The sequence below is a fragment of the Euleptes europaea genome, chromosome 10 (genome assembly GCF_029931775.1).
Source record: "Euleptes europaea isolate rEulEur1 chromosome 10, rEulEur1.hap1, whole genome shotgun sequence".
Lineage (NCBI taxonomy): Eukaryota > Metazoa > Chordata > Lepidosauria > Squamata > Sphaerodactylidae > Euleptes > Euleptes europaea.
In genome coordinates, this window is record NC_079321.1 from 51,535,286 (window position 1) to 51,652,001 (window position 116,716).

General features: G+C 42.6%; 2 protein-coding genes across 2 annotated transcripts; both read left to right on the forward strand.

The window, feature by feature from the left end:
* Window positions 1-37,505: 37,505 nt before the first annotated feature.
* On the forward strand, window positions 37,506-41,712 carry RIPPLY2 (ripply transcriptional repressor 2). The gene is given in 4 exon segments (XM_056856186.1): window positions 37,506-37,540; window positions 37,697-37,763; window positions 38,319-38,383; window positions 41,517-41,712. Coding segments are annotated over 4 exon segments (363 nt in total).
* A 5,102-nt stretch (window positions 41,713-46,814) lies between these two features.
* On the forward strand, window positions 46,815-90,541 carry LOC130483552 (cytochrome b5 reductase 4). The gene is made up of 16 exons (XM_056856329.1): window positions 46,815-46,889; window positions 50,185-50,338; window positions 55,283-55,383; window positions 60,899-60,983; window positions 64,406-64,447; window positions 69,341-69,395; window positions 71,802-71,859; window positions 71,974-72,067; window positions 73,075-73,107; window positions 75,117-75,239; window positions 76,932-77,072; window positions 78,949-79,101; window positions 80,263-80,413; window positions 84,602-84,688; window positions 87,262-87,426; window positions 90,304-90,541. Exons 1-16 carry the CDS (start codon window positions 46,815-46,817, stop codon window positions 90,356-90,358), a joined length of 1,572 nt encoding a protein of 523 aa, XP_056712307.1. The 3' UTR covers window positions 90,359-90,541.
* The last annotated feature ends 26,175 nt before the right edge of the window (window positions 90,542-116,716 follow it).

A 116,716-nucleotide genomic window follows, 5' to 3' on the forward strand; every position in this document is an offset into this window, starting at 1 on the left:
ATTAAAAACAGCCCTATCAAAGATAATAAAAATCGCATAACTCCAATGGTGCATTGAGTTGAGATATAGGGCCAACAGGGAGCTCCTGTAAGATGCAGGGCCTGCAGATGGAATGAAAGTGTTCAGGCAGAGTGGAGTGGGGTAGGGAGGCCAACACCAATACAGGAAACGGTAGCTGGCTTCAACCATAGGCCTAGGGTTGCCAACTTCCAGGTAGTACTCTATAAAGACAGCAGTATTAGACCAAAGTAACGTTGCAAAAAGGTGCTATATTATATTTACTGTGAACACTCTAACATAAGCAATTCTTATATTCAGCATTGCTTATTTAAACAAAAAAAAACCTTCAAACTTTTAGAAGCATTTTCCATATATGTTCCATTCACAGTGGTAAAGAGTTCAATTTCGTGTTGAAGAGTGCATACATGGAACTGTATGTTAGAGTGTTCACTGTAAATATAATAAAGCACCATTTTGCAACATTACTTTGGTCTAATACTGCTGTCTTTATAGAGCATAACCAACATTACAGCAGCCTGATTACTTGTTTTACCAACCTCCAGGTAGTAGCTGGAGATCTGCTATTTCAACTGATCTCCAACCAATAGAAATCAGTTCATCTGGAGAAAATGGCCACTTTGGCCATTGGACTCTAGGGCATTGAAGTCCCTCCCCTCCCAAAACCCCACCCTCCTCACGCTCCGCCCCAACAACCTCCCACTGGTAGCGAAGAGGGTCCTGACAACCCTAATAGGCCTGGTGGAATAGCTCTGTTTTACAGGCCCTGTGGAACTCCATAAGATCTTGGTGGGCCCTGGTCTCATTAGAAAGACTATTTCACCAGGCCTTTGCTATCCCAGGTCAGATCCAGCACTCCTATGGTGCACAGGTTTATGGAAGCCACCTTGGGCCCTTTTCTTTGCCTCAGCTATGGCAAAGGTTCAAGTAGAGAAGCTGCACCTGAGGAAGAAGGCGGTGGCTTTGCAGAGACGGCCACTCTTCCAAAATATCTGCTGCCTTCCTTCCACCTGTACGTTTCCATAGTTTGAAGATGGGGCTCATAGTAGTCAAATTGCCTTGGGTTTTGAGTGCAGAATGTGCTAGAAACAATTAAAAAATAGCACTTATATTCCGCTGAAATCTGTTATAAAACTATTGGCTTGCCGGGGAAAATGCATAATGTTAAATGGACCTTGCCTCTCAGTGACTCCATTCTACCTGTAATTTAACAGTGCCATCCTAAGCAGAGTTACACCCTTCTAAATCCATTGACGTAAGTAAATTTAGGAGACTGCAGCCCTACTTAAAGGTAAAGGTCCCCAGTGCAAGCACCGGGTCATTCCTGACCCATGGGGTGACATCACATCCTGACGTTTCCAAGGCAGACTTTGTTTATGGGGTGGTTTGCCAGTGCCTTCCCCAGTCATCTTCCCTTTACCCCCAGCAAGCTGGGTACTCATTTTACCAACCTCGGAAGGATGGAACGCTGAGTCAACCTGGAGCTGGCTACCTGAAACCAACTTCTGTTGGGATCGAACTCAGGTCGTGAGCAGAGTTTGGAATGCAGTACTGCAGCTTACCACTCTGCACCATGGGGCTCTTGCAGCTCTTCTTTGGATGGCGTTATTATTTATTTGCTCTTTAGCACTGTAATCCTTTTGCAGGATTTGCTTCACTCTAAGCTCATTGTATTGTGTTATTTTGGTTGGTCCCAATGTTTTTGCATCTGGATTTTATTGTGGACCGATGCAACTGCCTAGTTGTTGTCTCTTTGTTCTGCATAGAGCTGTGCTCTGAAACATCTACATCCTACACTCTCCCCACAGGAAGGGTCATAAGATTGCCACGGTTGCTGTCATAATGCTGGAGAAATCTATGGGCTATCTGGGAGTGCGGTTCGCTGCAGGCAGAGAGCACGTGTCACTCACCCCATCACAGCAGGAGCATAGAAAGAGAAAGCACAATTGAGCAAAGTCCATCTTTGCTTGCTGAAATCTGTTATTTGCCCATAAGATTTTGGCTCCTTCAAGTGAAATAAATGGGAACTCCACACATGCAGGAGATCTGAAGTGCACGCCTATTTGTCATGGTAGTAAGATAGGCAACAAGATAGCATTCAGTGTCCTTGGCAAGAAACTGAATAAGAAATCAAGAACAATTATAAGAATTTTCAACTATGTGGCTGCCTATACATGCAAATTGCCAATTGTGCAGAGAGAAGCCCGCAGGACTGCCGAAGCACTTGCACTGCCAACGTTGAGTATCGACTGAGTCCCAAATAGGGCTATTGAGCAACGGAGAGAGGGAAAAGGTCAAATACCTACACAGATAAAACTGTGTGCATCAACACTGGGGGTTCAAACATGAGTTTAAAAGTATTTCCTAGGCTATCGTTGCATGTTTATGCATAGAATTATAATTCCATGCTTGTGACTGAATATAGTTGGTCGTGATCAGGATTAATTAATCTCTAATGGGAGATTTCCCTGACCTGGATGGCCAAGGCTAGGCCGATCTTGTCAGATCTCGGAAGCTACGCCGGGTCGGTTCTGGTTAGTACTTGGATGGGAGATTGCCAAGGAATTCCAGCATTGCTACCAGAGGCGTGCAATGGCAAACCACCTCTGAACATCTCTTGCCTTGAAAGCCCCAAAAGGGGTCGCCGTGAGTCACCTGTGACTTGATGGCACTTTCCACCACCAGTGTGAGATTAACTGTTGTGATTAAAATGTGTCTGAGGGGGCCAAATAATTTCATCCATTTAACTGTATTTAGGAACATTGACTAAACTTCATGATTGCAAGATCTCTCTCCCTCCCCCCACCCCAGTTGGGAGCCTAATGTTTTCAAGAGCATTATTTCTACAGGATTCTGATAGCATCTGTGGTTGCTCAGTATATGTATGCTGATGGCAGGAGGTATGGGTACCTTTCACTAGGGTCCAGCCTGCAGGCTCATTAGCATGAAATGTTATTTGAGATATAAAATAGAAACCTGACTTGAGATTGTGGATGAAGTGTGTGTGTATATGTGTGTGTTGGGGGAGGGGATACAAGTTTATACTGGGCACAGAGGAATGATGCCTGGGTCCTGCTGATTGGTCCTGCCTTTCACATCCTACTATCTATTCATTCTTTCCTTTGACTGCCTTGCTGTGGGAAAAAAAGCCAGCAATCTTTGATCAGTTTCCACAGATGATGGTATCAAGCTAAGGATGTGCAAGTTCAGCCATAATGCTCTTAATGGTATCAGAACATAATTCGTTGTGGGCCAGTTTGGTATAGTGGTTAGAGTATAGAATTATGATTAGGGAAACATAGATTCGGTTCCCTGCTCAGCTATGAAACTCATTGGGAGACCCCACTCTCAGGAACATTTACCTCATTGGGTTTTTGTGGGGATAAAAAGGAAGAAGTGAGGTAGAATGATGTACGTTTGTCCTTGGAAGAATAAATCTAATAGAAAGACAGGCTATGCTATTACTAGATGAAAATGATAAAGGCTTGACCTAATGGGCATTATATGCTCATTGTACAAGGTCATTAAAGACATACTTCTCCCCAGTCGATAACTACTGCTTCCACATGTGTTGGAAATGTAATTGTCATGGAAAGAACAAATAAATGAAGAAACTTATTATCTATGACTATTATGTGACAGTTGCAATAATCCACTGAAAATTATTTGTTGTGTGAATCTGCCATAACTGAAATTATATTAATTCTGCAGGTGTTCTCCAGAACTACTTTTCAGTAAGTGTGTTTTATAGATGGCAGGGTATGGATTTAATAAAAAATGTTGGGGTAATTTTGCTTCCCTTGACATCTTGCACAAAAATAAAGATATTGGCTTGATTCCTAAGCTGCCTTTCTGTTTGCAGTAGTAGTTTGGTTGCCTCCTTCTAGTGTAACCACTGATGAATAGCCAATCCCTGAGGTGGGAGCTGCTGAATACTTTTATTTAGAGCGTTATTAACCTGCCCTTTTCCAGAACCAGCCTCAAAGTGGGTTACAATAATAATAAAAACAATGTATAATTTAAAAAACCATCAGATCTAACTAACAAAACTGGTCATTGCCTCAAGCCGATTCTGAATACTGTTATGACTATGACCAGATAGAAAAAAGGTAAACCACTCCAACTAACTATGCCAAAGGCTGCTGACTGGGGTTGCCAGTTCTAGATTGAGAAATACCTGGAGATTTTGAGGGTGGAGCCTGAGGAGGGACCTCAACAGGATATAACGCCATAGAGTCCATCCTCCAAAGCAGCCATTTTCTCCAAGGGAAGTGACCTTGGTTGTCAGGACATCAATTGTACTAGTGGGAGATCTCCAGGTATTATCTGGAGGTTGCAACCATGTTGCTAACAGATACAATAATAAATTAATAAAGTGGCATGCCTTGTTTGTAAATAGAGATCATCCACTAGAGTTACTTAAAGCCATCTCCAGTGGTTGAGTCTCACTATGGGAGAGGCTTCTTATGGTTGTTATTCCTGTGAGTTCTGTTTACAGTTTAAATGTTTTCAGTATGAAAAATTTAATAGTTAATTAGGGTAGTTTAACGAAAGAATTGCATTGTTTTTAATAGATGCCAGTTATGGTAATGGAGCCAAGGAAGACTTCCAAATATACCTTGAGTATGTTCTTGGAAATATATTTTGTGAAGACAGAAAAAATATACTCTCTTTTCCCACTCAAGAAATTGTGAGAAACCACTGAAATAAAATTTTCTATGCACAGTGCATGTCTCCAACCATATGGTAGGAAAACACTGCATCCAGGAGGCCTCTCTTCAAGTATTTCATTGTAACTCATTTTGCAACTTTCCTCTTCCCCTCCCCTCTCTTCCCTGAAAAACGGTATTATTTGAATCTGAAACATACATTTTTATTGTGAACTTGTTTGTCAAATTTCATTGCAATATCTTCATGTTCAATGAGGGCAGAAACAAATTCATAAATTAGTGGAACGCCAAATGTTAAACAGAAGGCTTGGCTTGGCTAGCAACTGAGTGGATTCGAGAGGCTGAATGTAACAGAATTATTATCAAAAGCAAGTGTAAAGAGCAGAATGATTGTTCGTTTTTCTTGATTTTTATACTATATTATGGCAACTGGCACTGATTTGATACATGTTCTGCTTCTATTAAGACTGAATATATTGAAATTATTATTGGTAACAGATAAGAGCTCAATCTGTACCCCTCACTCAAATGTAAACTGATCAGGAACATTATATCAGCCACTGAAACTCCTATGCCTGCATTGATTTTAAAAAATCCCAAGAGTACCATTCAGTGGGCTTCTGAAAGTATGGAGAGCAACAGAAGAGGCCATGTAATCCATAGTCCTCATTGATGCATGATAAGGCACATTAAGGTTACCCCATCTCTCAAATTTTCCTTAGCAAATAAAGTATCAGTAGCAGTTGTTAACGGTATATCCCTGTTGTGGGGGGGGGGGGATTCAGGTGAATCGCAAAACTCCATTATACTGAGATGAGCAAAGCCTGTCAAAATGGCCAGACATCCTCCTTTGGCTGATAGTTTGAAGGAGCATCTATACTTTCTGATAGGGCCACGAGAAACTCCCTCTTCCTGAGGGATACTTTCCAGGTACCTGCTGGGAGATAGGTGATCATCCCCAGGGAGGAGGTACCTGAAGTCTTGTAAGTGTTTAGGTAACAAGAAAATATGTATGGTTTTGTTTTTGCTTTCTGTATGCTGTAGTATCTCCTCTTAGATTTCCGCATTCACATATAATAAAACAATTTTTCGATTTGATCTTTGATTCTGATAGTCTCTGAATTATTTTCTCTCACAGGTCACCTGCTCAAGTTCACTCTAATAGCTATGGAAGAAAAGGGGTAGGTGGGATCATTTTCCCTATCTCACACAGGCACTCAGACTACATTTAATAGAAGAGCTACTGCCTGAAGCAGCGTATCAACATACCTGAAATCTGTTAGTGGTAGCAAAAGTTGTGAATAGGCAATTTTGGGTCCAAGAGATCCAGGTTAAGACATGCTTAGGCACCAACAACGAAGGGGGGGGGAAGGAACTTAACCCTAAAAACAACAGAATTACGTATCCAAAGGTCAAGAAAAAATCAGCTTTCAAGGCCAAAGGTTATATGTAAACATACAGCACAGACATAAAATCACAGAATTTCAGCCAAATGGCCTTCTTCAGTGGTCAAAACAATCACAGTTCCAGACTAAAAATGTACATGACTTTCTAAACATCTTTGACTGTAGGTACGTTGTGTTCTGAAAACATAAATAAAAAGATATTAAAATATATTAATTAAACCCTTAGACTGTATACATCAATTATATAATTTTTTAACCAATTAAGGCTCCACACTTACTGTAGGATAACAATTATTATATATACCAGCAAGACTTCCTCATCCGTTTTAGGCTTCCATACAAATAGGCAACTAATCCCTGTGTGTGTTTCCCCCTTAAATGAGGAGATGTTCTATTTCAGCCTAAAAAAAAAGTAGAAGGATTATTACAGAGTAATCCAAAATAAATACAAAGATAAAAATAAACAGAACAATTCACCTGTGTTACCTACCATAAATAAAATTGTCAATTAGATGATTTAGCTTTTTCCCTTTAACTTCAGACTCTCTCTTGATTGGATTACATCAGCCAGATGACATCACTTCCTGGTTTTTTATAAAGAGGGAGGGTACCATAGACTTTAGCACTTTATAACCGCTCCAGGCTTTGAAACATCTTTGACTATAATATTTTCACAATTTGCTCCTGTTCAGAGTTGTGCTCATAGAAATTGCTTGATTACATTGCATAGGCGCTACTGTCATAGGGGCATTAATGCAGTCAAGCAACTTGAAAGCCAGAGTTTAACTAAGAATATGCAAATTACTAAGTGCAAGATCTGTGTTAAAGCAAAAGGTGTCAGACCCAGCTTTTCAAAGGCTACAAGCAGTGGGAGAACACAGCGTCCCCAGGAATTGATACAGAGTGATGTTTGTGGACCTTTTAAAATACAAACGCCATTGGGGAGCAAATATCTGCTGACTTTTATTGATGATTTTTCAAGATCTACTGTGACCTACTTTCTTAGAGAGAAAACCCAATTATTGGACAAACTTAACAGTTACATTGCTTTGGTCAGCTATAGGTTCCAGCGCATTCCAATAGCCCTACGTACAGATAATGGAGGAGAGTATGTGGGAAATGAAATGAAACATTTTTTGACAGAATGTGGAATCTGACCATACCCTTCTGTCCAGAGATCAATGGTCTTGGAGAGAGAAAGAATAGGTCCTTGACTGAAATGGGTAGACGCATGTTATATGTTGAAAAATTACCAGAAAAATATTGGGGAGAAGCTGTCAATACTGCAACTTATCTGCAAAACAGGTACCAAGGGCACAAGTAGCACGCCTTATGAACCCAGTGTGAATCATTTAAGTGGCTTAAAGGCTTTCAGTTACATTCCAAAGCAGAAGTGATCAAAGATGGATCAAAAGCTGAAGAAGGGATTTTTGTAGGATATGCAGTGGGATGCAAAGGATGCAGAATCCTTTGACCCAGAAACGATAAAAAATCTGCAACGTGGTCTACATTGATGCAAGAGAGAAAGCAGACTGGAGCTAATGTACTTCAGCAGAGCAAAATCAAGCATGGCAGCCAGATGTAGTATATCTGAGCACCATGGACAGCGCACTTAAAGCTTCTGCAGATGAAAATACCACGGACAGTGCACAGCCAGAAGGTGCTGAAGTGCCATATGTGAGTCACTCCTCCAGATTAAACAAAGGAGTACCACCTTTGAGATTTGCTTACCTCACAAAGACCACAGTAGTCCAAGAACCCAACACATGGGAGGACATTGTAAAAATGCCTGCCAGAGAAGCAGAAAGGTGGAGAAAAGCTGCAGGAGAAGAAATTTTTGCACTAATTCAAAACAAAACATGGACACTTACAGAACTGCCACCTGGAAAAAAGGCAGTAGGATGCAAATGGATCTTTAAAACCAAGCTTGGTAAAGAAGGAGAAGTGGAAAGATGCAAAGCAAGACTAGTTGCTAAAGGCTACTCTCAAAAGTTTGGAGAAGGCTATGATGAAACCTTTGCACCAGTGGTGAGCCACACTTCAGTGAGACTATTTTTAAGCATTGCAGCAGCAAGGAAGATACAAGTGGAAAATCTAGATGTAAAGACTGCTTTTCTACACAGAGAAATAAAGGAAGAAGTTTATATGGAACAGCCAACAGGATATGAGCAATCCAAAGACAAGCACCTCGTGTGCAAACTGCAAAAGAGCATCTATGGACTGAAACAAGCTGCTAGATGCTGGAATGAGAAACTGTATCAAATGCTTACCAAAGAAGGATTTGAACAAGGCAAAGCAGAACCTTGCTTGTACTCAATTTATAGAGACAACAAATGGACTTACACCTTGACTTATGTGGATGATCTGATTCTGTGCAATGAAAACAAAAATAAAAAGGAAAGAACATGGGAGTTATCTTCTTAATCAAAAACTGAAAATCTTGGATTTCATGGAATTTATGAATATGAAAGATGTTAAACCAGTCAGAACTCCTATGAAATCAAATTACTTGAATCAGGAAGGAATTTCTACCTGACAACAAGCGTTACAGAGAAGCAATTGGGAAATTGCTATACATTAGCACACTGACACACCCTGACATAGCAACTGCTGTGGGGATGCTGTGCAGGAAGAAAGAGTCACCAAATACAAGAGACTGGAATGCAGTCAAGAGACTTGCCAGATATCTGCATGGCACCACTCATCTGAAGCTGAAGTTGCCAACAGATGAGAATCCCAGACTAGTGGGTTACATGGATGCAGACTGGGCAGGAGATACAAGAGACAGAAAGTCAACCAGTGGACACCTGTTCTTTTATGGAGGCGAAACAATCAGTTGGAGCAGCAGGAAGCAAGAAAGTGTAGCTGGGCCATCAACTGAAGCCAAATATGTGTCTGCAGCAGAGGCATGCAAACAGCTTAAGTGGATACTGCAATCGATGCCGGACTTTGGGATAGATGAATCCAAACGCATACAACTTTTTGAAGACAACCAAGGATGCATAAAGCTTGCACAGATGGAGAAGATTGACTCCAGAACCAAGAATATGGATGTGAAGTATTATCTTGTGAAAGATATGTGTGAAGGCGGGCTTGTTGAGCTGCAGTACTGTCATACAGAAGAAATGATTGCTGATGCATTCACCAAGCCCTTACCTGGCGTCAAGTTTGAAAGTCTATGTAAGAAGATGAATCTTGTGGACTTTGCACACTAGACCTTGAGAAGGGGTGTTGGAAGAGTTGCAATGTCTAGTGTGCAAAGGAATTGAGAAGAAGACCCAATGGAGGCAGGCAAATGGTCAGTGAGTTAGGGCTGTATGGCTAGAGACCTTTCCACCCTTTTCACGCCTCTTGTCTGTCCTTAGATAAAGAGCAACTTTGTTTTTCATCACTGAGTCTGACTCTCCTCTGTGTACTTAGCATTCTGCCACCAGGCTAACCTCCCCCCCCCCCAAAAAAATTTTTATCTGGGTAGAACTAGCATCCTAGAGCTGTTGTGGTTGGAAATAAGGGCTGATGCGAGTACATACATTTTTATCTCATTGCAGCTATCTGTGAGAGGGCACCAATTTTTGCAGGAGAGGAGTGAAGAGGGCAACTGTTCCTCTCACTCAGCTCTCTGTCTCATTTCCAAATGTTTGTCAATCACCTGTTGCTGTTTCTTTCCTGATAAAGAAAACATTGTAAGGTCTCTCTTCCTATAGAAGATATAGTTTGGCCCTCTGTGAGCACAGTCATCCAGAGTTGCTGCAGAAGCAACCACAGCTTACATTATTTACTTTACCAGCTGATCAAGAAAGGGATCTTGGGGTGGTAGTGGATAGCTCAATGAAGACGTCAACCCAGTGTGCGGCTGCTGTAAAAAAGGCAAATTCCATGCTGGCCATAATTAGACGAGGAATAGAGAATAAAACTGCTGATATCATACTGCCGTTGTACAAATCTATGGTGAGACCACACTTGGAATACTGTGTACAGTTCTGGTCACCACACCTAAAAAAAGAATATTACAGAGCTTGAGAAAGTGCAGAAAAGAGCAACCAAAATGATTAGGGGACTAGAGCAACTGCCTTATGAGGAGCGGTTAAAACACTTAGGGTTGTTTAGTTTGGAAAGAAGGCTGCTAAGGGGAGACATGATAGAGGTCTATAAAATTATGTATGGTTTGGATAGAGTGGACAGGCATGCTGTCCTCCCTCTCTCATAATACTAGAATGCAGGGTCATCTGCTGAAGCTGGAGGGTGAGAGATTCAAAACTGATAAAAGGAAGTGTTTCTTCACATAACACATAGTTAAATTGTGGAACTCCCAGCCCCAGGATGTGGTGATGGCTGCCAACTTGGAGGGCTTTAAGAGGGGAGTGGACATGTTCATGGAGGAGAGGGGTGTTCATGGCTACTAGTTAAAATGGATACTAGTCATGATGCATATATATTCTCTCCAGGATCAGAGGAGCATGCCGAATATATTAGGTGCTGTGGAACACAGGCAGGATGGTGCTGCTGCAGTTGTCTTGTTTGTGGGCTTCCTAGAGGCACCTGGTTGGCCACTGTGTCAACAGACTGCTGGACTTGATGGGCCTTGGTCTGATCCAGCATGGTTTGTTCTTATGTTCTTATGTTCAGGCATTGGCATAATTGCCATATTCTACTGTGCCCAGCTGTCGTTTTAAAATGTTGCCCCACTGATCTGACACACACTGAAACTACCTGACTTTGATACCAGAACAAAGGTAATACCACAATTAGATTAATGAACAGGAACATTTCAGTCTTGCCCATTTACATTTTATGTGACATTTTCCTCTCCCCTTTCCCCATCTAAATTGTACTATCTTCCTGGCAGATCTAATAAGAGCTGCTTGAAAGATGTAAGAGTGGATCTAGAGACTATTTATTCCACACTCATACAGTCTGTGCTTGGCCTGAGTCAGCACACTCGAGTGGAATGTTCAAACAGAATCTCCTTCAGGCAAACAACTCTTTCTTTTACACATGGTTGGATAGTGCATTCTCGGTGCAGTATATCAATCAGTTGCAACTGGGTTTTCCAGTGTGAAACAGGAAAATCCAGTTGCAAACAATTGCTATAATGCATTGAGAGTTATCCAATGTGTGTGAAAGCAGTCACTAATCATCAGTGAGGAATAAATTCATATTGTCATGTTGCTTGCCACTTTAAGTGGCAAGAAGATCCGGGGGGCAGGTGCATACTTAGGCTCATTCTCTTTAGAGGCGAGTGAGAGAGAATTTCAAAGACTTAAGGTACTTTTTATAAGAGCCGCGTGGCGCAGAGTGGTAAGCTGCAGTACTGCAGTCCAAGCTCTGCCCCCGACCTGCGTTCGATCCCGACGGAAGTTGGTTTCAGGTAGCCGGCTCAAGGTCGACTCAGCCTTTCATCCTTCTGAGGTTGGTAAAGTGAGTACTTAGCTTGCTGGGGGTAAAGGGAAGATGACTGGGGAAGGCAATGCTCTGCCTAGTAAACGTCGGGATGTGATGTCACCCCATGGGTCAGGAATGACCCGGTGCTTGCACAGGGGACCTTTACTTACTTTAAGGTGCTTTTGGAGTATTTGCTTTATTAACAAACTCTTCACACATTATGGAGTACACAGGTTTCTCATCCTGTGCTATGCATCACATATGACTGGCAGGTTCTCCTTCATTCCTGTGCACACAGTGTCCAGCTTGGATCATGACTGTGGCACATGTGGAGAAAGGACTTTAGTCTCTCCCCCCTCCCATGCCATTTTCCCAACCTTCAACAGTTCTTGGGCAAGCCCACATGTATACTCCCCAACAAGCAAAATAACATTTCCTGGATTGGTTCAGGTCAGGGAAATAGGGTGGGGACTGAAGATTGCTGCAGCCCAATCTGAAACGGGCACCGGGCATATGAGAATTAAGGAGAACTTGCAAGTCACACGTGACTGTTACATAGGACACAGAGTTGGGACTCTGGACCCAACCCGTGTACTCCATAATGTGTGAAGAGAGGGGCACTTCTACTTGGTAGAGGATGCACTACCCCGGACAGAATTCTTGCTACCCAAAAGTGTTCCAGCCAACTGCTGCAGCCTCTCTGGCTGTCTCTTCGCAACGGGGCTTTCTTTTTCACACACACTTGACCCTTTCCCTTCAGCTGTGGGGAGGGAAATCATTTCTTCCAAGCCTGATGGGCGCTTGAATACCACCGTTTCCAAGCCCTCAAGGTCCAGCTAACAGACATCTAGAATTGTAATTGCCACATCAGTGTTATGGAAGGAACGGTTGGCTTTGAGGACTGCTTTAGTGAGGCCGTGGATTAGAATATGAAAGCAACCGTGGCCAGGGTCGGTGCTGGCAAAGGATTGTGCACTTCAAGAAAAGTGATTGTGTAATAAAAGTGGTACTATTGTTCCCTGAGATGTCTCTAAAACTTGTATGTTGTTTAGGAAATGGTGGACTGTTGTCTTTAATGGTCTTTGGAAGCGCTCTTTCCTAGGGATGTATCTTTTGTGTAAGGAGAGCAAGGAGCCAAACTCCAAGATGGGGTAAATGGTGCAGTTGTTTGATTAAAGTTGTGGAGTACTAAATATTGTCGAAGGCTTTCACGGTCAGAGTTCATTGGTTCTTGTAGGTTATCCGGGCTGTGTGACCGTGGTCTTGGTATTTTGTTTCCTGACGTTTCGCCAGCAGCTGTGGCAGGCATCTTCAGAGGAGTAACACTGAAGGACAGTGTCTCTCAGTGTCAAATGTGTAGGAAGAGTAATATATAGTCAGAAAGGGGTTGGGTTTGAGCTGAATCATGGTCCTGCAAAAAAGTATCAAAGGTAATGTGCTAATCATTGTCCTGTAAGTATCACGATAATGTGCTAATGAGGGTGTGGTATGTTAATATGGAACCATTGTATCCTGAAGTGATCTGTTAATGTGTGAAATCCAAAGTTAATCTTTGTGGAGTACTGTTGTGGAGTACTGTTGTGGAGTACTGTTTAATGTACATCAAACCTACATGTACCCCACCCCAGTATGTGTGAAGTCCACAGTGGGACAAATAGCGGACCACCTAGAGTCATTTCAGGCCAGGAAAAAGAGTGTGAGGATAAGGCTGATCAGTTTGGAAATATCTGCCTCTCCCACATTTCCTCCTTTGGGATTCTCTACTAAACTCCCAGGAGTTTGAGCAGGCTCATTTCTACTCTTCCTTCCCCCTTAACTGACACTCAGTTCTCAAATTTCTGTGCCTCCTGAGCATGTTCAGACCATTTACTATTGTTTCCCTTTTCCTTATGGTTATTCCCTCCCCTCCCATCAAGTCACAGCTGACTTATGGCAACCCCTGGTGAGGTTTTCAAGGCAAGAGACGATCAGAGGTGGTTTGCCATTGCCGGCCTCTGCGTCACAACCCTGGTATTCCTTGGAGGTCTCCCATCCAAATACTTGTTAGGGTCAACCCTGCTTAGCTTCTGAGATCTGACAAGATCAGGTTAGCCTGGGCTATCCAGGTCAGGGCTATGGTTAATTTACAAAGCCATATATATCTGTATACCCAGGGAGTCCCCTAAGTATGTAGAAATCCCTACTTTGTCTGTGGGCAGCCTGGTTTTGTTGCCTTTGTGATCACAATGGCCACTTTACTACTAAAAGGAACGATGACAAAGTGGATTTTTTTTGTATGTGTGTTTCTGCCCCCAAGTGGAACCTCAGTGCTGTAGTCCAGTGCTGTTTTGGCCAGCCACTGCAGTTTCCCAAGTAACTTTGCTTGGGAAGCAGCATAGCCTGTCCCAAATCAGAACATGAGAAGAGCATCACCACTTCTCATCTACCTGGCATTCTTCCTGGTGTGAACATTAGAATTTACAAACTTGCAATGTTCCCCTCAAGTGTGTATGGTGTTGTTTTTAAATACAATTCACTCCTAAAACATTTGAGTGTCAGTCTCAAGATAATTCACAAGAGCAGAACATAGGCAAATGGCACCCTTAGAGAAAGAGAACATGTTTTATAGACAAGTAGGTGATGAGGTGGTTGTTTAGCATTCTGTGACTTGCCCAGATAGTCTTTCAGCAGACACCGAAGGGTGAGTGGAAGGGTGATCAAATTACTTTCTCGCTACTCATTCAACAGCAATGCATGTTCACTTAGGTTGCCATTTGCCAAGAGTCTCTTTTTTATTTATTTATAAGTTTGCCCCAAATACCCTAATTCAAATACTACTATCAGAGTAGTAACTTGGAGACTAGACCCAAATGCAGAAAGTTAAATTGTGCATAAAAGAATGTATGAGGTTGCGTATTCTTAAAAAAGAGAGGTAATGTGCCTAGAAAGATTAGGCTGGTCACAAACTGAATGTGTGGAGGCCATGCCAAACATGAATGATCTGTTATTTCAACTTGTTCCTGGAAAACATTTAAAAGTTATTCCATCATCCAGATTTTTCTGTTAAAATATATTTTCTTCTGTGCATTTTATTTTGGTTTGTTTGTTGTACTGATCAAATCTTTATCTGCCCCTCCATCATCAGAGGAGGCATATTCAGAGTTCGGGATGGTATTTGTGGCACTCAGGACTGGCCAGCCATATTTCTGCTACTGCACTTGTTATTTTTCACCAGAGGGATCCAAATGTTTCGAGCTCACATGACACTGATGTCCTTTGTGGTCAACCAAGACGTGATCAAGAACATGTCTGGGATTTATAGATAATCACAACCAGCTCTTACATCTCTTTCTAAACTGGAGAGTAAAGGTTTTATAACTGAAGCAAAGCTGATGGACTGTCCCCTGATAATCTTGAGCGAGGGGATCAGGCTTACAAATGTGTGGCTGTGATAGCATAATAAAATGTCTTTGACCCTAAGGGTTTGATATAGCATGATAACTATCCTTTCTAAAGTCAGAACTACTCAGCTGTATTAGAGCACATCTGGTAGCCTGCTCTAATTAAAGCATATTTGTGACAAGTAATTCTAGAGCACTACTGCTAGTATGAGTCTGCTGATGAAGATAACTAGATCTAACCCTCCCCCCCAAGAAAATTCTGGGGTGGGGGGAAGAGAAATCCCCATAAATAATTGCCTCATTCTTTCAGAGAAATGCTTGGAGAATTTGAGAGCTGCTCTCTCAGTGGCACAAAACAAAGCCATCATCAGTGAAGAGAAACAGGACTAATAAACCGGATAATTCCAGACTTCATTTATGACTGCATCTTTGTCAGGGAGCCAAGTGAAATGATAGATTCTTCTGCTTCAGCACAGTTTAAATTCAAGCACTGGCACATTTGTAAAGCTGAATTTAGATGCCTTGCTAGCAGGAAAAGCTGCAGGCTATAGACTGGTTTCTTTTTTTAAAGTCATGGTCAAATGTTACATATGTGTGAATGTGCATTTTTATGGGGGGGGATGTTTCCTCCACGTAAGAAGGCTTCTTGGGCACATTAATTCCTTCTGGAGGCTGGGCACATGAACTATTTTGTTTAAAAGGACACCCCCCCCCCCCCCCCCCCACCCCCCCCTGCCCCCCTGGCCCCCTGTAGCCTAGGAGGACATTGCTCTGATATATTTCCCTTTTGTACCACATTTCCTAGGACTAAAAGTTTTTAACCCTACTACATCTTGCGTGTATGTGCGCTTAGCTCCTTTGATTGTTCCTCCCTGTCCCTGTTCCATCTCTCACTATCTTTTACTTCTTTCTCATTCTCCCTCTCTCAAGTGTGTGCCATGTGACTTTTTCCTTTCAATAGGGATTGTACAATAATTACATTTCAATAAGGATTTTGTAAGATTCCAGACACCTAATATAACATGCTACACACAAATCTTGATAAAATGTGTGTGTGTGTAGTCATTATTTGTTGTTGATAACCATGTCTTCACATAGTTATAATTGTCACTTTTTTTTTGTTAATCAAATGTAACAGCGATTCGGATTTTTTTTAGTACAACACAGTCAAGTTGTCATTAATGCATGTGGTATAATGCCAGCACTTCAGTAGATAATCATCCCATATCTTGCTCATTTGTAGTTAACCTTGTTAATGTATACTAAGAAGACTCAGGAAACCAATCTGGAATTTTCTCCTCACTTTCCACTAGTATGGGTGCAACAGTAGAAAAGAATCTCACCCTCTCTATTTTAATCAAGTTTGCTACTCTTCCCCCCACCCCCACCAATTGGCATGCATACATTCTAAGAGAAAGGACACCATAACTGCCAGTAACCTAAGGGCAAAGGAATAATAATATCAATCTATAGATGGCGCCAAATATCCATTAAAATAGCTCCATTCCATTTGTGATGGAGCAGAATGGTTCCAGTTGCATATGAATGTGCTCTGCTCCTCTGTTTAGATCTAAGGTGCATCAGAAATGCCTCAGTTATCACAGACCTTCTGAAACCATTGAGATTTCTTGCCTTGAACAGTTTATTTATTTCATTTTATTTATTTAATGCCTGTCTGGTAATTATCTATACTAATCAACAAGTACAAATAATAATAAGTAAAAAAAGGTAAAGGTCCCCTGTGCAAGCACCAGGTCATTCCTGACCCGTGGGGTGACGTCACATCCCGACGTTTTCTAGGCAGACTTTGTTTACGGGGTGGTTTGCCAGTGCCTTCCCCAGTCATCTTCCCTTTACCCCCAAGCAAGCTGGGTCCTCATTTTACCGACCTCGGAAGGATGGAAGGCTGAGTCAACCTTGAGCCGGCTACCTGAAACCTACTTCTGTTGGGATCGAACTCAAGTTGTGAGCAGAGCTTGGACTGCAGTACTGCAGCTTATCACTCTGTGCCACGGGGCTCTTCAAAATAGAAATTAGAATAACAAGTACAAATTCTAGTATTAGCTCCTTTATTCCAACAAAAGGCCTAAGAGGGTAGTGAGATCCATAATCATCTAGGAAATTTCATAGCTAGAAATAAAGGCCCCTGGACAAGAGGGCTTGTAGCCATTCAAGTCTCTGTGTGACCTAGAATGCATTATCTTATATGTTTGTAATCCTATAGCCCAATCTTGAGCTTTGTGGCCAAAAGTGCTTAGGAGGCATGGAAGGGCCCGCGCTGGTGTCCATGCCATTTGCACCACCAAGACTGGCACGGACGCCGGCGTTGAAGCACTAACGCTGGCCCCCTTGCACTGCCATAGCAGTGCAGCCCAGGGACCCTGGCTTGGCCTCCCACCAGTATCTTGTCTGCGCAAGTCTTCGCACCGGCGTCCCGGGGGGGGGGGGGCGTTTCCGGGGCGTTTTGGGAGCAGAGCTGCCGGTAGGCAGCTTCCTAACCCCTTTCAGGCGGGGAACGCCCCCTTCAGTAACAGCAGTTTTTGTTGGTGCAGCATCACTGTGTGCTATGGGGCTTCCCCCCCCCCATTTTTTTATTTTTAACCTAAAAAAGCCCTTTTTCCTTCCCGCGGCAGCCACCAAACCTCTTTGGAGGCGCCGTGGCACTGCCACGGCCAAGCCATCCCCAGCCACAGCGGCTCTTAGGAATGGGCTGTCGGGCTTATCGCATTGTTCAGTGGCCGTTTCCTGCTGTCTGATTGCATGGTTTTTATAGTTTGTAATCCGCCTTCAGTCTCAGTGATAAAGACGGGCTCTAATTGAAGAAAATTAATAGGCAAAGTAAAGTGAATATGCTTAGAGGGATGGAACTCTGTTTAGGATTGCACTGTAAGACATTTTGCGAAAATTGAGAAGAAGGAAAGACACCACAGCCCCTTCCATTGGCTTCTGTTCACCAGGTCTTGTTTGCATGTGCAAGCCACTGTGCTTTTTTGTTTTGAAAACTGAAAGCGGGATGTGATTTTTTTTGTTTTGATGGTTTTCTGGGTTTTTAAAAAACATTGTAAGCAAGCAGATGAACAGATCTATGTGTATCTGAGGCTTAAATGAACTCAAGGCAGCCTGCAAGACCCCCCTGGGGGCCTTGACAATATCCTGCTTCCCCTTTTATTCCTCCTGTCTTTAGCCACAGGAAGGGATGGAGGAGGCAGACAAGAGGGAGAAGGGGGTCCAAACGTCTGTCCCTCATCTCCTGTAGTAAAGTGTCAGACTAAAGTTTGGGTAAACCCAGGTTTGAATCCCCACTCCGCCGTGGGAGCTTGCCGGGTGACTTGGGGCCAGACACCCGCTCTCAGCCTAACCTGCCGCACAGGGTTGTTGTGAGGATAACATGGAGGAGAGGAGCGGCTTTGGGTCCCTGTTGGGGAAAAAGGCAGGATATAAATAAATAAAAGTAAAACCCTCACTTTTCGACTTATTTTCCCACTTACCTGCCCTCCCTCTGAGCTTTCCCTTTTCCTCAGCCCTCTCTTCCTCAACCTCTACTGCTTTCTCAAGTCATGGCTTCTTTCTTCCCTAAATCTTCTATCCTGCTCTTCTTCAAAGCTCAGCTAAATGGCCTCTACTCCATCCCTTCGTGAGATTCAATAGAGCTTAGTCAGTCAGTAGCTAAAGCTTCGTTATCATCTCCATATCCTCTCATGTATTTGCAATATAGGTTGTCGAGCTTTTTTTGCCCTTTTCCCAAGAGGAGCATGCTCAAAACATAGAAGAAATGTCTATTTTTAATAGGACTTTGATTAACCAACTGGAGAGTTAGGTTCTCTCTTGTTCTCCCTCATGAAGCAAGTCTGAGCATCCTGGCATTCAATTACTATGGTTCTTGATGCTGCCACACTCTTGCTGGGCCTTTTATGTGTGACATTTTTTGTCCTGGTTTCTCTGTTGAACCATAATGACAGTCAGAGGGGGTCTTTATTTTCCTGCTCTTTCCCCTGGAGATTCATAGCAACACTTATCTCGTCATTAATGTGATTGGACTTGGAAGCTCACAAGACATGATTGGAGTCCATAATTACCTGTCTCCCCCACCCCCACTTTCATTGTTTTACTCACATGTACAATAGATTTATTGAGATGGCTCTCAATGGCTTAATCAAACACAATCAGACAATCTCACTGATCTATGTTCCTGGAAGAAATTGTCCCTTGGTGCTTAGAATTGTCAAGACATTTTAGGCATAAGCCCTTTGATTCTTTATTGTTCAGCACTCTGAAGACTGTGCCTGTTGTTGGAGCTGCACTTATTTAATTGTTCCTTTCTTCTCACGTTGGTAGGTCTTCTTCCTCACCATCCTGATCAAGAATAGGGACAAAAATGACAATCTGAAGAGGACAAATCTTTGTCATCATAATCAAAATTCACATTCACAGCATCCCCCTCTCTTCTGTCTCCAGCCTAAAACACACAGACAGAGGTGAGGAACTTAAAGCATTCTATCTACACATTAGGTTTATAAATGTTGACTTTCGCCATGTAGGGGAGGATTAATTTACAGTGGTGACAGTTTCCATTTACAGATGAGCTATACCATGGACCTGTGCAACAAGGCTTGAACTGTTCATAGAAAAATGTGTGGCACAGATATCCAGAAGGGGAGAGAGATGGGGAGGCTTTCAGAAATCCATTTCATGTTTTATTATAGGGTACCAGAAACTGGAGCAAGCTACAGATCAGGTTTTGCTGATGGCTTTGGGAAAACTGGCAGCTAGGCAAGCTGTTTGGCCTTGTGTTCTGTGCTCTGTGCTGAATAACGTTATACTTAGTTTTACAGAAAAAGACCTTCAGCTTATTCTGGAACAACTGTGGCATCCACACACTTCTCCTGTACAGAGGTGCCAAGGTTTCATTGCCTTTCTCACAAGAGAGTTTGGAGCTAGAACTCAGGAGAAGTATCTTTTGGAAATACAGGAGAACTCATAACTGTTGACCTTGAAGAGGAGGACATTATGTCAAAACGCATCAAGAAGTGTACTTTTGGAAATAAAATCTCCATCCAGCACCACTTCGATTGCCTTTTTTTGCTTTGTTACCATACATGTGGTCATGTACATGTACAGATACACAGAGTGGCTCCACAAGATCCAAAATGCATCCTTGTGGGTTGCTCCGTTTGCACACTACATGATCTAGAGGACTACTATATTGCAGACGGTCTCTGGATATGATTCAAAAGCTGAAGCTGGTGCAGAATGCTGTTGCTCATCATTCAACAGTTCAAAAATATGAACATGCAAGTGGGGAACCTGCAAGGACATGTTAGGGGCAGCCCATTTCCTCTTCCCTCACTATTTTTCCTTTCCTTTCCCTGAAAGCCCCCATAGCCTCTCACCCTTTCCTGCTTGCTTTTTTCCTTCCTACCCAGCAGCCAGCCTACTTGTATCTGCCCCCCTGTTTTTAGATTGTGGTCACCTAGCAATTGCCACTGAGGGTATTTGTTTCTTAAAACTACAGGTACTGCTTTTATTATTTGGGGGTAAAAAATGTTTAGACTTCAGATTTTTAAAAAAACCTTGGGGGAGGTTTGTAGGAAGAAATGTCTTGTCTGTTCTTGGCTCCAGTCTCTGGATTTAAGTATCCACAGATTAGGCCATGTTAAGAATTAGTAGGGAGGGAAGGCAGCAAGGTACAGCCCGATCTCGTCAGATCTCAGAAGCTAAGCAGGGTCAGCCCTGGTTAGTATTTGGATGGGAGACCACCAAGGAATACCAGGGTTGCTGGGCAGAGGAAGGCACTGGCAAATTACCTCTGTTAGTCTCTTGCCATGAAAACCCCATAAAAGGTCGACATAAGTCGGCTGCGACTTGATGGCACTTTACACACACACACAAGAATGTCAACTGCACTGTGAGCTTCTGCCAGTGAGCTTCTGTGTCCAATTCAATGCACTGGTTTAGACCAATAAAGCCCTTCACAATCTAGACCCCACATACTTAAGGAATTAGCATTTTCTAGACCTGCCCTTGCGTCAATTATAGTTGACAGATTGGGCCATGGTCCAAGGGGAGTCCCTGCAACTAGGAACACTCACTAAGTTAGAATCATAGAAATATAGAATTGGAAGGAACCTCCATGGTCATCTTGTCCAACCCCCTGCACAATGCAGGAAATTCACAGCCACCCCCCACACCCTCAGTGATCCCTGCTCCATGCCCAGAAGATGGCAAAAAAATACCCCACCAAAAACCTCCAGAATCCCTGGCCAATCTGGCCTGGAGGAAAATTGCTTCCTGATCCTAAAGTGGTGATCGGCATTATCCTGGGCATGTAAGAAAGGGCCACAAGAGCCAAACACTGACTCAACAGTTCCTGCCCTCCCTTGGGGAGGGAAACGCTCTGGTAGTTGGGCAACACTGCCAGAAGTCAGGGGATGCTTTCCCCCCCTCCCTGCAAAACCTTTCTTTTAAATGTTTCAGATTTTTCTTTTTCCAGATTGAAAGTACAGCACTAAGCAATGGTAATTATTCACAATTGATTAACAGAGTGCTGGAGGGGTAGCAATTATTTAGGTTAATTAATCATGGTGGAAAAGGTTTGAACTTTGTAAACGAGCGGTGTCATAAGAAAAGAAATGTTGCTTTCAGGTGTAAGGAGTGGGCTTAGAAACAGTGGGAAGCAGTTGTCTGCCTCTGTTCTGTCTCTTTCTGTGTCATCATGGCTGTAACAGACAAAACTGGATAGCAATACAATGGAAGTCTTGCTTGCTCATCTCAAACCAGTCGCGTGTGTTCCTCACTCATTTTCTTTCCCCCACTCTGTTATTCATTATGTCTGCCCTTGGGCAAGTCTCGAATGCTTCAGCTTCAGCTTCTGCTGCTGCAAAATGGGAGCATTTTTAGTTTTGTCAATTACTTTTGTTGCAGGGTTTGCATTTATGATTGACATTTAGCATTTGCAGGCAAACCATAGCCAGTCTATGTACTATTTTACTGAAAATTGAAGTGGTGTGGTATAGTGGTTAGAGAGCATCAGGCTAGGATCTGGATAGCTGGGTTAAAAACCTTAGCAAGGCAGCTCACTGGGTAACATTGGACCAATCACTCTCAGCCTAACCTACCTGACAGGGTTGTGTGATATAAAATTGTATGTGTGGGGGGGATGACCAAGTATATCGCCCTGAGTTCCTTGGAGAAGGGGCAGGATTTATAATATTATAATAATGGAATAGTTATTTGGAAATGTATAAGCACGACAATTGATCTGGCCAGTTCCCGTAATCCTTGGAGTCTTTAGAAATTGTATATGAAAGAAAAGATTTTGCATTCCCATTTGCAGACTTTCTTACAAAATATTGTTTTAATTTTAGTATGACTGACATTAGCCTATACCATGGGCGGCATTAACTTACACTGTGTACTGAGTGCGGATCCCACCCCCACCTGTACTTGGCCCTCTGTATCTTCTTAATTGTCTGTTGTTATAAAATGACATAATTGGATAGATTGATTGTATTAACATTACCAGAATCTGAGGCCTAACGTACCTGACACTGTCCTTTAAAGTTAATATCCTTTCGTTGTTGTAACCCTGCAGGATGTCAGGCTAACCCACTTTCAGTAGGGCAGAGCATCAGCGTATAACTTTGCTTTCCCATTAAGAAATCTCACAGTCCTAAGGACCTTATATAATACTAGTGAGACAAGCTAAACAAGAACCCAGTGTGTATAATTAATAGTACAATATCCCCAGTACATTGGAGAATTTTTAAGAGGTCTTAATTAAGTGGTGGCCTAACCTGGATGAGAATGTGAATTTAAGTAGGGGAAAGCTTTAATTACAATCTGGTTAAAAACTGGATAGTTCAACTGAAAGAACTGGAAGAGATTCTGAGCCGTCAAGAAAGCTTCAAATATTATACAAAAATCTAGACTGGATTTATTAGCCTGTGAGATTGTTATTCCTCTGCAATTGAACTATTTTGATGTGCCATTCCTTTTCCAGAGAGGCCAAGCCATTGGTACAGAATGCTGCAGCCAGGACATTGACTGGAGTGAGTCACTCCAGTCTTCTCCCACCTACATTGGCTTCCAGTTTGTTTCCGGGCACAATATAAGGTGCTGGTTTTGACCTTCGAAACCCTGTATAGCTTGGAACCAGTATGCCTGAAGGACTGCCTAATCCCTTATGAAACCACCCAACCTTAGATGGAGTTTACCGCCGGCTTTGGGCTGCATTCCCAAACAACCCAACTCCAAGATGACTCGGTCCCGGTGCGCCGGGGGCCACTACCAGCCTCACACCGTCCGAGGGAAACCACCCAACCATTATGGTTATCTTCAGAGGTCCTGCTTCAGGTGCCCTCGCCTTTTGAGTTTAGGAGGGTGGCAACCCGGGGGAGAGTAGGGTTGCCAGCTCCATCTTGGTAAATACTTGGGGATTTTGGGGGTGGAGCCTGGTGAGGGTGGGGTTTGGTGAGGGGAGGAACCTCATCAGGGCACAATGCCATGGAGTCCACTTTCCAAAACAGCCATTTTCACCGGGTGAACTGATCTTTATTGCCTGGAGATCAGTTGTAATCCCAGGAGATCTCTAGTCACCACCTGGAGGTTGGCAACCCTAGGAGAGAGTCTTCTTAGTCATGGCACCAAATCTCTGGAGCTCTCTTCCTAGGGAGATTTGTCTGTCCCTTTCTTTTGCCATCTTCTGCCAGCGACTTTTTTGTGTTGTTTAGCATTCCCTCAGTGATCCCTCCTTCCTACCTAATGTTTTCTGTTTTGTAAGTATTTTAACTCTATTTTAACTCTTTTAAAAATTGTTTAATGATATATTGTTGATTTTAATGGTTTTATAATGTAATTTGAAAATGTATATTAAAATTGTTAGCTTCTTTGGCAGCCCGTGTATGGGCAGAAAGGTGGGATGCAAATTGGGTAAATAAATAAATAAAACGAGAAGTGTAATATATTATAGAATTCCAGTATCTCCCCTGACCATTGTGATCAAATTCTGTGAGCCGTCAAATTAACAAGAGAGTGCAGACCATGCACAAATACTCCTGCACTGGGAGTATTGTGCCAGTATTGTGAACTGCCCCAAGATGATGATGCCCATTGACAACAACCAATGACCAGTACGGCAGAACATAAAACCATTATGTAATACTGAAGTGGGTACAAAAGGAAGTGGGATATGGACAGATAACATCAGGGTATGGGACAAATATGGCTGGCACGCTACCAGCTGTCCACCCCCTCCTAAAGCATAGAGACAGCACTAGACTAAGAGATGTGGATATCTCATATTCACATGTACCGAGGCATCAACACCTTTCAAAGCTACGTATCACTCCCTCTTCTGCCTCTGTGCATAAAAATGCTCTCTTTGAGACCTACAGACACTATGGCCATGCCCCACGACAATCTGCTACAAGAGCACATGATCATACTGCTTCTTTTGGTGGACAAAGTGCTATGGCATCTTCTCTTCTGTTATTTGATAATGGAACTGCCGCCACATTCTGAACGGTGAAGTATTTGACGGCACACAGGTCCAGAACGTCCAGAATTATATTTCTTCTCATATAAATCCGTACATCTTGAGCTGTTGGTGAAATTTGTATGGGCATATAAGGGAACGGGGAACGTTCTCAATGGCTGCCTTGGTCATTCCTGATTATTTGTTCAATGAGAACTGTCTCTGAACTGTTTAATAGGTTTTAGAACAAGGTTGAAGGCGCTTTGAGTGTGTGTGTGTGGGGGGGAGATGTTTAATTTCTGCTAGCCTGTGTATCTCTTTCCTTTTGTTTTGTTAGTTTGTATTTTATGATATGTTAATACTGTTTGGGTTTATTTCTGAGCCCGGCTTGCAGGGGTAGAGCAAGTGATAAGATTGAAAAATAAATAAAAATAAATCATGTATATTTGTGAAGTGTGAAAGACATCAAGATATATTTCAAGTAAAACCAACAATGTTAATACATCATTATCACTATTTTATAGGTGCTCATGAAAATATTAAAAAGTGCTCTTTTGAAAGTATCATTGAACTTATATCCCAGTGTGCTTGGACTCACTTGTACAACCTACTTTTTTTGTTTTTTTTTGTGCCGTCAAGTCATAGCTGACTTAGGGCGACCCCCATTGGGTATTCAAGGCAAGAGACTTTTGGAGGTGTTTGCCATTGCCTGCCTTCACATCACAACCCTGGTATTCCATAGGGGTTGCAGATCTATACATTTACCAAGGCTGGCCCTGCTTAGCTTCTGAGATCTGACAAGATCAGGTTAGCCTGGAGCTATCCAGCTCAGAGCACAACCTAATTAGCAACACTTATATTAACAATTCTGTTAGTAAAAGACCTAGTACAATTTGGCTGAGTAAGAAGTGTGAATAACACTATCTGGTTGGGAATATTTTCCTTTACTGTTTTGGAGGGGGTAAGAAAGATTTGAGCTGTATTGTTTATAATAGCACTCTGAAACTCTTATCTAAATTAAAGCAAACTCCAATTGTTTGTTCAGAGGAAAGGGAGAAGTGCTAATGTTTTGTGAGTTGAGATTGTGCCTAAGAGATCTAAATCTCTCTCTCTCTCTCTCTTTTGCTCACACTACTTCTCAAAGTGATGAGTCTAAGTAAACCCTAGGCAGTTGCTATGGGCATGTGAGCACACATTACACACAAGAAGTCAAGCATCATCTTTTAAAAAAGAGAGACATATTCATGAGATATAATTTGCGCTTAATAAAGACATTTTAACATTGACAATGCAACCACGATAACAGTGGGTCTCAGCTTTCATTTAGAACATTTCCTCTCTATCTAAAGTCGTTTTAATGAAACTGAATGCTGAAAAATCAAGGGGTTGAATCTGATAAACACACTCACACAAGTGGATTTTCTCTGCTTTCCTCTCACCTCAGCTGCCCCTATGACCCCACCAAAAGAGGGGTTGAGGGTCCTCACAGACTAAAACTTACAAGGCTTGGGGAAGTTACAGTGAACAATGGGAAATGGAAAAATTATCCTGCCCTGTTTTTATGGGGAGGGGCCATGGGTAGCTCAGTAGCAGAGCATCTGCTTTGCATGCAGAAGGTCCTAGGTTCATTCTCCAGTTAAAAGGATCAGCTGGTAGGTGATGTGAAAGACTTCTCCCTGAGACCCTGGAGAGCCACTGCCAGTCTGAGTAGACAATACTGATTTTGACAGACCAACGTTTGCAAACCCCAGCTTATTTTAGCAACCTAACAGTCCCTTGTTACCACAGAGCTTTTATGCTTGCTCACCTGAAAGCCGCTCCTTCGCCGGTGCTAAAAGGAAAATACCTTACCTTATTCAGATAGACTTTGTCCATGTGACCTGAAGAGAGTTGACACACTATCTCATATGATGTTGGAATGTCCCCTATACAATTCTTACCATGATCAACGGATTACTGTTATTCTAATTAAATTATCTTCCACTGTACCAAAAGACAAAGTAGTCCCCTTTCTGCTGGTGGATAGAGATCCAAAAATAGCACCGGCGGTGGCCAAGTATCTCTCCACCATATTTTCATTAAAGAAATAAAGGCACCCCATTTACTGCTCAAGACCTTTGGGTCATGGGAGCTTGAAAGGAAAGTGAAGTAATATAAAAACAACAGGCCAACGTCTGACATCAGACAATTGGTCTGTCAAGACATCTTCATGTGTTCAAGCCTGTCTGCCATCAGAGATTCTTTGGCCAGCTGTGCCATGTGGCTTTTTGTCTGTGAGATGCTCCTCCCCACCCAGACAGCACCTTTCATGGATCAGAGGAGGCTGCTGGGAGAAAGGAAAGGCAGGCAGTAGCTGCGCGAACTCATGATCCATAGGCTCCAACACAGGGTATTTTGATTGTCGCAATATCCAAACCTCCCTTCTTCTGAAACACAGAATCAACACATTTTGATTAAATTTCAAACCCAAGGTTCAGTCATGAATCTGCTTTGTTCATCTCAAGGTTGCTCTGTTATCTCAACAGAAACAGTCAGCTATATCCTGTGTAAGTTTATGGAGAGGCAAATTGCATTGAACGAAAGGGGATTTACACCCGGAGAACTGTGCATAGGATTGCAGTCTGAATGTAAAATATGACCAACGGAGGGATACAGCGTATGTTCAACAGAAAGGCGCCATTGAGACCATTGCTAATGTGAGGCCAATGTTAAGATTTCACATGCATGTTTGCAACAGTAAATACTCATGTGGAACACTGCAGGATGAAAAGGAGTGGAGATGTGGCAGGCAGGGAAAGAATTAAGCAATTTCCCTCCAGCCATTGCTCTTCTCGAAAACCATCTCCCTCCCCAGGCCAGTTTTTCCTTAGGAAAAATAAGTAATTTGGCCTCCATTACATACAGGCACATAACATACAGTTCTGTCCTCAGAGATGTCACTGCTTTTGGTTGTCCTCACTGGCTTATCGGGTCTAACCAGATTATGGTCCCGCTCTCCTATGGCAAAAACTGGAAAATCTGGGAATAGACCAGCACCTTCTTGAACTAATACAACGTCTATATACCAAGACAATTTGCCAGATTAAATTTAACTCTGATGGTCCCACCGTTAATAGAAACAGGGAAAAATTGTTCAGAAAATAGGGTTTATTGTACTCCTATTCTTTTTAATTTCTGAGGTCACATAATATACTGTGCTACACATAAGAGCATTCCCATTCCTTGGGCACACAGAATGTGTAAAATTCATGATCCCAGATACAGTACTAGCATTTCAGCAGTCATGATGATGATCGTGTGCATTGCTTGTCTATTTCACACATTCATGCTTTCCTATAATGCTTTTCACATTGGAATGTTGCCATATGTGTAGTGAGTCTGAATATCAATCCTGAATACATTTAAAAACATGCAGCTGCACTGTGAAAAGCTCATCTCAATGCACCAAAATATATTGATTGGTTTAATTCATATTGACTTGTGTTTTTAAAAAAAACACACACACAACTTTGTGAACTGGTCCTGAGTTGAAAATGACCAGCTCTCAAGACCGTGGAGTCTTCTGTAATAGAAGGTTCTCAACCTTAGAGAGGCAAGAGCGATAAAGAGGTGACAAACTAATTAGCTGGGCTGTTTTCCTGCCCAACTCAGTGAAGCAAAGCAAAACTCTGGTTTTGCACACAAAGCCATTGTATTGTTTGTGTAACCAGATAACAATTTCCCTTTTACTACATACAAATAAAAGATACACAATGCATCAAGTTTTTGTAGCGAGGAGGAATAAGGTCCGAATCTTGTTCGTACAGAAGTATATACGAAGGAGTAGAATGTTTTCCAGACAGATATTCCCATGTAAAAGTGCCATTAACACCACCCTGCCAAATCTCACCCTGAGCCATCTGGGAGAACAATCCTCATTTGGAATAACACACTCAAATCTGTTCAGATCTCAGTGTGTCCTTCTTACATCACACAGTGTTTTGGACAATAAAAATACTCCTCAATTCAATCCCAATTCAATTCAAGTTGTGTTATGGGTCTGTACCATTGTGTGTGTGAATATTGGATGTCCTGAAATGTGGTCAATTCCAAGCAAATTTTGTAAATATCTGAAATGGCACAGAAACACTGATGACCACTAAGAATTACTTGAATGCAGTTATCAACATTCAGTGGTGTATGGCTAAAAAAAGGAAATGCATGATGTTCTGTGGACAATCACAAAATGTAACTTGAATGATCAGCACTGACATGTAGATCTCTATATTCACCAAATATTGGACATTCACTATAACATATGCCTACCATATATACTTGTGTATAATAAAGACAGTTATGAAGCTACAGTGTGGTCATCAGGGCTATAGCTCTTGTGTTCCTTTTTGTGATGTGCCTTTGACTCAGTTAAAGGATAAAAACACATAATGTTAAAATGACAATATAAATGTTGATGTCACTGTTTGGAGAACTGCTTAGGAGCCCAACAGTGCAATCCAATGCAAAGTTATTACAGTCTAAGTCCATTGGAATTGCACTACAAACTTTGTACAATGACTTTCCTGGTCATTGTGACATTCCATTCCATGTATTTTCCTCTAACATTCATATCTGAATGAGAAAAAGGGCAGTGAACTAATGGGAAACTGAACTTGGATCTAAGAGGTACATGAATTCATTTTCTGGCTCTGAGTAAGCCACACTCATTCTTCTCTTCATTGTCCCAGTAATCTTCCTCACAGGGTTGTTGAAAGGGTAACATAATACAAATGGTAACCTGAAAGTTATTTCAATAGGAAAATGAAGCAGAAGAGACCCACTTCTCCTCAGTCTCTCAGGGCAAAAACACATGGTTGCTTTATCCTCCTTTAATCCCTGTTTTAGCCAGGATCGAACACACATTAGGAGAAACGCATGTGTTCAATCCTGGCTGAAACAGGGATTAAAGGAGGATAAAGCGACCATGCGTTTTCACCCTCAGTTATAATTGAGACTATTTCTGTGGGAGGAGCAAGGATAAAGAATAGGGTTTCTTCTCTAGACTTCTTGCTACCTTATGTTTGCCTGAATGGCGGTCCCTTGTATAGGGGAGAGATGTTGAGGGGAGGAGTGTGTGGAGGACCTGAAGTAAGGATGATGGGAGGGCCTAATGTTGGATAAAGTTAATTGAAGACAAATTCTGTAACCCTGCTCACCCCCAAAACACTCTTCTGTATCTCCTGTAAAACTTCACAGGCCTTAATGAAAATCTGTTTATCTAATAGTAAGTTTGCAGCATTTTGTATTGAATTGTGACTGGGAAACAAAATTCAGGGTAGGTCTATCCGGTTGAATAGGCAGGCTTAATTCTCAAACTAAATTTACCATAAAAAGGGTTTCCCCTCCCCACGGTATCTTCAACTTTACCCTTTTTGTTTCTCAATATTACTGAATGGGTTCCTATTCATTCCTGTGGAGAAAAGTGAAAGGCTATCATGGACCGTGGCATTGCATCCTCCTTACCAGGGGGGAAAAATCCAAAAACTCTGACAGGGAGGATGCTGAGGTCCTGGAAACACCCCAGGAAGCAACATCCAGGAAACTGCAGAAGCCCCCCTTCAATGGTCATAAGAGCCTTAAGAAATGGAGACAGCCCTCTCAGCTTGGGAGGTAGCAATACCTTCTTTCTCTGACTCAGATTCTGAGCCCACCACTCCAGAACCAGCTGTAGCTCCTGAGGCTTCTCCTCAATTGCCTTCTCAAGCACCAAGAGGCCAAGAAGCATTCCAACCCATCAGGGTACTTGTTGCTGTAATCAAGTCGAGCATCCCCAGACTCTTGTGGGGCTTGAACACACTCTTCCCTGCAGGAGTACCAGTCTATTGCCAGCCTCCAGTGTTTGCTGAGACAGCATCTAAGCTTCTTACTCCTTCTCCATACTTCACACTGGATGGTCCACCCTTCATGACAAGGGTTTGAGAATTGTGGTGATTTCTAGTGTGTTTTTGAATGCCATCTCACCAAGGTTCCTTGAAGTAAGAAATTCTTCCCATCATAATGACAGGCATTTTGCTAGTTCCTAAGTTTCCCTGACACTGTAGCATCACACAAATGAAATTACTGCCCTACTTTCATAAAGTGCAAAAATGAAACATTATTCTTGGGAAGCAACATTTTAGCAGGGCACATCTACCAACTTCTGAGGGCAGCTGGCCAAGCCGTCACTGACAGGTAAGTAGTCATGTGTGTGCCTCTAGACAGACCAGATGAATAATAATTATAAGTATTTTACAATAACCCAAAAGCTATTGAACATTTATTAAATACTAACACTTTTTTGCCATCAAGTCACAGCTGACTTATAGTGACCCCGTAAAGTTTTCAAGACAAGAGACGTTCAGAGGGGGTTTGCCATTGCCGGCCCCTGAATAGCGACCCTGGACATCCTTGGTGGTCTCCAATCCAAATACTAACCAGGGCTGCTTTGCTTCTGAGATCTGATGAGATTCGGCTAGCCTGGGCTATCCAGGTCAGGTCAGATACTAACACTAGTTAGTAAGAAAATATAAAGGGGCAAAACCCCAATTCACTTGGATTATAATCATGTTAATAACCAGTATTCTGCATTTTATCACAAAATCTTTTTTCCTTGACACATAAAGTTCTTATTACAACATTGCTGTATACACTCTCCAGTCTGCTTTAGATAACCAAGACAACTCTTTACTACTTCAGGTATGTTACTTTCCCCATCAGAATAACGGTCTTGACAATGTTTTTCCTCTGTATATTACTATGGAATAGTGTTTGGCCATTTAAACATCAACATCACCTTAATACTCCAGGAGTATGAATTTTCCCCCTCTTGAATTCTATTTTTCCTATGTAATGGTTTTTACTACGTGCTTCCCTTGTAAATGTCCTTACTGCTAATCAACACCCCGAGTTCAAAGGCAGCACAAACCATCCCCCTAACTGATGACATATTCCTAGTGACCCAATAAATGAGGAAAAGTGAAGCCAAATGTACCATAAACAACACACACGGAGTCTATGTAATTGGCACCCTGATGGAAATATTAGATGCCTATGGAACTTGCTTCCAAATATGTGAGCTTTGGACTATTGCCTTACAGCCCGAGTCCATAAGGCCACCTTTAGGTGCCAAAGTAGAAGTAGCAAAGACAGCACCAGTGATTGGCAAGTGGGGCAAAAGCTGGTTGCACAAGCATGACCGCTTCCCATGAGATCCCAGATTCAAACATTCCCTCCTGCAGCCTTGTGAAGCCCCAACCACAGCGAACTGGTTTTCTGTCTCACATGAAGATGCCTTATATTGAATCACACCATTGGTCCATTAAGGTCAGTATTGTGTGGCAGCAGCTCTCCATAGACCTCAGGCCGAGGTCTTTCACAGCATCCATTACATGATCTTTTTAACTGGAGATGCCAGAGATTGAACTAGAGCCCTTCTGCGTGCCAAACACATGCTCTACCACCGAGCCATGGCCTCTCCCCAGTCCCACCTCTGCCTGAACGTTTGAATCAGGGCAGTGTCACTGACGAGAAAATTCCCAGTTTGCCAGTTTTAAAAGCCTGGGAATTATTCTAGGTCACTTAATTGGAAGTTTAAAAGTGAGTTCCTGTTACGCACTCCAGGGCAGGATTTGTTGTTAGCCTGAACAAAATATATCCAGATGTATGAAGGAAACAGTCACCCCCAAAGCAGGGAAGCATTTGCTTGAACCCAGCTCATATTGACCCGTCTTGGAGCTCCCATTCTGTACCACTAGAGCAGAGTGATGGAATTGTGAGGATGACAACATTGCTGTATATGGCTGGCTGAATTCAGTTTATACCCAGTTCTGCATAAGCCAATCATGACACTGGTTCATTTTCTATGGGCCTCTCTGAACCACCCAAGTGCACTGTCTCAGCATAGTCTTTTCCACTTGGGAGGAACTTATCCTATTAACAGAGTCCACAAATCATCATCAAACATCAAAATGCACACTAATGCAGTTGCATTCAGGGATGTCTTCTACATGAACCTGGGATAAACTGAATTTAGACATCTGCATGGCTTTAAGCATTGAAATTATGAGATGAAATGAAAACTAATTATCTTGAATCAGCTTTGGAATCTGTAGATTCTGTATACTCTGTAGAGGTTTATATGACGTGGCTAATGAAAGGTCTAAATTCAAATTCGTTACTTTGAATTGTAGGGCTTGTACTTTGTGGGTTTTGGAACACACTGGGGTACAATTTCTAGGAGACCTAGATTCAAATCCCAGCTCAGCTATGAAGCTCATTGGGTCGCCTTGGCTAAGCTGTTATCTTTCCATTCACCTACTTCACAATTTTGTTAAGCTAAAATAACACTAGTGAAATTTGATATGTACTGCAGTGCTGTAGACAACTTAACAATAAATACATCATTCCGATGATGTCCTAGGGTTTGCATCATAGCAATGAAAACATATGTTGTTTAAGTTACAAAACATGTCGATTAATTTAAAAGGCAGATATGATTTAGTTTTAATAAAAAGAGAATGTCACGGATTTCCCAAAATGAAAGTTTGCTTCCACATGGAGTTCTTGTACCACCTTGCCTCTCAAACTGTAGTGGTTATAAGGGGCAGTCAAAGCATTGTCCAGTCATTCCCTTTCAGAGTTTCCTTGGTTCTGCTGCACCTTTTGCCAAGTTTAGGTATGGTCTTTCTTAAAGATCGCAGCCAAAGCAGGTGTGGGGAAAGTATAGAAGGAAAGGATTGGATTTCTGCCCACATCTGGTGCCATTTCCCCTATCCCACCATTGGCAAAGTTTTGGCAGCTTAAAAACACACACTAGTAAAACAAGATCGTAATATACAAATTGCAGCTTAAAAATACAGGAAAACACACTTGAAGGGGGTAAGCGGAAGTTGAAAGCACAGGGGAAACCCCCATGTGGAATCTATCTTGCTAAAGCACATGAAAAGGCATTCACAGAGGTCATGAGAGGAAAACAGGGAATCACCCCCAGGTGGAAGCAACCACAGAGTGTTTTTTCCATTTCCAGTTTGTATTCAAATTGAAGTAGGTTTTCTTCTGGTTTCTATACTGTATTTACAATAGTCACAAGTTACTATTTCTAAACTAAAGGGAATTCTTAACAGGTCTTATAAAATGCTTAAGTAATATTAGAACAAAGAGCCCCATGGCGCAGAGTGGTAAGCTGCAGTACAGCAGTCCAGGCTCTGCTCACAACCTGAGTTCGATCCCAATGGAAGTTGGCTTCTGGTAGCCGGCTCAAGGTTGACTCAGCCTTCCATCCTTCCGAGGTCGGTCAAATGAGTACCCAGCTTGCTGGGGGTTAAAGGGAAGATGACTGGGGAAGGCACTGGCAAACCATCCTGTAAAACAAAGTCTGCCTAGTAAACGTCAGGATGTGACATCACCCAATGGGTCAGGAATGACCCGGTGCTTGCACAGGGGACCTTTACCTTTTTACCTAATGTTAGAACAAGGAATACTTAGGTGCCAAAAAACAGGCCAGGTGTGATTGTTAGGGTTGCTGCATACCTTACCTTTTCCCCTATTCTGAAAGCACTGCTACAGGAAAGCATTAAACTTGTATTTAGATCATTCGGTATGATGAGTGTTTCCCATGTATATTCTGTTACATGTGGATGTATGTATGCACAAACACACATAAACAAATTTTGTTGGTAAGAGATTAGGGTTACTTGTAGATGCTGAAATTCAATTAATTGAACATAAAATACTCTGTAGAAATATAAAATCCACAACGGTCCTATGGATCTGTTCATAAAAATACGTATTTGCATAAAATGGTAATAAAAAAGAATCTGTTGACCTTAATGAAGTCACAGGGATTCATTTCTGTTGTTAAAAAGTCTTTATAGTCAGTTCTTGCCCTTCAGAAGAGCACTACTATTCCTTTTAATAGCACAAGTCTTATGCCTGAAATTCCAATTCAATAACAAATATTTGTTACAATTGATCATAATTCTGTGCCCACATTAGGGTTGCCAACCTCCAGGTACTAGCTGGAGATCTCCTGCTATTACAACTGATCTCCAGCTGATAGAGAAAATGGCCTGGAGAAAATGGCTGCTTTGGCAATTGGACTCTACGGCATTGAAGTCCCTCCCCTCCCCAAACCCTGCCCACCGGTGGCTAAGAGGGACCTGGCAACCCTAGCCCACATACCTGGGGTTAAATTCTACTGAATTTAGTGGGACTTATCAGAGTATACATTTATAGGCTTGTGCTGCAGGGCGAGTATCCTGTGCACTGCAGAGGGAAAATAGCTGTCAGTGAGGATTCATATGACTGCCAAGCTTGCGCCCTGGCTTCTATACTTCTTTAATGATGGCCCTTGGACCCAGTACAAGAAGTCCCAGTCTTTCAAAAAGTGAGCTTATATTTCAAATAGTGTAGTGTGGCGCAACCTGTAGATATCTAAATCCATTGATCAGGGCCACACTGAAACAAAACAGATTTTCCTGAAAACTTGGAGGACCCCCCCCCCCCCGTGTGTGTGTGTTAAGTGCCGTCAAGTCGCTTCCGACTCATGGCGACCCTATTAATGAAAGTCCTCCAAAATGTCCTGTCTTTGACAGCCTTGCTCAGATCTTGCAAATTGAAGGCTGTGGCTTTCTTTATTGAGTCAATCCATCTCTTGTTGGGTCTTCCTCTTTTCCTGCTGCCCTCAACTTCTCCTAGCATGACTGTCTTTTCCAGTGACTCTTGTCGTCTCATGACGTGACCAAAATATGATACCCCCCCCAGGCTTGCAGAAACACCTGAAATCTTACAAAAATAACATTGGGGAGTTTATATCCCTCCCTAAAAACAGTTGTAATAGCAGGAGATCTCCAGCCACTACCTGGAAGCAAACCTACCCATTAATCGAAGTCTGTTTTATTTCTAAGCAACAACACCCAGACTTGCAGCTCTGCATCTCCGTCACGTGCACCTGCGCAGTCTGTCAGGCCCAATATTGTGCGTGGGTGTGTGGGAGGAAATCCTTGCAGAAATAAATGTGCCAACATAGGAAGCGTCCCTCTTTCTTTTTTTATATATATATATTTATTTTTCTTCATTTAATATATCAACAGAAACAATATAATAGTAATAATAAAAAGAAAAACAAGTAATATCTTTAATTTAACAATAAAATGACTTCCCCCACTCCCTCTTCCATCTAAAAATAAATTGTATAAACTTTTGCTAACGGAACGAATCCCAATATTATTTCAATTAACCTGTTCTTATCGTATCCACCATTATTAAATCAATACCTAATATAAAAGTTAGTACAAAGTGTAAATAAGAGATTAGATCAAAGAGTATGCATTAATGGCCCCTTTAAAAAATGGTTTTCACAGTACATTCTCCAAGCCTCCCCCAAAATTGTACATTATCATTCTGGTTTATCAAAGCTGTAAGCTTCGCCATCTCGGTCAGTTCCTGCATCTTTTTCATCCAGTCTTTTTCCCCCCTGGTATCTCAACTGTCTTCCATTTAGCCACATATATCAACCATGCAGCCACGGTGGCAGGAAGCGTCCCTCTTTCCAGCCCCGCCCCGGCAGAGAGGGCAGGCGTCCTTCCCAAACACAGACTGCGGGGAGTCCCGGGCGCTTTCTCAAGCCGGACCCTCGGCAGGCCGAGTGGGCCAAGCGTGGGCTTTTTAATTTCTTTTTAATTTATTTTTATACAAGTTTCAAATATATATTTCTTTTTCTACATACATTGTTTGTATAACGTATTCTTTCCTTATTCCCTTCCCTTCCATCCCCCTCCCTAACCCCACTCCTTCTTATAATTTTTAGTCTCTTAACCCCAGCCACGGGCACAAAGTCTGGATCTTCCACCGAATGTCTTTTCTTCCTTCCATTGATATCCACTCTAAATAGGTCTTCCATCTACTCGTGACTTCCCTGCTCATGTCTTCCCATGAAGTCTTCTGACGCGTCATCTTGACGTGTGTGTGTGTTAAGTGCCATCCAGTCGCTTCCGACTCATGGCGACCCTATGAATGAAAGTCCTCCAAAATGTCCTATCTTTGACAGCCTTGCTCAGATCTTGCAAACTGAAGGCTGTGGCTTCCTTTATTGAGTCAACCCATCTCTTGTTGGGTCTTCCTCTTTTCCTGCTGCCCTCAACTTTTCCTAGCATGACTGTCTTCTCTAGTGACTCTTTTCTTCTCATAATGTGACCAAAATACGATAGCCTCAGTTTAGTCATTTTAGCTTCTAGGGTCAGTTCAGGCCTGATTTGATCTATAACCCACTGATTTGTTTTTTGGGGCCGTCCACGGAATCCGATATCTCGACGATATCCGACCGTATAAATTCAAACAGAGAGTTGTGCCAGATTTCTATGGCCCATTGACTTTGATCCTTCCAACCCAGAGCTATTACTGCTTTGCTTGTGTGACAGCAGGTAGACTTCCCCTGACTATGGAAGATCCACTGATTAAGCAATTTGTAATAATCTCTTTTCCTTTCTGTAAAATGTATTAGGACAGCCAGGGAATGGCTTGTTGCTGGGCAGAATATCCCTGTATGTCTGTGTGCTAAGGAAGTGGGCTAAGAGTCATGGAGAGTCAGAGTGAACTATAAACATTGATAGGAGAAACTGGATAGAACTGAACTGTACTGCGCCGCCTCTATGTCTGGAGTGCTATCAGCCTACCCTGAATGTTGATGGGTTGTCATATTTTGAATTTGGATAAATATCCCTTCCTCAGTATGATTGGGGCTCAGAGATTTTTACTCGGTAGAGTGCTCTGGGTCGCAGCTGCCAGAATAAACTGTTTTCTTGAATATTGATCTCAGGTCTCTCTCTCCCCCCACGAACCCTTGTTTGCCGTATCACTTGCTAGGCTCCCCCCCCCCCTTTAACGCCCAGAGCCATGTGTCTGCCCAAGTGCGATCGACACCTCCTGGCCAAACCTCTCCCCGGGCCATTTGGAGCTCGCACGCGCGCCCTGCTGAGCCTGGCGCGCGCGGCCCGCGATGGTTGTTGACCTCTCCCAGCACATGAGAGAAGGCGGCCGGCCAAGCGAGGGGCTATAAGAAGGCGCCCCTGCAAGAGGGCAGCGAGAGTCGCCGGGGGAGGCGCAGCAAAGGAAGGAGCGTGGGGACTTCCCGGCTCCGCCGCGGCGCGCCTCTGCAGTCGAAGCCATGGCCAGCCGGATCCGCTGCAAAAGTCCACGAGGGTACCCGGCGCTTTCGTCCACCACGCGGGGCAGCCTGCGCTTGGAGGGGTGGGGGCGGGCGGGTCGCTTTTTCCTCTTCCTCTCCAGCAATGCGAACAGTTCAAGCGGCCCAAAAGGCAGGCAGCCTCGCTAACCGCGCGTTGCTTGACCCCGCAGGTCGGAAGGGTTTTGGAGACCTTGGATCGCCGCCCCGAAAGATGCGCGAGGGCGAACCCGCAGCGCGGTGAGTGTGTCGGTTCTGGCCGCAATCCGCGGCGGTGATCCGACCCCGCACCCCCCCCCCCTGCACCCCCCCCCGGCTGGGGGTTGTCGGGGCTGAGCAGCTCCTTGAGCCCAAGCGTCCGGACCGGGTGCCTTGCCCGCATGCCAAAGGGAACTGGCCGAGCTCCGGGAAATGACACGCTCAACGCGGCAAAGCCACCGCTAGATCGAGGCTGGGACGCGATTCCCATTTTACTTAAGTATGCGGTGGGAATGGACTGCTGCTTCGTTTTGGTTTTTTTACAGCTGAAATGTTGGCTGGTACAGTGAACTCGTATTGGTTTCGCAGATGGTAGCTAAATCCGTATGTAAATTTAACGCGTTTAATTTGAATGTAAAGGCTATGTGGGCTAAAATGAATAAGATGCTGATTTGCACTCAGAGCGCTCTGGGTTTAATCAGTGTTTAATTACCTTCCATTCACAGGTAAGAGGCTTGTGAAAATGCCCTTACTGATACTGTTTTTGTATTATCTCACCACTGTTGATTAAATCACATTTTCTGCTCAAACTTCTAGCTGAGTAGCCTCCCTGACATTACAGAAGACTCAGCAAAGCTCACACAGTATACACACCCAGTCAGGTAAGATATAAACATAAATATCACTTTAAATATTCTCTCTCTCCCTCTCTCTCTGACACACACACACAGAATTATAGAGTTGGAAGGGAACTCCAGAGTCATCTAGTCCAACCCCCTGCACGATGCAGGACATTCACAACTACCTCCCCTCCCCCAGCAACCCCTACTCCATGCCTAGAAGATGGAGAAAAAAAATAGAAAACCCTCCAGAATCCGTGGCCAATCTGGCCTGGTGGAACTCCTACGCCAGCTGTCCTATGACTCTAACTGTAGAATTTCAATAGGTAGATGTTTCTTGCTTGGAAGGACTGCTTCACTTGCATAATTTCTGCTTGTCAGAGAGCCATTAAAAGTACAGAAGGCCAGTTTGAATGATGACATTTTTAAAACCATACAAAGCTTCTCTTTTGGCTTTAGGTAATAAGATCAAAGTCCAACCCCCTCCCCCAAGGAAAATAAGATATAATGACTAATTTCCCCATTTCTTCCTATTCCCCATTGCCCCAGACTTCAAGCATTCTTGGAGACTGGAAACTTATTTACTTTATTTATAACACACCTTCTCCCTAATAGTAGCTTGCATCAATTTCCTGTCCTCCATCATATCCTCATGACAACCCTTTGAAGAAGGTTACGTGAGAATGTGTGACTGGCCCAAGATGACCCAGCAAGCTTCCACAGCAGAATAGGGATTCATACCTGAGTCTCTGAGATCCTAATCCAGCATTCTAACCTCTATACCACATTGGCTCTTGTTTCCCAAGATGTGTTTTTTCTTCCCCCATGCTTTTGACATGGTTCTCCTTTTTAATGAATTCATGCTGTTTCATGGGGGTGGTATCTTTTTCTACCAGGGGATGTGTAATGGTATAGTATAGCCTCATCTTGTCTGATATTAGAAGCTGAGCAGGGTTGGTGCTTGGATAGGAGACCCCCAAGGAAGACTTTACCAAGGAAGGCAATGGGAAACCATCTCTGCTTAATCACTTGACTTGAAAACCCTATGGGGGTCACCATATGTTGGCTATGACTTTACAGCACTTTATATACACACCTCTCCTACTGCTTCCCAAGAATCCAGGGATGAGTTACCATATAGCTCTGTCCCCCCAAACTTGCTTCTTCTTGAGGCGGTTGTCTGTACTGCGCACCTGTTTCACCTGGTGGGCAAGGTATAGTGTAGTCCATAGCCCATTTACTGCTGAACTGGATTCCTGTGAGGTATATGATACTGAGCTTCAGTGGCTGAGCCAGGTCCACATATTTATATCCTACCTTTCCTCATGGCTCAAGGAGTCTTACAAGTCACAGTTAAAACCTTACAATTTAGAACCAATAGAATCCTATAGAATAACATTTTAGGTCTTTTGTGTGGTCTTTCACCTCATCTGAGGACAGCCCGGCCAATGAATGACAGTGAAGTGGGTGTGGAATGCTGTATGTCACTTAATAATGTTCCCCTCTGAAATGACTTGCAGTTCCAAATTGTGTATTCAGGTACACACAGTAAATGAGAATGTGCCTGCTGCAGAGATGCTATTGGTGGCAGAGTTTCCAACTGCTTGTGTGTACATAAATCATTCTGGCTCATATGGGATTTATGACTGCTCATATGCATCTGTATTGCATCCTTATTTTCCCATCTAATGCCATTAAGGCATATTTGATATATGTGTAATTAGAAGTGACTGTTCAATAACGAGGGCATCTTGGCTATCTTCTGGGCATGGAGTAGGGGTCACTGGGGTGTGTGGGGGGGAGGTAGTTGTGAATTTCCTGCATTGTGCAGGGGGTTGGACTAGATGTCCCTGGTGGTCCCTTCCAACTCTATGATTCAATTCTATGATTGTATGTGAGTAGTTACAAATCTTGTGGAATCTTGATTATTTCAGTATGTAGCCCAGGAAAGGAAACTTTCATCACAACAACCAGGAAAGTTGAGGGCCAAGTTGCCCTCCATTGGAGAATCAGTGTTCAAACAGCCCCAATTGAACGACAGGTTCTATCCCTTAGTGTACGGTATACTTATGTCTGCTTTCCAATATTCTCTGAAATATGTATGTAAAAGTATTGCTGTTACCAGAACTGAACTCTTCAAAAGTATTTTGTGTTAGAAACATCACTTAATATTTTATTGTGTGGAAACCTTAGCTGCGAAATGCCTCTGATTATGTTTGGATATGTGTGGTCAAATGTCTGATTAAATTTCCATTTTGTGTTGTAATTTTGTAGCTGTTGCTAATGGAAAATAAGAATGGAGCTACATATTATGAAGTAAACATGATGGGTTTGTCTCATAACACAAATGCAGAAAAAGGGCTCTGCATTTGTGGGAAGAATCCTTGGAGCGATGGGGAATTTAATCTGTAGCTGTATATTGATTCTTCTCTTCAAACGCCCCCCTTCCAGAATTTTCAGTTCCGTTCTTCCCCAGTCATAAACAAAGCCAAGCTGGGGGAGACACAGCCAGGGAGAGGGCATTTGCAGGGAGAAGGTGAAGTTTAAAAAGCAGCTTCTGATGGGAATGTTGCAGTTATTTGGGAAAGCTGAAATAGTGCTCCTGTATATGTTCACGGGGGGGAGGGGGGGTGTCACTGAACTAACAGTGCAGTCCTAAGCAGAGTTACACCCTCCCAAGTCTACTGAAGTCAATGGTCTTAGAAGGGTATAACTGTGCTTAGGATTGCATTGTGAGGACCAGAAGTACTTTTGTGTCTGCAATACTGACTCTGCTCTTCAGATACTGGCATCATGTTTACATGGTTTGCGAGTGTGTGAGAGAGATCTGAGCATCATTAGCATTTTATATATGACCTCAGAATAATTCGTGATAGACTGTAAGGCAGGCTGTGAATATAGAATTAGTTTTCATGTTCTTCCAAACAAACTGAAAAATACTCAACAGTCTTGACAGCCTATGGGAAATCCAGTCTCTATGTCCACTAAATGGTATCTTCTTTGTACCAAAAGTAATAATTAGCATATTGTTAACTGCTTGTAGTTTAGTTGTTCAGTCGAATGTCTTCAAGACCTGAAGAAATATTGCCATGCAATTAAGTCTAGGTTGAGTGTGACTTGTCCATTAAATAGTATTTTAAGAAACAACAATGACCATGCTGTGTATTTCTTTTAGATTATTCTGGCCCAAATCGAGGTGCTTTGACTATTTGTATCAAGAAGCTGAAGCACTGCTGAGAAACTTCCCCGTCCAAGCCACAATTTCATTCTATGAAGACTCAGAGAGTGAGGAGGAGAATGATGACATGGAGCATGACTCCTAAGAGCAGAACTGGGCTATCGACTGTACTAAACGCTTATGTGTGGATTAAGTTAATGTTAATATCAACATACTATCATAGGTATTTTAAACTAATTTATATGTAAATTATTCTTAATTAAAAAGTATTTTTTATTTTTATAATTCCAGTATTTGGTGTCTTTATATATTACACATTAAAAAACACACACATTCACTTCTGAAACAAATCACTTTCTGTACCATCAGCTCCATAAACGTAATAGAAATATCCACAATTGCACAGGTAGCTAGATGACTGTCGAGAGGGGGAGACAAAGGGATGGGGAGTTTGAACCTCCCAACACTTGGTCTCAGCTCTCACAGCAGCCATTTTGCAATGGGTATTCTCAAAGTTCCTCAATTGCCCACATGCTTAAAAATTTGGGAGATCTTTGGTATAGAAAAAGAGCCCTGTGGGGCAGAGTGGTAAGTTGCAGTACTGCAGTCCAAGCTCTCCTCACGACCTGAGTTCGATCCCAACGGAAGTCAGTTTCAGGTAGCCGGCTGAAGGTTGACTCAGCCTTCCATCCTTCCGAGGTCGGTAAAATGAGTACCCAGCTTGCTTGGGGGTAAAGGGAAGATGACTGGGGAAGGCACTGGCAAACCACCCCGTAAACAAAATCTGCCTAGTAAACGTCTGGATGTGACGTCACCCCATGGGTCAGGAATGACCGGGTGCTTGTACAGGAGACCTTTACCTTATTGGTATAGAAAAGGTACTTCCCTCGCACAGGTGTTTTATCTCTCTCTTTTTCTCTCCTCTGTCTGTCTGTCTATCTCTGTCTTATGGTGACCGATAGGGATGTCCAGGCAAGAAACATTCAGTGGTGGTTTGCCATTGCCTGCCTCCCTGTCATGACACTGGTATTCCTTGGAGGTCTTCCATCCAAATACTAGCCAGGTTCAGGCTGAGGGTGTATGACTTGCCCAAGGTCACCCAGCAAGCTTCCATGGCAGAGTTGGGATTTGAACCTGGGTTTCTCAGGTCTGTCACTTTAACCACTACACCATGCTGGCTCTTGTATTCTATACAGGAAATGTAAAACACGAAGCAGCCCTAAATTGTTACTACTAGAGGACTGTATTGTTTAAAGAGCATTAACAATAAATTCATTTGCTGAAGAGTAATCCTGATGATTTCAAATGACCTGTTCTAAAATAATGGTTGGGAATAACACCTCAACTAAAACAAAAGTTTATAGTGTTCTTAAGACAACATACATCAAGTCCAATTCTATGTATGCATACAATCTTAGAGTTTAATCAAGACATTTACTCCCAAGCAAGTATAGCACTACTGCCTCACTCCTAAATAAATGTAGCTTAAATGCCTGCTTAAACCCAGTTAATAACTTTTGAGCTGCATTTTTTAATTAACTGGCATATGCCCTTGCTCCAATATGATATCCTATTATACAAGGAAGATATTCTTGGTGGCTGGTTCATAGCTATCAACCTCTTCCCGTTATCAGATACCAAAACCTAAGCATCTTTCAGAGCAATATGAACCCTTCCTATTTTGGCTGGCTTTCAGTGGATGAGGTTAAGCTGTTGTTAGAGACACTTTTAATTATAGCGATGATGTGTGAGGTACTCTCATTATTTATTTTATGGTGCTCAAAGTGAGAATGTGGAATGGTATAGTATAGCCTGATCTCAGAAGCTAAGTAGGGTCAGTACTTGGATGGGAGACCACCAAGGAAGACTCTGCAGAGGAAGGTGATGGCAGACAAACTCTGCTCAATCACTTGCCTTGAAAACCTTACGGGTTGCTGTAAGTCAACTGTGGCTTGACGGCACTTTACACACACACACAAGCCAGCAGCACTGTATTTGTGAACAGAGAAATGAAAGAGATCTGAATTTCTGAGGCCAACTAGAGAATTAATAGTTCAACTAGCAATGACAGATGAACCTTCTTTGAATTCAGAAGCTTCTAGGTTCAATCCCCAGCAACTCCAGTTAAAATGTTCAGGCAGCATGTGATGTGAAAGACTTCTATAGGGGGCCCTGAAAACTGCAATTTAAGTCAAGGCAATACTGACCTTGAAATTCTATAGTCTGAGTATAAAGCCGCTTCCTGTGAAGCATACCTAGCTTTCTCTTTCGTTTTTGGGACCTTTAGTTTAAGACATCGAGACAACAGTTTATTTATCCATATTACTATATCTGACAACATGTGTGAAGTTATAGAATCAAAGCACTCAGCCTTATTATTTATATACCAATTTTTGACACATGTTATGCTCTTCAAAGCAGATTACATTTTAAAAAAAGTTAACCAAGTATCCATACATAAGAGCGCTCCTTATGAACAGAGGAGACACATGGAGTGACAGAGCGACCGGTTGCCAGGTCCCTCTTTGCAACTGGTGGGAGGTTTTTGGGGCGAAGCCTGAGGAGGGAGGGGTTTGGGGAGGGGAGGAACTTCAATGCCATAGAGTCCAATTGCCAAAGCGGCCATTTTCTCCAGGGGAACTGATCTCTGTCGGCTGGAGAGTAGCTGTAATAGCAGATCTACTACTACCTGGAGGTTGGCAACCCTACTCTCTCCTTCTCTTTCCTCTCATGGTGTCAATAACCGGGAAGGAATACGACAACCTTTAGAGGACCCTAAGGCCATGCAAACGTCCAATAATTTATTTGGAAGAAAATCCCACCCATTAACAGGGCTGTGAGTGTGAACAGGCGCTACGTGGGCTTACTCCTGAGTAAACGTGCAAACTCAGGCCTCACGCCGACCATCAGCGCCCAGAAGAACAAAACCTAGTGTTTAGGTAGCCAAGTGAGATACATGAGGCAGTTAACCAGCGCACAGCAGGGCCATCTTAACGCATGGGCACGCTGGGCAGTTGCCCAGGGCCCACAAGCATAGGGATAATGTATAATCTATGTATGTTGTGACTTGCTGACAATGAATAAATAAAGACTATACTAAACTATAAATATTTGTTATTGGAAAATGCATATTTAGCATGTGTTTTACTAAAGATAATGAACAATGTTAATGTTAATGTGGCTTTGGATTAAGAGTAAATACTGAAGTATAATGTAAGAAAGGACTTGTTCATTATGGGAGCACCAAGCAATATATCTTTAATTTTATTGAACATTAACAATTTATTCCTGTGAGTGGTTGTGTAGGTGTGTGGGGGGTGTCCCAGCGCGCTGTTTTGCTCGGGGGGGGGGGGCTATAATGCTGTTAAGACGGCCCCCGGCGCACAGCCCTGATTTACAGTTCTCGCCTCTTAGGGCGAAAATGCACGGGAGGTTTTGCCTTGGATTTGCTGCTCTTTAAATGCACATTTTCCCTGGGGCCAAATTCTCAAAACTCAACAATAAGCCCCCATGCAGAGTTTTGAGAATTAAAATGACTAAACTGAGGCTGTCGTACTTTGGACATATTATGAGAAGGCAAAGAGTCACTGGAAAAGACAGTCATGCCAGGAAAAGTTGAAGGCAGCAGGAAAAGAGGAAGACCCAACAAGAGATGGATGGACTCAATAAAGGAAGCCGCAGCCCTCAATTTGCAAGACCTGAGCAAGGCTGTCAAAGATAGGACATTTTGGAGGACTTTCATTTATAGAGTCGCCATGAACTCTCCCTGGAAGTGAAAATGATGAAACTGAGGCTATCATAAGTCACATAGTGAGAAGACAAGAAGCCCTGGAGAAGACATTGATGCTAGGAAAAGTTGAGGGCAGAAGGAAAAGAGGAAGACCCAATATGAGATGGACTGACTCAACCAAGGAAGCCATGGCCCTCAGTTTGCAAGAGATGAGCAAGGCTATTAAGGATAGGAAATTAATGAGGAAATTGAAATTGTTCAAGACTTTCCATTCCTTGGCTCCACCATCAACCAATAGGGAGACTGCAGCCAAGAAATCAGAAGGAGATTGAGACTGGAAGGGCAGCCATGAAGGAGCTAGAAGATATTTTGGAGCGTGGGGATGTGTCACTGGCCACCAAGACTACATTAATCCATGCCATCGTATTCCCTATTACTATGTATGGGTGTGAAAGCTGGACAGTGAAGAAAGTGGACAGGAAGAAAATAGATTCCTTTGAAATGTGGTGTTGGGGGAGAGTGTTACGGATTCCATGGACTGCCAAAAAAACAAATCAGTGGGTTATAGATCAAATCAAGCCTGAACTGACCCTAGAAGCTAAAATGACTAAACTGAGGCTATCGTATTTTGGTCACGTTATGAGAAGGCAAAGAGTCACTGGAGAAGACAGTCATGCTAGGAAAAGTTGAGAGCAGCAGGAAAAGAGGAAGACCCAACAAGAGATGGATTGACTCAATAAGGGAAGCCACAGCCTTCAATTTGCAAGATCTGAGCAAAGCTGTCAAAGATAGGACATTTCGGAGGACTTTCATTCATAGAGTCGCCATGAGTTGGAAGCGACTTGACTGACAATTGATATATGTGGCTAAATGGAAGACAGTTGAGATACCAGACAAAAAAGATTGGATAAAAAAGACACTGGAACTGATTGAGATGGCGAAGCTTACAGCTTTGATAAACCAGAATGATAACGTACAATTTTTGGGGGGAATGGGAGGCTTGGAGAACTTACTGTGAAAATCAATTTTTAATGGGATCATTTAAAGGATATTCTTTGATCTAATCCCTTATGTATACTTTGTATTGATTTTATATTGGCCTTGGTTTAATAATGCTGGGTAGGATAAGAACAGATTAAAAATAATATTGGGATTAGTTCCGTTAGCAAAAGTGTGTACAGTTTATTTTCAGATGGGAGAGGGAAAGGGGGAAGTCGTTTGACTGTTAAATTAGTGATATTATTTTATTTTTATTTTATTTTTTTACAATTATTTATTTTTATTATTACTATTTAGCATTGGATATTGTTTTTATGTTGATATATTAAATGAAGAAAATAAAAAAAAATTTAAAAAAAGAAGCGACTTGACTGCACTTCACACACACACACACACAAAGAGCGGCAAATCCAGGTCAAGCTGCGCCTCTCTACACGTCACGCTTCCGCGCCTGCGCGGCAGAGCTGTTCGGCCTCTCCCCCCCCCCATTCAAGGGCGGGCTTTGGCGACGGGCGGAACCCGGAAGTGGTCGGTAAACAGGGCGGCGGCGGCTTGTGTGGAGGAGGATGCTGAACGTCCCGGCTCCGTCCTTCCCCGCCCCCGGCTCGCAGCAGCGGGCGGCCGTGGCGGGGCGCAGCAAGGTGCGGGGAGAGCCTCGTCTGACGGGGGGCGCTTTGCTGGGGCGGGCTGGCGTGGTGGGGGTGACACGCGTAGCAGCCCCCTTGCAGGGCCTGTCTGTGTTACGGGGTTGCTAATGGAGGGCGGCGGGGGGGGGGGGTCTGACCGGAAGTGGAAAAGAGCAAGAGTCCATTAGCACCTTAAAGACTAACAAAAATATTTTCTGGCAGGGTATGAGCTTTCGTAATTAATAAAAAATTTATTTGTTCATATTCGATTACAAATATCCATTCACAAATTATATAATATAACAAACTTTTCCTTATCATAGCTAACATGTATATCTTTGACTTCCCCTCTCCCCTCCTCTGTCTCTTTGTTATCATTGTTGCTCTCTTCGTATCTATTGTCTAATTCTTTGCAATAAACCACCCATATCATTTACTTATAAATATAATTAATTCATATCTTTTCTTAATTATTTTAACAAATCTGAATTAGATCAAAATGGGTATGAGCTTTCGTGAGCCACAGCCACATTGAAGAAGGGTGCTCAGAGTGAACCACGCGTGGTCTGTCAAAAAGGCACATGTGGCTCCTGAGCCGCCATCACTGCGTTAAAGACAGCAAATAATAGGAACGACGAGCAATACAGACAAGATAATTCACAGTGGGTAGCTGTGTTAGTCTGTCTGCAGTAGTAGAAAAGAGCAAGAGCCCAGTAGCACCTTAAAGACTAACAAAAATAACTAACAAAAATAACAAACTAACAAAAAGTATCTGAAAAAATGAGCTGTGGCTCATGAAAGCTCATACCCTGCCAGAAAATATTTTTGTTAGTCTTTAAGGTGCTACTGGACTCTTGCTCTTTTCTACTACTGCAGACAGACTAACACGGCTACCCACTGTGAATTATCTTCACGGAAGTGGAAGCATGTCTCGTGTTTGTGGGACCAGTTTGCTATCAGTTGGCTGTTCGGCAGGTGGAGTTCTCCCTGGGCCTGGAAGATGCTGAGATGTGGGAGAAACTTCACCTGCTTCATGCCTGTCGTAGCTGTTAAAAGGTGGTGTGCTGAGTGAAGCGCTTGACTGAATTGAGTATGTCAATACTTAGGAATGGGCTTTCTTCTGACAGACTGGCTGGGTTCAGACCTAATGCAAGATCATAGTTGTGGTTAGTTTGTTGAAACCAGGGCTTGGTTTGCTTGTGATGGTTCAAATCATGGTTCGCCTCGCCAAACACTGATTTGTTAATCTGTGTCAGCCCAGTTGATCATCTGCTATTCAAAAACTACCAGCCTAGTATCATACTATTCCACATGTGGGATTTTGTTTGCATTGTATTGATTGTGGCAGAACGTCTGACCTCCTGAAAGCCATGGGATACGGCTGCCAGTCTGTGATCTGATTCCTGCTGAACTATGTGGTAAATAGTGAATTGTTTCACCGTCGTAGGTCTTTTTATATGGAGCAATTTATCATGCAAGATCTAAGTTCTCCTTTGTGGGCAGTGCTTCCTGAATTTGACAAGAGAAGCAAATCCGTGGAGATTCTGTCAAATCTTTGACATTTTCTTGGCTTGGCCCCCTGCAAGCATTCAATCCTGAATTTTCCCCCTTCTAACAGTTCAATGCATGTAACATAAGTGTTCAGTCTTTTAATATAATCTAGGTGATAAGGATACCTCAAACAACAAATTGGGGCTGAATCTGTACCTCCTTAGGTATCTGTACCTCCTTATGGGCACAAACAATGTAGGAAGACAGGAGGGAAACAAAGTGCCTGTCTGCACTTTTGTCCTGTCTATAAAGTAAGATTCATGCTCTCTTTTGCCAGAAGCTATTTGAGTTTTGAGCATTCTGGTTTGGGAGTGGGAAGTAGGCATGGAAAGGAGACTGTGAGATACTTGCACTTCCTGTCCCCCTCCCGACATTTCAGTGATGGTGGAAATGTTATTGTTATGTAGTTAGATGGCCTTAACATTGTGTTCATTACTTTTATCTTTACGGTTTGTTTTTTATTTTGAAAAATAATTTTTCTTGTCTGGTTTTCACTAAAATTTACACTAGTTTAAGATTAAATGGAAGTGAAAATGCAGCCTTAACTGTTCTCACAGACTTCCACTTTGTGACAATTACATAATGTGTGAAAGATTGATGTCTGGTATGGGCAGCTGTTCTAGAAAAACTGGAGAGCCCTACATTGATTAGAAAGTTGCAGGGGCACATTTGTTGGGTAATTAGACAAAAACAAAAACAAAAAACCTTTAAACACAGTAACTGACATGAAAATACCAGTTGTATATAATACCTGTTGTCATAACAGAGTACAATCCTATTATTATATACATTTGTTGTATGTATCACTTTGCTTTTAATGTGTTGTATTCTGCCTTTTGCAATCCTCTTTCTACATTATTGTATATTGCTGCTTTAGGCAGTTTTGTTTGCATCGTTTTCTAGTCCTGTAATCCTAAATCCTATTGCATTAGTATTCTGCCTTGAGTCTCTATGAGAGAGGTGAGCAATAAATGAAGTTAATAATAGACTAATACAGAGACAAACTATATTTATCAGTTGAAGTGGCGATAGATCAGCTGAGCTCATGCAACCTTTGGGCTAGATCCTGTGATTTGTCAGTGGAAGGCACCGATGGTCACCAGTTTTCCCAAGAGTAATAGCCATCGAAGTACTAACCAGGGGCTGATCCTGCTTAGCTTCCGAGATCTGATGGGCTAGCCTGGGCTATCCAGGTCAGGGCCACATTTAATATACTTCTGTGCATTTATAGAAATTACCAAATACTAATCAATGTTTTAAAGGAAGGAGTATTTATAAATAGGACAATATACAAAAAAATAAGTGATTCATTGAGTTATTGATCTAATATGGTCATTTAGGATTAGTTATTGAGAGGGTTATTTTTCTTCTTAAAATTAAACTGTTAACATGGTAGGATAGTAAATTAATAATTACACTTTATGGAAGACAAAGAATGGCTACAAGCTGCCTTGTGAATTAATTTTTTAATTAAAAGTGAGTATAAGTACAAATCTATTTCTGGTGCTTGGTTACTCCTGCCCTTTAATTAGATAAAATAATGTAAAATTAGAATGAAGAAGGGGCATTTCCTATGTATTCTGCGTCCTATTGTAGTTTAACTGTTTTATGCTTCTACTTTTAATGGTTTTATAGGTTGCTTCAAAATAAAACTGAGAAGGATTTTAGCTGTTACTAGCGAAGTCACTGCATTCAATCTGGTTTGCTTCCATGCTCTTTATGTTAATGTACTCCTTTCCTTTCGTCATCCCTTTTTTAGGTACCTTTAAAACCAGGCCGAAGCCTTATGGACTGGATTCGGTTAACTAAGAGTGGGAAAGATCTTTCTGGTCTGAAAGGAGGATTAATAGAAGTGACTGAAGAATTGCTCGCCAAACATAATAAGAAAGATGACTGCTGGATATGTATAAGAGGTGGGTTGGTTGTTCTTCAGTTTTGGTGATACTCAGGTGGCCTAAATGGAGCAGAGGACCAAGAGGGGCAGCAGACTGCATACGATTGATACCTTCCAACGGCAGGCTCGCTCTGCAGCCAGGGCACAGTGTGGCACAGGATGTCAGTGGTTGGAGCTGCAGCTCTCCCTGTTGGATCTCCACCTGCAGAATGTCAAAACACAGAATGTGCATCCACAGCAAAGGGCCAGGAGTTCCTTGACGGGTGCTGACAGGTCCCTCAGGGGTCGCCAAACAGTCTGCTCCGTGGCCCTTAGGGCGGACCTCTGCCACAGCCACCATGCCCTGGCAAAGGCTCATGCTATCCAAAACACCCTCACCTGTCTGGCACTCATGACCAAACCAACAACAAATGATGGGTCTGCCTTGACATCTGCTCCATGGGAGTCTGTCCCTGCAAGGGAATGAGTTCAAGGATTGTGTGGTTATCCACTCAGCATGGTGGGCCTCCCCCTCCAATAGCATCCTGTCCAAGAGGGAGCTCGGCAGCAGCCTGAACTGCTAGTCCAATGCAGAGCCAAAAGTTTGGCCCCCCTCCCCTGACAGCAGTTCTGGCCCAGTGGCCATACACCAGACACCCTTGTGTGAGGGGTTGGGGGTGGGGGGTCTGGGGCTGCTGCCACCCTTGCTGGCTGCTAGGCTCCGGTATGGGAGGTGTCGTCAGGGTGGCTTCTGGCCACAGACCAGAGAAAAGGGGGAAGGAGGTTGGGGGAACAGTCTTCTGCTTACTTGTCAGTGCATAGCCACCCCCTCTGTCAGGGGGTGTTCCTGGGCTGAAAGGGCTTAGGGAGTGGACTAATTCCGGCCATGCCCCACAATCCACCCACAGTTACACTGATGCAGAGCTCTGCTCCTGAGTTGCCCCACCGCGTAGCTGCCCCACAGCAGAGCCAATGCCCAAGAGCAGGACAACGGCACTGGGGGCCTGCGCAGGCATGACTGGCTCTTATGGCAGCATATCTTCGAGATAAGCCAGTGTCAGGGTCAATCTATTCCCCAAGCTCCTCTCCTTGTGCACACACCTGTCTTCCAAAGAGGATTTAGTGCTTTTCTTTGTCCTTTCTGGAAGCAGAAGTATTGTCACATGGCGGCAGAGTTCTGGAATGTCCAGTAAAGATGTAGGAGGGTGAGTCGAATGTCTGTTTTACCTATTCACAGTTCTAGAGACCTCATGACCTCTGGGGAAGAAACCGTACCCCATCGATAGAGGCCTAAGGCTCTCTGGGTTGTCCCCTCCCCCAGCAGCATCCTAGGAGAACCGAGCATGCAATTTGGTGGCTTATTAGCTTTTGGTTACAGACTTTGAAAGTTAGCTTTCTAATTCTGTGTTCCGTTATTGAGAAAACCAAGTATGTTCCAGTTCTGGGTTCCATTTTACTTCAGTTCCTTGTTTTAGATCTGCTTGAAATTGAAGAGTCAAATCCAACCTCAACCAATAATGGGACAGAATTTCACTTTTTTTTTTGAACTGGAAATATGCTTTTATTTGAGAATGTGTTGAGTCCAAGCCATTGTGATTGTTGGCACTGCCCCTTTTACCCTTCAGGGTCACTTTCTGGTTAGTAATTACATGCAGTAGTCTAGCTAAGTACCAGATGACAAAACAGATTGTACTTGTGCTTGGTGTTCGGCAGTATGTTGACTTATTCCAAGTGGTTTTTGTTAAGTTGCGATTTGTGTTCTTTAGATCTCTTGTCATAGTACACTCACTTAAGAACATTATTTGCTGAATGCGCTGTACCCTAGTGCTTGGGAAAACTATATCAATAAGAAGGATAAGCTATGTGAAGTTTACTATGGCTGTTTATATAAAGCCCCTTCTTTTGTTTTCAATTAAACTAAAATGCAGTATAATTTCTCCTTCCTGTGTTAACAGCACCCTTCTTACTCTGCATTGCTTTTATTTGGTCTTACGGTGTTACGCTACAGAATTTGTATAAAAAGGACTTAGGTGTAACAGGCTGAAATCTATCTGTTCTTGTTTCCAGCTATGAACAACCAGATGTAGCTTGCAGACTTGATTTGAAGGTTGGGGTTAATCATGTGCATTGTGTAAGAGTGGGGAACCTTTGCATATGTGAAGCATTAGAGCTGCGCTGAAACCACTATATTTGATTCTAGCATCTTGTATTGTAGATAAAATGCTTCGGTACATGGGTTTTTTAAGCTATAATGGCAAATAGCTGCTGTTAGATCTGTAGACTGCATTTTTTTCCTGTCTAATGCATGTAGGTTTCCCCAGCTGGAGTCATTTATGTATATGTAATTTTGCACTATCATTTTAATTTTTACTAGCATAATTCATTCCATTTTTTTTAACCGTCAGTGGTAGGAACACTCTGACAAATTTGAAGCTAGCTTACTTAGTATTCTGTTTTATGACTGGACTTAATGGTTTCTTGATACTGGCCAATGCAGAGCTCAGTAATTTCCCAACTGTAGCTTTTTTCCTAGCAGCTTTAATTTCTTCCTGTATGAGTTATTTACCGTTAAGTGCAAGGATGCTACACCCTGCTACAGTTCCTGGCCGTATATATGTTTGTATATGCATATTAATGTGTGTATGTGTATAATCGCTTACAAGTGATATGGGGAGAACTTCTTAGAATTCTGTGAAGGGACAGCAAGAACCAAGCGAAAACATTTGCATGCATTTACTTAATTGCATGATGTGTTTCATTTCTGCTACTGGCTGCATGATTTTTAGAGAAGAGTATTTACAAATAGAAAGCTTACTGCACTTTTGTGTTTGCATGGTGGAAGGACCACACAGAGGCAAAGTGTATTCTTCTCCAGCTTTTCAATAATGTTGAAAATGGTATTGGCGATGCAGGTTCACGTTTGCCTGCCAGAGATCACTCCGCAGAGGTTACGAACAGAAAGTGAATATGTGAAAGTTTGCTAAGCAGCTTCATAATAAGTGCTCAGAAATGTACACTAGATGGCACTCTGAGCACATGTAGAATTCAAAGGCTTTTCCTCGTACAGCCTTGCCTTGTTGTGCCAAGAGGTATAATGTGTTTTAGATAAACATGGCATATTTTCTGGGCCACAGAGTATAGTATTTTATGGCACTGTTGAATGGCAGATATTCTTTAGTAACAACACCTCAAACTTCAGAACACAAGAAGAGCCATGCTGGACCAGACCAAAGACCCATCTAATCCAGCATTCTGTTTGCACAGTGGCCAACCTCTAGGAAGCCCACGGACAGGAAGACTGCATCATCCTGTCTTTGCTCTCCAGCAACTCATCTAAAGAGGCATACTACCACTGGACCTGGAGGGAGTAGATAGCCATCATTATTAGTAGTCCTTGATAGCCCAATCCTTCATGAATTTGTCCTCTCCCCTTTTAAATCCTTCCAAGTTGGTGGCTATCACCGCATCCTCTGGCAGCGGGTTCCGCAGATTAACTATACACTGTATGAAGAAAGACTTCTTTTTGTCTGTCCTTAATCTCCTACCCTTCAGCTTCAGTGGATGACCCTGGGTTCTAGTGTCATGGGAGAGGGAGAAAAGTTTTTCCTGCCCACTCTCTCCACCCCATACCTAGCTTTATAAACCTCTATCATGTCTCCCCTTACTCTCCTTTTTCTAGGCTGAACAGACCTAAGTGTTTTAACTGATCCTCTCAGGGCAACTGCTCTATCCCCCTGATCATTTTGGTTGCTCTTTTCTACATCTTTTCAAGCTCTACAATATCTTTTTTTGATGTGGTGACCATAACTGTACGCAGTATTCCAAGTATGATATCACCATATATTTGTATAAGGGCAGTATAATAGCGGCAGTTTTATTCTGTATTCCTGTTCTGATTATGGCCAGCCTGGACCTTGCTTTTTTCACAAGAGCCAACTGGGTAGACATTTTCATTGAACTATCCACTATCACCCTAAGGTACCTTTCTTGGTCTGTTGCTGCCAGCTGAGATCCCATAAGTGAATACGTGAAGTTGGGATTATTTGCCCCAATTTGCATTACTTTAGACTTGCTCACATTGAATCTCATTTGCCGTTTTAATGCCATTCCTCCAGTTTGGAGCGATCCTTTTGGAGCTGTTTGTAATCCCTTTTTGGCTGGATCATTTTGGTTGCCTTAACCTCCCTGAATAATTTGGTATCGTCTTCGAACTTGGCCACCTCATTACTCACCCCTAACCCCAAGCACTGGTCCCCTCTGCCTTTAATGGACCTATGCCGAAGATCATAGAATTATAGAGTTGGAAGGTACCACCAGGGTCATCTAGTCCAACCCCCTGCACAATGCTTTGCTCATGGATCTTGTTCTTCTAATGGAAGGATGAAGGGGTCACTTATTGCTGCAACCCTCATGCTGCGTGGGAGATTGCTCTGACCCTCAGCAGTACCTCTTGGAGGCTGCTAATGGAATGCAGGAAAGATCTGCTTCCTCAGAATTACTCTGTGTTTGAAAGCTTGGGTCTAAACCATTGTATTGTGTATTACAAACCAAACATAGAATTGTCAAAAATAGTTTTATTTACCAAACCAGAAAATAATAATCAGGAGCCTAATTCTAGTACATGAGCTATCCGCCCTGAGCCTGGCTCGCTGGGATGAGGGCGGGTTATAAATTTGAAAAATAAATATCCTTTCTGTAGCATGACTATCTAATTCTGGCTGTATACAGACTGTCAGTCATATTTATTACAGTGATTGTCAGCAAAAGAGTACAATTATACAGACTATAATTTTTCAATCCAGCAGTATCGTCAATCTGTACTGAGTATAATGTGTTTCATAATACAACTTCTTTCTAAGATTTTTGTTTGTATCACTAAGTGAATCAGTTTGTACATCCTTTTTCTTTGCAAGTAAATCTGTATATTTTAATTGGACAGTCTTTTAAAGTTACAGTTTTTTTGTTCGTTTTTTATACTTTTCAGGTCTTGTATATAATGTCACACCATATATGGAATATCACCCAGGGGGTGAGGATGAGTTAATGAAAGCAGCGGGGACAGATGGCACAGACCTCTTTGAGCAGGTAAATACTTCAGGTGGCCCTGGGTTCATGCTATTCTATCACCTCCTTTTCAAAATTTCAAATTATGTATTTTACAGGAAAAGGACCAATTTTAATATTAAAATTCTTGTTTCAACTAATAGATTTGCAGAAAAGATATTAAATTTTCTTTTGACTATGTTAAATTCACTTAAGTTTGAACCTGAGGTCAAATTCAGAGGAATCCTTAAACAGATGTTTTCCTCGCTCTTAGGGGCTTACCCCCCTTGTATTCCCAGCGATGTATTAAGAGTTTGAAAAGTTATAAAAAATTATTTTCGCACTTTCTATGTATTCCCAGCGGTGTATTAAGAGTTTGAAAACGTTATAAAAATACTGTTCGCACTTTGTTTGGCCCCTTTAGCTGCGAAGATGTTTTCCAACCATTTATAAGCTGTAGTATCCAAAAACCCTTTTAAAGCGATGTTTTTTATAACATTTTCAAACTCTTAATACATTGCTGGGAATACAAAGTGCGGTAACCCCCTTAGTTTGCGATCACTTATTTATGGTAGTTGGGAAAGTTCACCTCAAAAAAAGATTGTACCTTTTCACCTGCAATACTCAATCATCTTTCCTTTTATTCCCTTATAAGCCCATTGATTTACAAATCTTTAGCAGCAGAAATATGTTGTGTTCTTCATTTTTTAGATGCAAGGGATAAAAGGACTGACAAATTTTGCTACGATCAAAGCAATCTTAGGATCATTATCTCTAAGCAAAGAAAACAGATAACAAAATATAGGGAGGTGCCTGATCCATAATAAGTGGCTTAGTATAGTAATCCCTAATAGTAGTTGTCATACCAACTAGTGGCAGTTTCTTGTCGATAGCTTTAATCCAACCCCATCTGAAAGTGTCCTGTTTCAGGGCAGCTAATAAGCCATCCTCAACGCGAAAAACCAAAAAGAAACCCCCAGTTTTAATCTCAGATTAAAGGCATAAAGCCATACTCTTGTTTCCAAGGATATTTGACCAAATTCCACCTGTAGTACAACATTTTAAACCCAACATGGTATATTCAACAGTTATCTGTTTAGGAGCTCCATAGAATGTTTTTTTCATCATCTGATTTCTACAATAAATTTGTTAGTTGGTTCTTGTAGGTTATCCGGGCTGTGTGACCGTGGTCTTGGTATTTTCTTTCCTGACGTTTCGCCAGCAGCTCTGGCAGGCATCTTCAGAGGAGTAAGAGGAGCAAGAATTCTACGAAAAGCAAAGCCCCCTGCTAGCAATATAACACGCAAGGAGAGAAACACCATCAAGACCCTCAATGCAGATCCAGAAATCATTATTCTACCAGCTGACAAAGGCAATGCCACAGTGATCATGAAAACAGAAGAATACAAAAAGAAGATTGAGGAACTTCTGGACCCTGCCATATACAAAAAACTAAAACGAGATCCAACTTGTAAAATTACCAGGAAAACTAGCATACTGATCAAGAATTCCACTCTTCATCCGGACACACACAGAAAACTATGCAAGACAGAAGCACAACCACCACGATTATATGGACTACCTAAAATTCATAAGGATTCCGTCCCACTCCGACCCATTGTGAGTGCCATTGGTTCCCCAACATATGAATTAGCTAGATATTTGACCACCTTCCTACAGGACCACATTGGAAAAACCACTTCTTACATCAAAGATTCAACTCATTTCATCAACAAAATCAGTCCGTTGAGACTCAATCCACAGGATATATTAGTCAGTTTTGATGTTGTATCCCTTTTTACCAAGGTTCCAGTGAAACACACAATCTCATTGATTAACCAGATTTTTCCAGAAGATATAACAGCCTTATTTCACCATTGTTTGATAACAAGTTATTTCCTATGGGATAAAGAATTTTATGAACAGATTGATGGAGTAGCTATGGGAAGTCCACTCAGTCCAGTAATAGCAAACTTTTACATGGAATATTTTGAAAAGACAGCATTAGAATCGGCACCTTACAAACCTACAGTCTGGTTCAGGTTCGTAGATGACACATTTACTATTTGGAGCCATGGTGAAGAAAAATTAATGGACTTTCTAAACCATCTTAATAATATCCATTCAAACATTCAGTTTACCGTGGAAAATGAAATTGAGGGTAAACTCCCATTTCTTGATACCCTTGTCATCCGTAAAACAAACTTTCAGTTAGGTCACAAGGTCTACCGGAAACCAACTCACACAGATCGCTACTTACACAAAAACTCCAAGCACCACCCCCGACAGAAAAGAGGAATAATCAAAACATTAATGGACCGTGCAAGACGAATCTGTGAACCACAGTTTCTCAAGGAAGAAATTAATCATCTAAATCACGCACTGCTAGCAAACGGCTATTCCAGAAATGAAATCAGAAGGGCCATTAAACCAAACAAAAATCAGAAAACTCAGGAAAAACAGTCTCCCATAGGAAAGGTATTCTTGCCATTTATTAAAGGAGTCACTGATAGGATGGAGAAACTTTTGAAAAAACATAACCTACAAACGGTGTTTAAACCCACCAAGAAAATACAACAGATGCTACGATCAGCAAAAGACAAAAGAGACCCCCTCACCTCGTATACCTTGCAGCTGTGGACAAGTTTACATCGGGACAACAAAACGCAGCATATAAACAAGGATAAAAGAACATGAAAGATACTGCAGACTTGGCCAACCTGAGAAATCAGCAGTGGCTGAACATGGACTGACACAAACAGGACACAGGGTCTTATTCCAAGACACTGAAAGACTGGACAATTTTACCAACTATTTTGTCAGATTGCACCGAGAAGCCATTGAAATTCATAAACATCAGCACAACTTTAACAGAAGAGAATTTAAGAATGAATAAGGCTTGGCTTCCTGTCCTGAAAACCTCCAGACTAACAAAGGCTACAGTCCACAATAGCCATGCAGATTAGCTTTGGATTTCACACATAAACAATCACTTCAGGATGCAATGGTTCCATATTAACATACCACACCCTCATTAGCACATTATCTTGATACTTACAGGACAATGATTAGCACAGCACCTTTGATACTTTTTGCAGGACAATGATTCAGCTCAAACCCCCCTTTCTGACTATATGTTACTCTTCCGACACACTTGACACTGAGAGACACTGTCCTTCAGTGTTACTCCTCTGAAGATGCCTGCCACAGCTGCTGGCGAAACGTCAGGAAAGAAAATACCAAGACCACGGTCGCACAGCCCGGATAACCTACAAGAACCAATGAACTCTGACCGTTAAAGCCTTCGACAAAATTTGTTAGTCTTTCAGGTGTCACAATATCCTGTTTGTGTTTGCTGCAGGAAACTAACATGGCTACTTATTAATTCCTTTCCCTAGATTTAATAGCCATTGGCTATTCATCTACCATTTCACACTTTTAAAAAAGGGGGAAATGAAATTTAATTTTTTCTTGACACTATAAAAAGAAAAGTTGTCACATCTCACACAATTGACCGATCTTGTCAGCAGATAACGTATTATCCACTTCTCAGCAAGTGTCTTTAGCTGTTTTATCTAGGGAGTGGTATATTTATTTTGAGCAGTATTATTTTGTGGACATGATAAAACAATGTCGGCTAGGGAGTCTACTTGATCTGGACAAAATGGGCATTTGCGTTCTTCTGCAATGATTTTATTGTATCACCCTTATTTCTTGGCTGAGTCTAAGGCATTACATCTTGCCAATAAGAAAGCTCGTCTAAATTTATGGATTTCTAACCAGCGGAAATAGTCTGGCAAGGGGAAAGTTCTGTTAAAGGGTGTCTGGAAGAAGCGAGGTGAAAATTTATGATTTGCGTCCTTAAATACTAAGGATGAATCCTCATTTACGATCTTATTTTGTAATTGTTTAGAGCTTGCTTTCTGAATACTATTCCTTGCAGCTTTCAGTTGCTCTGTTGGAAGGGAAAATCTTTTGTCTACCCTACTAGTCCAGGTGGACACAGATACATCTGAAATTAACAACTGAAACATATCAGGAGCTGTTGATGGCTCAAAGAGGGAGTACTGAAATTTAATAACAGATTGATATATATGATAGGTTTGGGAGCCCCAGTTCTAACCATAGAGTGCAGGAGGAGATGCATCGTGGAATACCCAGCAAGTTTCTGAAAAATTTAACTTGAAGACTATCAAGGTGTTCTATATGACCAGTGTACCAAACTGGAGCAGCATATCTAACAATCAAATGTATGATTGTTCTACACAGGATCATAAGGGCCCATACAAATTGCCCTCCTTTCCAAAAATAGAATTTTTTAAGGAAGATAAACGAGGAATTTAACTTTTGCTTTAACATATGGATATGCAAGTCCCAAGAAATATAGTGCGTAAACATGACCCTGAGGGATAAGAAATGCACCCTTTTAAGTTTAGATTTAGTGAAGATTAAAACCTTAGTTTTATCAAAATTTATTTCTAAATATTCTTTAGTTTTGTAAAACACAATTAAAATTTTCACTATAACTGGGAGCGTAAGGGCTAACAATACTAGATTATCTGCATATGCAAAGTATGGTAATGGCTGGCCACTTAGCTAGGTAGAAAGTCATTTATGTATAAATTGAATAGATGTGGAGCCAGGATGCAGCCCTGCCTTACACCCCTTTTTACCCTGATTGGGTTCAAGAGGGTAGAGCTAGCTGGTATACGAATGTGTATAAGATTGTCAGAATATAAATTCCTAATAAGCATCAATCTGCCAGGCAAGCCCATATTAAAGAGATTTTTTCTAAAGTCTAACAAGAGATATGGAATCGAATGCACCACTAAGATCAATAAATGAAGAATATAGAACACCACCAGCTCCTCGTGTATTTTTTTGGCCAGTGATGATAACATGAAGCAATGTGTTTTTTCCTATATCCATAGTTGGCATTTCTTAAGATGTTTGAGTCCTCCATCCACACTTTCAGCCTACTAGTTAGGTGGCTAGCATAAAGTTTGCCAATAACAGAAAGCTTATAGGACAATAATTAGCAGGATCATTTTTTGTTCCCTTTTTAAAAAACAGAACTATAATTTTTAACTTCCAGTTTTAAAAAATAACATAATCCACTCTCTTGGTGTGATCGTCTCATGTAATGGGGAGAATCAGGTATCTACTAACAAGAATCCTGAAGAAATTTATGCCCAACCGAATACAAATCTAATAGATACAGAAACTAATCTCCCTGATCCCTTAATTAAGACCTTTACCAATGAGCAATACAATCTGGTTGTAAAATTTGACGATTTAAAAGACAAATGGTTTCTTACTACCAAAACAGGAAAAGAGTCAGTTATACCTATTAGTTTTAATTTTCCTCATGTAGTATCAAGTCAAGACAGAGCCACTGACGAAAGTGATGGGAGAATCATGATATATAGTCAAAAGCAGGAGTTTTCTCAAACAGCACAAACTGCTAAATATATAGCACAGTCTGTACATGGCTACTTCCCTTTACTATACCTCAGTAGTTTCATGGAAGTGTTAAAAAGTGTTTTCTTCTGTGCAGGTTCATCGTTGGGTCAATTATGAATCTATGTTGAAAGAGTGTCTAGTTGGAAGAATGGCACTTAAACATACTGCTGCTGTGAAAGGTATACACAATTGATAATATTGAGAGAAGATATATTTTACCCTTTGAAGCTGAGGAGTTGCCTTCTGAAGCCAGTATGATCAGGTTTGAGTCTTCAAGAAAAGCATTCTATTTTGAAATGTACCAGTGTATTTGTACCAGTAGGTGTACTTTGTGTCTGTTTAATGTGCAACAGACAACAATAATTCTAGGGCTATTACAGAGTATGCCATGTACGGTTATCATCCTGGCACTCTGTGAAACCTGGATTTGTAAATACATTTGTTTCATTTGTACTGTATAGTTTATATGTGTGTGCAAGATGTAAGTGTACACCCAAGCAGCTCAAAATTAATTGGAACCTAGATTCCTTAATGTGGGTGGGGGGACCACTCTGACACCCTCTGTAAAATAGCTATGTTGCTCGCTGCTTGGTGAAATTAAGCAGCAGTTTCTGAACTTTGCATTACTCAGGTGTGCTACCCAAAATTCTCAGCTAGCATCACAAAATAGCTACAATCTTATTAGAAGCTGGGATCAGTTGCTGAAGCTCTTTCTGAAGTAAAGCTGTGAGCAGGAAATGAAAGCCATTTTTGTTGGGAAGCTCAGTGAAATCTTTGACCAGATCTGCATGATAAATAAGAATCAGCCCTTCTAGAGAGCAGTTTCTCTCCTTAACTGTTTATAATGGGACGATGGACAAACTGCCTAACTGGGCAAAATTTTCTTACAATCCTGAGATTGTAATGCAGATTAAAATAGTCAGGCTCTAAGAGAAGTTTCTGGGCAAAGTGATGTATTTTGAGAACTGAGTGTGTGGGAACAGTCTGCATTTTTTTAAGAAGTTTTAAGAGGTGAAGGAGCAGAATAATCCCAGTTCCTTTTTTGTAAGAGTGGTTTGAGGCTTGTTTTCCTAAAATCTCCATCTTGCTTCTAAGCAATGAAGGATTACATTCAGGTTTTCCCTTCTAACCGTTCCTTCAGTTTAGATGTAGTTGTCAGAATCCAGGTGTCTTGTACTGAAGGGATAATTGCTAAGCAGTGATATAAGGACCTCTAGAGTCCTCCAAGATGTCTTTGGAGGCCCTTGGGAGGAGATCTATGTAATGGATCTCCTTAGAAATGCAGGCCGTAATTTGGAGTATTCCTGTTCCAGCTGCTACTTGTTAAGAACAGAACAACCTGACAAGTGATAACACTTGCAAAAGATCAGCCCATAGTGATGGATTTGGGCCTCAAATGTCATGGATTAACTTCTGATTCACTGGCAGATACTGAGCACAGAGGATTCTCCTTCAGAATGTGACAGAATGATTGTGCGGAATAGATTCCAGCAGTGGAAAGCAAATTCAAAGCAAGTGGGATAGTTTCAGAAAGATCTGAGGCCTACTGGGCACTGAGCAGCTGAGGTGCCTGAAAAAATCCTTTTATTCTTCTGGTGTCTGATGAAAGATTAAGAGTTTTTAAAAAGAGAGAGAGAGAGCTTCTGGATGAATCCCCGTATGCTAGATTCAGTATTTTTACTTGGTTGAATATTTTTCTATTTTCTGAAGAAGCTGCTGTTTTTCAGATGTTCATCTTTACGGTCTTGACATTAATTTCTGTGGCCCTCTGACATCTGTCGGGGCAGGCCCCTGGACCTTTGCCCTGAGTGTGCTGTATGGGTCAGGTTAGCCAGCACGGTCGGGTTGGTCCCTTTTTCATAAAAGATGGTCAACATTTGTAGCATAACATTCATAATCACCTTTCTGGGGCTATTCTAGTTAAGTGATTCTTAATCCAGTAGGGTCTACCAAGTATGCGGTATAATCACTGACTCCCTCCCCACCAGAAATAAAAATTAGGACATAAAACAGCACTTTTAGTGTGAATATAAAACCAGTTCTCTTCACTAGTTGTCAGAAATCATTGTAGGAGGGGAGAAGGAGTTACATAAAGCCCCAAATTCCCCTCAAAATTCTGAATGTCCTCCCCAAGATTTGTAGGTCTCATCCTGGGGCATACAGCCCCTGTTAAGAATTGCTGTGATAGTTTGTATCTGTTGTTTAGTTAAAAAATAGGTTGTTACAGTGGAAGTTTAAAATGTAAATTGTTTATGCTTGGAGTACTCTTACATCTGATTATCGATAATAATTGTTACAGTTGACTTGGGGAATGCTAATTACATTAAAATATGGGGAACGATAGATCTAGTCAGTGAAACTAATTCTGGGTCATAATAATTGCTACATCAATTGCATTTACACTTGCTTGACTATAGCGTGGTCTGTGGATCCATCCTCTGGCCGTCTAATCTGAGCTATCAGATCAGCATGTAATTAGCACGTTTTCTGCATATAACCCCTCTCAAGTGTTGGTGGTACTGCAAGCCTGTAAACAGGCTCCATATGAAAGCTGCTTGACATGCCTGCTATTACAGAGCAGGTTGTCCGCATGCACTGGCTCGCCAGGCCAACTGGCAATTTTTCTCTCTGTCACCACATATACCACACAGCAGAGAGAAATCACTCCAGTCTCTACATACAAGTGACTCACCACATTAAAAGCACTGCATGTTTCGTTTCTGCCTGCCCTTTGGTTCACATAGTGATTTTCACATTCTCTAAAATAGTGCAGTACTACGTCACTGGGGAACTGGTGTTTTACAGAGCATAATGCAATTTAAGTGCATTTTGCTTATAAAGACAAGACGTCAGTTGTATGGCTGATACCTTAATAAGGAGAAACGTTGTTAAATATAGTATTCCTGAGCATTTTTTAACTAATCTTTTATTGAAGGGGTTGCTCATTCAGTTAAAAAGCTAGCCATTGTATGGGTTGGGGCCAATGAGGCATTAGCGGAAGGCATTTGCCACCAAGGATTTTCCCCACCTCTTCGTACCCGAGCAACTTCCAAGCCAGTACTGGAGGTCACATAACCCATTTAGGGTTCCCTGTAGGGAGGAGAGGAGGGCAGGTGAAATCACCCCTTTTACTCTTGCCCCTGGCACTCTTGCATCAGCAGAAATCCCACTAGCAGGAGAGGAGGATGGGGGCAATGTTGCTCAGCTCCTGCCCTCCTCACTATGGTTACTTTGCCATTTGGGTTCTATGATTAGTTTTTCAGAGGGCTTGGGGTTGCTGGTAAAAGAGGGAGAGCAGGAAAGATCTGTTTTTACAAACACCTGTGTGCTTCGTTGGATCCATCCCTTAATTTTTTCATCTGTAAGATGCTTAAGAACCATATCTGTGTATGTGTGAGTATGCTGTATTCCTCAGTTTTAGGGGCTTTGTCTTCAGTACTAAACTGTTGCAGTTTTAATGCTTCCATTCTTTAGCTTGTTTGACCGTTATTTACTTTCCTGCAGTAAAGGTTTTTTTTTGCCCTTTATGCTTATATAGTGTATTATAATTTCAGATGTTCTCTGCTATCATGATCAGTGTCCTTTTCTTGCATACTTGCAGAGCTTTGTCACGCTATACCTGAAGAAAAGGAAGTCTTAAATGGTAAGTTACCATGTTAACAGTATCCAGTTTTTTTTAATAGAGCAGCATACAGCCATGCTGCAAATGAGCATTGGAAAGAGGCCAGGAGTCACATAGGTCAGTTTCCTAGCCAATTGCGGGATCATTTGTTTCAAACTCTGTTTTCCTTTCCCAATCAAATCAAACCACGTAAGCCAAGACACAGGAAGTTTCCTTCCTTCCCTTTCCTTCCTTTATCCCTTAGAAGCTCCTTGATCCATTGATCTTGAGCAGCATAAATCTAATGTTTGAGGGATATAAGGACTGAAATAAATCTTGCCACTGACAATGTAACCTTGGGATCCCGGTCACTTAATAAAAAAGGTATTATGTCATAGATAGAGGCATTAGATTTATATGTTAAAAGGGGAGAGATATAATGTGGAGAGATATAAAGTTCCTCATAAAAGCAGCATTCCAAGAGGGCATGAGCTAATGAATCAATAGAACCAGAAAAACAAGGACAGGTCCTGTCTGGGCATAGTATATTCAAAATCCTGCCCTTCATAACCATAGAGGGGTTCGCATTCAAGTCTAGCTAAACCGAAGGCTCTAGAAAGGCGAGGAGTTGTCAGATAGTAAGTATAAGCGGGCACAGGGAGTTTCAGGCAGAAAGCATAGTGCCTAAAGGTATCTGCAGAATATCCAGGCTTGGACAACTCAAGCAAGAGAGCCAAGTCCCATGCTGCAAAGCCAGAGAAGCATCCTTAGGATCTTCCCTAAGGCTCCTTCAGCACTGTAAGACTTTCAGTGCAATCCTATCCTAAACCCATTGAAATAAATAGGATTAGACTGTAGTAGCTTTCTTTAGGATTGCACTGTTTGATATTTTCTCCTGTAGAATCATAAAAACAGTATACTGCAACTGGTAATCTATCGATGTTAATTCATGTTTGTAAAGGGGCAAATCCAATCACTGCCCCTTTTTGCTTTAGAATCTGGTTGTAAAGATAGCAGTTAAAGTCTTGAACTCTTCTTTGTTCTTTCAAAAACATTGTTGCCCCTGTGCTCCTTTTGCAGATCACTGTTCTTGATTTCTCCCACCCCCAGCTGGCTGGAGTCTTGGTTGGCTCACAGGGGCCTCCCACCCCCAGCTGGCTGGAGTCTTGGCCGGCTCCCAGGGCGGCCTGGCCCCGCTGCTTTCGGCAGCTCACAGGGGCCTCCCTTCCCCAGCTGGCTGGAGTCTTGGCCGGCTCCCGGGGAGGCCCGGCCCCACTGCGCTCGGCAGCTCACAGGGGTCTCCCACCCCCAGCTGGCTGGAGTCTTGGTCGGCTCCCGGGGCGGCCTGGCCCCGCTGCCGCTGCGCTGGGTGGCTGGGAGGGGCCTCCCGCCCCCCAGCTGGCTGGCGGCTTCCTAGCCGGCTCCTGGCCGCACTGGCTCTGCGCTGGGCTGCCACGGCCGGGCCTCTCCGCAGCTTTGCCCTTCTCCCCAGGGGCCGGATTCCCCCACATTCGCTCCATAAGACGCACAGAGATTTCCCCTCACCTTTGAGGAGGAAAAAAGTGCGTCTTATGAAGCGAAAAATACGGTAGCTCATGGATAACCATAATTAGCTGAATATGACCTGAAAAAAGCAAAATCAGATCTCATTTCTCTTGTTCCCTGCCCTTCATATTCCCATTTTAAGAACTTGACCTTGTTCATTCATGTCTTTTCCCCCTTTCTGTTTTCCCTTTCATTGACTTACATAATGCCACTATGATTCCTGCAGCTTTATTTTCAGTTCCTTTCTTTAAAATGCCTGACCTTGAAGCTGACATTTTAGCAGATAGTTGACATTTTCACTGGGCCTTCCATTGTGAATCCATCTTTCCTGCAAAGTTTCATCGGTTTTCGACTCTATCTGCACACCAGTGACAGTCGGCTTTTCAGACCTTTGAATTGATTTGCGGACTTTCTAAACTCTTTGTCTTTTTGCTTTGAAATGGAATTTATTTTTGAGAGAAGAATTAATGTATGTTGCCCTCCTTAGAAGAAGACTGGGCTAAAAATTCTCTGTATGTGAGAAAGATTAATTTGAAGACATGTTTTGTAAATATTTAAGGGTAGAATGTGTCACGTATGTGGTCTCTGTAGGTGACATGGTGTGTTAGAAATGAAAGTACCTAGCAGCAGAGGACCATGCTCTGCAAAAACTGCTGTCACTATAGTTAAAAAACTGCACAAGCAGAAGAAAGGCATAGGTAGGATCCATGTCAATGTGTTTCACTTGAGCAGGTAGCCTCAAAATATTGGTTCTTCTGTTTTCAGTTTGCTCTGGAGTCATTTCAGCAATTGCAGAAATGCAGTGGTCTCACTGTCTTCAGCATGTTGTGAACTTCAGTAGATCCAGCATCTTTCCTTGATGCCTGTAAATAGAGTTTTGTGCAAGTGCATGCCATGATTTCAGTGGAACGGGCTTCCAAGGATTACATATTTCTCTATAGGGATAGTATCTAATGAGAGATGGGTTGAGCTACCCTAATAGTTAAACATCGCAGGCCGCCTAAAAGACTGTGCTGCAAATCAGGAAGTTTCCAGTTTGATCCTCACCATCGCCATGAAGTCACTAGATGGTTTAGGCAAGGCATTCTCTCTCTCAGAGCCTCAGTCCACTGTCTGAAATTCATAATGTAAAATTGGTCAACTTTCATAATGTATCCTTGGTCAACTTCACAAGGATGTTGTGCGTTTTGTAATGAACTATTCAATGTGAACACTCAGGAGCTCTATAAATGGTAAGCACTGTTATGTACAATCAAGTGGGGCCCCGCGAAACTCGTGGGTGGAGGGAATCCCAGGGGGGAATCCCATTCCATTCCCAACCACTTACGGTACCTTAGAGCGGGGCTGGGGGGACGCCTCGCCCATCCACCTGGAGCAGTTTCAGTTGAGCAGGGGAGGCCTCCCTTGTTCGCTTGCCCACTTGGATCAGCTTTGGGCAAGCCGGTGAGAGCAGGTCTGTGGTGGGGGGGAGGCTTCGCCCATCCACCCAAAGTTGGGCCTGGCATGGATCCCTGCACATGTGCAGACAACTTTTTTTTTTAATCGGCAGGAATTTAAACCCTCCTTTTTGTTTTGTTTTCAGATTTTTCTGCAAACTTGGGGAGTGCCTCAAGTTTGAAGAAACATCTGCTAGGGATCAGTGTACTCCGTCTGTGGATTTACCACAGGCAGGGGGCACACATGGGAATTAGATAACATAGATGACATTATTCAAAAATGAATATTGCAGAGGTTGCTCTTGAGCCATGTTGCATGCATGCAAGCCTGGGAGTATCGTGCAGCCAGTACTCCTCTGAACCCCGCCTGTCTTTTGTGTGTTTGGATATGTGAGATCTGTGCATGCTGTACTTCTAAAAACATTTGTGATTGTGTTTTTTTAAAATTGCATGACCCCAACATGTTTGATGTAGAGAGCTAAATACTATAGTGTCTAGGCTAAGCTCAAAATAACAAATTTAGCAAGTCACGGATCCCATGCATTACACTGTGTTGTAAATGACGTGTTCTGGTCACCACCCCTAAAAAAGAATATTGCAGAGCTTGAGAAGGTGCAAAAAAGAGTATCCAAAATGATCAGGGGTTAGAACAACTGCCCTATGAGGAACGGTTAAGACGCTTAGGGCTGTTTAGCTTAAAAAGAAGGCAGTTAAGGGGAGATAGGACAGAGGTCTATAAAATTATGCATGGTATGGAGAGAGTGAACAGGTTGAAGCTTTTCTCCCTCTCTCATAATACCAGAACACGGGGTCATCTGCTGAAGCTGGAGGGTGAGAGATCCAAATCAGATAAAAGGAAGTATTTCTTCACACAATGCATCGTTAAATTGTGGAGATCCCTGCCCCAGGATGTGGTGATGGCTGCCAACCTGGAAGGACATGTTCATGGAGGATAGGGCTATCCATGGCTATCCAAGATGCATACCTATTCTCTCCAGGATCAGCGAAGCATGCCTATTATAGTAGGTGCTGTGGAACCCAGGCAAGATAATGCTGCTGCAGTCATCTTGCTTGTGGGCTTCGTAGAGGCACCTGGTTGGCCACTGTGTAAACAGACTGCTGGACTTTTGGGGCCTTGGTCTGATCCAGCATGGCTTTTCTTATGTTCTTATGACCAAGGTGACATTGCTTCATTTGAATGAACTATTTATACTACAAATCCTCCATAGCCTGAAACAAGGTTGGAGTTAACTAGACAAAAAGTCTGTTTGATTAGTTACACTTATGGAGTCATGATCCATCTGACTTGAACTCAGGTGTGCTCCCTATAGAGGGATTTTAGGGATACTGTAGAGCCCATATTGTTAAGTCACAAAAGCATAAGCATCATACTTGGATATTCAAGTAAGTTGGAGTCAAACCCTAGGGCATTTCTAGTGCCATCCTATGTGTAGTTAATCTAGTCCAAGTCCACTGAACCCTATTATCTGTGGGCCTACATACATCGTCTACATACATGTAAGCAAATAGTAGAACCCAATGACTTGAATCCCAACTAATATTTCCATAGGCACAAGGACGTTTTGCTCGCAGAGAATTATTTTCCCACCTTGCCCTACCACTAGAACCTAAAATTCAGTGGAAAAATTGTACTTCATGAGATGAACTCTGGCCCCTGTAAATTTTGGTTGGGATCCAACCAAATGTACAGCAAAATAAGGAGCAGTGACATTGCATGCCGGAAACTGATATATGATAGTGGTCCACTAGATACAGGCTGTATCAGAGCCATGGGATTAATGTAGCAGTTCAGATTTATGGGGCTGGGTAATCTTTCCTTAAGTAGTTACATGTCCAGTATCAGAATAACCGAATGAATCCTGATGTGCGCTTTTAAAACGTGTGTTTTCTTTTAGTGTTTTGAATGTTAACTCCCACACTTTCATTTTTGTAGGCATGTTTTCTAAACCTAAAGATTTGGATAACAGTTCCAAAGAGCTAATTCCCAGGTATTGTTACATTTCTACTCTTTCCCCCCCTGTCTCTGTAGGTCTCTTAATGTTTATAGTGACTATCTATGTGTCGTATTTGCATGTTGTTTGATTATTTTTCATAACGTACTTTCCACAGGCAGTGTGAAGGAATAGAATCAGGGTTTTTTCCCCCACCTAAGTGCTGCTTTATGGTCCTCAAATCCCTTGCCAGTATAATTTTATCTTTATTTTGAGACTTCCGAGTTTGTTCGTAAGTTTAAAATTACAGCTTGTGTACTGGCCCTGAATAATTTCTGGCAAGGTGAAGCTGTGTGGGTCAGTAGTAGATCATCTGCTTCCATGCAGTAGGTACCTCCAGCTAAAAGGATCAGGTAGAAGGCGATGTGAATGACCTTAGGCTGAGATCCCGGACAACTGCTGCCTGTCAGAGGGGACCCTGGTAGACCACTGTTTAAGCCAGCTTCATGTGAGAACTATCACAAACTTGGAGTGATGTGACCCATTACTGAAGCCTGTTTGCTAATAGTTAAGTGGCAATTCAAGAATTTGTAGAGATCTTAAAATGTTTTATTATGTAACAGGAAGGGAATAGATAGCTAAGATGTGGTGTTTTGCTCTGGGCAGCAAGAAGGTGCTCTGAAGATAGGGGGATTAAACACAGTCTGCTTGTCGTGGACAGATCGCTACGTGCTTGGGTTTAAACTTACAGGGATACCAAAACTCTGCAGGGGTGAGGGAGCAATGAAGATGATCTGCCCCCATAGCCTGGTGGATCCGATTGGCTTTCAGATGGCATATGGGGATTTTTCTGCTGATTCAGTCAACACTCCTGTTGATGCCCTGGTTAACCTCTGGAATGAAGAAATGGCCCAGGCAATTGACAAGATTGTTCCTAGGTGCCTACTCTTAGGTTTAAGAGCTGGGCAGCCCATTGGTTTACTGAGGAGCCGAGGACAATTAAAAGGGAGACTGCTATAGTGAAAGCAGAGGAAGACTGAAGATGAATCCAACAATGGATGGGCTAAAGCCTATTCTGTGGCAGTGATGGAAGGAAAGAAATAATACTTCTCCATTACCATTGCTTCTGCGCAATGTAGACCTGTAGGATTCTTCTGGGTGCTCAGGGGCCTGTTGGGTTCTGGCCCCCAGGAGGAGTGCACTACTCTGCAACCAGCTGCAATCATTTTGCTTAACACTTTATGGATAAAATCTCATGCATCTGTTCCAGCTTGAATTCTACCATAGTGTTGATAGGCTTGGATGGTTCCAGGGTGCTGATTTGTCCAGTTGTGTTGGGATACCTTTCATCTTTCAGTCTGAGAATGTGGATAGGATTCTTGGAAGTTTGAGGCCTACTTAGTACCTGCTTGTATGACTCTTGGCCCGTCTGGCTGCTTAAATGTTCTGGGGCAAGACTGGCAGACTGGGTCTAGGAAACAGCGAATGCCTCCCCAAGATAGGGGCGAGCCAGCTGCAGCCCTTTTTGGATAGAAAACATCTTGCCTTTCTGGTGCGTGCCCTGGTAGCATCTAGGTTAGATTGCTGCAATGTGCTTTATGTGGGGTTGCTGCCCTTGAAAACTGTCAGGAAGTTGCAGTTGGTACAGAACGTTGACTAGAGTGAGGCATAGGGACCATATTACTCCACTCTTGTTCCTTTTATACTGCCTCTCAATTTGCTTAATTAGGGGAGGGGCCATGGCTCAGTGGTAGAGCATTTGCTTGGCATGCAGAAAGTCCCAGGTTCAATCCCCAGCATCACCAGTTAAAGGAACTAGGAAAGTAGATGATGTGAAACATCTCTTCTACCTGAGACCCTGGAGAGCCGCTGCCAGTCTGAGTAGACAATACTGACTCTGATGGCCCAAGGGTCTGATTCAGTATGAGGCAGCTTCGTGTGTTCCTGTGCGTTCATGTGCTTCTGGGCCCACTAGGGTTCCTTGACATTCAGCCACTTTTTGCTCCATTGCTGACCCTGCCTTTCCCCATGTCCTCTGGAATACTATGGAGATCTCATGGGAGAGTCCGAGACTTGCCACTGACCTTACACTGTGCTCCAGAGACACTTGGAACACTTTGTAATGCTGAGGTGAAGTAAGAGATGAGAAGAACAGATCTCTCATTGCTGATTTAGTGCTGGGCTTTGGAGACTGATGTTCCCACAAAGCACAGTGTGAAATGAAAAGGGGGTGGGGACTTGTCTCTTGTCATGAATGGATTTTGGGGTCATGTTATTTCTACATTGCTTACCCTTATACAAATGACCACCACATTCTATCAATTGCTAATCATACCTGCTAGTATACTTGATTTGATTTTGGCAAGCTTCTTCAGCATATGCACAGGAAAGTTCCGTGTGGAAGCAGGTTTTTAAATGTCTAATTATTTTCAAAAGATTTATAGTTTTCTCAATACATTTCAGTTATGATTGGTTCCAGACAGATGGTACAGTCACTGTCGTCATATACACAAAACAAAAGGTAAATATATTTGGTAGAGAAGAATTGGAAAATGATAGGTTTCCCCCCCCCCCTGTGAATTCCACAGTTTTAACAACTGCTTTGAAATGGTTCCTATTTTCTCCCTTGTGTAAGGATATTAACTCTGAGTCAGTGATAGCTGACCTTCAAGAAGGTAGACTGCGAGGAGAGATCATTGTGAATGACTACTCATATCTTCTGCATTTTGGTAAGAGTTTTACTGGCAGTTTTTTTGAGTGCAGCTGATTAAAAACCATACAAATGATATCCAGCTTCATTAAAATTCTACTGGGTTTCCCATTGCTTTCATTGCTATACTGTTGGTGTCCAAGCTGTTGTGTATGATAACACAAAAGGAAGTGCTGCAGCTAAGTCATAGAGCATCTGCTTGGCCTACAGAAGGTCCCAGGTGCAATCCCTGGCATTTCCAAGTAAAAGAACCAGGCAGAAGGTGATGTGAAGCTCTCTGCTTGAAACCCTGGAGAGCTGGCGCCAGTTTGCATAGACAGTATTGATCTTGATGGACCCATGGTCTGATTCAGTGTATGGCAGCATCATCTGGGTTCATTTGTTCAATGCACAAATAATGTTCTAGGGCAAGGATCACATGATATAAAATGTACACATGGAGAGCCATCTGTGCAGTAGGGAGTTTTTCCAGGAACAGGAGCTTTTGGGGTACCATTAAAGGACAGCAGATTATCAGATACTCCTAAATTAAATACATTTTACTGACTCAAGGAAAGAGGGATGCCATTATTTGCTGCCTCAGACACCAAATTTCAGGGAACAATGGAACCGTCTAGTCTTGCATTCATACTTCATCTTTAGATGCTGGCTTAAATCTAGATGTCAACATCACAACTTTATGGCATAGTAAATTGTTTGGATTTTTCATTGTACAGGACCTATTAACTAGGTACTTGGTTTATGCTATGGCTGCAATGCAAAGCCCCATGCAAAAAATAATTCTCCATTCTCATGGTTGCCTAACATTAAAGGATGGTGATTAATAATTGTAGTTGTTAATGGTGTTGTTAAAATGTTAAATATCAACCCCGGAAAAAGCCCAATCTGTATGTGAATGGGAATGTATGTATTTATGTTGTGTTACGTATTGTTAAAAAAATAGTAAAATGTTTTTAAAAAAATAATTATAATTGTAGACAGATATGTGATTTCTGTTAAACTAATATATGTGTATATCTATTTTAGAGTTGAGTTACGCAGTTCATGAGGACATTGTAGGTAAGTAAAATGCTTGTCTTCTCATAGTCAAAACATGCTTATGTCGTGCTGCGCCTTGGCTGAGGTCGCCACGAGGGTCTCTGGCCTGGAGGATGTTGGGGCTGAGACAATCTCTTCCGCCTCAGACCAATCCGAAGGGGAGTCAGAGCTCGACTCTCCCCCGGGCGTCGCCAGGGTGCCACAGGACACACCTTGCAGCACACCTCTGGCGTCAATATCCTCCCCGGCAGGCAGACTTCTCTGGCCTTATATACCCTCCAGGCCAGAGAAGTCCCTCCCAAGCTCCGCCCTTAGCCCTCCCCCGGAAACCCATATAAGGGCTGGGAGGTTTCCCTCCCGGGACGACTGATAAGTGAGGGGGCTGCCCTCAGGCCCGGGAAGGGGGTTTGGGGGCCCCTCCCGGGACAGCTTATACATACTAATAAACTGGATTAAAAATAATTATTTTGTTTCAGTAACATGGATACTCCTGTACTGTTTCAAAAACCTTTTCAAGCATAAAGAATTTTACCTTTTTATGGTACTTCCTGTTCTGCTACATGCTAACGACTACTTGGAAAATCCCCCCCTCCATTAAATTTGCTTCATTTGATCTGTTAACTTTGAGAATGCCTCAATTTACTTTAGAAAATCTGTCACCACTCTATCCAATCAATTGATACATCCAAGCCTTAATATTTATATGCTGATTTAGCAATTGTTACTATTACACAACGACCGTAACATGTTGTATCTGGTCCACTCCATATGTATGCATGATTATATGAGATTTGTTTTGTACAAACAGAAGGATGAATTCAGTTAAGTTATGGTATGAACGATTTGTTATTGAAGTAGTCTGTAAACCATAGAATTTAAATGCTAATTTAGAACCAGTTAGTTATTGGAGCTTTTAGATTATCTTATTTGTCACATTATTCATTCTGACATATTAATTGAAGTTCTCTAAAATTGTATACTGATGCCTTCTTGTTTTGTAATTTGTTCAGCCTGTTTTTATTATACTGTAAACAAAGAAGTGCTTCAGCTCATGCAATGAGTAGTGCGCAGTGGAAATTTTATACTTTAATATCAGTCAGTCATATCGTCCTTTATTGGCATAAAAACTTTAATATCTTTTGAACAGTAAACTCCCACGCAATAAAAACAAATTACTTTTGAAAGTTTCTTCATTTCAAAAGCAGTTTATCATCCCACACGAGGTGGATGTTATTCAAGAGAAACAAACTGAAAGCCCTCTTGAGCCCATAAAACTAGTTTCACGGCTCTTTGGTTTCTGTTACCTTGTAATCTGTCTTCCTTGGAATACATATTTTAATCTTGGTTTTGTACCATTTAAAATGGTTTGTTCAACATTTATCCAAATCTACTACAATTAAATTAAGAAAAACTGAACTGGAGAAAATAATGGTAGTATTAGGCAGATCTTTCATATTTTAATTTTCTGAAGAATAAGAAGAGTTGGTTTTTATATGCCGACTTTCTCTACCCCTTAAGGAAGAATCAAACCAGTTTACAATCGCCTTCCCCTCCCCACAACAGACACCTTGTGAGGTAGGTGTGGCTGAGAGAGTTCTAAGAGAGCTGTGAGTAGCCCAAGGTCACTTAGCAGGCTTCATGTGTAGGAGTGGGGAAACAAATTTGATTCACCAGATTAGCATCTGCCACTCATGTGGAGGAGTGGGGAATCAAACCCAGTTCTCCAGATTAGAGTCTACTGCTCCAAACCACTGCTCTGAACCACTACACCACACTGGCTCTCAATATATCCCCAGTACATACTGTTGGGTGCAAAATGGCAATAAACCGTCCACTGGGAGCTTTGCTGCAGAATTTCGGTTCATTTCTATGAAATCATGTTCAGCCCCCCTCCCCACTCATACACACTATTAAACTCAGTTCAGGTTGTCCAGCTGTGTTGGTGGATTGCAAGTGTAGTAATGGGGCAGGCATGAGTTGCAAATATTGTGTTTATATTAAGTGTAGAACAACAGTACATGTATTTATAGTACAGATCTTGGAAAAAGTGGGGAAGGTGGAGTTGATCCTGAAGAAGAAAGAGACACTCCATTGGAAAAAACTTGGGCAACCGCTGCAGAGTCATAACTCTTTTGTCAAATGTGCTGACAGAGGTAATTAGTTTTGAACTCTGTGTGTGTGTGTGAAGTGCCATCAAGTCCGTTCCTACTCATGGCGACCCTATGAATCAGTGACCTCCAAAATGTCCTATCGTTAACAGCCTTGCTCGGGTCCTGTGAACTGAGGGCCGTTGCTTCCTTTATAGAGTCAACCCATCTCTTGTTGGGTGGTCTTCTTTTGCTTCTGCCTTCAACTTGTCCTAACATGATTGCTGATCTCCCTACCTAAGGCTGTTTTCAGAGGGTAGTTGTGTTGGTCAGCAGTAGAACAGCTAGATTTGAGTCCAGTAGCACCTTAGAGACTAACATGTGTTTTGGGTATAAGCTTGTGAGAGTCAGAGCTCCTTTCATCAAACGAAAGGAGCGTTGACTCTTAAAAGCTTATACCCTGAAAGTCTTACTGGTCTCTAAGGTGCTACTGGACTTGAATCTAGCTGTTCTCCCTAAGGCTAGTTTTCCCCTCCCTTCTTCAATTCTACTTTAAGAGACAAAATAGAATTGCTGTTCGCTCTGTGCAGCTGTGTTTTAACGGAAGCAGTTGTGTGTTAACTGTGTCTGATTTGATGGTTCTATGTTTCCATGGTACCAGTGAAACGTGTTTACCTGAATATTTCCTATATGTTTTCCTCCCAATTGCTGGGAAATTTATACTAAAGGCTTCTCAAATCTTTTAGAGTCTTATAATATCTTTGGATACTGAACTGCAATTTCTATACATTACCCCGTTCGAAGTTTATTGAGCCCCTCTTATCGAGATTGAGACCTGACAGGGCAGGTGAAAGGTTTGAGATGCTCCTACAAGGGGGTAATCCTTCAACCACTCTTCAGGTTGCGAAATTTTGTTTAGCAGCAATGGAAATTCATCGCCTTAGAACAGCGCAATTGACAGATGTGTCCCAGCTGTAATTCTTTTTAAAAATGTTTTAAAAATGTTTTAAGACTTGGATTGTAATTCTTTGACTGTAACAATCTATTAGTCCATGCTTTCCGTTTTATTATGTTTTGACTGGCTAAGGGCCGCAAATAAATTATCTAAGATCTATCTTTGGATGTAAAAAACTATAAATTGAACAGAAGCCTTCACTTTCAATAATAAAATAATCAAAGATTGGATTCTGTGAGCTATATATGAGAAGGCACTTATATAAGTGGATGTTTCCTCATTACTATCCCTGAAAGGCTGATGCTAGGGGTTGTGGAGTTCTGTGGGCAAATTTCCATGGGGTGCTGCAGTGAGGAGAAACAATTGGGCCAAATTGTCCCCATCTCAGTCTCTTGCTAGCACTGGTGGAGTGTGGTCATTTTTGCTCTCTTCCCATTTTCCTCTCTTCCCATGCTGCATGACATTTTATCTGAAACTCCCCCAATCCCCAGCACCAGCTCTTCAAGGATCATAGGGAGCTGCTCGGGAAGGGGGAGATGGGGGAAGATCAGCAGATGTTTGGGGTCCATAGGATCCAACCCTTGTTCTTACATTAATGTCTGTCATTACAGTAGTAATGTTTTTGATCTATTAATAAAATGCTTTAAGGTCACTAATGGTATAGAAATACGCTAGTAAAAAATGCTTGGCAAGTTATGAAATGGGAATGGATATTTAACTCAAACTTTGGATATAACTGTTTTTAAGAATGTGAATATTTGAGTAGGATAGTTTGAATGAAGCACTGTTTGTGTATTTTTAAGGCTTGTTCTTCAGAAAATGCCAATTGATATCAAAGTCCAGTGTCAGTCATGACACTAGACTCTTGTGTGTAAAGTTACCACAAGGAACTCATCTCCAGGTTGCAGTTGGGTGCCACATTTACCTCAAAAAGACAATTACAGGTAATATATTGAAAATCTGTACTGTTTCTGTTGACTCAATTCATTTTGTGATATGAAAACACACAATAATGGAATAATTTCTTCTTAAATGAAAAGTAGATTTACATAGTTGCGGTCCTATTCAATAGATAAAGTTTACATGCTTCCTGTGTTAAAGTACTGAACAAGCACTACTTTGGGCTCTTTGTAAAGAACCTCCAGTGTTCAACTGGTAGTCCTTACATACAAATCAGTGGATAGAGCACCTAGAAATGAACCTTTTTGTCATGGCAAGTCGCTGCACTGCTGTATGCTTACTCATAAGGGGAATTCACTGTGCAATCCTAGGCAAACTTACTCCAGTTTAAGCCCATTGAAATGAATGGGCTTAGACTGGAGTAATTCTCCTTAAGATTGCATTGTTAGTTCTCATTTGGACTGGCGAAGATACACCAAAATTGATCATGGAGAATACCAAAAGTAAATGGGAAGACAACACTCTAGCCCTTGTAAAAATAAATTAGAAGATTAATAAGGTAGGTTTTTGGATCAATTGAGGTAGGTGAGCGGGTTACCTTGGTAAAGGAAATGCTTTACAAACGAAGGAAATTTTGGCAATGTAGCTGTCTTGCTAATTGTGATGTGAAAACTTCCTCCAAAGGTTTGATTTCTAGGTTATACAATACTCAGAATAGTTCAAAATTATTATAAAGTTACCTGTAAGAGGAAATGGCAAATAGACTTGGACTATTCTGCATCTAAGGGAAACTGGCACTCCATTTTCACAAAGGATGTGTGTCTTTGCTTTTTGTTAATCTGAGAGTCCTATTTTAAAACATTATTTAGATGTTATTTAATTATTACTTAGATTTGTAATAAGGTAGATTACGTGATCTATTATTGTGATGAAAATATCCTAAAGTATAGAGGTTCTGGAGAGTTATTTGCCTTATAGGAATAATAGATTTGTGCTACCAGAGGACTTTTGGGTTGTACTGATGGGAGTTTATCGGAAAACTCCAAATGGCAGCTAGGATATTAGTGGTGATGTTCTAGGGGATTTCTGATTGGTCTGGGCATTTATATATTACTGGCTGACAAAGGAAGACCAAATTGGTGTCTTTGTAAAAACAGCTATTATAAGGGCTGGGGTACAAAATCCCTTGTGCTGTGCTGAACTGTTATTTCAAAGGGTTCTCTGCTTTTTCAGAAGAGTTTTTTCGAAGGTGTGAGGTGGGAAAGGAAGTCCTCAAAAGCCTTGGTAGATCTATGGAACGCTACACTGGGGCCATAGCTGTTGTTACAAAATTTGAATTAGGATCTTGAGGGAAGTCATTTTTGGTGTTACAATAAGTCTTGCTTTCTTGTCAAATCTGTGTGCACAGACTAAGTATATAATGAATTTAGGGTGGGGGATTTTCGTTAAACTTCTAAAAAATACATTGAGTATATAAAATGACAGCCAAAATTAAAATGGCAGTTTGTGTTCAACAAGTATCAGAATAAATGCTGAAACTTAGTTCAGCCGCTTATTATTTGTGGCTAAGGAGGGAGGTAAAAGTGACTTCAATCAATAGCATGACACAATAGAAGCATTCCTGGAAACAAATTAGTTTGCAAGAAGTCTACAGAGTTTTGTTTGTTTAATCGTCTGTTCAACACATACAAGTTCATACGTGTGGGATCTTAGAGATTTGTAGGGAAAGACTTTTGGTTCCACGCACAATGAAAGTTATTAATTGTACTTACAATAATGTTAATACCTTATTTCTTGACATTGATTTTTATCTCAAGGGCGCAAGGGACATTGATTCTCAAGGGTCATTAATTTTTGTCTCAAGGGCTCAGGTTCTAATGTTCTGTTAAGGTTGAACTTTCTTCTACTTCCTTTCCTTAGGCACAGAGATAGTGAAACCATACACACCTGTGACATCTTCCTTGGTATCAAAATTCAAAGACCCTTCTCACAATGATAAGACACATATATATTTTATGATCAAAATTTATCCCAGTGGACTGTTTACACCAGCGCTTGACTGTATATGCATAGGTAAGTTTGTTTGGGGGTTTTGTTTTTACTTATCAGGATATGCTGAAACTGGGTTTGATGCGGTTAATGGTGTTGTGACATACGGTTTGAACATTTGAAACATTTTCAGAATCAGCATATGTAACATGTAAAACATTGCGATGTGGTTTTGGAAATCTGGCTGCAAATTATGTATACCGTATATACTCGCGTATAAGCCGAGTTTTTCAGCCAAAAAAAGGGCTGAAAAAGCCGAACTCGGCTTATACGCGGGTCAATACGGTAGAGGGGGGAGGGGGGAGGAGGGAGGGGGGAACTTACCTCCATCACCGCTGCCGCCGGGCCCAGGCGCCTTCCTCTGGCCGGGAGGGGCCTGCCTGCGCAGGCAGGAGGCCCCCGCCGGCCACGTCGCCGCCGGCCGCACGCCTGGCCGCCTCCCTCTGGCCGGGAGGGGCCTTGCGAAGGCCCCCGCCGGCCACGGCGCCGCTGGCCGCGCGCCTGGCCGGGAGGGGCCTGCCTGCGCAGGCAGGAGGCCCCCGCCGGCCGCGGCGCCGCTGGCCGCGCGCCTGGCCACCTTCCTCTGGCCGGGAGGGGCCTGCCTGCACAGGCAGGAGGCCCCCCCGGCCGCGCCGCCGCCGACCACGCGCCTGGGCGCCTTCCTCTGGCCGGCAGGGGCCTCCTGCCAGCCCAGGAAGGCCGCACCGCCGCCGCCGCCAATTCGCCGCCTCTTCAGGTAAGTAGGGGGTTCAGGGGCTCTTCCCCCTCCCCCCCTTGGATGGCACTGGGGTCGGGGTGGGTTGGGGTGGGTTGGGAGGGCCTGGAGGCCGGCGGGAGGGCGACCTGGGGCAGGGGCTCTGCGCTCTAAAATGGCGGCCGCCATTTTAGAGCGCAGCATTGCCGGTAAAGGGAATTTCTTATTGACCCTCGGCTTATACGCGGGTCAATAAGAAATTCCCTTTTCTGGCCTCAAATTTGGGGGGTCGGCTTATACTCGGGTCGGCTTATACCCGAGTATATACGGTAAACATTATTTGGGTTTTAACGTTTTCATAAAGGTGACAATTGCAGCTTGCAATTCTTTAGGTCGTAAATTGATCTTGGATTTATTTTGGTGAATAGATGTTAGAAACAGTGTTTCTCTTTCCTCAAAATGTATTGCACTATTTGGTTTTTCTTTTATAGGGGAGTACATTTCTGTGAGTAACCCTGAAGGTAATTTCATAAAGCCACAAGCTGAAGATGTAGAAGACCTATTTTTGCTAGCAGCAGGCACAGGACTCACGCCAATGGTTAAATTGCTAAACTACACTTTGACAAGTAGCAGTAGACTCAGGTATCTTTCTCTTATGACAAAGCACCCCAAGCCAATTTTATGCCGCTCCTAAGGAAGCTTACTCAGAAGTAAGGTCACCTGTGTTCATTGTTGTTTGCTCCTAATTAAAACGGTATGTTTAATGTTTACCCCATTTCAAAGACTCGGCAAGCCAATAAATAATCATATACAACAGAACATACTGAATAAACATTGTGCAAGCTTAGCATTGCAGGGCATGATATGATGGCGGGAAGGAACCACTAATACAGATTTAGCAATGTAGGCAAAGAAGGTTAAATTATAAATGTGTTGAATATCACTTAGTGTCAAATTGTAGAATGCTTACACTAATTTGACATTATCTCTACGCCATTTAGGAACTATGAAAGATGTGTGTTGGGGCATCCTGTTTCTGGCTCTCCCCTTATAATTACGTAACCTAAATCAATTGCTGTTTGTAATGACAGCAACTCAAGATGGTTGCTAGTGCATTTTCAATCAGAGGGTTGAATCCTGTGATCTGAGAGCAGAAATCACCCTTCCTGTCTTCCACCAGTGCAGCCACACTGGTGTGAGGAAGCGATTACCATAGCACTAGGATCACACTCCACTGCGTTCTCCCAACATGCATGGCTGTTACACAACATGGGATGAAAAGGACTGTTGCAAGGAGAGAACTTGAGAAAGATCCATGATCCTTGCTTGTATGAGTTGTAGGATCCAAACAAGAGTGAATTGTAAAAGATAGTGGTTGCCCAACTCTCAAGTAGAAGGGCATTTCAGCCAGAAAAGGGAGGACAGTTTTATTTTTTTCCACAGCAGATACCTATATTACTCTCAGCACTGACCATGGGGGTCCAGTACCCTGGAGGCAGTGTTTTTTGCGGGGAGCACGGCAGATTGCATAGGGAGGGGGGACAAGTTCTGTTTCTCCTGCAGAGCTCTGCTTTTAGTTTTTGGATACAATCCCGGATCTTTTCCTCTGCTTTTAATGCATGCCAACAGTAAGTATACTAATAGAGGTGGATATATGGAGTCTGGAATTATTGGTATAGTCTTTATTAACATAGAAATCAAGGCTTTTGTGGACGCAGTACAAGTGGCATTATATTTGGATAATCGCTTGGGTATTATGGTAGGATTCCCCCCAAAAAAATTCCTTTGTCCCCCCTCCCAATTGAGTTAGTATTGTGCCAGCATTTCAGGGAGTGCCACTGATATGTCCTAATACTGTTGTGCTTCTTACATGGCTGGTAGTAACTCTTGATTTGTCCCTCTTGGGTTCAAGACCACACAAGAGAAAGGTTCTTGCAGTTCTTCTTTGATTATTTATGTGCAGATTTGTAGCCATTTTAATGAAAAATGGATGCTTTGGGGGTGGGGCATACAGCCACAGGACTGCAGCAACTTTTTCAAATTATGCTGACAGTGCACAATGCATTTTTACAGGGATTCTCAGTTTTAATAAAGGTTTTAAGAGTAGCCAAACTTTTCCAGAACAGACGCCAAGTTCTGCCCACCAACACTGTGTCTGTTGCTTGAGTGCAGTCCTTTGATCTTTTCTGGAGTGCTATTCCTGCAGAACCACATTGTGCTTTACAGTGAAGAGAAGTGGCTTGCCATTTTTGAAAAAGCTTCTCCCTGAGCATATTATCAAATGAAATGTTAGTTCTATATACGTTCTATATCAAGAAGAAGAGTTGGTTTTTATATGCCGGCTTTCTCTACCACTTAAAGAAGAATCAAAATTGCTTACAATCACCTTCCCCTCCCCACAACAGATACCCTGTGAGGTAGGTGGGGCTGAGAGAGCTCACCAGCTGGCTTCATGTATAGGAGTGGGGAAACCAACCTGGTTCACCAGATGAGCATCCACTGCTCAAGTGGAGGAGTGGGGAATCAAACCCGGTTCTCCAGATTAGAGTCTACTGCTCCCAACCACTGCTCTTAACCACTACACCACGCTGGCTCTCAAGTAGGAAAGATATAAGACCTTCAATGCAGATCAGTGTTGGAAACAAAGATGCTGTTCCACCAGAAGAATGGGAGAGAGATGAGGTAGCTTTTATTAATACCCTTTCCATCACTTTGCTTCTCACACAGGTCATGAGGGTTCCCTGATCCCAGCTACAGAATTTCAGGGGACTCAGTGAGAATTTTAGGGGACATCAGCTAGGAAAAGGCAGAAAAGTTGTCTTGCAAGCTGGGATCAAAATGTAAAACGACAGTTTATGAACTTGGACAAAGCTGCAGAAATCAATTTGTGCTTAAAATCAGGATTAGGAATTGTCACTGACAGCCTTAAACTATTTTAGGGGAATTAGGTGTGTTATAAGTTTCAGCCAGCAGTGTGAATGTCCTCACATTAATGTCCATTTCTGCCTCCCTCTTCCTCTCTGTCCTCAACCACACTGCTCCTGCTGTGGCCTCTTTTTCCTTTCCAGCCTCCTTGTCCTCCCTCCCAGGTGTTGTCACCACACCTATTTGGGTTGCTAGGTAATCCCCAAGATAGTGGCTACATCACAAGGTGTCATTTATTTTTTTAACTTGCAATTTTGTGTTATAAAAATCCCACTCACCTTTTTATTTTTTGGATTTTTTCCCTCACACCTGGAATTTCCGTTGAGCTTATCAGTCAACCCTCCCCTCCCCCCATCTTCACATCTCCATTGTGTGGAATTTTTCCAGGACTGTGTTCAGGATAAGATACAAACGTTGGATCTTTTTACAGACCTATTTAATCTGTGACATTATTCTTACTAATACTACAATGTCACAAGACCATGAGGGATAAGGAGAGAGCAATTAAATCACACTACGTTAGAAGTCTCTTTCTAATAAAGCATAAAAATTCCGTACATGTACTAAAGTAATAATCTGATCCCATTAACCTTAAACAGTACATTCTTTATTATGACAGTCTAGTAGTTACATTTAATTAAGTTATATTGGCTAAGTAGTTCTTGCTGTGAACTAGTCTCTAGTGGCAGAAATCATTGCAAAACACTAGGTAGATATTCCTCCAATAGCAAAATGGGGTTTTGCAGAGATGTCTAAACCTACCTCTACAACACAGATTGAGCTAACAATGAACATTAGAATTCACTGAAAGTAACTCAAAGGTTCAGGTGGCGGAATGTTTCTGTTGCAAAGATTTCCTTATCTTTGAAAAGTGTTGCGTCTAGTACAGAGTTCAGTTTGAAGAAGTTTAAAGATGTCTGTAGTACAGCAGCGTAGTCATAAGAATTAGCATAGCGTACTTTATATAAGAGACCCAGCATGGTGTAGTGATTACGAGCAGCGGATTCTAATATGAACCAGGTTCGATTTCCCCCCTCCTCCACATGAAGCCTGTTGGGTGACCTTGGACCGGTCACGGTTCTCTTAGAACTCTCTCAGCCCACACGGAGGGAAGCAATGGCAAACCATCTCCGAACATCTCTTGCCTTGAAACCCCTATGGGGTCACCATAAGTCAGCTGTGACTTGACGGCACTTTCCTTCACTCACCACCACCACAACCGAAAAACCTAGCAACTCCAAATGCATTCAGCTATCTATGGTCCTCTCTCAAGACACACTCTACTTTCTTCCCTCTGTCTTTTTTTTTACTTGTTAATGATGATTCACCAAGGGGGGGGGGAACTGCTTCAGCCTCCCTAAAGTGAAATTTTTATTATTATTATTTTTTGCCATCAAGTCATAGCTGACTTACGGAAACCCCGCAGGGTTGTCAAGGCACCAAGGTTTTCAAGGCAAGAGATGTTGCCATTACCTGCCTCTGCTTCACACCCCTGGTATTCATTGAAGGCCAGGGTCGAGGTTGAGAGGGTGCCTCTGGCCCAAGGGCACCCAGCAAGTTTCCATGGCAGACTAGGGATTTGAACGTGGGTTTCCCAAATTCTAACCAAAGATCTCCCAGTCACATGTTTTTAATGAGTGGGATCAAGTGCAAGGGCCATGGTTCATACTTGCTTTTCCCCTCCTGCTGCAGCTGTTTCCAACTCTGAAAAAGATGAAACTTGGCAGGGGTGGAAGGGTAGCATGAGAAGTGGGAGTGGGGTGTAAAGGACTATAGCAAAATAGATGAGAACTGAGAAGAACTTGCATCTTAAAATATTGCCTCACTTAATGTGTTCTGTTTGTGAGGTACTAATAGATTACAATTAAATATTTTAATGTTGAAACTATAATATCTTTATTTAAGGGCAGCAAAGCTGATGTTTTTCAACAAAACAGAAGATGATATACTTTGGAGAAGTCAGTTGGAACAGTTAGCCCTTAATGATACAAGGTAATGTAGACACAGAACAAGATGATGTTGTTCCTCATTGGCAAAGACTGGGGTATCAACGGAGACAGCCAGCTCGGTACAGCACAAGACTATCTCTAATCCACCTCTGAGTTTCAAGTAACCAGGATGAGGGTGGAAAAGGGTATTCAAGCAGTGACTGATTTGTCGCCTTCCTTTTGAGAAGCGTCTACCTTAGCAGGGGCAAATAGTTCAGGAGATGGGATGCACACCCCAGCAGCATATTTCCGACAGTGTATCAGTTATCAAAAGGAAGTCTTACTGCTGCAAGAGTAAAATCTGTTCAGGAAAGACTTGTGTTTTTGACACAGTTTTAACCAACAATGCTGTAATACATGTTGTGTGCACAAGAAATCAATTGCAGACTTTCTGTGCCTAAGTTCAAGGCATACTGAGCTGCAATCCAGCCATTTTGTATAAGTTTTTAATGACATTTGGTCCTGTCCAGCTAGATCTCTGTACCGAATTTCAGACTAGTGGTATAAAAGCATATTTGTACGATGAATAGTAGTTTCAAGCCATATAATCGGGTTTAACCAATACGCATTAACTAGAGCTGCTCCTATAACTCCATAATGTAATGTATGCATGTATTGCATCTGAAAACATATGTCCTCTGTGGTGACTATACTGGTGAGCTTTGAACAAGGCATATCCTATACATCTGGGAAACCTGTGCATGAAGAGTCACTAATGTGGTAGGTAATAAACTGTATAAAAGGTTTAATGGCAAACCTTTTATACTGTATAAAAGCTGTAATGGCAAAAAGCAAGGATAGGTTGATGTTTCCCATTGATTTTGACAGGAAATAGAGGAATTGTATCTGTGTTGGTTTTCTGATCAACTCTTTGAGCCTGTTATTATTCAGGGCTGTTTGTAGATTTTGCCATATTCCCAAAACTAGTAATAAGGAAAAATATGAAGCCATTATAGCCAAGTTTCAAATAGAATGATGAATAACACTCTGAGGGTTAATTTCTTTCTCTCCAAAGTCCTTCTGATATTCTGGGAGCTAGAGAATCACTGACCTAAACGTCATGGGATAATTCAAAACATAGCTGCAGTCTATAATTTTGCTGAGGAAAAGGGATGAATGGTTCACAGTGTCAATGGTTCACAGTGTCAAGAGTTGGGGGAATTAGCTTGGACACTGAGTGAGCAAGAAGGGGTAACTGAGACCGAAAGACCTATGTTTATGGGGATTGTTCCAGCGAAACTCTGTTATAAACCAGGCTGATGCTCAACCGGAAAAAACTTTAATTGAGAAGAAGATAGACAGAGTGGCAAACACACATAAACACATACAAGAGTTAAGTAAGGTAATAAGGGAGAGCAGGAATAGCGTAGGAGATGGGGAGATATTTACCAGTCCTGAAGACAAATGTCCACAAAAGCAGAAGAGAGAAACAACCTGCGTTTCTGGAAGCGAGGGGGAAATCCATGGAACAGAGTGGGGATGTATGATGGATCCAAGAACACACACACCTAAGGCTGTATGAGGTGTTCTGGCAGAAAAGCCAGGAAACGAAGAATTTATTGCTTTCCCTGCATTTTGACAAAAGGATAGGAGAAGCTTAATGGTTAACCGTTCGGCTGATAAGGTATGGTCCCAAGAGAATGCCTTGTTTCTGTACGTGCCGATTTGATTAGACAGGTGGGTACAGATAGGATGAGTAACAGAGCTCTGATTAAATCACCTTAAGGTGACACAATTGGATTTTGCTGGTCCCATTGTTAAGCCAGGCGCACCTCTAGGCTAAGGGGGAAAGGGTCAGCTGCCAACTGCATCCTGCCCAGGCTTGAAACAAAATGGTTCCCAATCTCTCAGGGGCATCCGTTGTGGGGAACAGTGCCCTGCTCTGATGCCAGAGGCTCCCTTGCCTCTAAGAAGCCCTTAACTGGAGGAGGGGTCCTTAAGAAGAGGAGAGGGCCTGCTCCAGCTTTCCACCAAATAGAGGATTCAGCTGTGTAGGAAACCCTTAGCTCCCCCTGCCCAATAAAAGGATAGAAAAGGTTATGAGCCCAGAATATGGTTGGAAAGCATGTGGATGGATGAGAGACCTCTTGGGAACCTTGTGTCTGCTGCCTTTTGTTCCATAATGAAGAAAAGGAAAGTGTGGTATTAGACTGTGTGGTACATAAAGATGTAGGGGTGACGACGATGCCGGAGGGGCACGTGTTCCCCTCCACCTAAAGGTTATTAGTTCTGTTCCCAAGAGTTCTCTGTACAATGCGTATCTGAATTAATGAAGCTAGGGGCATATCAGAACCAAGTTTATTGTTTTGCTGTTCCAAAACTTAAGTTACATGAAATGTAGCTAGCTTGAGCTGAACCTGCTACTAGCCCACGCATGATCAGGAATGGGCCTCACAAGGCCTGTAAAATATGATATTGAAATATTATACATGTGTTAAGAGATTGATATACAGTACACAAAAATTAGCATGAGAATTCTCGCTCTAGTTTATTCAATGGCTCTTGCATGGCTTGTTATCTGTACAAAGCTGACACTTGTGCATGTTAAATATCCCTGCTGTGCTTCTCTTTTTCCAGATTTGACGTTCAGTTTGTTCTCTCTGAGCCAAACGCAGGATGGACAGGGAAACAAGGGAAAATTTCTTTCTCTCTTGTCTCTCAGTTTGTGAAAAGAAGTAAAGATGATTCTAAGATGCTTATTTGTATGTGTGGTCCATTACCTTTCTTGGAACAAGGAATACAGTAAGTAAAAAGGAGAAAATATTGATGTACAACTGAAAAAAAAAGGGGGGGGAGAAACTTAACCTAAAAGTTAGAGGAAACCAAGGGAGTTGAGCTAAACACTACCTACTGTAACAAAAAATACATTTATTTTATTATATATTGTGCACAATTGTATTTAAAAACACAGGCTTTTATATTTTTTCTCCTTCCAAAAAGCTTTTATAATTTTTTATTTTGTATTATGTCTGTGTAAATGTCAGGATGTGTATTGTAAAATTATGCATGTATGACCACTGAAGAAGGTCTCTAAAGGGCCGAAACGTGTTTAGTCTTATTTTGGTCATTGTATGTACTAACATCAGCTGTATATGTGTTGCTAATATATGTAAACATGCTTTTTAGGAAGCCTTACTTTAGGCCCTGTGTTGTTAAATACACAATATATAATAAAATAAATGTATTTTTTGTTATAGAAAATATTGATGTGTCAGTTACACATTTACATACTTTACTGTTATATTTAAAACAGTCGGCTCTTACAACTCACTTTTGAGACATTTTAATGTAAAGTATTTACAAAGACATTACTTTAATATTACATTTGAGTAGTTCATGAAGAGGGTTTTTTGTGAAAGGAGAAGGGATTAGCGCTCAGTGAGCTGTAGGGGAAATAGGCTATGAACATTGTTCAGCTACAGAGTGCAGAGTACCTGAAAAGGCAGGAACCCAGCCAACATCTGTCAGTAACCTGTGGTATACCAGCAAATAGGATTAGAAGGTTTATGGCAAGGCAGATGCGGGCTTAGAATTGCTTCCCTTGGGCATTGCTTAGGGTACTGGGTACCCTGGGTAATAATTTTGGAATTTACAATCTTGGGGAAGGGGAAAACTCTGCCTAAGAAGACATATAGGTTGGACTTAAGGAAGGCAAATTTTAACTAACTTAAAATTATGTTGGGTAGAATCCCATGATCAGAAATACTTAAGGAGAAGGGAGTTCAAGAGGGGTGTGAGTTTCTTAAAAGTGAAATATTGAAGGAGCAATCACAAATGTTTCATATGAGAAGGAAAAATGGGAGGAACATAAAGAAGCCAGGGTGGCTCCATAAACAGCTTTCTAAAGATTTGAGAAATAAAAAAGACTCATTTAGGAAATGGGAGGAGGGCCTTATAACCAGGGATGAATATAAACAAATAACCAGTGCTTGTAGGGAGAGTGTTAGAAAAGCTAAAGCTCAGTATGAGCTTAGGCTAGTGAGAGATGCTAAACAGAACAAAAAAAAGGGTTCTTTTGTTATGTTCAGAGTAAGAAAAAGAACAAGAACATGGTAGGCCTTCAAGAAGAGGAAGGAGGAGGACCCGGGTAACTACTGACCCTTCAGCTTGACATTTATGCCTGGAAAAGTTTAGAACAAATTAGTCAGTCAGTCCTTGAGCATTTAGAAAGGATGGCTGTGATTACTAAGAGCCAACATGGGTTTCTTAAGAACAAGTCATGTCAGACGAACCTTATCTTATTTGAGAAAGTTACTATCTTGCTGGATCAGGGGAATGCTCTGGACATAGTTTATCTTGATTTCAGTAAGGCTTTTGATAAGGTTCCACATAATATTCTTGTTGACAAGTTGGTAAAATGTGGTTTGTATTCTATTACTGTTCGGTGGATCTGTAACTGGTTGACAGATCATATACATAGTGCTTGATAATGGTTCCTCACCCTCTTAGGGAAGAGTGACAAGTGGAGTGCCTCAGGGATCTGTCCTAGGCCTTGTATTGTCCAACATCTTTATAAATTATTTGGATGAAGGAATAGATGGAATGCTTATTAAATTTGCAGATTATACTAAATTGGGAGAGGTAGCAAAAACAGTAGAAGGCAGAGCCAGGATACAGGATGATCTAGACAGGCTGGAAAACTGGGCTAAAAAATGAATTTCAATGGAGATAAATGTAAAGTTCTGCATTTTAGGGAGGAAAAGTCAAATCAAACTTATAGGATGGGGGATACTTTTCTTGGCAGTGGTATGTGCGAAAATGATCTAGGGGTCTTAGTAGACCATACACTGAACATGAGTCAGCAGTGTGATGCGGTAGATAAAAGGCAAATGCAATTTTGGGCTGTATCAACAGAAGTATACTGTCCAGATCACACAAAGTGATGGTAACACTTTGCTCTGGTTAGACCTCACCTAGAGCACTGTGTTCAGTTTTGGGCACCACAGTTTTGGGAAGGGGAGTCAGGTGAAATTGCCCCCGCCTTGCTGTTGCTCCACCGTCAGGTCTCATGCCAGAAGAAGCACTGCTGGAGGAAAAGGGAGAGGGGAACAATTTCGCCTGGTTCCCCTTTATCTATCCAGTGCCTCTCCCTGGGCCACTTGGTGGGTACTATAATCTCCAGCATACCCTTTTGGAGGCTTAAGAGTTACTGGGGGAAAGAGGAGGATAGGTAAGTGTGTACCTATGGGCATCGTTGCACATTCAGATTTCCATGAATCCAACCCACTGGCTGTGAATCCTCTTTTTGCTTTATTTTAAACCTTAAAAACTGGTAAGTCTGTAAGATCTTCATTGTTAATACTGGGTATTTTTTTTAAAAAATAAAATATTTTAAAAATATTTTTCAAATGACAAGGCTGTCAAAGATAGGACATTTTGGAGGACTTTCATTCGTAGGGTTGCCATGAGTCGGAAGCGACTTGACGGCACTTAACACACACATTTTTTAAAAAATAAATTTGGGGTTCGTGTTGTTTTTTGTTTGGTCAAAAAGCTTTATAGCACTAATAAATCATTTCCGTTTTAACAAAAATAATGCATTGCGCTAACAAAAAAACACCTCTTGCTCTGCTCTGCCTATGTACTTCCTAATATATCACCGATTATTTTGAATTTCAGGATTTCGCAAGACCTGGGAGCCTCCTGTGAAGAGATACATTGTTTTAGAGCCTGAAAAGCCAAGTTGAAGACCTCAGTTTGCGTATTTCGCTGTCTTCATATTTATCTTCTCTGTTTGTTTGAATTCTTGGGGAGGAAACGTTGTGCATGAACGTATTGTTCTTTTCAGGGTGATTACTTGAATATTTGGGGGGAATAACTTTATATTCTGCTGCTTTGAAATTATATTTTTGCTACTGGGTAAAAACGTTACAAGACTATATTAGGGATAAAGAAATAAGTGTAAGTCCAGTGTGTCCCAAGCAGCAGGAACACTGTCCTTGTCAGATACAAGATTAGTAGCATCTCTTTGCACTGATGACTTTTGCCTACATAGGTGCCAGAAGACTTCCTTTATTAGAACCTAATTATTGTAAAATGTCTTGCTAGCAATAGAGTATGAATATACATTGCACTGTCAACTCAGGAAAACTGTTACGTTACAGTACAATCTTACTGATATCTTAAAGCTGTCATATTTTAGATTAGTGTTTTGTCCCTGTAGATGAGATTCAGAATATCCATTTTGTATGCTAAATTATTTTTTGTATAAGAAAAACAAAAAACAAAAGAGCATTGCATTAAAGTTTAAATATATATTTTATTATTTCTTAAGCAGAATCTTTGTTTCTTTTTCTTAGTACCATTTGCTGTCCTTCACTATAACTGGGGCACCCAGGTTCAAATCCCTTGTCTGCCATGGAAGCTTGCTGAGTGACCTTTAGCCAGTCACCATTTCTCAGACTACCCTACCTCACAGGGGTAGTTGGCAGCCCATTCCTGAGGGGGAGGGCTGAGCCATTGACTGGAGGCAGCACAGCTGCACCACCTCCAGAGGAGGATTTGGGCCCCCCCACCGAAGTCAAAACCTTGCCCTTACCTGCAAGCCCCATGGAACTGCTCCATATCGTTCCACGGGACTACGCCACCTAAAAAGGTGGTGTAACTGCAGGTAAAGGCAAAAGGGGCATTCCTGGCCTGAAGCAGGGATAGGAAGCCACCTAAAGGCAGCTCCACCCCCAGAATGGCCCAGGAACACCCCCTGGGACGATGGAGGTGCGCCATCAGGACGCTGGCGCCTATGCCACTCAGTGGAGCAAGTGGCCCGGGCGCTGACGCATGGCCCTTGCCCACCTCCTAAAGACTTTCGGCCTGCCAGCTCAAGAATGCACTATAAGAGGATAACATGGAGGGGAGAACAGCTAATTGCTGTCCATGGACTAGCTGTATCCCAGCACGTGTAGCTAGGTTATTTAATGCAGCAAATTGCAAATTAAGCCATTTCCTACACAGTGCAGTAGGTCCTCGAGGATAATTATTTTGCCATGGATTGAAAACAATGGATAATTAACTCACATTCATACCCCAGCAGTGCCTCCAACTGAAGCGGTCAATTGCTGTGATAAGTGGCTAAGTTTCTAGGCATCTTCAGGCATCTTTTCCCATCCATTCACTTAAATGTCACTTAATGTCCCATTCAGGAGAATCAAAAGGATTCCTCTTAAGGAATGCTGAATATCTGGAAGGGGGATGGAAGGTTCCAGAGAGTGATGGAATCCTGAGGTAGGCAGTGTTTGCCTCCTCTCACCTGCAAAGTCATGATAATTTCCCCTGGAAAGAGGACTTTTGCCAATCCATACTGGTTTTGTGGAGTGACTGCATCGTCCCAACATCCTAATGTGATTTATGGAGAAGGAAACTCGAAAGTCAGTGCTTTGTTCTAATGAAAACTTACGGTGTGGTTTTAGGGTATGTAGATCCAATATGTCATCTTATGTTCTCCTAATGAGCTGTATTTGGGTCTTGGATCACTGCTCAGGCTACATGTGCAGGACAGTGTACAACGGCGTCTTTTTGCTTTGTTGTGGAACAAATATTTGGTGCAGGATTGGGAGGCATGGAAGGAAGGAATGAGCTCAGAAATTGAGACCTGTTGCCTTTATTTTACAGGTGTGATTATTGGGTAAAATTGTGTGCAGTGAAGAATAGGAAGTGACAAGCGGTGGGGGGGGAGCATCAGTAATTGTAGAACGGGGCAGGGGAATGAATCCTACACCATTAAGGCTTAAGCAGCCTTAGTTTTTTTCCCCCAACCATGAGGCCATTTTCAATATTTTCCTTCCCCCCCCCTTCTTATTTCATCTACAAACCCCTATTTTTTCTGTATATCTAGGGAGTAAAGTAGAAGGCATTTAGAGACCCCTACTTTGCCTCTTGGTGGTGGCTTCTATTACCCACACAGGGACCACTGTGTTTACTGTTAGATATACTGATGATGGTAATCCTGGTGGGGTTCTTTAACAGCTAGTATAGGGGGCTCCAGCTTTTTTGAGTCTGCGGGCACATTTGGAACGACACGGCATTGCAGGCAAAGCAACAAAATGGCTGCCATAGGAGGCGGAGCCAGCCACAAAATGATTCCCAGAACTTAACGTCAGTAACACCCTGCAGATCCTTGTGCTGTGGTGGCAGGTGCTGCCAGAGCAACATGTAAAAAGATCTGCACAGCCAATCAGAATCCTTGCTGGGCAAAAGCCCTGACTGGCCCTGCCCACTTCCTAAAAACACTTGGCAAGCATCAGAAAAGGTGTGTTGGGTGCCATGGTGCCCACAGACACCCCTGAGCTAGTAGCTGGCAAGAAGTTCTGAACAAAAGTGTAAAAGGTGACGGAGGGAGGCACTTTGAGAAATTACTGATTTACTAATGTTCACCTTCAAACAAACTGCTGTGTAGTATGGTCCCGGGGTTATTTTCTGCTTCTGCAGTCCAAGCTAACCATGACAAGCAGATCATGTACACTCGTCTTCTGTTGGTTCATGTCTAAAAAGGGAAGGTCTGTTTGTTTTAAAAACAAAAACAGTGCAGTACACCACTTTACTGTACTGTATTCTGTGTGCTACTTTATTAGACTATTGCAGAGATCCTCAATCCCTTCACTCCTCTTGGGTACAGAATCTCCTCAGGTGCGCTCCTCAGGTGCCTGTGACCTGCCTTCTCTTTTCTCCACCATGTTACTGTGGATTATGTCATTAGCCTTCATTACATTGAAATCAAAATGTTGGCCACATATTATTTGAGTGGTAAAAGGTAATTGTTTGAATACCTACCTTTTATATTTTGTTAACCCTTTACTGGTTCATGAATTCTCGGAGATATAACTCCTCATTTCATAAATCACCACTTAGTATTTCCTTCTGTCGGGGCCATGTAGCAACAGAAGTGGGATTCTGTAATCTGTGTAAATTATGTATATTATTATTTAGCATAATAAAATGCTTTTACTAATCATGGTGCAAGTATAAACAATTATTTAAGCCCCAATTGCCTAAGCCCTGGAAACTACTCTGGCTTGTGAGATTTCATTGGCCACTGTCTACCCACCTTTGCGGTATGTCAGAGTCCACAAGGATGTTGAGGTCTGACATATACAGTACCAACTTCTGAGTTTGTTAATGGGATTTAGAAGTTGTACGATGCCAGTGCCCTCCCTCCAATCCCCTCCTTTCCAAGGCAAAGCTCCAAAGTGGCATCCCTTAGAATAATAGTTGTTCCAGGCCCCTGGGCAGGCTCAGCTTCTTCGGATTACGTACTAAATTATTTCAAGACAAACATCGTGCAGTGCCGTCCTCTGTTAGATGGTTGTCATAGTAACACAGGCATACTTAAGCCTAGGGAAAGCAAACAGCTGGCAGCCCAATTTGGCTGTGACTGCTTAGTCAGGGGAAGGGGGGGGATGATTGCCCGCAGGCAATGTGCTCAGATACTTATTTTTGAAGGCGCAGGGAGCTTTCAAAAGTTCATCTGCTTTTTTGCATCTTGAGTAATTGGACGGGTATTTGAAAATGGTTTTCTGCCTCCGCAAGAGGGTTTTAAAAATTGATTGATTGAGGGTTTTTAAAATTATATCCTACGGAATCACCGGACTGGAAAAGGTTAGTAGAAAGATTGCAATTTATTGACCATGTCAGAAGCTTCCCTTAGCAAAAACCTTTCTAAGCTGTTAGAACTGTGAACGCGACCTTCTTTTGTGTAAACGAATGCTAAGAGGGAAGCAGACGGTGCGTCATTCTACAAAATAGTCCTCTGAGTGGAAGGCAGGAGATGAAATAAACTAATACAGTTGCTTTCACCAGTTGCCTCTGCTCGTTAATCACTAACATAAAGTGCAAGAGTGACTGTTTGACCCACCCTAAGCACCCTGTCCAAGTAGAAGTAGTGGGTAGATACATGCACAGGGTTTGATTCCCCCATATGTATGGATCGCACATCTTTACCTCATGCCCCCAGCAGTTCTTTCCAATCCCAGGAATGTTTATTCCCATTGGGTCCCCGTCAGGGGTTGCAGTGGGGAAGGTTAAAGGGGGCCAAAATTGTTCCTTTATACATCAGTGGAGCTGTTCTGGAGGAAGGTGCTGAAAGGTGATTTCATTCCCTTCCCCCTCCTCTCTGCAGCCTGCTGACCTCCACATAGCTGTTAGACCATGTGGGTCCTTTGCCCCCCAGTAATGAACTTTCCCTGGGTTGGAAAAGACTGCTAGAGGGCAAGGAATATGGGAGAGATTTGTGAGCATCAGCACCATTTGCTGATGGATTATGGGATCCAACCCATTAGTGTTGCAGAGAATTGTAGATGTTCTCCCTAGTCTGTGGCCACAGAACTGCAGTGGAGATTGTGGAACAAGCGGCTTCCTGTGTAGCCCCCCAGGAACTAATTGGTTTAGCCCCATAGGGATGGAGTCAGGGAATGGGGGACTAGCAGCAGAGGGAGAATCTGCTTGCAGGGGAGCTGTATAAAGTTTCTGTGCTCTTATTTATTAAATAAACATCCCCCATTTATTTATTAAATAAAAAATATTCCCTCCCTTCCTCCCTCTTATCACCTTGTATAAGGTAATTTAAATGTATATGTATGAAGAAGAAGAGTTTTTATATTCCAACTTTCTATACCACTTAAGGAAGAATCAAACCGCCTTACAATGACATTCCCTTCCCCTCCCCACAACAGACACCCTGTGCGGTAGGTGGGGCTGAGAGAGTATGGCTAGCCCAAGGTCACCCACCTGGCTTCATGTGTAGGAGTGAGGAAACCAACCCAGTTCACCAGATTAGCCTCAGATGCTCGTGGAGGAGTAGGGAATCAAACCCGGTTGTCAGGCCTGTATCCCAGTTGCTTTTGTTTCCTTTCGATTCTCACTGATCAGGCTCAAAAACTCAAAAACTGTTATGCATACCAAACTGCCTTTGAAGCTGTGTGAACCACAGTACTGTTTGTGTTCTGTAATCTCTTGCGTTTTTTCATGCTTTTATATTACCAAGTTCAAGCCAGCAAATGTCATTGCAGTCACCTTTTCCTTTATGCTCTGTTAACCTATTTTGACCAGTAAAAACCAGCTTCTTTAGACCTGACTGTCTCTGAGGTGGTTTTTGGGTTCAGATTTGGGCCAAGGGCTTACACCGGTTCTCCAGATCAGACTCCATCGCTCCAAACCACTGCTCTTAACCACTACACCACGCTGGTAAAAAGGAATGAAGTTAATTGGTAAAGGGGAATGACATTTACCTTATCTGGTGGTATTTCTGTAATTATATTATTTTTGCCTGGCTGTGTCTTTCAAGCTGCAAATTGCTGTCTCATAACTGTGTTGCCCAAGTTGTTGGAACTGATCTCCTTTGATACAGAAGTGAACGAGAAGATCTCAACACCTTGGTCAACTTGGGGTGAAGTTGGAGTTAACACCAGGTCTTGCAGGCAAGAACCAGACTTTTAATTGAATTAAAAGAGACTAACCGTGTTGCAATTTCCTATTCACTGTTATACGTATGTGTTATCTATATCACTTTTTGTTTTATTGTTCTGTATGGTAGAAAGTTTGAGTTAAAGAAAATGTGTATTTTGAAATAATTTGTCTTGAAAGTTCTGTTCCTGAATTAGCACCATAGAACCTACACAGAAAGAGCTTGTACTTGGTTTTGTGGCATTTTTGGTCTCTTTCCTTGAAGGTGTGTTTACCTTGCAGTTTTTTTGGATCTTCAGGCTGGCTCTGTGCGTCCTTATGCTTGCAAAAAATCACTAAAATATTATGAGTTTAATACACCAGGACAACCCCCATCCATCTCAGTGAAGGGTCTGGTTCTGGAGACACAGTGGATACATTCACAAGACTACCCTTTGCATGGATGTGTACAGGGAAATTATCTCACACAAGACTTCTGAAAGAAAATACGCATGGATAACTCTTTAGAAGTCCCATTGATTGAGAGAAAAGCAGGGTATAAATATTTTAAATAAGTAGAGAAATGAAAATGGGCTTAAAGTATGACTTGTAGCCCATGTGTGCTTCCTTGAGCTATTTTAATTAATAATTTTATAGGGTTGCTATTTAAATACATCTGGAATTCATTGATCTTAAAAGATGACTTCTCACTGGATTGGAACAAACCTCAATGTATTTGTCAACAGTAACCATGTTTAAAGGCATAGTCTCCCTTTTCCAAATATATATAGCTTTCAGACATTGAGGATTAAGTGTGGATACTGCTGTAATGCCCTGCTTGTATACCTCTGTGAGGGATATATCCAGTCATTATTGTAGAGAGAATGATGAATTATATGAGTTAACGAGGGGATGCCAAACAAAACAAAAAAGGCATTACCCACTGGTGGAAGTCAGTGATAGATGTAAACAGATGACTCTCCCTGAGGAGGGAGTTTCACAGTTCTGGTGCTATAACCAAACAGCCCCTTTCTCAGGTTGCCACCCAACTAACTTGCTTTTCCTAGTTGGGCTCAACCCACGGAGGTCTGCTCTTAAGATTCTACCATCCATTGTCTTTTTGGAGAATTAATCTACAACGGATAGCTGATGAAGCATATCGAAACGCTGGAATTATCTAGAATTCGCGTCCCGCTCCGTTGGATTCTGCCCTGTTATACTACGGTTGATACGCCAACCTTGTCTGTTGTGAACTGCATAAGTGTTCTTAGTGTTTTTACGCTGTTTCTTGGACATTTCAGCACTTACACACGTGTATATATATGTTCAGATAAGATTTTTGTATGTTTGTTCTCACCTATACTCCACTGTCACATGTGTTGTATATATACTGTTTTGTGTTTGTAAATACATTTTTGTTTAGTATTGAGCCTTGTATTGTTCTAACCTCCAGGTACTAGCTGGAGATCTCCTGCTATTACAGATGATCTCCAGCCGATAGAGATCAGTTCACCCGGAGAAAATGGCCGCGTTGGCAATTGGACTCAATGGCATTGAAGTCCCTCCCCTCCCCAAACCCCTCCCTCCTCAGGCTCCGCCCCCAACACCTCCCATCGGTGGCAAAGAGGGGCCTGGCAACCCTAGGCTCCACCCCAAAAATCTCCAGGCATTTCCCAACCCAGGGCTGGCAACCCTAGGTAGAACTTGTCAATCAATGCATGTGCTCATTTTCTACTGAGAAAGATCATTGGAAACGTTCCACTCTTTTGCACGGGCGAACCAGGCCTAAAAGCTCTCAGGAGCCACCCGCTTATTCTTAAATGGAGCAAAGGGTAGAAAGGAAGCTTTCTCCCATCCGCTCATCTTTCTCTAGAGCAGGGGTTCTCAGCAAAGGGGGGGGGGATTTTAGGGTTGGGGGGGGGAATTGGGACCTCTATTCAGCAAAGCCAGGGCTGGATTTAGGTTTGATGAGGCCCTAAGGTATTGAAGGTCGTGGGGCCCTTTATATGTCCGGCTGTCCTTTGTCAACAACAAATTGTCGCTGTTTTTTGTGGTGAATATATGCTATATGGTAATTTATGGGCCTAATAGGCATCTAAAGCCATTTGCACATCACAAAAAATGTATTTTATCAAAGTAATTGTTGAGCTGAAATACAATTAAGAAGTAGATTAAGAGTGCAATAATTATTAAGCTCTAACTTAAAATGATAACACCGAAGAAGCGAGCCGTGGCTCACGAAAGCTCCTACCCTGCCCGAAAATATTTTTGTTAGTCTTTAAGGTGCTACTGGACTCTTGCCCTTTTCTACTACTGTTGCCGTATGCAGGTTTTATTGTACTTGTTGTTTATCTTATATTTTGGAAATGTACTTCCAGTTTTTTTTTCCTTTAAATTTTTTGGGGGGCCCCCGCAAGAGAGCGGAGCCCTAAACAAGCGCACACTATTTGGAACGCACCTTCTGAGATAAGACTATTTGGAGAAGGGGGGAGGATTATATGCTGAGCCATGGTTAAAGGGGGGGAAGGAGCCAAAAAAAAAGAAAAGAAAAGAAAGGCCGGGGACCCCTGCTCCAATGGCTCCTGCTCTGTTCCGAGCTGGGGACCCAGGCCCAGCCCAAGCGAGGGGCGGGGGCAAGGGGGCGCTTCCTCCTCCTGCACGCTGCCTGCCGGGGCGCGGCGCGGCGCGGCGCGCTGGGCGCGTGATGAATGGCCGGGGCCGGCGCGGCTGGCTGGAGCGCAGAAGGCGGCGGGCGGAGGAGAGGCAGGACGGCGGGACGGGCGCGCGTGGCCGGCGGACCGGGGGGGACCGGCGGGCAGGTAAACGTCTCGGCGGGGGAGGCTTCGTGCAAACGGCTCGTGCGGTCAGCGGCTCGCCGCGGGGAATGGGGAGGAGAGGGAAGGGCCCTTGGCGCACGGGAGGTTTTTGCCTTGGATGTGCCATTCTTTTATATATATATAAAATAATATAATATAATATAATATATAATATATATATTATATATTATATATATAAAATTTTATATATATATATATATAAATAAAATTAAAATTATATATATATATATATACACAATTATATATATATATATAATTTTTAAATTGTTTTTATAGTACAATAGTTTCCATCACCCATTAACATAATTACATGATATAAACAATATTTATTCTGTATAACTAATTAATTCAAATATTCACATTGACTTCCCCTCTCCCCTCCTCCATCTTATCGATAACTTCACCGCCACCTGCGCGTTTCATTTCTAATTCGATACAATGCTTCGTATATAAACCGGATTACAGTTCTTAAAATCTAAATCGTTGATCATATTTCTGCCTTGATCAATCGGGTTGGAGCAAAACATAACCTTCAATACTTCCCGATTGGTTTGCCATTCTTCCAATGCACGTGCCCCCCCCCCCCCCCGCAATCCAGATTCTCCGAACTCAACCATAAGCCCCCATGCAGAGTTTGGAGAATCTGGATGGAGGAAACGTGCATCGAGAGAGCGGCAAGTCCAATGCAAAACCTCCCATGCATATACATAGGGGCTTATTTTTGAGTTTTAAGAATCTGGATGGGGGAAACGTGCATCCAGAGAGCGGCAAGTCCCAGGCAAAACCTCCCGTGCATCAATGGCCAAATTGCGTCTCTTGTTCGTAGTAAAAGGAGACAGATGTATTGACAGTCTGTTCCGCACGCCCTAACTGCCATAGTTGCCGATCACGGATGTGGGTCAGGATAACTGGCAGAATCAGGTCGCAGAATGGGGTCGCAAAAGGTGTTGTCTCGCATGTGTGAGTAAGGAGTTGGTGGAGCTGAACAAAAAACCGTTTCAGCTCTCTTTCAGCACTGGGGGTTACCGCACTGGTATTCCCAGCGATGTATTAAGAGTTTGAAAACGTTATAAAAAATACTGTTCACACTTTGTTTGGCCCCTTTAGCTGTGAAGACGTCTTCCAACCATTTATAAGCCGTGGTATCCAAAACCCCTTTTAAAGCGATGTTTTTTATAACATTTTCAAACTCTTAATACATCGCTGGGAATACAAGTGCATTATTAGCCCTGTGCGTCCTGTAAGACATATTCTAAGCCGGGGAGGTAGAATGACCGTTGCAAGCGAAGAGGCACTGAAAACAGCAGAGGGGCTCAGTCAATGCAAGGTAAACAAAAGCTGTTGAGCAGGTAAAAACAAGAGGAAAACACCCAAAAGTACTCAGAAGACTATCTTTGGGTTTGTTTGTTTTTGTCTTTTTGTTTGTTTTACAATTAAAAACAAATCCTTTTAGTGAACGGCCTGCCTTGTTTTAACTTTACAGCCCTTCTCCCCCCTCCCAAAAGTCGCATATATAAGTTAGAAGCTGCCTGACACCCTACTCCAAATAGTTCACTATTGTGCCGCGCCCGGCTGATGGTGTCTCTCCAGTGATCTCAATCAGGAAGAAGGTGTTTCCCGGCTCCTGTGACCTTAGACCCTTTAACACATTATGTCCCGGGACTGGGCCTGCTCTGGCCATTCTTTCCTGGGGGGCCAGGTTCTCCTTTCCACCAGGCAGAAACAGTTGTAAAATGGAAACAGCCTTTTCAAAAGAGCTGGAAGGCTTAAAATTGGTTGGAGCTCATTTCTGGAAACAAAACCAACCTTCTGTGAAATATTTCTTCACACAATGCATTGTTAAATTGTGGAACTCCCTGCCCCAGGATGTGGTGATGGCTGCCAACTTGGAAGGCTTTAAGAGGGGAGTGGACATGTTCATGAGGGATAGGGCTATCCATGGCTGCTGGTTAAAATGGATACTAGTCATGATGCATACCTATTCTCTCCTGGATCAGATGAGTGTGCCTATTATCTTAGGTGCTGTGGAACACAGGCAGGACAATGCTGCTGCAGTCGTCTTGCAGTCGGGGGCTTCTTAGAGGCACCAGGTTGGCCACTGTGTGAACAGACTGCTGGACTTGATGGACCTTGGTCTGATCCAGCAGGGCCTTTCTTATGTTCTGTAGCAGCCTTTGAGGTTTTACTCCCCCTCCCCTTTTGTGTGTGTGGTGTACATAGGTACTGCTCCTGTTTTTGGGAAGTTGCAGCTAGCCTATAGAGAATAGCGTCCCCAAAGGAAGATAAGACAAGAAAGGCATTTTCAAGATGTGCCCATTATTTTCAATTAAGATTTGACTTTCTTCTGCATATTGAAGTATATGGCTGGGATGTGGGTTACTCATTACTAGCTTTATTGTCAGTGGATAGCTATGCCATGATCACAGCTTTGTTCTAATGAGGGCCATGTGCACATTTCAGTGCTTTTTGAACATAAGAACTTGGCTCTGGCCCTAGCCTGGTGAAACGCTTGTCTAGTGATCCCTGAGCCCTGCAGGACTTGGTTCAGTTCTGTAGGGCCTGTAAGATGGAGATGTTCTACCAGGCATATGGTTGAGGACAGTGACGATTAGATAGATCAGCTGGCCTCCCTCCCTCTTTACCCTCCCCCTTTCATTCTTCCCTTCCCCCTTTCTTTCTGCTTCCTTGGCCTTATTCTTCCTTTCTTTCCTGTCTTTCTTTTTTTACTGTTCATTTTTTCCTTCCCTTGGTTTTTCCCCCTTTTACTTTGTGGGCCTGCAAGCTCTCTGTGGCTGGCTGTCTCCCCATTTTACCTCACCTGTGAGAGGGACCTTTACTCTCTGCTAAGATATATGTAATACAGGGGTGCCATCTTGTTGTGTCAGATTGAGAATCAGGTTTTAAATTCTGAATGTGTTGCTTTTATATTGTGTATTTTAAACTGTTGGAAGCTGCCCTGAGCCCTGCTTGATGGGAAAAGGTGCAGGGTAAAACTTGAATACAATAAATAATAAATAAAATAAACTCCAGGTTGGAAAATACCTGGAGATATTTTTGGGTGGAGTTTGGGGAGGATGAAGTTTGGGATGGGGGGGGAGCTCAGCACGTATAATACCATAGAGCTCACCTGCCAAAGCGGCCTTTTTCTCCAGAGGAACTCATCTTTGTTGTCTGGAGATCAGTTGTAATACCAGGAGATCTCCAGGCCTCACCTGGAGGTTGGCAACCCTAGTGTGAGAAGGTATATTAAGGCACTACTGTCTAAACATATAGCAGTTTTGCTGAGAAGAACTTGAACAAGGCAACAAGAATCTTGTATGAGTCATTGTCAAAGTTTTGGTAAAGGCAGGTGGTTCGGGGACTTCCTGCAGCAGGTAAAGGGTTGAAAAATTACCTAAAGTCAGGATTTATGTTAGATTTCATTTTGGACGCTGTGCCTAGATGGTCTGTCCATGCTAAGCAATATATCATTCAATATTATGCAAAAAGGATTAATCAAAGATAAGGCATACTTTCTTGCCGGTGAGGAAACAGATCCTGACACACTGGTTATGAGTTGCTTTTTAAAATTCTTCCAAAGTCTACAAATTCAATAACGACGGTGGGCAGGTGTGGGAGACCTGCACAAAGCAGCAATGCCTTTCTTTAGAAATTAGAAAGAATTTAAAATCTTGTGTGTACAGATGCGGAGTTAAAAACAATGAAGCAAACTCGGAGGTGTTGCATCTTGAGCGTGCTGAACATTGATCCATGCATATCAGCATGAACTGGAGAATTATATTACGGTTAAGAAATGTGTGAGGAACGTAGCAGCTTTGGGAAGAAGGTGAGGCTGTGTGAGCGGGACGGGGCCAAGGCTTTCTAGTGAGCTTCCTGGCCGAGTGGGGATTTATTTCTGGTACTAGCAGCCCACCACATTGGCTCATAGGTTTTGTCTCTGTGTTAACAACTGTGTTGATAATGGAACATTTAGGCTAATGTGTTGACTGAATTCTCACAAGTCTTGTTACACTGTTGGTTCAAGGAGTATAATTTGTGAAAGGATCAATCAACGAGTATAATTTGTGAAAGGATCAATCTTAATTTGTTTATTTTAATCATTAAGAGAGAGAAAAGGAACTATATACAGATCAAGACTTGAGTGCCTTAACTGGTAACATTTACTTTACTTAACTGGTAACATTTACTGGGAGCCAGCGTGGTGTAGTGGTTAAGAGCGGTGGTTTGGAGTGGTGGAGTCTGATCTGGAAAACCCGGTTTGATTCCCCACTCCTCCACATGAGCAGCGGAGGCTAATCTGGTGAACTGGATTTGTTTCCCCACTCCTACACACGAAGCCAGCTGGGTGACCTTGGGCTAGTCACAGCTCTCTCAGCCCCACCCACCTCACAGGGTGTCTGTTGTGGGGAGGGGAAGAGAAGGTGATTGTAAGCCAGTTTGATTCTGCCTTAAGTGGTAGAGAAAGTCGGCATATAAAAACCAACTCTTCTTCTTCTTCTTCTACTTAATGTGGAGAAAGGGGCCAGTTGAGCCAAACTCTTCCCTCCCTTCCTTGTACTACAGGGAAGATAGAAAAAAAGGACAATGACATTGCCAAAATGTTCCTTCTGTGTTTTTATATGTAAATTTATAGCTAGTTTCTTTTCTTTATTACAAGACATTTTTCACACAGCAGTGACGGGCTTTGATGATGGAGCAGTCCTTTGTCAATTTTATATTGATTTTTCTATGGGGTGTGTGTGTAAAATATGGCTTTTGTCACAAATCCCCTCTTATGTGGTAGAACCTGCCCTCGTCTTCTTTTTATGCTTATAAGGGAACAGAGCTAGACTTCTCCGGGCCTATCCTGATCAGTTCAATAACGCCTTTGTTTCGAGCACAACTGTTGCTGATGCTGTTTCGTTATCGTAACATGGTGGCATCAGGAGAACATTAATTACTGCAAAACCCAGCCATGGAAGTAAGTCTGCAATCCCGTGTATCTCTAGATTTCACTGACAGCAATCTGGTTCAACGATGGAGTCACTGGAAAGAAGAATTTCGGCTGTGTACAGCCCAGACCATAAAAGCAAAGGACGATATCAGGAAAGTAAAGCTTTTTTTTTTTAACCTGTTGGGAGAGTGAGACGGAGAAATGTACAGCACTCTCAAATTAAAGATTCTAGTCTCTCATCAGTGCTAACAGCCTTACATACTTACTGCTCACCTTAGAGAAATTAAACTGTTGAGAGTAGGGTTGCCAGGTACCTCCTGGCAACCGGTGGGGGAGTGGGGTGAGAGGGACTTATGGGCAGCAAACGTAGTCTGAGGCTTACGATGGCCGAAACGCGACAAAGTCATTTCTGACATGCGCCAGAAGTGATGTCATCACATTGCCGATGACCTTTGGGATGCTCTGGTTTTTTGGCAAAGCTCTATGGTAGAAGCCGTTTTTACAGTACAGTTTTGCCCAAATACCAGAGCATCTCTGCGGTTGACGGCGACACAATGACGTCATTTCCGGTGCATGCTGGAAATGACTTTTATCGCGTTTCGGTAGGGTTGCCAACCTCCAGGTACTAGCTGGAGATCTCCTTCTATTACAACTAATCTCCAGCCGATAGAGATCAGTTCCCCTGGAGAAAATGGCCGCTTTGGCAATTGGACTCTATGGCATTGAAGTCTCTCCCCTCCCCAAAGCCTGCCCTCCTCAGGCTCAGCCCCAAAAACCTCCCGCCGGTAGGGAAGAGGGACCTGGCAACCCTACGTTTCGGCCATCGGAGGCTTCAGAGTACTTTTGCTGTCCTAAGTTCCTCTGCTGGCTGGCCGATCAGCACCCGGGGTGTGGTGTTAAAGCAGGGGATCCCCTGCTTCCAGTGGGGGGCTGGAAACCCTAATTGAGATGAATTTTTCACCAGAGCGCAAGCTGAAAGTGAAACTATGGGTTCTTACATTACTGCCTTAAGCACACTAATGACAACATGTAACTTTGGAACCCTAACTGATTCTTTGATTATGGATAGATGAGTATGTGGAACCTGTGGATCATTCTCTACAAGAGAGACTACTTAGGGAAGCTGATCTCACACTAGAGCAATGTCTTGATATGAAGAGTGCAGTAGAGGCCTCTTGAGAAAGAGTGAAGGCCCTGGGAAGTACTGCAGCCTCTGAAATACATGCCATGAAACAGCTGGTGAAAGCAACTAGTAACCGGGGCATACCCAGTGTGGGATGTACTTATTGTGGGAGATTTTATGAAAAAATAAAGGACAAATGCCCAGTTCTAGGTCAGCACTGCAAGGAATATGGCAAATTGAATCATTTTTGTAATAGGTGTAAAAGCAAAGAAAAAAAAGTGCTATTCAGACAGAGTAAGACTGGTAAAGGAAAGAGAAGGGATATCAGATAATGATGACATCATGCCCATTACTTTGAGCCTATGTAGACATCAGGTTTTAGCTTTTGAGTCACAAAGGAAAAACTGCATGATACCTACTGCAGTTTATGGGACAGTGCTGCTGGGAAACAGCCAGTGCGATTTTAGCTCGATAGTGAGGCCTCTTGTAATGTGATTCCACAAAGTGAATCCAAATGCACCCATTCAGAAGAGCAGCTGGACTCTGATAATGTATGATGACCGTGCCATACAACCCATAGGAAAATGCAACCTAATAATCTCATTCCCCAAAATCAGAGGCGGTACCAACTGACATTGGTTGTTCTGGCAGGAAAGAACTACAGACATCTTTTAGGAAGCACTGTAATATAGGCTATGGAGCTAATAAAGATCCAGAGCCAATTTTTTTTTAGCTCCATGAAGCCAGGAGTACAGTTACTTAGATAAAGAGGGGGGAAATGTGGATAGCTATGGAGATGTATTTCAAGGGGAAGGGACTAAAGTAGACTTACCTGAAGGTAACTAAAGGTTACTTGAAGGGACTAAAGTAGACTCAACAGGAGAACCAGTATGCCAGTCTTGGAGGGGCCGTGGCTCAGTGGTAGAGCATCTGCTTAGCATGCAGAAGGTCCCAGGTTCAATCCCCGGCATCTCCAGTTAAAGGGACTAGGCAAGTAGGTCATGTGAAAGACCTCTGCCTGAGACCCTGGAGAGCCACTGCCCATCTGAGTAGACAATACTGACTTTGATGGACCAATGGTCTGATTCAGTATAAGGCAGCTTCATGGGAGAAAACTACCAGCTGCACTATACAGCTCTGTGTGAGCAACTTCATAATTTACAGAGCAAAGACATTATATCATGAGTGGATGGCAATACTCAGTGGGCAGGGTTGCCAACTTCAGGTTGGGAAATACCTGGAGATTTTGGGGGGTGGAGCCTGAGGAGGGTGGGATTTGGCGAGGGGAAGGACTTCAACGCCATAGAGTCCAATTGCCAAAGTTCCAGGGGAACTGATCTCTGTAGCCTGGAGATCAGTTGTAATAGCGGGAGATCTCCAGCCACCACCTGGAGGTTGGCAACCCTATCAGTGGGTGACCATCATGGTAGTGGTACAGAGGCTTCAGGCAAACTATGAATTTGCATTGACCCAAAGCCACTGAAATGAGCACTGAAGAGATGCCATTATCCACTTCCCACCATTGATGACATATTACCAAAACTCTCATAAGCCAGATTTTTGATTGTCCGTGATGCTAAGAATGGCTTCTGGCATAGTAGACTCCATGAGGAGTCCAGAAGACTCACTACTTTTTCCACACCATTTGGTCGTTTCAGATGGCTGCAGATGCCAATGAGAATCAGCCCCGCCCCGGAAGTGTTTCAGAGTGCTGGAAAAGCTACCTGGAGTAAAAATAATGGCAGATGATTTTAATGTAGTTGGTGAGGGACAAGGTGTCAAAGAAGCTGAGCTAGTGTGTTTTAGTGTGATTAGCAAGAAAGAATAAATAGAATGTAGAATATAAAATATGGTATCGATTTTAGATCTGCTGAAGAAGGAGGTGGGTTGCATGGGACGTAAAAATTATGTATTTTTCCCCATTACCCTTTTCCCCGTTCTCCTTTCTATACCCTATAGAAAATCAATTAAAAAAATTTTTTTAAAGAAGAAGCAGCTGAGCAGGATCATGACTGGAAGCTAGGGGATCATGGCTGTTTATGTTGTATAGTGTTTATTGCATTTTCAATAATTTTTGTAATCAGTCTGGAGTCTCAGTGAGAAAAGCAGACTATTAATGAAGTAAAGCTGACTGGCTTCAATTCTGTTTTTTTTTTTTTAAATAGTGTTTTATTTCTGTTTTGAACCTTTTTGTGTTATTAATGTAATCACTATTCTCAAACAGTCCAATTGTTTCCCTTCTTGTCTTGTTTCCTAGTAATATTGTATTTTGGAGTGGTGGGTGGGAAGACACTCATTATGTTTTGCTGTATATTTGGAAGCACTCAGGTTTAATAAACCTTAAAAATTTAATTTAGTTGCAGACAGAAGGCATAATAGAGAAGTGGATGATTCGTTCAGCCATTGGGGCAGTGTGTGGGGATAATTTGCATATTTTAGTTGCTCTTAATAAGCTACAGAAAATTTCTCTGGAGGAACCGATCACTGTCATCTGGAGATCAGTTGTAATTCCAAGGGACATCCTGCCCTCACCTGGAGGTTGGCACAGCTGGTTCCCCTGGAGGAAATGGTTGCTTAGGAAGGTGGAGTTCATAGCATTACACCCTCTGAGGTCCCTCCCCTCCTCAAACACCACACTCCTCGGTCTCAGCCCCTCAAATCCCCAGGAATTTCGCAACCTGGAGTTGGCAACTCTATCTCCTTCCTGTCCAACAATCAACCTACCATTCTCTGCCCCTGTCTTTATATTACCACCTCCTCCCCACTGCAGCCGCTACCTTGGAAAAATACAGTCTTTCTCCACAGTGGGGATCAACACAGTTTACGTTAGTCTCCTCTTCTCCGTTTTATCCTCACAACAACCCCGTGACGTAGGTTAGGCTGAAAATATGTGACTGGTCCGTAATAACCCAGTGAGCGTCTACAGCAAAATGGGGCTTTGTCTAGCAAACCACACTGGCTTTCATAGGGTGGCTGCTGATGAGTCATGCAAGTAAGGTGGTATCAAGTCACCTAGAGGTTGCTTCCAGGCCTGGGACTGCAGGTGGGTCCTGGAGATCCCCCAGAATTACAACTGAATTCCAGACAACCGAGATCTGACCCCCTGGAGAAAATGACTGCTTTTGAGGGTGAACTCTGTGGTGTTATACCCTACCGAGGGCTCTTCCCTCCCCAAACCCTGCTCTCCTCAGGCTCCACCACAAAATCTCCAGGAATTTCCTAAGCAAGAGCTGCCAACCCTAGCCAGGGCTGGCCCCATTGAGTCCTCCCTCAAAGGCCAAAATAGGCCTGGAAAGGGCCCTGACCCTCCCCCTGCCTTTTACGCACAGAAACTGAACCCTGGAATGCTATGGTTGCTGAGCAACAGCCACTGAGGTAGTCTGTTGCTTAAAGCTACAGGCTCTCTTTTTATCATTTTCAGATTTTTTAAATCCCCCAAAGTACTTTTTTTTAGCATTCACACTTTTCTGCAAACCTGGGGCTTTTTTCAGGTTTGTAGGAAGATTTGTCTTGCCCATTCACAGAACCAGTCATCAGATTTAAGTATCCTCAGATTTGGCCGGCTTTGCTATTGGAATATATAAAATTTGTTGCTTTTATGTGAGCAGACATTGTTAATGAGTTGTTATCCAAGCTACTTTGCTTTCTGGGAAGGGTTTTACTAGATAACTAGGAGACCATGATTATGGATGAGTAATGTAAACACATTTTCCCTGAAGCATGGGGGGGGGTGTTTGCATTTGGTTCTGCTGCATTTCATCTGCCTGATTGCCCATCCACTTAGCAGCACCTACAAAAGATGGTTTCACTTGTTCGTATAAATCTCTTACCAAGTCACTCTGACTTACATCTTTTTATGATAACTCCAGATGGATAGCCTCAGAATAACACAGGAGTCCACTTGGCATCTGATGAAATGAACTCCAACTCATGCAAACTCATGCTGGAATAAAATGTGTTAGTCTTTAAGGTAGTCCTGGGCTCATGTTTTGTCTTCCTTCTTTTTATATGATGATAGTACTAAATTTTTGATCACAGGAATTCTCTATGTGTGCTACTTCTCTGTCCTAATAGACTTTGGTTCTTCCTAAGCATTGTTATGTACTTAACACAATTGAAATCCAATCAAGTATACAATACATCCTTTATTTCATTTTAAGGTGCAGACCAGGGTCTTTCCCAACATACCCCGAAACATCTTTCTTTCCTATGCTTAAAGTCACAGTAGCTAAACAATTACTTAAACCTGATATAGGTTATAATCCCCCCCCCCATTCGTGATCTTGGGGGGGGGGGAACCTTACCCTGACACAGGGGAAATATTGGGTGGGATGAGCTATCTCAGTCAAGTGAGGGGAGTTTGAAAAACTCAATGTTTGTATTTTAACCAGGAAAAAAAAATTCTGCTCTAAAAAGGATTTGTCCTTCTTTAAGGGAAAGCTCTTTTCTCACAGCTTTGAAAGTGTGTGGGTTGCTTTTGGAGGGGGAAAAATCTGAGGGGAGGCAAACCACTGAGATAAGTTGCACCCATTGGCCTTTCCCATTTATGCCTGTAAGGCAGGAGAGTGTACATGCATCTGGGCATACTCTGGGAAGACCTGAAGCTAATCATGTGCTGTAATAGGATGAACATGTGAAAGTGACTGACCGCCTAATTTTTTAAAAAATCCTGTTGCTAAATCTTGATTACAATATGGAGCTTGAACTATTAGTTATTCTGCTGCTGTTGATCCAGATTCCAGAATACGCCAATGAGATGTGTTCAGTTGATACAGAACTATAAGGTTAAATATGTGAACAATGTTTCTAGAATCTGGAAGAATTTCCTTTAACATAAAGGCTTTTTCAGAGCTTTGAAGCTATACTTATGTGACAGTTCGTCTCTGTAGAAGTCGCTGGGTGTGACTCATTCTGGAAATTCTCCTTGGACGACCAGAAAGGCTAAATTTATTTGAAGTGTAAAGAATGAGGCAAGATTTATAATAGCCCCCAGTTGACAGCCTGCACTTGAAACCTGTTGTTTGCATCACTTCACCGGCTAGCATTATTATTGCTTTCCAGCAGTTTTCCCAGTCAACTGACTGTACACGGCCCAGAGCTTTAATTGGAAGAGATGCTCGGCTGGCGCTCTGCTCTGATGAGAAAGGGAGAGGCTGCATGCTGATTACTTTGAACGGCAGAACTGCGGCTTCACTGTTGCTTGCTTCTTTGCTGCACCAGCCGCCCACAGTTTGTGCCTACCAATGACCCACTTTTAAAAGGAATTTATAACAAATAGAACCATGTACCTGCACATCAGTGAACGAAAGGGGAGAAAATTATCCAAGTGGAGGATTTGGATTTGCAAGTGGGGTTTAAGAGCCCCGTGGCGCAGAGTGGTAAGCTGCAGTATTGCAGTCCAAAGCTCTGCTCACAACCTGAGTTCGACCCCAACAGAAGTTGGTTTCAGGTAGATGGCTCAAGGTTGACTCAGCCTGCCATCCTTCCCAGGTCGGTAAAATGAGTACCCAGCTTGCTGGGGGTTAAAGGGAAGATGACTGGGGAAGGCACTGGCAAACCACCCCGTAAACAAAGTCTGCCTAGGAAACGTCGGGATGTGACATCACCCCATGGGTCAGGAATGACCCGGTGCTTGCACAGGGGACCTTTACCTTTTTTTACTTATCATTTCCTTGAGGTCACAAGCACAATTTCCGTAAAACCCTCTTGAGTGGATCTTTTTTCTTCCACGCTAAATTCTCTTGGAAGCAGACACTGGAAGCCTTTCCGGAAAGTCTTTTTATAGCAGTCTCTGCAGGTGCACTGAGTGCATTCATTTAATCTGTGTTTCTCCCAGGTGGGTGCGAGTCCTTTGAGAGAAGAAGGTTGATAAGCATGGTGAGGGCTCTTCAGTCCCCCTGCGGCAATGCCATTGGCACATCACAAACTTTTTCCTTTACTGAAACTTAACGTTGTTCTCTCCACACAATTACCCCTCCTCCAAAGTACTTGCTATGCGCTCTGGTTGTTTAATAATAATATCAACCCCTTTCGTTGATAGAGCAGGTGGCTTTTCATCCGTATCAGGGCATGATGACTATACAGCTGGTCCTGTAATGGCCTCAGTTTGTGCTGTGGGTTGCCAGGGGGCATAGGACCATTGAACAGGCTGAAGTCACTGCCTAGTGTATTGTACTGCTGGGTCAGTCCTTGTTGGATTGTCCCTCAAGTTGTGAATTACAGCTCCACATTTGGAGACTGAGATTCTGACAGCATTTATGTCCTCTTTTCAGTGAGGAGGGATAGATAGTGGAGTTGTGTCTCCAATATGACTATTAAATAGAGATGCCAGCCTCCAGGTTGGACCTGGGGATCCCCTGGAATTACAGCTCATCTCCAGACTACAGAGATCAGTTCCCCTGGAGAAAATGGATGTTTTGGAGGGTGGACTGTATGGCATTACACCCCTCTGAGGTCCCTGTCCTCCCCAGGCTCCTTTCCCAAATCTCCAAGAGTTTCCCAACCTGGGTCTGGTAACCCTACCCCTCCATCCCCCACTGGTGACCAGGGGGAACCTGGCAACCCTAATTGCAACTCATCTCCAGGTAACAGATATCACTTCACCTGGAGAGAATGGCTACTTTGGAAGGTGGACTCTGTGGCAGAAGAAGAAGAAGAGGAAGAAGAAGACTTTCTCTGCCACTTAAGGGAGAATCAAACCGGTTTACAATCACCTTCCCCTCCCCACAATAGACCTCCTGTGATGTAGGTGGGGCTGAGAGAGTGTGACTAGCCCAAGGTCACCCAGCTGGCTTCATGTGGAGGAGTGGGGAAACAAATCCAGTTCATCAGATTAGCCTCTGCCACTCTTGTGGAGGAGTGGGGAATCAAACCCGGTTCTCCAGATCAGAGTCCACTGCTCCAAACCACTGCTCTTAACCACTACACCATGCTGGCTCTCTCCTCTCCAAACCCTGCCTTCTTCAGGCTGCACCCCCCACCGCAAAACTCTAGGTATTTTCCAACCTGGAGCTGGCAACCCTAACCCCAAAGGAAATGATTCCTGCACAGAATTATTTTTTGAATGAATTTCTACATTGTGTCCATCCTCCTTTCTTCATTGCTTTGAAACCCAAATGTGAAAATCAGTTGAGAAAAGGAACTCTATTTAGTGATCATTTCATGGTTCGTTCTAGTATGAACAGACTTTTAAAAAAAATTGAACAGATTAATGGTTTTTCCCAAGTGGTAAGATTGTTCAGGGGCAATTCAGCCTAGGTTTGGTTTCCTTTGAATTAAAAAAAACTGGAGTATTATGGCATTTTTGTAATATTTGTTTTGTCTATAAATGTACAACGAGAGCACACGTGGAGGCCAATGGGCTCTCTGGACAAGGCATCAGATCCCCTACCTGACATCAATCCCCCCCCAACACACACACACAACACAGCAAGACAGAGATTCTGCTTTCCAAGGTGCTTTTCCTTCAGCCAACTCACAGCTCTTTCCCTCTTTTTCTCCTCACAACTCCATGTTTCATACTTGCAAAGTGCATGTGGAGGACATGTGACTGCCACAAGGACGTTTGGCCAGATGTGTGCCTGAGGTTCTACGTTGAAAACTGAGGCAACGGGGCCTGAATTTGACTGGGGCCCTGGCCCATGAGGAGCAGGGGCTTCAGCCTTCCCATGCCAGGGGTACACCATCGGGCCCTCAAAGAGCGGCACACCAGGTGATATTGCTCAGGAGAGTATTCTGCCCACGGGACTGAGGCGAGACCTAGCGACAGGCACGCCACCATCTTCACAGGTAGAAGATGCCAGTGTTTTAGTACTCGGTCCAAAAAGATGCCCTCCCTTATTATGCCTAACCATAGTAGGTCTTTTGTGAATTTACTTTGTGTTATCAGACAAAGTGGAGCTCAAATTTGCAAATGCTTAATTTTCAAATAGCTTTGTTAAGTTACCACAAAACTCTTTTTATTTTGGCTGCAGCAGACTAACATCGCTACTGGAATTCAGCTCCATTCTCAGTAAGCAGACAGCTATTTCACAACAATACAACGCACTCCATAATGCATTTCAGGCTCTAATTGGTGGTGCTGGCGGAAATGATTTAATTATGCAAAATAGTGGCTGCCAAGTATGAATGCAGTATAGGTGGGGGATTCTAAAAGTCTGTTATGCCTGGAAGCTCTTGTCACTTTAAAACCCACGTGACTAAGAGAGAGTTATTACCAAGCATCCTTCCTTATGTTGGCATTCTGACAATCAGAAGCGCTGTTCGCATGTTGCAGTGAACACAAGCACATCCTGCAGGTACGTGCGTAGACAGGGTTGCCACCCTCCAGGTGGTAATCAAACAAATTCTCGAGTGCTAAGCATATAGTTTAACAATCACAATAGCACTACTGGCAAGAAAACACACAAATAGTATGCCAAGTGAATATATTCCAAACTAGTAACAATAAAAGCATTCCAATAGTTGTCACAAAAATGTGCGAAGTACAGGTTTTTTCTCAGCAGGTGTGATTATATAAAATATCAACCAAGTATAAATGCTATGTATCAATTTGATATCAATCAAGTGCAAAGTTCATAGTTGCCGATATAATGGGCCTCCGGTAAGTTGTCCCATTTCGCAGCAGCTTCTTCATTAAAGTCAATTCTATGATACTATTTCATGGAACAAACCATCCACTAATACAGGAGGTTATACACCTATGTGTGGAACATATGTTCCATGAAATATTATCATAGAATTGCCTTTAATGAAGAAGCTGCTGCGAAATGGACAACTTACCGGAGGCCCATTATATCGGCAACTATGAACTTTGCCCTTGATTGATATCAAATTGATACATAGCATTTATACTTGATTGATATTTTATATAATTACACCTGCTGTGAAAAAATCTGTACTTTGCACATTTTTGTGACAACTATTGGAATGCTTTTGTTGTTACTAGTATGGAATATATTCACTTGGCATACTATTTGTGTGTTTTCTTGCCAGTAGTGCTATTGTGATTGTTAAACCTCGAGGTGGTGGCTGGAGATCTCCTGCTATTACAACTGATCTCCAGCCGATAGAGATCGGTTCACCTGGAGAAAATGGTCGCTTTGGCAATTGGACTCTATGGCACTGAAGTCCCACCCTCCTCAGGCTCCACCCCAAAAACCTCCCACCCGTGGCGAAGAGGGACCTGACAACCCTAGTAGAACTGTTTGTAGGAAATAGCCAACAGGCATTCACTTCACAAATGAAACCTGGACCTGGATAAATGTGTGATTTCAATCATACATTTAGCTGTACAATATAACAAGTTATTACTGTTCCTGGAGCCTCTTGCAATGGGACCAGTGGGACATAGCAGCTGCAACCTTCCTTGAGGAGAGTCCTGTGGAATCCAGGGGGTTCCAGCTTGGTCCCAGACACCAGGATTGGTGGCGGAGGTGTTACCACATGTGAATTTCGCCCATCCAGATTCTCACAACTCTGCATGGGGGCTTATTTTTGAGTTTTGAGAATTCAGATGGGAAAGATGTGCATCTAGAAAACGGCAAATCCAAGGCGAAACCTCCCATGCATAAATGGCCACTCAGGCACAAGCCGTAAAAGGTAATCAAGACCACCTGGCTGCTTGATAGTAATTTGATTTTGCGCTCAGGAAGACTTGTATTTGCAGATGAAATTACATTGATAGACCTAAGTGGGTCAGGAAGACTTGTATTTGCAGATGAAATTACATTGATAGACCTAAGTGGGTGCCTGGATGTTTTATCCCTTGTGGTGATGAGTGGGCATGCGTATGTCCCATCGGTGAATCGGTCTTCTACCCAAAGTGTCGGCCACTCGTTAGCATAGCCTGACTAAGGAGAGCCTTGACCTCATTTTCTGCAACCGAAGGCATTGCTAGCTCCTAAAATGGCTGTCAAGTTGAATTCAGTCAAGAGGGATTTGGGACAGAACAGCACACATCTAAGAAGGGGGTTCTTGGTACAGGGGCACCAAGGCAAGCCAGAGCCCCAGCCCTAGTGAGAGCGACCTCAGTGGGTCCCTGCAGCTTGTGGGGGGGAGTGTCATTCACCTAGGGTACCAAAAACCCTTCAGTGGATACCCCCTTAATTATCTTGGTTTCCTTCTTGTGCACTTTTTCCAGCTCTGCAATATCCTTTTCAAGATACGGCGGCCAGAACTGTACTCAAGTGTTCCAAATGTATAGCATTAGTGTTTCTGGTCTGAAAGGGGAGGGGCCATGGCTCAGTGGTAGAACCTCTGCTTGGCATGCAGAAGGTCCCAGGTTCAATCCCTGGCATCTCCAGTTAAAGGGACTAGGCAAGTAGGTCATGTGAAAGACCTCTGCCTGAGACCCTGGAGAGCCGCTGCCAGTCTGAGTAGACAATACTGACTTTGATGGACCAGGGCTCTGATTCAGTATAAGGCAGCTTCATGTGTTCAAATATAACAAACATTTGTTTCTGAAAGGTTGTAAGTATAATATGGAAAAATCGGGAAAGAAAGAGTTGATGAGGACTAGTGGCCAAATGTGAACCAACGCAACAAATGGGGCCAGGCCAGTGAAGAGGGCAGGATAGTGAATTCAGACAGCTTAGTAGATTGTTTGCTGGGGAGCCTTGGTAACGTTAACAGAGAGAGGATGACTCTAATATGCTTTGTCAATAATGGCCTGATGTTTCTTGATATGACGCTCTTTTACCTAGGCGATGAGAGCCATGATGCATTATGTCAAAGAAGGCACTGTAATGAGTGAACGGCCGTTTACTCTTTAGCCAGAAGAAAGGCCAATTTTATGAAGACTTTTGTTTTGTCGAAATCATAAGAGTTTTGTTGAATACTCTCATAGCAGGGCAGGTGACTTAAGCCTCAAATTTTAACACCAAGAGAGCTGTTATGTGCTCTCTCGAGTACTTATGGGAAGGAGAACAATGGAGCCCCATCCATACTTAATGGATCCTTTCAGGGAAATTTGCCCTTAATCTGACACGTCTAATGCACATCTCCCGGGAGACCGGTAGTCCACTGTGTGCATTGCATCCTATTTCTAACTTCGTACATGACCTCAAAAGTGCTTAGCGCAAAACTCACATGATCCTGGGGAAACAAGTCATTGGTCTTGATCTTTTCAGAGGAAACGTTCACGTGCGACCCATACTTACTGGCTGGTTAGAGACAACCCCCCTGTTTCCCACTGAAACCCTAAATGAAGGGCAAGCAAGGAGGAGATTTTGTAAGCTTTCAAACAATGACCCTTGTAATGTTTTACCTGCTATACAGGGGATGCATGAAGACACCCCCCCCCAAAAAAAAACTTCCTGTAATTTTTGTGTTAGCAGTCAACTGTACTTTTATTTTCTAAGTCCTGTATTTCCCCTTTGTAGCCCCCTCCCTTTATCTATCTGTGTGTGTGCTTAGAATAAAATTTTAAAATTTGCACCCTAGCCATGAGAGACTTCCATTAGGCTAATGAACGCATTGTTCAGGCACGGCTATATGGGAGCAAGTGGTCCTTTAAGTTCCCTGGTCTAAGCTGTGTAAGGCTTTATAGGTTAAAAGCAGTGCCTTGAATTAGGACCAGAAACAAACAGGCAGCTAGTGAAGGTCTTCAAACATTGGGGTTATTGTGCTGCCTGTAATCCACACTATAGCAAACTAGTTGTTGCACTTTGAACTAACTGAAGTTTCCAAGACTATCTTCAAAGGCAGTTCCACTATAGTGCTATAGTAATCTTACCTGGAGGGGACCACGGACCACAGTATGGATTA

Bases quoted from the DNA above. Each gene is read 5' to 3' on its own strand.
- LOC130483552 (XM_056856329.1), top strand. From the start codon at position 46,815: ATGCTGAACGTCCCGGCTCCGTCCTTCCCCGCCCCCGGCTCGCAGCAG. The intron at 55,384-60,898 runs GTAAATACTTCA...TCTTCTGTGCAG, and splicing joins GCACAGACCTCTTTGAGCAG to GTTCATCGTTGGGTCAATTA. The intron at 79,102-80,262 runs GTAAGTTTGTTT...TTTCTTTTATAG, and splicing joins GCTTGACTGTATATGCATAG to GGGAGTACATTTCTGTGAGT.